This window comes from Pogona vitticeps, chromosome 8 (assembly GCF_051106095.1).
Source record: "Pogona vitticeps strain Pit_001003342236 chromosome 8, PviZW2.1, whole genome shotgun sequence".
NCBI lineage: Eukaryota > Metazoa > Chordata > Lepidosauria > Squamata > Agamidae > Pogona > Pogona vitticeps.
In genome coordinates, this window is record NC_135790.1 from 21,435,077 (window position 1) to 21,579,255 (window position 144,179).

Sequence of the window (144,179 nt, forward strand, 5' to 3'; positions counted from 1 at the left end):
TTTATATGCATCAACACAATGCTCACATGGAGTAGGCATAGATAGGAATGAATGGAACAAATTGAAAAACATGAGATCTGTGCCTTTTAAAGAATCCAACAACAGGTTCCTCACTGGAGAATCTCTCTTAACCTATTTGTTCCATTTCGGGTAATATGAAACTTCAAAACCCAATAGAAAGTTTGGATGAGGCCGAGAAGCATTTCCAGAAGCATCTTTGTGCCTTGTGCTCCTTTTGCACTGGAAAGAATGTCCGCAGCATCACCAGAACAATGTTATCTGGATGAGATTCAGCCTATAGAAGGGAGGTGTTTTTGAGTCAAGGTGGGAGCTGATACAAAAGCAATGGTTCTCAAGATGGTGGCAGCTGGAAATGTTAGAGACATAGGCATGACCTACACAGGTGTCAAACCTACTCTTCAGTTGGGTGGAGTGCAATTGTGACCTCATGTGGCAGGAGAGGCAAATTTCTCACTTCCTCTGCTCCAGTGGCCACTTATCACTCCAGTTTCTTAGGGGCTGAGGCTTTAAATCCATAACAGAGTTTAAAACTGTACTTTATAGGAGCTCTCCATGGTGCTGATTCCTACCCACCAAAACAGGTTTAGTATCTTGGATAATTTTATAAAGTACAGACTAAAATCCAGAGTGGATCAACAGCCTCTAGTTTCCCCCAAAGATGGAGTGATCAACTGCTACCACTCTACCCGCACTGAACAACCAGATGCTACTCTGCAAAGCTCTCAAGAATTTGCTACTTCTCAGACAGTTGGCTCAAAAGATGCTCAGAGACAAGTGTCTGAAGAACACTGAAGATTATTGAGGCCACCTAGCTCTTGGTGCCTGATTTTAAGGACCTCTTACACTCAAGCATTTAGGGAGTGGTTAGGTCTAGGGAGTGGTACTAGGTCTAGTTCCAGCCATTTTGTTGTTCCTTGCCTGTGGTGGTGAAGGATGCTACTGCTATGTTGGGAGAACACTACTTGTGGTACCATTTGTGTGTATGTCTTGCTCCCTTTCCTGCCTATACAAGTAGCAGGACAGCCCGGGCCATTCTTTGTACAGCGATGTGGATGTGGATTTCATCATAAAATCACCGGCATGCATATGATGGTGGACAGGATGGGTTGAATGCTGGAAGAAGACAATGCCATGTATGGACCAGTCCTAGGAATCATATAGATAGAATAAAGGGTGGAGATAATCTGAGCTCCAATAAGCATAACTGCTTGGGTAGTTAATTTATATTTATGCTAATAAGTTAACTACCCAAGCAGTTGTGCACATTGGGACTCAGATTATCCTCCCCCCCCCCTTTCATGATGCTTGTTTTGGCTGCATGGGCTCATTGCAGTCAAGCAGTGTAATCTTAGCAGACAGATATCTGAGCTGGGATGAGTGTAAGGCAGCTATTGAAAGGCAACACCTTCCTGTTTGTGTGAGGAACAGCTGTCTGGGACCGGGAAACAAGGACATGATGACATTCCCCTAGCTCCCACATCTCCTTATGACATTTTCTTTGGCGCTTCCTATTTCTTGGGAGACACTGAACAGACACTTGAAAAATACATTTCCCAAGGGGCAGAAATGAAACTCCCCAAAGGAAAACCTCATTAACTTGACTGGGATTGTGATAGGAAGAATGGATGTGATAACTACCATACTTTCTTGTTCCCGTGGAAATGCTTTAATCAGAATTATACGTCATTGAAGGCAGGTTCCCATGAAGTCAAGGAGATGTCTTTCCAATCCAGGCCCCGATTCGGGCAAAATTAGTCATTATTGTGTTTCACAGACAGGAAGAATTATTGGCAATTGACTGGGAAATGCACAGCTCCTCTAATACTGGAACCACTTGCACAATGGCTTTTATACCTCCAAATTTTACCAACAGAATATTAGCCCTAGATTTCTGTGTACTGGGATTTCTTTTCTTTTTTTAATTGTACTGTGTGTCACTTGTGGTTTACAGCAGTGGTTCCCAACCTTGCATAACCCAAGTGTTCTTGGACTGCAATTCCCAGAAGCCTTCACCACCAGCTGTGCTGCCTGGGGTTTCTGGGAGATGCAGTCCAAGTACACTGGGGTTACCCAAGGTTGGGAACTACTGCACTAGACCACAAAGACATTCTGACAAGTCAAACATGGGTTGTTCTAAAATTCCACCATCTGCATGTCTGTTTTCCATCAGGTCCAGGGTTCATTTTGAAAAGGAGCCACTGAACAAAATAAACTTTTTGATAGTTACATAACTGGGGCAAAGTGTGGGAGTCTTTGCAATGCAGATGTGGGCTGTGTGTTGGAACCTACTTTGTGTAACTATTATTCACATATTAGTCATTCTCCAAAATGTAGTAATCTTTCCATTTCTTTTGAAACTGCACCAGGTTTGTATGTACACTAATGGGAATAATTATTTCTTTGCTAGATAGACAGTACAAATTTTCTTTTTTAAAGGTCTCCTGAGATCCCAATCATGTCTTCAGAAAAAAAAAGGGGGGGGGAGTAAATGTCCTTCCACATTTATGGCAGATAATCTCTGGCATCTGAGTTGAATTCGCCCATTCCTGTCCATTTTCGTTCACTGATGCCCAGGATGTCGATGTTTATTCTTGCCATCTCCTGTTTGACCACCCCCAGCTTCCCAAGGTTCATAGATCTTACATTCCAGGTTCCTATGCAGTATTTTTCTTTGCAGCATCGGACTTTCCTTTCACTTCCAGGCACGTCCACAGCTGAGCGTCCTTTCAGCTTTCGCCCAACCACTTCATTAGCTCTGGAGCTACTTGTACTTGTCCTCCACTCTTCCTCAGTAGCATGTTGGACGCCTTTCGACCTGAGGGGCCCATCTTCCAGCGTCATAACTTTTAGCTTTTTGCTTCTGATCATGGGGTGTTCTTGGCAAAGATACTGGAGAGGCTTGCCAGTTCCTACTCCAGGTGGATTGCGTTTAGTCGGAACTCTCCACTATGACCTGTCTGTCTTGGGTGTCCCTGCATGGCATAGCCCATAGCTTCTCTGAGTTGCTCAAGCCCCTTCGCCATGACAAGGCAGCAATCCATGACACAACTCAGGGAGGCAGTGGAAGACAGGAGGTTCTGGCGTGCTCTGGTCCATGGACACGACTAAACGACGACAAATCTCTGGCATTCCACAAAAGCCTTAGAAATTATTGGATGAGAAAAACTAGTGTCTAGCTCATTCATGCATCTCCATTCACATTTCAGAGCTATCTGTGGCTCTTCCATGATTAAACAGGACAATGAAATTATTGAAACTATGTCATTCTCATCTACATGAGAGTGGTCGACCAGACCACATGGGCAGGAAATACATGAAATAAATAAATAAATACATGAGATATATGAATGGCTACCATTTCAAGTACTCTACTTCCATGCAGTTCATGGGGATGACATAGCCCTATAGTGGAGTGGCAGAAGCAGCCTGGGATCTATATAAGCATGAAAGAAGCTCTGAAACACAGAAGCATCCATCTTATCAGCATTGGAAGCATGGCAAGGTACTCCTTATAGCAATGGTGGGCAACCTGAAGCCCTCCATATGTTGCTAGACAATATCTCATATCAGTGCTTGCCAGCATAACCAATGGCAAGAGATGGCCAACAGTTGGCAGCTATAATCCAGGAACAATTAGAGGGCGTTCAGCCTGGAGGCAGGTAGTGCAGCATGGCCTCTCCCATTTTGAAGAGACCCTTGTCCAGCAGGCCAAGGCAAAGAGGCAGTTCTGGAACCAGCAAAATCAGGGAGCTGGACAGGGGATAGATTGTATTTGTGTTCAGTGTGGAAGGAATTGTCACTCTCGAATTGGCCTTCTTGGCCACACTACTGTTCCAAGACCTTTATTCAGAGCATATTACTGTAGTCTCTCAAGACTGAAGGATGCCTAATCCAATCTAAGGTTGGTGATCCTGGGATTCCCCCCCCTTTAATTTGTTTTCGCAAGCACATGAAAGATAATTGAACTAGTTGTTCTGATGATCTATTTGTTGATGCCAAGGTTTGACAAGAAAAATGTGTGCAGTGGGAAGCAACAAAAGATTCCCCCTTTGTCAGAGTTGTTATGAAGGCTGGTTGTGGAGCAAGAGGTTGGGAGTTGGATTTCCCACTGTGCCTTCAGGGAGGAAGAGCTGGCCTGCGTCGCCTTGGGCAAGCTCATCGCATGCCAAGCAGGGCTTGATAAAGTTGCTTTCTTTGTCTGCAGCTCCCACAATTCTAACCAGCCTAGCCATTGGTCAGAATCCTCCAATGTCAGAATGAGGTCACAATGTGGTCTGTATCTCTGCAAACTGAGAGGCAGTTAACAGTCAGGCTGAACCTTCATCTGGTCAGGATGGATCTTCCTGTAAGGTCGTTGAGGGTTGAAGGTGGGTTATATAAGCTCTTTACAGCTATGGTGTCATAGTGGATAGAGTGTCAGGCAGGAACTCGGGAGGCCTTCAGCGGGGATCCTAGAGGAGTGGGCAGGAACTTAAAAATAACTTTATTCTGAAAAGCTTCAAGGCCCCCTTATACTAATAATCAACTAACCATTTTCTTTAAAGATGCTCCTGAAATTATTAATACCCGAGTATCAATTAAGCTATTGATAGGGAAAATATGTCCTGTGACTAAGAATGCCACACTTCAGGTAACGAGAGATCCCCAGGTTTGTGTCTTTGCTTTTCTACTGGAAGTAGGCTTTTGGGTCATACTAAAGGTTTCTTTGGGTATTGTTATGAAGGCTGGTTGTGGAGCCAGAGGTTGGGAGTGGGATTTCCCACTGTGCCTTCAGGGAGGAAGAGCTGGCCTGTGTCGCCTTGGGCAAGCCCATCACATGCCAAGCAGGGCTTGAGAAAGTTGCTTTCTTTGACTGCAGCTCCCACAGTTCTCCTAACCAGCCTAGCCATTGGTCAGAATCCTCCGATGTCAGAATGAGGTCACAATGTGGTCTGTATCTCTGCAAACTGAGAGGCAGTTAACAGTCAGGCTGAGCCTTCAACTGGTCAGGATGGATCTTCCTGTAAGGTCAAGATGAGGGTTGAAGGTGGGTTATTATATGACCTGTTTACAGCTATGGTGTCATAATGGATAGAGTGTCAGGCAGGAACTTGGGAGGCCTTCAGCGAGGATCCTTGAGGAGTGGGCAGGAGCTTGAAAATAACTTTATTTTAAAAAGCTTCAAGGTCCCCTTGTATTAATAGTCAATTACCTATTTTCTTTAAAGATGCTCCTGAAATTCTTACTTCCTTATTTTCAATTAAGCTATTGATAGGGAGCCGTGTAGGTGGGACTTGTCTGCCTGGGAAGGCCATCTAGGAGAAGGAAATCTCTGATCCCAAATCCCCATGCTCTGAGGAGAAGGAGGAGGCGCTGCCATCACCCATGCAGCGAGGGAGCAGCCCGGATAGGTGGGACTTGTCAGTCTTGGAAGGCAGCCCATCTAGGAGAAAGAAAACTCCAATTCCAAACCTCCACTGCCTTGTGGCTGCATCCACCAATGAAAAAGGCTTCAGGAGTTAACCTCCAGGCAAAATCCGGAGCCGGAGTACCGGAGGCAGTTCGTGTCGTTCTGGCAACTCCTGCAACATCACTGGAACCAGTTGTATTGGCTCTTACCTTTCCATTGGACTATTTCACCGATGTGGAGAGGGGAGATTTGCTGCTTGGGTAACAGCCTATCCTCCATATTATTTTACTCAGGCTTCGTGTTCTGGCGAGGACACTCCAGCTTTGCATATAGTGTCGAAATCCTCTATTCAGAGCACATTACCATAGTCTCTTGAGACTGATGGATGCCTATGAATGAGAGGGTCACAGTTTCTGATGCAAATTTATAGGTGTCAGCTTGGAGGTCACCAAAGTGAGGAACAAACCTGTTAAATCTCTGAGTGTAAAGCAGGAAATATTATGGAAATCAACCATTGTTTGCAGAAATAAAGCTATAAGGCAAATGTAAAACCTATAGGAGGGAATGCTTATTTGCATTTCAGTTGGCTCCTTCTGCTCTTCCAAGTTACCAGCACTTAAAAGTTCATGTGCATAAATTGAGAGGTGGTTGGAGGCAATGTAACCCTGCCATGAGAACTTATCCAGTCACCTCACTAGTGATAATATGTACTTGTGTTTAGATCCTGATAACTCATTTATGCCTCAGCAAGGGGATTTTGTTCCAGCTGTCTGCCTGAGTGATCAGACTTACAAATGAAGCCTGTATTTACTTCCTGATGACCAATATGGAAACAAAACCAACTGGCTTGCAAGATAAGGAAGTGCTAGCACAAAGAGGTGTCCTTTACTATTTAAGGTAGTTCCACCTCTAAATGCAAGGCAAGCATCATGTCTTGTTTAGCCTGATGAGGAACACACACATATACAGAAAGATTTTTTCTGTTCCACAATCCTTCAGCTAGTACAGCTACAAGTCTTTCAAAGATGTGGCATAATCCAATTTGTAGCAGATTTGGACTAGCAGACCCTGTAAAATTTAAGGTTAGGCTCTTCAGGACCATAGACAGCTCTTGGGGGAAAGCAGAGGCTGCTCTGGCAAGACAACCTTTTTTTTAATCTCCAAGGAGAGCCTAAAAATGACCAAAAGAAGTTGCCCATGAAGAGGTTTCAGGAAATAGAAAGACTTAGTACTCTCAACAGCAGCACACATCAATGGCTTGGAATTACGGTTTCTGCTTTTTCCAATGCAGGTGGAGTCTGGGCCAATTTTGTAATTGTTCTGCTGTACTTCTCCTTATTCCACTTTCTCTCTGGGCTTCAGAATTCCGTATCGTTCCCATCTTGTTTCTGGGGTGGAATAGTTACACAGGGACATATGTGTGAGTTTCTTCAAAGCGTTGCAGAAAGGGAACCTTGATGCAAGTGAACATATGTTCACACATCAAGGCAGGCCGAGGAAAGTGGAAAACCAGAGCAGGAAGCTCAGATTTCCAATTTTTTTTTTACTTCATGCTAGACGTTCTCCTCAAATTATCCCAAAAAAAGTCCCTGAAGAAGGGTCATAACATGAACAAGAATGAATGCAACCACATGATTTTGATGATCAGGCCAACTAAGCCAAAAAGGAGCCATTCGTCTAATCCAAGTGGTCAGTCTTCCAGAAACCAGTAGCTTGGCCTGAGGGATGCTTCACAACTCCTGCCCTGGTGTCCATCCTTTTCTACCCTGTGCATGGCCTTATATCTCCACCTTAAGCATTAAAAAGAGAAATTGCTATTCAGCCCCAATGCTTTGTTTCTACTTGACAATGGGGAAAAAACCTGCATGCCTCTGCCTCCAGACCCATTAATTCATCTGAAGTGGCTCTCTACCTCTTGTGCTTTCACCAAGAAATAAGAAAGCAGGAGTTGCAGTTGCTCAATAGTAATTTGGAAAGATGAGTCACAGCCCACTGGCCATGCTGGGGAAGAATTTTGGAAATTTTAGTCCAAAATAGTAAACATTCCATGTTCTGATTTAGATTACCCTTCTGATTCTGAAGCAGGCATCCAGAGTACTGCTATAGCTTTCTTTGTGTGTCTGTAAATGCACATTGACATTTATGGAAATACTTACAACAATGAGAACTTGTAAGCAAGTTCTTGCACGTTCATGGGCACCATGTGGGCACACAGCTGAACAATTACTGTAATAAGTTTCCTATTGCTGGTTAAGTTTCAAGAGATTTCCTGTTTCATGAGAACTGTTACATTTAGTTTTAAAACTTCTGTATATTACTGATTGCTCCACTCCAAGGCGGTGAATCAAATTGCTTTCTTCCTCTCTACTGCTGATATTCTCCGTCTGTCTTTCAGAACGTTTGCATACCTTTTTTGCACTCTGTTGCTATTGTGTTGACTCCAGTTTGCATTATAGATAGAAGCTAATTTACACAATCCTGAGTCTCCATAAGGTTCAACAATCAGCATCTTTCACTGAATACATGGAAAATGCATATAGATTTCTATGCATCTCACTGAATGCAAAAAATAATTTAAAAAAATTAGAGATGAGAGGAATTCTAGGTAAACATGCAGTATTCCAGCAGTTCCCAGTGTTGTGTTTTGGACCACAGCTTCAAGAACTTCTGGTCAATGGACATGAGCATCTAACTCAGGTGTTCATTCTCATGATTTTAGGCTTCTCAACATGGCAAGGCACTTTGCTTAGAGATGTTCAAGCCTCACAATATTCCTCACTTCCAAAGAGGAGTGAAGCAAAGAATAAACTTTTCCATTTCAGGATCTTTGTAACTGGCACAAAAGCTCTTTAGTGTGCTATCCTTGGAAAAATATGACACCCCTCCCCCAGGTATGTACAGGAAGTGCAAAAAATCCGGCTAATAGTACATTAAGAATGATGCCACCAACCCATCTGGTGCATCAAATACATAAATAAAGTGTGTCATCCCAACGTGAAGCAATTCACACAGATTGTGCATGTATAAAGTGGTCAAGTGTTATGCAATGCACCATTCTCACCAATCCAAATTCTATCCAGAACATGCATTCTTGCCAGCAAGGAGAGCAATGTCACCATTCCTGCTTTCCACATATAAGAAGGAGCTGAAGGAGTCACCTCCTTGTTGAGTCATTACTGTATCCAGACCCCCAGGTGCACATCCCTCGTTTTGCATCTCTGAAATCAACAGGTGACACAAGGAGCTTGAGTGGTCATAGGAAAGAATATCAAAGCTTTGAGGGAGGATTGATTAGGAAAAAGCAGGAAGTCAGATTTCTATGTTCATGTTATGTGGCCAATCCAAGACATCAAAGTGTCTACCCATCACAGGGACAATGTTATATCCCTTTGCATCTAGAGAAGGTTTAGCATAAACTGTAATAAGGCTTCAGCCACACATTGTGGTCACAGAGACCCTTATGAACATTTCTTCCCCATTATGTCCCTTAACCCAGTGATCCTCAACCTTGGGCCTCCAGATGTTCTTGGACTACAGCTCCCAGAAGCCTTCACCACCACCTCTGCTGGCCAGGATTTCTGAGAGTTGAAGTCCAAGAACATCTGGAGGCCCAAGGTTGGGGACCACTGCCTTAACCAATCCTTTTGAACAAGTCAACACCTATTGATTACGAAAGGGAAGTTTATTAACTAAATGCACCTACACAGGTTTGTAAAGGTGTCTGCATTGCTCTTTCCCATTCCGGAATGCATTGAGAGCAATGGCAGTGACGTAAATCAGAGAGTGCCACTGAAAACCAAAGGGAAAAAAAGTGGGCCATATGGATCGGGGCTTGGTTGAGCTCCCAAATATTGCAAAAGCAAGAATTAACTCTGTTCTAGTCAAGAGAACACAGCCACTGGTATTAAAGCTCTGAAAAAGGAGGAGAGATGGGAGTGTTTATTAGCAGCTGTAACCCTAATCAAGTAACACTCAGAGAAATATAAAGAAACCCCCTTTCTCTCCAGTGCCTCTTCCAAAGCCAAATAAAGGAGGAAATGGGACTTCTCTCAAGACTCTTCAAGGCAAGTGCACCGGCTTCTAAAAATACCCCTAATTCTTGGGAAACTGCCAAAGCTTACAATGATGAAGCTGGAAGATCCATCTCCCGCAGGCTCTCCTGCAGCAATAGACAAGCCCTGATTCCTTGGAGGGAGGACAACCCCATAATGCACCCAGCTGATCATTCAGCTTGGATACTTTGAAGGCTTTCAGATATTGGTTTTGTTTCGGTTGTTTTTAACCATCCAGGGCGGTGTCAGAGAAAGCAATCCTTGGCTAACACTGATGGCAATGCAGAGGGAAAGATGATCGTGGAACGGTGGCTTGGGTGCAGAGCGGGGGACAACTGAGAGCTCTCCTCTGTCAAGCTGAGTGGAAGCCCAGCATTTATGGCTTTGTGCATTGGGCAGTAGCACGCTTTCCGACGAGTGCTTGAGCTGCATTGTAAAATGTGTGTGTCTGGATGTCTGGTCAAGCTATACATTATGCTAAATGCACCATAAGCAACTTCATCAAGTTTTGCCTTTGATTTCCCAGCAGGAGCTTCTGTATGTGTGTGCATGGGTGTGTCCCAATTTTTAATAGGATCATCACCAACAGGGGAGGGGGAGAGATTTAACTTTTCCCTCCTTGGCTATGATACCAAGGAGAGTCCCCCTTCAAAAACACTTTATTCTGTGGCTGAGGAAAATATTCGTCCTGGCACTCATATAAGATTCCCCTGCCCAAGGCTTATAACTATGCTGTGGGGAATGGTTTCATTCAGATTATTAACTGCAGAAGGGATGAGTGAACCTCCTGTCTCTGTGGCTTGATGGACTTTTGGAAATCACCTTCTGTTACTTGCTATTTAATCTGACAGTGCTGCTAAGGATTCACTGAGCCTCACAGTCAGAAAAGACAAGGAGAGGTGGACTACGTATGACACTCCCGCTCAGTCCTGGAATTGTCCATGACAGATACCTCCAGCCAAAGAAAACTCATTGCTTCCCAAGTCACATGTCCCATTCTGATCTTAATTAATGTGTGCAACTAGAATTCACAGGATATATGTTTAACCTGAATATTTAACCATTCAGTTGTCCTTCTTAGACTCCTCTCCTATCCCTTCTCTCCATCGTGTCTCTCTCTCCCCCATTCTAACAAAACATTAAGTTCACAAGAAGATGATAGATAGTGCTGGTGATGCTACTGATGCAGTGCATTGACATTTGGGGCTTTTGTGGGTGCGTGCTTCTTTCTGTGGACCATCAGAAACAAGCTGGGCATGGCTTGTTTATACAATACAGGTCTGTGTGAATCTGAACCAAGGATTTAGTCTTCCTTTCCTCTACACCAGTGGTCCCCAACCTTGGGCCTCCAGATGTTCTTGGACTTCAACTCCCAGAAATCCTGGTCAGCAGAGGTGGTGGTGAAGGCTTCTGGGAATTGTAGTCCAAGAACATCTGAAGGCCCAAGGTTGGGGAACACTGCCCTACACCAATAAGGACATTCCCATCCATTTCAGAGGACACAGTGGGAGACACAGGAGGACCCTCCCCAAAGCATGTAAGGACTGTGAACCCATTAGGATATCCCCCAAGCAACAACAACTGTCACAGTCCAAGATATTCCAGGCAGCCTCTCACCAGGGGCAAGGGCACCAGGACCCAGTCCACCACACAGAGTGTCAAGTCCAAAGGCACTCACTGCACAGTTGGTTGTGACCAAGCAGAGGTGGGAGTACAGGGCTGGAAGGATGGAGCCAAAACAAGATGCCAAGATGCAGGAGGCCAGCAGAAGTAACCAGGAAGCAAGGGCAGGAGCAAGAACAGGAACACTGGAGTCCAGGTGCAAAAATGGCACAGGCCAAGGCAGGAACAGAAGCAGATGCTGGAATGCGGGGACTCCATTGCTCAGGAGCAGCAGAGCACAGCCAAAGACCTTTGTTACTGAAGCCAGTTCTGGGAGGGAGAACAGCTCCTTAAATAGGCCTCTCTCCAGGTTTCCAGTTGAGTCTCATGAGTGGCCCAGCAGTTTCTACACAGCTCAGGGCCTGATCCTGCAAACACCAGTCCATTCCTGGGTCAGGCTAGCCCCAATCCTGCAGCTTCCAGGGCAGTACGGGCCAGATCCTGACAACAGCATCTTGTTGACTCCTGAAGCATCACTGGATTGCTTTTGACTTGAATGAGCAAGAGGAGGGTCTGGCTCATTCCTTTAGACCAGTGGTCCCCAACCTTGGGCCCCCAGATGTTCTTGGACTTCAACTCCCAGAAATCCTGGCCAGCAGAGGTGGTGGCGAAGGCTTTTGGGAGTTGTAGCCCAAGAACATCTGGAGGCCCAAGGTTGGGGACCCTTAGACTACCCAAGTGCTCCACTTTTCAAGACGGAAAGACTGTGAGTGGCTGCCCAAAGGCAGAGTTGGCAGGGGACTCTAATTGGCTGCCCAGCCTTTTCCTGCAGGTTCAACCAACCTATATCAAGTTTCATAGCTGGCCATTAGAGGTGGGCCAGCCTTAGTAAAGTGACACCTGAAATGCTCTCTTAGAAGGATTACAATTCATTCTTAACCCCTGTGAAGATTAACCAGGACCCCGGAGCGTGAACATTAATAATGTGACCCACTCTTGTTTCATTCCATGTAAGAGAAGCCGAAGCAAAACAAACCCTATCAAAATGTTCTTTCTCCTCTCTCCTTTTCCGCCCCCCAGCCTTCATAGGTTGCAGACATTTACATGCATTATGTAAAACTACATTTGAAAGCCCAGAAATGAAACAGAGCCTGATCCAAGAGGTGTGTGTAACTAATCACTAGGGCTAATCTTTTCTGGCACTGAAAGATGTGTGGCCATTTTTTTTTCCAGGACTGCAACTCAACGGGTAATTTAAGCTTTGAGGAAATAGAGTCAAAAGGGGACTCAGATTCCCATACAAGCCTCTGAGCTTGCAAAGCTTGGGACCCCCCCAAAGCCAAAATCCAGAGCAGTCTTCCAGACATAACAGCTGAGACTGCAGGACCCACAGAGGGAGGGGCGATCCTCACCGGCCAGACAGTCAACCCGGCACACGTCCAGGGTGAAGGCAAGGCATGTCTCCCAACCCACGAGAAGCTGTTTTGTCTGGAGGTGACTACATTCCACCCTGAAGTCTGAGAATTGGTATTAATTGCTGGCGGGTGTGGGAGTGGAAATGATTTTGTCATTTTGATAAGTGGTAGAACACCAAATTGGCCCACAGAAGGTCCAACATTCTGGACCAAGCATCTCTAGGGAAAGGTCCAGGTAGCAGAAGACACGAAACAGCTCTGTTGCAGACTCCAGAGAATTGCTGCCAACCAGAGTAGGCAACACCAGGCCAGATGGAGAAATGCTCTGATTTCATGCAATTCCATTTCTTCATCTCAGTACTACTGTATACCCCCGAACAAGTGATCTTGCCTGGTTCTATAAGCTAAGCAGGGTCAAGTGTGGTGAGTTCTTGGATGGGAGACCATTGGGAAGCATGAAGAATTTTCAGATAGAGCTAGAATATAAACCTGCTTGAACTGACCAAGATCTACTGCCTGTCAGACAATCCTGGGCCATAAAGCAAATTTCTGTGTTCTTATTGTCTTGTGCTTTCCTTCCTCTTCATTGCATTCACCCCACAGATGTGCTATCTTTGGGGGAAAGCCATCCAGTATCAAACATGGAGACCATTATGGATGTACAGATAATTGTATACCTTATTTCTTGATTAAAGTATACAATTATCTGTACATCCATAATGGTGTCCATCACACAACTCAGAAAATACTTTAAATTTTCCGAAAAGCCTTTCTTGCATTAAGCATTTGAGTACACAATCTTTGTGCACTGCATAAGCTGGCCACTTGCACCCTCTACCAGTGATGGCTGCAAAGACTTTTTAAAACAATAATGTGAAATAGACCGCATCAACTAATCAAGAGAGTTCCCAGCTAATTTAAAAAAACTTAATTAGGCTAATTATCTGCTTTTGATTAGCTGTACTTGTTAATTAATCAACCGTTGCTAAGGATATTTTACCAAATTCTTCATATTTCTTCTGAAATATATCAAGGATAGGAAGACTTTAACAAGACTATAACAACAGAAGATTCTATTCAATGCTGGCAGAGACAGAATTGTGTTACCCATTATTGCAACACATTAGAACCTCACAGTAATCAACGTAGGTGTTCTGAATTTGAATGCTCATTAGAATTGGTGTTGTAATTTGTCGTCTGTAATTTAAGCTCCCTTGTGCTCTGCTCCCAATTCATTAGGAAGATAAAGCGCTTTGGGAGAATCACCCCCCACTCTGAGGAATGGGGCTTTGGGGGTAGATGTCTTTGTGAATTGAAAAGCAAAGACCTGCTGGCTGTTTTAGGCCCACAGAATGTGGCGTTTCCTAATGTTTGTATAAGAGATTATTTATTTCTTACATGCCATCAAGCTGGAACCACCCTATAGTGATTCTAATAGGACTTCCAAGGTAAGTGAGACATTTAAGGAGTGGTTTCACCAGTTCCTTCCGCCAACCTAGCGGTTCGAAAGCATGCAAATGCAAGTAGATAAATAGGGACCACCTCAGTGGGAAGGTAACAGTGTTCCGTGTCTAAGTCGCACTGGCCATGTGACCACGGAAGATTTTCTTCGGACAAAACGCTGGCTCTATGGCTTGGAAATGGGGATGAGCACCGCCCCCTAGAGTTGAACACGACTGGACAAAAATTGTCATGGGGAACCTTTAACCTTTACCTTTACCTTCACCAGTTCCACACACCCCAGTGAACTTCCATGGCTGAGTGAGGATTTGAACTCGGGCCTCCTGAGTCCTAATCGATATTCAGTGGATAGCTGTGCATTTTTTTTACCTACAGCTCCCAGGATTCTGTAAGGAGCTATGCTGCCTGGAGAAATCTGGGGGTTGTAGTGGAGAAACACGAATCTTCACGTCTTCTTCACTTGTCTAGAATGCATGCAAAGCTCTGGCATATTGCAAGCTGAGCATAAGGAATACTTGTGTGTGTGTTTGTCTCCCTCCTCATGTCCCTTGGTTGTCTCTCCCATTGCTAGCATTCGGAATGCAAATCTCCAGGCTCAGGATTGGCCCTATCCTTGGACACAGTGCGGTAGCTTCCTCAGGCCATAGATCTAAATGGAAGTTCTGACAGCAATGCAGCCATTTCTTCTGAGCTCCTGGGCCTCTTCCGTGAATTGGACCATAGAGCTGTGTCATCATACAGCTCGTCCTGCAGCCTCTAAACCGCTCTGTTGTCTTCAGGTATGGTGGAAAAACAGATGGTATTTCCAAAGTTGGAGTAAGATTAATCTTTCCATGCAGTTGGCTCTTAGCGGTGGAATGGCAAAGGGAAAACATAATCTTGTCCTTTTGTCTATGGCAGAAAAATGTCTTTGGCCAACACTACTTCGCCTTGGTTAGCTCAGTGGTTTAGGCTGAAGAGGCATAATTTGAGAGTTTGGTTCCCCATTCCTGTAAGTAGAGCCAGCCTGTGTCACCGTGGGCAAGCTGTACAATCCCAGGGTGGCCCCGGAAGAAGGGAATGGTGAACCATTTCTAAGTACTTTCTACCTGGAAAACGCTGAAAAGGGTTGCCCTAAGTCAGAATGGACTTGATAGCACATTATTTTTTATTACCACTTAGGCTCCAAGGAAAAGTTGCTATTTGTTGTTGGTATATGCTGTTAAGTCACCCCCGATTCATGGGAACCCTCTAGATGAGCCATCTCCAAAATGTTCTGCCTTCAATTGCCCTGTTCAGCTCTTGTAAACCCAAGCCTGTGGCTTCCTTTCAGGGGTTAATTCCATCTCATATTTGGTCTTTGTCTTTTCCTGCTGCCTTCAACATTTCCCAACATTATTGTTTCTTTCCAAAAAATTCTGCTATCTCATATGCCCCAAAGTAGGACAGTCTCAGTTTCAACTTTTTTCTTTCTTTCTTTCTTTCTTTCTTTCTTTCTTTCTTTCTTTCTTTCTTTCTTTCTTTCTTTATTTATTTATTTATTTATTTATTTATTTATTTATTTATTTATTTATTTATTTATTTATTTATTTATTGCTTCCAGACATAGTTAAAGTTCAACTTGCTCTAGCACCCACTTGTTTGTCTTTCTGGCTGTTCTGGGTATCTACAAAGCTCTCCTCCAGCACCACATTTCAAACAAAGTATTTTCTTTCTTTTTCTTTCTTTTTTTCTTTTCTAAAAGTTGCTGTACTTTTTATATATGAGTGTTCCCCAAACTTGAGATCATACATGCAACTCTCCCAAGGTGTCGCTAGCACAATCCTTGCTCAGGGCTTTGGGGAAGTTTAAAGGTAAGATCACCAGGACTTCTGCAATCAGCTTGTTCATTGTTATGGTCTTTAGACCAATCCTGCAGGGGGAAAAGCCTTGTCAAAATTCAGATACTTCATAAAAAAATAGTTGCCATTAAGAGACAATCTAAAATCTGGTATCCAGCTCCCTTGGAAATTTGGAGACCTGGGAATCACGCTACAAAAACTGGCTACTTGGTAAGTGATCTTAGAGTCTATATGAGGAAGAGGACACTGAAGTCTGTTTTTTTCTGAACAGAGAGGATTTTTGGGGGGTCAATGGGAGTGATGAGGGCTCATCTGCAAATCACTATACAGAATAATTTGCCTTCTATGTAAAACATATTGTTGTATAAAGCACTTCTTCTTCTTCTTCTTCTTCTTCTTCTTCTTCTTCTTCTTCATCATCATCATCATCATCATCATCATCATCATCATCATCATCATCATCATCATCATCATCATCATTATTATTATTATTATTATTATTATTATTATTATTATTATTATTATTATTATTATTATTATTATTATTATTATTATTATTATTATTATTATTTCTACTTTGTTCATTATTTGTCTTGCTACCTTGGAAGGTTTTTGAAGCTATACTGAAAGCTAAGCCAGTATGGGACATAGCTATCTGTCCTTTCCTTCTTTCAAGGGAGTTGGGCATGTACTGGTTACCCTGAAGCAGGCTTCTACATGGCAAACAGTGAGTGTTATGGCTAAGGCAACAGCGTCACCCTGTGGCCATCACAGAGGCCTGTTCAAGTTTTCATGCCGCGGCAGATGCCTCCCTCTAGTGGTTCACAGCGAGATCAGCTGATAATGGAAGCAGGATGTGGGTGTCATGAGACTATTTAAATTCCTGTGTATCTTTCAATTGACCTGTGTGGAAATATATTTAGCTGAAGCACATGAGGAGAAAATGCATTGCCCCTTTATTTTATTCTATTTGAAAAATACACTGCCTTTCTTCTAGTATTGGCATAGCAATGATGAGCATTTTTTTTAAAAAATAATTGTCTTGGACTTTGTGTGTGTGTGTGTGTGTGTGTGTGTGTGTGTGTGTGTGTGTGTGTGTGTGTGTGTGTGTGTGTGTGTGTGTGTGTGTGTGTGTGTGTGTGTGTGTTTCATGTTTCCCTTGGCATAGCAGAAGGAGGATGTGCCAGGTGGATTGTCTTGGAAAAATAGGGTCCTTCATTTTCTCGAAGAACAGCTAAACATCGCTCATTATTTCTGCCTACACTTTAAACCATTTCCACCTAAAGGACGTTGCCATTATAACTCTGTTGGGTAAGAAAAAAGAAAAACTAGCTTCCAAGAATGCATATACTCTCCTACATATGTAAATATGGAATCATCTCTCATTGAAAGCTTGACTATGCAGTGGAATTTCACTCATTATTTGTCATCTGTAAGGGACATTTGATTTTAATTTCAGTGTCTGACAGATGGCACTTTTCAACATCATCGTACACCACTGTATTTGATAACTGCCATGTTGTTTGGACTGTACCTGATCATAAGGACACTGTGCTCTCCCAGTCTTCAGGTGGGGCGAGCAACCTTGGAGAAGGATATTTGATGTATCTCTTATGTGCCTTTATACAATCTCCCACTTGGTGCCAGCTGCCTGCCCGGTCATCAACTTCCTTGGGCCCTACATGAGTAGGGATTTAGCCAGATTCTGAACCCATTCATGCCCATTTCCACAAACAGTTCAGAAGGAATTTGTGATCCCGCTCAACATTTCCTTGCCCTGACTATGTGTCATCACAAGGTCCCATCTCACTCTCTCAAAGGCTTGTCTTGATCTCAGGTTGTTGGTCTTAAAATCTCAGGGAATGAGGTGCTGCCCACCCAGCCACCCTACATCTGATACCTGAACCAAATGATTCAGAAATCTTTCAGCTTGAAATTATCCAGACGCCCCCTTTTTGCACACCTTGTTCCAGTGCAAAAGCAAAAATATTTGTAACTGATTGCAAAACCGCCTTATAAAATTGTTCCAAGGGTAGAAAGGGGTCCAAGTTGTGAGGTAGTTTAGAAATAATTTTACAACCTGTTCACATCCACTGTTGCTGTCTTCTGTGTTTCATTGCCATAGCCCTCTGGCTTCGCTGTTTTCAATTATCTTTCTTTGTACCTTGAGTGTACATGGATCTGCCAACTGAGGATAACAGCTTAAGCATCTGACGATGTGGGCTCCCAGCCACGAAGGCCTATGCCACAATAAATCTATTAGCCTTTAAGGTGTCACAGGACACTTTATTGCAACAGATTAACACGACTCTGTGAGAATGAAAGGAAGGTGAGTCAAAACAGCTTCCCAAACCAGGCTAGCACAAATTGCTCAGCCAGGTTCCTAATAAAAAAGAATCATCGTCTGTAGCCAGACTTTTTTTTTTTTTTTTAATTTGGATATCAGTTCATTATTAAGACCCTTGAGAATTTGGGTGGCTGTTTGTGACCAGGTATGGCCTCTGACATCCCCCACAAGGATCTTCTGCTATTACCAGGGTACCTACTACCATCATTAGCACAGAAAACTGAGCAATTTTGCTGGGAATCAGGGTACTAAGGGAACCACGATGCTGAGGCAGGACAAGGATTGCCCTTATATGCTCTGCATCTCCAGATGGAGTGGCCACGTATCTTTCTCTTAAGGAGCACACCCCTCCAGTTGAAGACCTGGGAGAGATGACAAGCTTGCTTGTGAAGGTGCCCTCTCTCTGAAGGGTTGTCCAGTTGTCAGCTTGTACGGCCCCAGTGGTTTACCCCAACTTCAGTTTTTCCCATGCAGTCTGCTATCATGTGAAGAAAGCCTGTTTATTTGAAGATATTTTTAAAAGTAATTAGAAAGGGGATCAGGGACCCTGAAGTTTTCCATCCAGTTAGCACCTGGACAGCAGGATGACCATCCACACTGGCCACAGTGTTCACAGTCACTACCTCCTCAACTTGAATGAGGTGTTGTATCCTTCTGCTTAAATAAAAAAAACTATTTCCAATTTCCCATATATAAACTAGCATTTGCAATTTCATTCCAATCGGTGCCCCCCTTTTAAACCTCCTTTTGAGTGATGTGTAAGTCACCACTCAAACATGCTCAGCAGAAAGAATGGCTGGATAGCTCAGTGGCTTAGGCATCCGGCTGCAGAGCCATAAGTTGGGAGTTCAGTTCCCCACTGTGCCTCCTTGACAGGGACTGGACTTGAAGATCCACAGGGTCCCTTCCAGCTCTGCAGTTCTAAGATGATGATGATGATGATGATGATGATGATTAGAATTGCAGAGATTTCAGGATTGGAGGTCATAGGACCTTTGAAAGTGGCAAGTTTACTGCATCACAGTAATAGGGCAATCCTTATGAGTTTGGGGAGGGGGCAAGATATGCCTCTGGTACCTGAACAGTTGCTTACTTTGGTTGTAGAGCCAAAGCTAATCAGCCTTATTTGCTCAGCTTGAAAGAGAGAAATGCTACCCAGAAACAGGAACTAAAGCGGCACTATATCAGAGAAACCCGCCCACCCAAAAAACCAACCAACCAAACAAGAGAAGACAAAAGCCAAAATAAAAGAAATATAAAGAGGAAAAAAACATTGTAGCACCTTAAAGACTAACTGCTATATTTTAATGTGAGCTTCCGTGGACATGGCCCCTTCTTCAGACATAAGAAGGAGAATACATGGCAGATACATATACGTTTATACATGGCTCCAAAATAAGGAGTAGGCACAAAGCTACAAATACAAATAAATTTATTGTCATTGTAAGTCTATGCATAGTATATACATACAACGAATTTTGCAGATTGTGTGAGTTAATGTGGCATTTCACACCTGGTGATGACTTGTAAGATCCCTGTTTGATAGTCAGTTCTTTTCTTTGAAGCTTTCTTCTAGTAAACAGAGACAAGGTCTGGTGGCACCCCGGGGCTATAGATAACACCGCAGAAACAACGTATGGCAATGAGTTAAGCATCTCTGTCTGCCTTTGGAACTTATTCTGTAAGGTGGCTGTGGTTAGTAGGAAGGAACATGGACAATAAAAGTGATAACAGCTTTCCTTCCATGCTGAGCTATCTATCTCTTTGGACCTAGGTGAGGAAATCATAGTCCTTGGTAAAAAAAAAAATTATTGAGTGGGTAGGCTAAAGTAGCCTAGGCCCCTTCTTCTGGACACATAGGTTGGTATCCTGTTTTCAGTTGCTGAACCGTACACACATGGGGCAGGAGGTGAAGTCAAAGGCAAGCAGTGTTGCACAAGGCAGCCAAAGAACAGCAACAAACTTGCATCTGTGGCACAGCACCGCATGCACACCTTTTACCTGGAAATGTAATACACAGCTCCTCTAAGATTGGAACCACTTGCACAGTGGCTTTTATACCTCCAGATTTTACCAACAGAATATTAGCCTTAGCCTTCTGTGTACTGGGATATCTTTTCAAAAAGAGAAGGCATTGTATGTGTGTTGCTTGTGGTTTACAGCAGTGGTTCCCAACCTTCAGTAACCCAGATGTTCTTGGACTGTAATTCCCAGAAGCCTTCACCACCAGCTGTGCCGGTCGAGATTTCTGGGAATTGCAGCCTAAGAACATCTGGGCTACCCAAGTTCGGGAACCACTGGTTTACAGTGATCTGTCTGAAGCACAATTGTACCATCACATCAAATTGCTGCTGGATGCAAATACATCATATAGTGCCTCTGTTGACCTCCATAGCAAAGAGTCAGCAGATCTAAGAATGGTGCATATGCGGAGAATGAATTAACATGGCCAACTCCCCACTGGTCAGCCCTCTTGCGCTCCTCCTGCTGGTCCTCTCTCTGGAAAGGCACTGTCTCAATTAATGATCCAGCATTGGCTAACAAGCACTTTGGACGAGTCCAGCCATGCCGATCAGCAGGTTTCTTCATGCCATCCTGGACAGCTGTAATAAAGCCTAAGAAGGGTTGTGCAGTTCTAAGCACTGCAAGGACTCTGATCTCCTTGTGGAGGACGGGGATGTTAGCAACTCACTCTAATCAATTAACACTATTAAATATCAAGTATTTCCCATGAAGCTGACATTTCTAATCCCCTTTACTGCCTTCTCTTTTCACACACCATTGACTGAAGCCTTCCCCCACTGAGAGGGGCCTTTCCCCCCCCCCCCACCTTCTCCAGGCTTATTGCTACCTCCCACTCCAAGATTAGAGTTAAAGACATAATAAAGGGCCCTTTAACGAGAGAGGGATCGCCGGACGAAAGAGGTGGGGACGAAAGGCAGCCCCCTTGTTTGAGCTCAAACTTCATCTAGCTCTTCCTGTGGAGAATAAAGAGGCCCTTTCACCCCGGTAACCAGAAGGTGTGAGCGGGATATGTGCTTTCTAGATAGGCCATAGCTGGAAGCTGCCAGCCCTGGGGCTTACTTGTGGTGACATTTTTGTACCTCAGATTAGACGGTGAGCCTCAAAAACGCATTAAAGACGTGGCCTAGCTGGTTGCTGGGGAGACAGGACCTTCATACAGTCACAAGTTTGAAAGGGACCTGCTGTATCTATGAAAACAACGCTCCGTGTGCCTTCAATGGCTGCTTTTCTTCAGATTAAGGTTAATAAGGCATCTCCCCCTACTATGACGATACCCACACTTTTCTCACAGTGGATACCAGACCCAACGGAGGTGGAGAGCCTGTTGCTTCCAATATCCCTACCAGAGAGCTTGGCCCAAGCCTGCTTTTGTTCTCCACCTATTTTTCATTACAAATATCGCCCCCCTCATAATATGAGCATGGGGTGCAGAGAGTGGCCCACACAGGGATAAAGAAAAGCCCCATGATCTGTTCAATCAATAATCATAGGAGCCCGTGGATTTTTTTTTCCATCAAGTAACTCAAAAGATTCATACAAGTTTAGCACGGACAATGCTTCTTTATGGTCTCCTGGATGATTTGTATAAACATTGAAGGACTCCACAGCAGGATGCAATCAATCACCCCTATAATAAGTGAAAACTAATAAAGAATTCAGAGATCAGCACCAAATTATTTCAAAAATCGTACAGTACATGTAAAATAATTTAGCAACATGCTTGGACACCATTGCTTTAACTAGAGGTAAGAAAAGTCGATCCTGGCACTATCATAGGGGGAGAGAAAATACTTTATGCTACTAACGAATGAGCCATCCTAGAAGACTGTTCTTTTTATAAAAACTTAGCAAACATATTAGCAGCCCAATCCAAGGCCCATTCAACTTGGACGTTATCAAGGCCGGCCCTACCGTTAGGAAGGAGGTGGCTGCTGCTCCAGGCAGCATTTTGGCATCATGAAAAGGAGAAAGATATTCTTCATCTGTTATGGTTATATTTTCACTGCCAGATATGGAGAGATGCTTTTCTGATACTTTCTGCTTTATGTACCAAGATAAATTGACAGATTTACATCATGTGCATCCTGCCTTAGGTGAGTGAAGGCCAGGTGCCATTTGCTGCTCTATATCAGGTGGTAAGATGTTTCGAGCCAGCCATTGAAATTAGCTCCATACTGAGGCTCATGGGATATATTCTTATGTGATCAGGGTTAAGGTTGCAGCTTATGCTTCCTATTAAAATTTGGATAGAATCTGAGCATTGCACAAAGAGGCATGAATTCTCACCTGGCACAACAGCATTGGCACAACATTGGTTTTAGACCATGGGATACCTGCTCACAGTCTTCCCACTATAGTAAGATGTATTGTTTCAAGCTTAGTTGATAGCAGGATTTTGGCAAGTCTTTGGGTTTCCAAGTCTGACTCCAAGTCTTTGGTACCAAGTCCTGAGTCCCAAGCCCCAAATCTGAGTCCCTATTGAAAACAAGCTTCCCCCCTTGAAATTTTTAAAAAGAGGGTTGGGTGGGTTCCAAGTTCTGAATCAAGCCTGAGTCATTGGGGGGGGGGGAACTCAAGACTAATCGGTGCAACTTAAGTCTGACTTGACAGCAAGGCTCATGACTTAAGTCCCCATCCCTGGTTGATAGTAAGGATAGCTCCCTGTGCAATTTAACATTGAGAAATGTGTATGTCTCTGTTTTGCAGATGTGTGCTCCTTTTAACCTTTTTTGTATCCTGTATTTACTTTTTACTAGCGATGCATAGGTGGCCATGCCAGTCGCCATTGGATGCAACGTGAATTATTGAGCATCACTTCATATCCTTTGACACAGGGTGTCAGTCAAGATTCAACAATGTTTATGAGACTTCTTGTTCAAAGCTTGCAGGCCGACATGCAGAATGTCTAACCCTTTTCTATTATTCTTAATGAATTTCTTATTAGTAGCGATAATCCGTGTGACTATGTTCTTGTTATGTCCTGTCGAGTCAGAACTTACTTATAGAGACCCTAATACAGTGGGGTCTCGACTTACGAACGGCTCGACATACGAACGTTTAGACTTACGAACCGCTCTTATAGGATTATATGGACTCGACTTACGAACTTAGATTCGAGTTACGAACTCTTTTTTTTCCTTTTTTTTAAAGCTAAGTCATCTTAGGTTAAAAGGAAAAAAGAAAAAATATCCCCCTCTAGTGGCAGAAGGCGGAATAGCAGCTTCCCATTAGTTTCTATGGACGAAAAGAGCAGATACGGATTAAATGGTTTTCAATGCATTCCTATGGGAAATGCAGATTCGACTTAAGAACTTTTCGACCTGAGAACTGCCTTCCAATACGGATTAAGTTCGTAAGTTGAGACCCCACTGTAGGGCTTTCAAGGTAAGTGAGGAATGGTGTTATGAGTTTCACTCCTCCAGTGAGTCCCTATGGCTGAACAAGGATTTCTACCCACTACAACATAGTGGACATCTATTCCTTCCTTCCTTCCTTCCTTCCTTCCTTCCTTCCTTCCTTCCTTCCTTCCTTCCTTCCTTCCTTCCTTCCTTCCTTCCTTCCTTCCTTCCTTCCTTCCTTCCTTCCTTCCAGTATAGGCCTATGCACGAGTTAATTGTTTTTTTGTCTTCTTTAACTATCCCCTGTGGTTTCTGCCCCCCGCAATCTTGTAATATTCTGAGGTGTTTTTATTTTTGTTGGGCTCCCCGCCTCTGGCTGGCGCGAAGCACTGAGATTTCCAGAAGGCAACACATTTAAGGTACAAGCATATTGCTCAGTCAATAGGGATGTGTGAACATTATGAGCAAGGGGAGAGCTCTGAAAACAGGCCACGAGCAGAAACCTTTCCTGTAGATTGCTCACCACGAAAACTTGTAAATGTGGAGCCAATTCAAGTTGGAGGCAGGTTTATCCATCATGAGCTTTGGTCTGAGCAAAATCCTCTTCTTTTCCCTAACGTTAGCTATGTTACAAGTAGTCGAGTACAGCTGAAAAGGGACACGGCTATATGTCGGCTGCTCTCAAAAGCTGGCGTTCAAGAAGGGCAGGAAGATTAAAATCTAGGAATGCATAAAGTATTCCAGGTCTAGACACTGGCAGGCCCTGCCTGAGAAATCAAGGACTTCTTTAAGATCCTTCTGTTAAAAGGTAGATAGTTTGGACCTTACCTGAAGCCCCAGCCTACCACAAGACTTCTAACTGCCGCAGCTATAAAAGCGACTACCAAGTGGAAACACACAATGGCCCCTTGTAAACAATCGCAATAGCCATTTTTCAAACTTTCATAGATTCTTGGCCATGAAGTATGGAGATAAGGATCCAAACTCTAATTATGGCCCAATCCAATTGAATCCCTGCTAGTCCTATTGTATCAATAGGAATGTGGTGCATTAACATGTGTGTCGAATGGAGTCAATGAGTCTACTCTATCATTGTTTAGTCATGTCCGACTCTTTGTGACCCCATGGACCAGAGCACACCAGGCCCTCCTGTCTTCCACTGCCTCCTGGAGTTTGGTCAAAGTCATGTTGGTTGCTTCGATGACACTGTCCAACCATCTCGTCCTCTGTCATCCCCTTCTCCTCTTGCCTTAACACTTTCCCAACATCACAGTCTTTTCCAAGGAGTCTTCTCATGAGATGGCCAAAGTACTGGAGCCTCAGCTTCAGGATCTGTCCTTCCAGTGAGCACTCAGGGTTGATTTCCATCAGAACGGATAGGTTTGATCTCCTTGCAGTCCAGGGGACTCTCAAGAGCCTCCTCCAGCACCACAACTTGATTTTGCCTACCTATTTCCTCCCCCCCCCTTTTTTAAAAAAAAAACTATTATTTCTTAAAAGCTTTCAGGTCAGGGTAACATCCTATGGGCTTCTCTCAATAGGCAGTCATACCAAGTTTTCCTCCCCCTCCTCCCATATTGAGAAAAAAGTTGTCCCAAATGGAAATAAAGTGTTCAGTGAAGAGAGAGAACCAGGAACACTGGGAAGTGTTTGTACGGGTTTTAAGGGCTTGAGATACTGCAATAGACTTAATACAAGAGGATTAACTTACTTTTCTTACTGGCTCAATTAAAACAACAACTTAAATAAAAGACGAGGATCTGAACCAGGTAAGGAGGGAAACAGGTCTGCAGTCAAAAGGAGGAAGTTTTAGAAAGCCCATATGCTGTTATTTTCAGAGCCCTATCCTATCTTATACAGAAGGTGAAGTGGCTTACGCAGAAAAGTAATTTTCAAGAGTAAACCATGTTGATTTTATCCGTCTCCCTAAACACACAGTCGCTGAAGCTTTTCTGCCATCGTCAATCAATGCATCCTTCTTTGTTGGGCTCTGTTGATTTTAAAAATTAAAGAAGGGTCAAAAAGGTTCTTGAGGAGGGGGAAAAAAATACATCCGCTTTGCAAGATCTTAAAAAAACACAACAAAAAAAGAGATTTTAGATAAAGAATGTTTATGTTCTTTGCTGTTCACGAGTAGCTCTCTCACCTGTTTGATCCGAGAGGCTTGGAAACAGGAAGGAAGGCTGATTTGGTCAAGTGCTCCTTGACTGCTTGTCCACCTGGCTCTGTGAAGTCAAACGAAAGTTTACTTTCCTCTTAGTGGAGTTCCAAGTGAGAAAATCAACGTAGCTGGAGTTCTTTTTGAGTGTTGCTTTTGCACTTCTTGTGTGTCCCACTGCCTAGGGCTTCTGGAGCAAACAGGTCTCATTTGTTACTTTTTTAGTGTGCATTGTTTGGTGGTGAGTAATGAAAGCAGGTGAGGAAGACAAGGGATGTTGTGACTTTTCCGTCATCTGTGGAATCTCTAAAGGATAGGGCCGATTTGTACGAGACCCTATAAAGCCAACTGCTCCACCAGGATCACTCACTGGCCGTAGGGCAAATTCTGCATCAGGTCTTCATGTGGAAGGTTGCTATGACATGAGCCATTGGAATCGCCATTAAAGTACATCCACAAAGAGTGGGCATGTCGTGAGAATCGCTGATGGTTGGATTCCAAAAGATCTCCTGCATGGAGAATTAGTGCAGGGAAAGCGCCCCAAAGGGAGACCCCAGCTGCAATACAAGGATATCTGCAAGCGGGATCTGAAGGCCTTAGGAATGGACCTCAACAGATGGGAAACCCTGATATCTGAGGGTTCAGCCTGGAGGCAGGCGTTGCATCACGGCCTCTCCCAATTTGAAGAGACCCTTGTCCAGCAGGCCGAGGCAAAGAAGCAATTATGAAAGCAGCAAAATCAGGGAGCTGGACAGGGGACAGAGTGTAGTTGTCTTCAGTGTGGAAGGGATTGTCACTCTCAAATTGGCCTTCTCAACCACACTAGATGCTGTTCCAAGTCCTCCATTCAGAGCATGTTATCATAGTATTTCGAGGCTGAAGGATGCCTAATCTAAATAAAGAGTGCATTACATTTCTTTCCCATGGAAATGGAAATAAGGACATCCAGGCATGAATCTTTGCCTACTGACAACATTGGGTGGCTGGCCTTGGCCTACTTACCACCTTTTGGTCTGGTCTAGCAAATGTCAGGATAACAGTGTGCATGTGTGTGCGCGCGTAAGCATGGAAAGTAAGCCCCCCTGAGCTGGAGGAAAGGTGCAATTTAACAAAAAAACAAGATACAGGCCTTATAGAAATAGTACATCCACTGCACAATAGTCCTATAGACCTGGCATTCCGAGACAGAAACAATCTTGACCACATTAAAAAAAAAAATACTTGTGAGAAATAACTCAAGCTGTAACACAGTGACCTCACGATGGGTCTATTGTCTTGTCTATTATCTAATGATAGATGGAAGGAAACTTTTATAGTTTTGGTGTTATATGATCATTAATGACAGTGCTTGCATATGGAAGCAAGGCTAAGCCTCCAGGAATGGAGATGTTGGGATATCTCATTAGACCTTCATGTAATCCATAAGAGATCTCCTCAGAAGCATAGCGATGGTGTGCCAAGCGAGGGTTCTGTGTGGCGTGCTCTCTCTTCGATCTGGTATTAATTAGGTTGCATTCTGTGAGAGGTAAGTGCTGAATCTTAAGAGCTGTTGACACTGGACATGGTCCAGACTAGCCTGGGGTGAATATTAAGGAAGGGAACTTGGCTTTTGCAGCTATCACCACATCATATGTTGCGCAAATGTTCGCTTTCGTTGTAGGTAATGGATTTCCGACAACATCTGGGACCTTTCTCTGGCATGTCTAATCTGGAATAATATATGACCCAAGCACTTTGCCGTATAGGGTTTCCCTTCATTTTATAATAACATTAATATTGTTCTAATTCTTGGCTCAAACGGTTAAAAAAATAAGACGTGTTCCCAAAGGGACATGAGCTGGTGAGCTGGTCCTGCCACTGATTGGGACGAGGCCACAACCGCCCATGCGCAATTGGATTACTTGCTGCGCGCTTTATGGGGTGATACTTTTGAGAAGGAACTGGAAGTTCCAGCTAGTGTGCAATGCTCGATTTTGGCACCTGCCAATCACCGGGCATCATTTGTTTCTATCCTGGCAACTTGTTTGGTCCTAGACCCAGTTCAACAGGCTGTTTGTGACTTCTAAAACCCATAGGCTCTGCGTTCCATAGGGAGTGCCAATTCCCGGCGCCCTTCCCTGTTTTCCCAGATTATTTGATAAGGAGCTGGCCAAACCGAAGTTGAACCATCCAGACCATTAGCAGTGGTGAGTGTGGATTTTCTAAGGTAAATTGCAGGCATGGAGAGTCTTGATCAACACCAGGAGCCAGTTGAGGTAGCAGGGGGCTTTAACTACTAGCCTTCTGCTGCAGTCCCCATTTGGATCTGGGTACCCACCCCAGCTACTGGCATCAGGCAGAAAATCCTTCCTGGTGTGCCAAGAGGAGATCCTCTCTCTGCAAAGAGCAAGTGCGGGCAGGTGGAGAATCAACCTGAACCATAAGGTGGGGGTCAAAACCACTAACCTCAGTAAACAGTGGGGTTTGGGATCCCAGACAGTTCAGTGTAAAATGATGCAGTTGGTTACGGCACGTGTAAACCTCCTCAGTGTTCCTTCCACCTTCGGTTGAAATGGTGATTTTGCTTTTTGGGAGTGGCAACCATATTGAGTTCTAGTTCTCGTATCATACAAGAATAATAGTGCTTGGGTGTGGAGATGTGCACATTTTCCTTAAGAATGCTTTTCCTACAACAGGCTGCTCACGGCTCTCCTCCACCCACTGCGTCCCCTTCCAAAATGTTCAACTCCACTGCCAATTAAGGCTCCAGCCCCACTGTCTTCAGGCACACACTGCCCCACTTTCCTCCCTGTATGGACCGACTGCTTACATTCAACACAGGCTGTCACTCCACCATAAGCACCTTTGTATCTATACCAGGCATGAAGAACATGTGACATTCCTTTAGAGCAGTGGTCCCCAACCTTGGGCCTCCAGATGTTCTTGGACTACAACTCCCAGAAGCCTTCACCACCACCTCTGCTGGTCAGGATTTCTGGGAGTTGAAGTCCAAGAACATCTGGTGGCCCAAGGTTGGGGACCACTGCTTTAGAGGATGGTGGACCTCAACTCCCATGATTCTTCAACACTGGCCACACCGGCCAGGGCTGATGGGAACTGAAGTCCAACAACATCTGGAGGGCTGCACATCATCTGTCATCTATGCTAGCAGGCTGAATAAAGATATGGCCAGATGGTTCCAGATCTGAAAGCTATACTTGTATTGCTGTGTATGATAGCAACCGAACATGCAAATACCCTACATGGTTTGAGCCAACGATGTAGCAGTCCTCCATGAGAAACAAAGAACTGTCCCTATTAGTCAGAAATAGAATGGCATCATAGGTTTTTCTTACCCCGTTCATGTTAAAAAAGACACCACAGATTGAGGTTCAGATTAAAGATTCTGGCTTCTCTACCTGCCATCTTTAGAATCATGAAGTTGGAGGGGCCAATAAGGCCATCGAGTCCAAGCCCCTAGCTCTGCCAGGGGATTGTCTACATTTCTCTTAAATATCTCCGGTGCTGGGGAGCATTCATCATCTCTCGAGGTCATTGGTTTCATTGTCGTACTGCTCTAACAGTTAGAAAGTTTTTCCTGATATTCAGCCAAAAGAGCAACAATGGGCCCAAGTTCGTCCCACAAACCCTGAGCAGCGTTATGAAGCATTCGCTCACGTAGTTTTGTGTTTCAAGCAACAACACAGATCTAAAGGAGAATCTCACAAGATGCTGAATGAAGAGAGGGTAGATTTATTCACTAATAGCTTCCTTTGCTTTGCTGGGAAGAATGAGGAGAAATCATGAGATGAAATGCCCATGGAACTGCAGGTAGGTTTGGAGCGTTCAATCCTACTTGCTTGAACAAAGATTGAAACGACACATAGGAAGTAAAAACCACATCCATCCAGGATTGTCACTGACATCTCGTCCTATTCATAAAACTATTCAGCTCTAGAGGAACATTATTTACTTCTAACAAAGATTTGTCCCTCACTTCTCCCGAGTTAAGTAAGGGACATATTTTTTACAATGCCAATAAATTCATTTGGTCCATTCATGTAGCAGTTTTTGAAAGCAGTCTTATAGCTCTTCTTCAACATTCCTTGGCTGAGTAAAACAGAAATATGAAGTCAAACAATTGATGTCTATGGTTTTCCTCGACACACACAACCACACACAGACACACAGACACAGACACACACACACAGAGTGCTTGGCTGCTAGCAACATCAGTCCAGTTTACTGTGATGAAGGGCCAACTCTCTCGGCCACTCCAGCTGCAGGTGCTCTCCAGGGCTTGTCTGTTAAAGATTCAGGGATCAAAAACTCCAACAGGATGTCTGCAAGACAGTAAACCATGTGCCTAGAAGAGAGAAAACAGGATTTTAAATGGGTCTTCAAACATCTGATGGCGATTCCAAGAATGAACTTTAACTGAGAGGAAATAGGGACAGCACCATGTATATTATGGCCCAGTGCACTACAACGAAGATGTGCGTAACTTGCAATCTAGTGCTTTATACTACCCATGGTGCTGATTTGCTAGAATAATAATACTACTGAGCACTATATAGTGGCTCCCCACATGCATACTGGAAGGACAGATCCTGAAGCTGAGGCTCCAACATTTTGGCCATCTCATGAGAAGAGAAGACTCCCTGGAAAAGACCTTGATGTTGGGAAAGTGTGAGGGCGAGAGGAGAAGGGGACGACAGAGGACGAAATGGCTGGACAGTGTCATCGAAGCAACCAACATGAATGTGACTCAACTCCGGGAGGCAGTGGAAGACAGGAGGGCCTGGCGTGCTCTGGTCCATGGGGTCACAAAGAGTCGGACACGACTTAACAACTAAACAACAACAAAACATGCATACATGTTCCTATGGGGAAGCACCACAACTTGGATATAATCCATGGTATCTCAAAGGACCAGTTATAATAATTATGCATCATGAGGTTGATTCTGACTTATGGTGATCCCTTTCCAGATTTTTCTGGGTATAGAGTACTCCGAAGAGATTTACCATTTCTTTCTTGTGAGGGCTTTCCCTTGTAGCTCATCCAAGACCACTCAGGTTGGTTCTTCTCTTACACGGCATAGTGGGGAATATTTTACCTGAAACCTTTGCTGGAGACAACATTCACCTAGGTCAGTGGGAAGCAGATTCTCGTCACTGCAGTATAATGCTGAGTTGGTACTGCCGATCAGAAACACAGTCCTGGCCCCTCTACCTGAAGCAACCCTCGTTGAGTTCAATGGCGTTTATTTCCAGGTAAGTGTAAACAGCAAGGCTGGGCAATGTTGGTGAGCCCAAGGGCCAGTGGTCTAGTCACAGAAGCCACTAAAATTAAAATTGGCTACAACTAAATAAGGTTGCAGATCCGTTCTTGGAGCTGAAAAAATATGGGCTATCTTTGTTTAAGAAGGCCTATGGATGAAGCAAGGGCTGAGGAATCAACGTCTTGGTTCCAAGGTCTCTCCTAGCTACCTGTGGAGCACCACATACGAGACACCTCGGCACCTACATGCACAAGGATACTCATGGCCAGGGAATGGAACATTATGCTCTGTTGTTTCGAATGTGCTTTAAGCGTTGATTTTATTGACTATTATTAATACAACATTTGTTTGATTCTTTTTTAATACTGGCATACCTCTTTAAAATATTGGTATACTCACTATTTTAAGCTTTTAAATGCTGTCTTTTAATTGCTGTAAGCCACCTTGGGTCCTTTTAAGGAGAAAGGCGGGGTGAAAATATTTGAAATAAAATAAAATAAAATAAAATATATGATGTGGAAAAGAGCCGCCTAGAGTGGTCGAAATGACTAGATAGGCGGGGTATAAATAAATAAATAAATAAATAAATAAATAAATAAATAAATAAATAAATAAATAAATAAATAAATAAATAAATAAATAAGATTATCCTGGAAGAATCATGGCTGACTGGCTGGAAGAGGAAGCAGATTCAGCCTACAATGAAACAGGCTGGCAGGCTGCGTTTGCTCCATCATGAATCTGCTTCAGACATTTGGGTGGCTGTGCTTAGGAGGCAGCAACCCTAAATGGGAAGGTATCGACGGAGGCCGAGGGATCCCAATCCTTGCTGAAGCATCCCCACATTTTTGAGACAATAGCCTTCAGAGGGGGTGAGGGTTAGGACAGTTTACTCATAACCTGTAACTGTGGCTCTTCGTGCGGTCTTCGATGTATTCCCAGAATTGGGTGCTTTGCACCTGCACAGATGATCCTACGGAAGAATCATCTGCACAGGTGCAAGGCGCCCAATTGTGTGCATAAATGGAAACCATGATGAAGGGAAAAAAAACAGCTGTGACGATCACCCACATCACTCATGCCATTCATATTCAGGAGCTGATTTGCATGAACCTATAAGAGGACTGGAGAGGCGGAGTCAGCAGCTACATGAGGCTTGGCGGGAGAAGGAGGAGTCAGATAGGGCTGGTTAGTCAGAGAGAGAGAGAGGGAACAGATACTGAGAGATAGAGCTGGTTAGGAAAATAAGTAGAGAAGGTGGTAATGATATAGCAAGAGAAAATAAGTATGTACTGAGAGGACTGTTGATGATTTGCTTGTGTATAATGTGTATCTGAGGGACTTCTGTTATTATTCAATCTGCTTCACTCCAATAAATAAATTCTGTTTCTGTTCACAAGACAAGTGTTCTTGACAAATGTCATTTATATCGTTTACTGAGGAAATCTACTGGTGGCAGCGAGAAGAAAACGTGGCATGAGCCTTTGTGAGGGAAAGACAAGCAGGGGCCACAAGGGCAAACGCCACCACAGCTTAATGGGGGCAAACGCTCTGGGTCAGCAGAACGACGGTGGCCTGTCTGTGTGTGGTATGGAGTCACTGGAACCCTGTAGGTGGGGTGCTCAACGCAGCACCAGTTTAATCCAGTTGCTAAAACATAACATTCCGTGTCACCCCAAAAGTCTTGACATTTTGATCCAACAGATGTTTTCCTTAAGCTGCCCACCATAGGCATTTCTTGGTTTGCCAGGAAAGATGCTGCATTGCCAAGGTTACCTGTTTATGATGGGATGCTGCATGGATTCCAGGGCGAGACTCCAGCTCTGTCGACACTTACTGGTTCCAAGGATTTCGAGAACTAATTCTGTGGACATCGGAGACAGGCATGAATTCCAGAAAACAATCTGAATCTCAGTTTATAACACAAAGTGTCCCTGGAGTGGGTTTTCATTGTTTGGATACCAAATGTATGTTTAGAAGATCTGAATCACCAAAGGTGGAGCATCTCTTGAATGATATTTTTTTTAAAAAAATACCGATCTCAGAAACATACCTTTACAGTAAAATGCACCACTTAAGCCTCTTAACTCTGTTCCAGAGAAAGATTCCTCGAGAGAGAAACAATCATAACAATGGGAAGTCTAATGTAATGTCTTATAATGAATAGTACGGTAAAATGTTTAACAAACCGGCTTGACAGAGTTTATACATTCTTACAAGACATGACGTACTGTCTAGCTCTTGAGGGTGGAAATGGGAAGATTGTATCAAAATTCTAAATATTTCATTTGCCCCCAAAAAATAAGCAACAAGGTTTCCATCTCTCATGGTTTTATTACGGTGATTTACAGCATGCCACAAGGGCTTTGCAGCCGAAAGAGTGGGTGCCTGCTGCCTTTTTTCTCGCACAAATGCTACAACAGGCGACGTTTCCACTTCTGGAAGCAGAGGATCTGAAGGACACTTAACCCCCGTTAACGAGATACAGGAAGAATGGCTTCCCCTTGCCTCCCCACCCCCAACCCCTGCCGCTAAACAGTATGGCTGCTGATGGGGATAACAGGGCAGGAGCCGAGAGGCCATACACTCTACCCAAGCTGATAGGATGGGCTTCCCGGTCTCATTTCTCCCTCTGATGAAACTAGATGTAGATCACTGGATCTCCTCCCACTCATTTCACTTAGCCCCCTTTGAACCCTGACACTTACTCTAGCATGCTCAGCCCCAATACCAGAAGGAATATTAACTAAGGGAGAGTTGAGAGTCCTACACCTGATGTCGGGGTTTTGATCTCCCTTCCTCTCTCAATTTATTGTACGAGAAGCCAAATAGACACCCTCTGGGTGTACAACACTGACTTAGGCCAGGAATAACAATAATGATCATGTGACATCAACTCAATTGTCCCATTCATTTCCACACTGATTTAAAAGTGTTAATGATGGCATATAAAGCCCTAAATGGTTTAGGACCTCAATACCTAGCAGAATGCCTTCTCCTACCTAGATCTACTCGAGTCACTCACTATAGCCACGAGGGACGTATGAGGGGCCTGATGCCAAGAGAGGCCCGGAAAGAAAGAATTAGAAACTGGGTCTTCTCGGCAGTGGCCCCTTGACTTTGGAACGGTCTCCCGTCAGAGATCTGCCTGGCACCCTCGACGGGTATTTCTAAGAGCCAATTAAAGACTTGGTTCTTTAGGCAGGCCTTCCCCCCGGTCAATACTTGACTTTTACTGTCTACTTAATCTTTTGTTTCATCTTTTCCATCTTGATTAATACTAATATCGTCAAACTAAATCATTGTTTTAATTGTTTTTATGAATAATTTTATTGTGAGCCGCCCTGAGTAGACATATGTCTAGAAGGGCGGGATAAAAATCTAAATGAATGAATGAATGAATGAATGAATGAATGAATAAATGAATAAATAAATGAATGAATGAATGAATGAATGAATGAATGAATAAATAAATAAATAAATAAATAAATAAATAAATAAATAAATAAATAAAATTCTGACTTATGGTCACCTTTCAGAGGGTTTTCTAGGTACAGAGTTCTCAGAAGCGTTTTATCATTCCCTTCTTGTAGGGGTGCCTTGGGACTGTGCAGCTTGCCCAAGGCCACCCAGGCTGGCTCTACTTGCAGGAGGCACATAGCTCCCAACCTCTGGCTCCATCGCCAAAACCACTGAGCTGTCGAGCCAGTTGTCTACCCAGGCCAGCACAGGCTAAAAATTAAGGAAGAGGATGGAATTTGCAATAGTGCTCCTCAAGTCCTCTTGCCCAAAACTTAATTCTTATGTTCCTTTCAAGTGTTCTTTTCAGCATCTTTAATTCAGAGACAAAACAGTCGTTTTTATAGTTAGGAAACAGGGAGCCAGAAAATCCCTCCCGATTTGCTGCAAGTCACTCAGGGCTAAAGCAGGCATCACCGATAGCCTACAGTTAAAGGAGGGGATTCCAAGAGATGTACAATGGCCACAGTGAGAGCATTTCACACCCTGATTATTTCTGAAATGGTCCAAGCTTGGACACAAGCTTTTGTTTGAAAGCCTGATAGCTCAGTTTGCAAAGGTTTTCAGTGGAGCAACTTTGGAAAGGGAACATCCCAGAGCCTTCCAAGGTCTTCAGACGTTCTGCCTGCTCTCTTCTACATCACCGTGACAGAAGAATGGGCGCGCCTACAAAGCCACTGTGTTGCGCTTCTCTCTGACTTCCACTCACCGGGCAGGATGCCCATGAGAAGCTGCAAGGCCTGTCTTTCCGTTGCTGCCTTTTGCTCTTCTGTCCTGTGTGGCTTGGGGACCACGGGCAAGACGCCACCAGGCCAAATGGATTCCTGGAGCAGCCGAAGGTATTGCACCCAACGTTGAGTGCAGGTCAGATTGTCCACCTGGACCTCCAGCCACCTGCAGGCGAGAAAGGAAGGAAGACAAAGAGGAAGGTTCTTTGGACAAGGCTTTGGTTGAATTTACAAAGCTAATGAATACCCTGTACTGTCTCTTCTATTGAAAACTCTAGCAGTTTAGGTAAAGGTTTCCCTTGACATTTAGTCCAGTCGTGTCTGACTCTAGAGGGCAGTGCTCATCCCCATCTCCAAGCTGTAGAGTCAGCATTTGTCTGAAGACAGTTTCCATGGTCACGTGGCCAGAGCGACTTAGGCACGGAATGCCGTTACCTTCCCACTGAGGTGGTACCTATTTATCTACTTACATTTTTACATGCTTTCAAACTGCTAGGTTGGCGAGGAGCTGGGACAAGTGATGGGAGCTCACTCCGTCGCATGGATTCGATCTTACGACTGCAGGTCTTCTGACCTTGCAGCACAGAGGCTTCTGCGGTTTAACCTGCAGCGCCACCACATCCCCTATATGAACACTCTGTGCTGTCTCCTCTACTGAAAACTCTAGCAGTTTACAAGAAGCCTATTGCAGAGGTGGTAAACAGCTTAAAAATAAACATGCAGGAGATCTTTATTTTGAGGTGCCCAGGACAATATTTTCATGCCAAGATAAGGACAAAAATGACTTGATTGTGACTATAAAAAGAAAACGAACCCATTGCTGAGCCATGACTAGTCCTTGAGAGGCAAATTTGAGCACCCCAGTCCTGAACCAGACAGGATAAAAAAAGAAGAAAGCAGAAGCAAGGGGTGTTGGCTTCCTATTTGGAAATGCATGCCTCGCGCATGAAGTAACGGGGTCTGCATTTGAAGCGAGTGCTAACGAAAGGACGAAGCTGCTGCTAAAAGAGAGTGGGTTTAATCCCAGAGCTTACGATGAAGGCAGGCAAGGAGTTGGCATCAATGGTAAACTGGGGACGTCCAGACCTAGCGGCTGACTGACTGTTCCCCTCTCGTCACCACTGCTGCCGCCTACTCTTCTGCTCTTTTTAAATGTCCCAAGTCATGTGACCAAAAAAAGAGGAGCAAAAGTCTATACAGTGGTGCCTCGCTAGACAGTTACCCCACGTGACAGTTTTCTCGCTAGACATTGACTTTTTGCAATCGCTATAGTGATTCGCAAAACAGTGATTCATATGGGGGAATTTCGCTGGACAATGTTTGGTCCCTGCTTCGCAAACCGATTTTCGCTAGATGACTATTTTGACAGCTTCCTCCGCGCTCGCAAAACGGGTGTTTTTGGGGCCTAAGCTTCACAAGACAGCGATTTAAACAGCTGATCAGCGGTTCGCAAAGTGGCTTTCCTATGGCCGATCTTCGCTAGACAAGGACGATTCTTCCCCATTGGAACGCATTAAACAGGTTTCAATGCATTCCAATGGGGAAATGCTTTTCGCTAGACGATGATTTCGCTAAGCAGCGATTTCAGTGGAACGGATTATCATTGTCTAGCGAGGCACCACTGTATTTGTTATAATTCTTCTTTGCAACTATGGAGGGACCTGGCCCAGAGAGAAAGGGGACATGCAGGGAGGAGCCTACACGGATGAGACACCAGAGCTGACTGTACCATGTGTGACAGGCAGAGGAAAGGCAAAGAAAGCGACAGAGGGGGAGACAAGGGGAAACTCATTATTTTTACCCCACTGGCATAACTGGATCACAGCTGAAGATCTTTGCGGGGAGAAAGAGGGAGCAAAAGCAGAAAACATCTCTGAAAGGAGGCATCTAGGCAGGATGGATAGCTCACAGCTCCGGTGTGGTCTATGCCTCGCCCTATATAAGGTGGGAATGAAGTAGGTCATAGCGGTTCCCAACTTTGGATACCCAGATGTTCTTGGACTATAATTCCCAGAAATCCTGGCCAGCACAGCTGGTGGTGAAGGCTTCTGGGAACTACACTCCAAGAACACCTGGGTTACCCAAGGTTGGGAAACACACCATTACGGGATCCTGTAAGTCAGTGGTCCCCAACCTTGGGCCTCCAGATGTTTTTGGACTTCAACTCCCAGAAATCCTGGCTAGCAGAGGTGGCGGTGAAGGTTTCTGGGAGTTGTAGTCCAAGAACATCTGGAGGCCCAAGGTTGGGGACCACTGCTGTAAGTGTCCCCTAACCTTGCTCCAGTGGGTTCCCCTTTGCACGACTAGTCTCATGCTACCTGTGAAACTGGTTGGGCCCCTGGGCTTGCCAGAGCGAGTACATGCTTATGTGACTGTGTTTGTGCTCTGAATAAGATACTGGCCATATTAGCTATCACTTCAAGTTCTACCTTTCTTCCATTACAGAAGGGGTGTTATATTCACAGGATTCTTGTACAGTTTACTCTCCAGCTTTGAAAAGACCCTAGCCTGACATGTTTCAGAAAGGTTCTAGCATTATAGGATTCCAGACCAAAACCCTGGAATGCATAAAATGAAGTAGGACCTACTACAAAATGTTGTGGTGTTTTAATCTTCTACTTACACAGCTAATCCCTCTCCCCTCCTCAATATTCCAGCATGGCATCCATACCCAGTGGTATTGCTCATCCTCTATAGCCTGCTTTCCGGATCTTCCCTTCCTTAGGAGGGGTTATGCTGCCATGTGCCACAGTTATAAAATGTGACTGGATCCAGGTTTGGCGTTGAAGTCTTTGAGTTGGCACATGTGCTGGCAACTGAATTCAAAGGCCAAATGGTAATCTGGCAAAGGAAGCTGTTCTGCTAGGTGAGTGGAATCACAAAGGAAATAAAACTATGGCCCTTGTATTGACTTGTTTTGACTTCTATGCCACCTCATAGCGCTAAAGCACTCTCTGTGTGATTTACAATACAGTTATACAGACAATACCTTGCCACCTCAGCAAGCTGGGTACTCATTTTACTGACCTCAGAAGGATGGAAGGCGGAGTCAACTTTGAGCCGGCTATCTGAATCTGCTAGGATTGAACTCAGGTTGTAAGCAAAGGCTTGACTGCAGTAATGCAGTTTAACCACTGCACTATGGGTTCCTCTAACCAAGCTGATATTTACCCTTTCATACATACTTAAAAAAAATAAACTTAAGCAAAGGCCCTTTGCTCTGTATATTGGAAACAGAAGAAAAGATTATCCCTATGTCTACCAACACTCTTATTTCACCTCTCATGCCTCTTCCAAAAAGCTCATCTCCAGCTCTCTACGCCTCTGACGATGTCCCTGTCCTCTGATATTACAATTAATTTTTTTTTGGTCTTGCACTGGAAAATAGGGATGTGCAGTCGGCAGCGGCAGAGCAAACAAAACTTTGCTGAGCAAGTTGCTAAATACGAGTGCAAGGGAAAGAACCAACCCCCTCCCCGAACCAACAATAAATCAGCAAATATGAAGTGCTCTGAATCCCTCCCGAGCATTTGCCAAGAGTCAAGGAAAGCAGCTCAATATTTTACTGGAAATGTTCCTCACGCCTACCCTGTAAAACTTTACAATGGCATAAACCACGAACAATGTGTTCTGTACCCCTGGCTGGGGAACAGCATGATGAAGTGTTTGTTTAAGCAAAGCTGCGATCCTTCCTGACCCCGGAGGGCTAGAAGCGAAGCACACTAACCTCACAGCCCCTTCTGCCAGTTTGCATCTGGCAGAAGGGGGGGGTAAACATCTCAGGTTTGGGCTCTGCTCCCTCTTCCTCTTAAGATGGCACACATCTGCAGATGAAGAGAGCCTCCCTAGACAAACACCACATACCTCAATATGCTAGCTAAATCTTTATGCCTTGCTTGCAATCATCCCGGAGGCATCAAGGCTTAGTCCCTGGGAGGAAAAAGGAGGAAGCACTAGGTCAGGGTGGGGGACCTGTCGGTCTCCAGGCATCACTGAGGTTAGATGGACCTTCAGAAGGGAAAAAAATCCCACTAAAGGTAAGGGAAAAGCCCATGGGAAAGGGAAAAATTCCATTGAACTAAGTGGAGGAGATCCTCATTTAATGCTGGAGTGAACTCTAGATGAATACTAAGATTTCCTTTGGAGGTCTTCAAGTGTCTTTGCCTTCCAATACAATTTAGGGGCTTGTCAGAGTCACCCTCCCTAAAGAAATCTGCAATGTGCATAATCCATACAATTTAACACGCCGGTTTACTGGCCTTAGATTCTAATGACTTGTGATGTTTGCTTTATTATGCAAACATCACCTCTCACTGCTTATTAATTGATGCTATGCTGAGTTTCATTAGATGTTGATGAATTCTTAATCTGAAGCATTATCATGTTTTAATGATCTGAGTTTAAATATATCGTATTTTTCGCTCCATAAGACGCACCTTTCCATAAGACGCACCAATTTTTTAGGAGAAGAAAACAGGAAAATATAATCTGTTTTCTTCACTCCATAAGACACACAGACTTTCAACCCCCCCTGTTTTGTGGGGAAAAAGTGCGTCTTATGGTGCGAAAAATACGGTAATGTTTCTGCCACCCAATCTGGATTACACTGGCATAAAGTTATACAAAAGAATCTCCACCATAATTTGATATAATTTCTGCCAACTGTTCTGAAATTGTTTGTTGTAATTGTTCTAATACCAGCAATTAAGGCTCTGCATAACAATTGTTCACATTGCTTTGATCAGTTACTTAAGGGCAATGGGTGGGGATATTTTTAGGCAATTTAACTGACTATACAGTGGTGCCTCACAAGACGAATGTAATTCGTTCCACAAGTAGCGCTGTCTTGCAAAATTTTTGTCTTGCGAAAAGCAGTTTCCCCTAGGAATGCATTGCAATGCATTCCTATGGGAACCTCGCAAGGCGAAAACAATTCATTCGTCTTGGAAGGCATCGGTCTTGCCAAAAACATTTATCTTGCGAAGCACGGCCATAGAAGAAGCCGTCTTGCGAGGCACCGCAGCGATCGCAAAAACCATTTGTCTTGCGGGGTTTTCGTCCCGTGAGGTGTTCGTCTTGCGAGGCACCACTGTATTTGTCCAATTTAGCCATTTCAATTGTTCTTTTAAAAAATGTAACATGACACTAGCAAAAAAAATCAGTGATTAATTAATTAACAGGTAAGTTTTACAACATTCCCCCCGAAAAATGAAGATGGTTTTTGGAGTGTCTCTTCCTAAGGTCTTTCTATCCAGGCTACCCAATGATCACAGGGAAGCCCAGAAAATAACCAGCAGGAACGAGGCCCTCTCAGTGGTGGCCACACCATTATGGAACTTGCTGCCTACTGATGTACGCCAAGCTTCCTCCCTTCTCTCCTTCAGGAAGCAGGTTAAACTGCAGCCATTCAAAAAGGAGTTCAGGGCCATCCTCCTCACATGAGGGACTTCCTGACTCATTCAGTGCAATTTTTAACTGGGCTGCTGTTGCCCCCCCTCCCCTCTCTCTGTATGTGTGTTTGTGTGTCTCATTATGTTAGATGATATTATGTTTATGGTCGTTTGTTATTGTTACTCTAATGTGTTATTTTGGTTTGGGTGCTGTGGGTATATGGTGGGGTTTTTTTGGTAAGCTGTCCAGAGTAGTGGCTGGCCACTAGATGAGCAGGCTATAAATATAATGAATGAATAAATAAATAAGTATCAGTGGGAGAATCGTATTATGGTACAAGTCAAACATAAGTTACAGGGAGAGCGGCTACTATTTAAGAAGTTAACACTTGTATTCCTCATCATCTAGTTATCACACATCCTGCATACAGTGCAGAATGCAAGTATTTATTTATTTATTTTATTTATTTATTTATTTGATTTGTATCCCGCCCATCTGGTAACTCGGTACCACTCTGAGCGGCTAACATAAAAATATACAGTTATAATAACATAAATCCAAAATATCAAAATATCAAAATATCAATTAAGAAAACATAATAAGTCATAAATAATAAATAGAAAAAGAAGAAAAAAGCAATTTAAATTAAATTAAATGCTGGCAGGAGGGAAGGCCTTGACATAAAGCCATGTTTTTAATTGAGTTTTGAATGTACCCAGCGAAGGGGCCGCGCGAATCTCAGGAGGGAGATTGTTCCAAAGGCGAGGGGCCACCGCCGAGAAGGCCCGGTTTCTTGTCTTCTCTCTCCGGGCCTCCCTCGGCGTCAGGCCCCTCAGCCTCACCTCCTGGCTCGCGCGGGTGGTTCGGGTAGAACTTGGTAGGTGAAGGCGTTCCGCCAAGTATCGAGGTCCCAAACCGTTTAGGGCCTTATAAGTGAGCATTAAGACTTTGAAGTCGATACGGAAACAAATGGGCAGTCAAGTATGTATTGACTTCTTAACTAGCTTCAATTCGCCAATGGCTTTTACAATATTTGACTTAGATACCAGTGCACGGAAGTAACAGGATTCTGACTGCTAAACTGATTTTTGAATTTACGTCATCGCACTAGTTTTAACACCAGCATTTCCAAGCTATGGCTCAAATTGCAGCCAGCCATGGGATAGCTAAAAAGCTTTGGCTTCTCGGCTATGGAAGCAGGATAACAAGGGCAAACCACACAGTGTTGCTGTAAGATTACTGCTATCCTGACACGGTGCAGAGCATCATACAGTTCTAGCCAACAATTTTCTTTAGAAGAAGGCTGCCCCAAGAGGACGATAGTCAGAGTCAATTCCATTTTTATGGCCCAAAACGAAAAGGGGGGCACTGCACATAAACATCTGAGCCACTCCATATGACAAGCCTAGCAGTTAAGCTTTTTAAAACTCCCGGTGTTTTCAATGTCTTCTTTAATTTTAAGAGATAAAAGGCCCCAGGAAATGGACATTTATCAGATATGCGAGAAACGCATTCTTAACGATGTTTATTTTAGGTTTCATTAGTTGTTTTCTTTCCCAGGGGGAAAAAAGAAGACAAGAGTGCATGGCGGATTTCTAACCCAACAAATATGTTCTACTCTGCAATGTTTTCATCTCTTGCCCCCCAATGCCTTCTGCCCTATTGCTACACTAAGCATTCCTTAAACAACTTCCCCTACGCTTAAGTGGAAGGGGGAGACTTATATTTGGTGTCAATAAGCTGCCAACTACCACCTTCTGAAAGGTAAAGGTTCCCCTTGACATTTAGTCCAGTTGTGTCCAACTCTAGGGTGCGGTGCTCATCCCCGTCTCCAAGCTGTAGAGCCAGCGTTTGTCCGTAGACACATGGCCAGTGCAACTAGACACCGAACATCGTTACTTTCCCACCAACGTGGTACCTATTTATCTACTCGCATTTGCATGCTTTCGAACTGCTAGGTTGGCAGGAGCTAGGACAAGCGACGGGAGCTCACTCCATCACGTGGATTCGATCTTACGACTACAAGTCTTCTGACCTTGCAGCACAGAGACTTCTGCGGCTTAACCCACAGCGCCACCATGACCTTCAGAAAGAATTAATAACTAATACTGAAATAAAGATGACAGTTCCCGTGCAGAGCTGTTCATGTGCAGGGCTACTAAGCGGTCTTAACTAGCGTTGCCTAAATGGATGCCGTTTCTCTCAGCAGCATGCAGACACACCTCTGGCCACGGCATGCCGCAGACCTGCCAACGTGAGTAACGCAGCCCGACTGGAACAGCACTCATTTGGACGGAGGACAGCCAGGCAGCTGTTCTCCTACTTAGTGGCGAGAATCCCTCTTAACCAAAACATTATAGCTCCTGTAATAAAAGAAGAAAGAATGTGGGCTGTGACAGCTGACGGGTTACATCTGGCCTTGCAAAGGAGCCAGGTTCGCTCAGAGAAGCAAACGCTCTGACGTCCTTGGCTCACGGACCTTTGGAAGATCCAGCTGACATCCCTCAGGTGTTTGAGGTTCAACAGCCGTAGCAGCCTAAGGAAAGGCCGTCCAGCGTTAAGATTTCGCCTTATCCCATGCTCCTCAGATCCTAGGAAAAGTGGGTGTTCAGAAGGGGGGAAAATAAGGGCCTGATATATGCAGGTCTCTTGCGTTTGAGTTGAGACTATCTGTTTCAAACAGGAACCAAACCATGGCCAGTAAGGACTGTACAAGCCAACCTTTGCCAGTTTGGACATACACCACGGTTTGAGCAATCTAAAAAATAAATAAATAAATAGCCAATTAAGGCAAGCGCATAAATAGAAGAGGGTGTATTACTTGAATCATGGAAGAAAAGTGCACTGAATTATGGTTGAATTATGCTCAGTTATGGAAGAATATGCGGGGGGGGGGCTTAATGAAATTTACAAGCTCTTCCTCCCCATGATAGGCTTCTGGAGGCAGCATCCAAGCTATGATACCCAGAAGACGAGTAAGGAAGAAACACAAAAGTAAGAGGGTACTCAATGAGGGACGAAGCGAGAGTTCGCACAGACAAACAGCTTCTTCCTTGTTCTTCCTTTGGCAGATTGGAGGCAAGACCCTGAACTGTTACCAATGAGTACAAGGAGTGGCTCAAAGAGAAAACAGGCAGGGCCTAAATCCAAACTTGGGAGCCGAATGTCCAGATGGCTCGGGTAGAACGGAGACTGACTCACCTGCCCCAGGCATCTGTTCTCGGCAGCCATGGAGGTGACCGCGGCAGGTGCCTTGAGAGAGCGCCCAATGGCAGTCCAGCTGACTGGACAGGTGGTTCCCAAATCCCAGCAGCCGTGTTTGGGACCCACGGTACTTTATTTTTTAAAAAAGCATGCAAGGACTCGGATGCTGCCAAAGTCTTCTTTAGGGCTGTCTCTCTCTCTCTCTCTCTGTGTGTGTTTTGCCAATTCCTCTGGCACAAAGAGGCTACAAGCTGTGCTCACAAACGCAGAGGGGCCTCTTTGCTCAACTGGATCTGCACCAAGCTTTTCAATTCAGTTTGCAGCAGACGACTGCCATTTCCATTGCGCGGAAACAGCAATACGACAGGATACTAGCCAACTTATAACTGCTCGAGAAAGCTTATTACATGCATTTTCTACTGTGTTTACCAGTATTTTAATAATAATCACACGCAGATTCCAACTTGCGGCAACCCTTGCCAGGATTTCCTAAGTACAGAGTACTCCGGAGAGGTTTATCATTCCCTTCCTCTAGGGGGCGCCCCCGGGACTGTGCAGCTTGCCCAAGGCTACACAGGCTGGCTCTTCTCCCAAGAGGCATTGTGGGGAATCCAACTCCTGACTTCTGCCACGGCAGACAGGTTGCCTACCTCATTGGACGATATTTAATCTGCCTAATTGTTATCAAACCCCTTAGTGTCAAAGTTTAAACTTTTGTAAGAAATCCTGAAACACAAGCAGGGATTGGACACATTATAAATGAATGAATGAATGAATGAATGAATGAATGAATGAATGAATGAATGAAGCCTCCCCTTTTCATAAGTTTGAAGTCCTTAGTCCTGTTCGTATTTCTTTGTTTTACAAAATAATGCTGAAATGAACTCTTAACTGTTTTTCTACTGCCCCCTCCCTTTGTAGCCTTATGATCTCCTATTTGAAACAGGTTAATGAGAACAACAGAATGCTACAATTCTTATGTATTTTCAGAAAATCCGGACCACATTCACCTACGCAATGCCAATATATATTTCTACATATACATATATATACGGCAAACGTCTGTCTGTTTAACCTTTCCATCCATACAAACTATTCTAGGTCTCCCAACCATTCACCATAACGAACCAAACCAACTTGGAACAACATGGCAGACAGCTTGCAAGTCTACTGGGACACACCTTGAGCAGTTCAGGGATGTATCTCTTTGGTGCTTTGTCTCTAGAGATAGGCATGAACCACCCATTTGGCGGTTTGTGCCGGTTTGTTTATCATCCAAAGAGGTGCTCAGAGCTTCAAAGTTCTGACCACTGGCTGAGTTCTGAATGCCCAGAGACCTTTGGGTAGTGTGGGAGGCATATAAGTTAAATAAATAAATAAAAAAAGTCCTGCCTTCTCTGTTGGGTGCCCACATTCCCTGCCCTGCCTCCTCTGGGTGCTGCCTGTGAGTGGGCAGCTGCCAGGGGAGGTAGGGCTGGGAAGCACCGAATGCCTGTTTGGGTGATAAACGAACCAGCACGAACTGCTGCACTGGCGGTTTGTGCCCATCTCTCTTTGTCTCCATCAAACTATCAAGCCTAAAGGCATGTTAGGCTCAAGCAAGCCACCTTGCAAACAACGGGACCGCACTATGAAGTAAGTACATAGACGACGGCAGTGCTATGGGAGGGGAATGGATTCCCTTCCTTTGGTGCGAACAGCTCTCCGCTCCTGTTCTCATTCGACATAGACCAGCAGGGCAGCAAACCTGCCTTCTCTAAGAGAGAACCCCTTGGTCGAGAGCTAATTAAACTGGCCACACAGAGTGGCTTAAAGGGGGAAAAATACAGATGCCCCCCTCACCTGTCTCTTCCCTCCCCCTTCAAAACAATCTGGGACTCAGCAAGGAGTTGAAAGTGTGAAATCTGCCCAGGTGGAGAAGAAGCTATGGCAATTTAATGGTTGTCGTGGTGACTGGGGTCTGATTGTTCACAGGGCCTTCCCCTCAGTGGGGAATGACCTCCATCGCTGTTCAGGCCAAAGAACGGATTACAGAGGTGCTGGGAATGAACAACTGAGGGGGAAGAAAGCTTGAATAGATTGTTTTTTGGGGGAGGGGAGAGTTTGGGGGGGTGGAAGGGGGCCATGAGGCTATCTACTACCATCCCCCACTGACCCAAGGCTTCAACTACAATGAGGATTTGGAGATGAGACATAGCTTTTGATAACGGAGTGACAGACACCGATATTGGCCGAGGTAAAAGACACTGTTGTGAACACCTCCACCTTAGAAGAGGTGAGCAAGGTGATATATGCAATGAACAGCACATGCTTCCAGCTGTTACTGACACATCTGCAAGTGTCCAGAGGAGAGATCGTGGCAAAGTGGGCATGGCTCCCCACCAGATGTGGGCAGGGCTACATCACCCAACACATAACAGGGCACTGCCTTAAATTAACAGGCCAAGTGGTGCCAAATGTAACAGATTGGAACCAAGGCACCCAACAGAAGGGAAAAGAAACTTTCATGAATAGCAGTTCCTCTCAGTAGGGGTATGCAGGCTGAATCCTCATCTGACAGCCAATAAGTTCAAAAGACACGTATAGCATGGGTGTCCTTCCAGATGCTGTTCTTCTACAGCACCTTGGCTTGTGACTCCCACAAAGGCAGATGAGAGTTACAAGCCAACCTCATCTGGAGGGCCAGGGATTGCCAACTCCTGTGGTACAGGATCCAGCCCTAACAGTGGCATGGAATAGACTGAGAGTACAGCCACAACCCCTGAGGTGAGCTGTAGGTGAGTGCTACAGAACACACAAAAAGTCTCAGATGCAATCATAGGGATCTATAGTAGGAAAAAAAAGCTGGAGACATGCTAGGTTGATTCTGGATGCAGCTCTGGAGAGCGGCTATCTGTCAGAGGACACAACTGCATACGGGTGAAGGAAGGGGTAAGAAAACAGAGGACACGTTTCATAGAGTCAGTGGTCTTGGGCTCTTCTAGCATCCCTAGCCAGAAGCCTTGGTCCTCATTTCCTAGTCAACCCATCTCATGCAAGTAGAACACCTTCAACGTTTAGATCAGGACGGACCTGGGTTTCCACGATGTGTTTCTCTCCCTTCCCATCTCTATGGTCCCCCTAGTGAAAGTGCTTGCAGGTAGGCACGAGAGTTTCCTGCATGAGGACCTGGAAGGAGGGAGGAGGAGATGGGATGGCTGGAAGGGGAGGAGGGCGAGATCCTACTCCTGATGGGAGAGAGAGCCTTGATGGACCCCTCCAAGCCAGGGGAGCCTCGGCCAGTGGTCAGAAAATGAAGGGAGCCTCGGGGCCAAAATGTTTGGGAACCACAGACATAAGCGAAACTAAGGCCAAACAGCTTCTCTTCACCTAGCAGTCTTCTTAAATCCCAAAGCCTATCATCCCCAGACATCAGCTGGATGGCACCGCAGGCCAAATAGGACACAGACTTGACTTCTGCTAGATATGCAACAACTACCTATAGGGGAATTGCAGGAGGGAAATGACCATGGAACAAGCTAGGAGATGTCCAAAAAAAGGAGGAGGAGGAAGGGGTTAACCATAGTTCAACAAACTTGCTGGTACCTTCTGTAAGTTCCCATTGCCTTGCCTAAGCACACAGCTTGCCGTTATTCCAGGACCCTCTCGGCTTCCCCTCTGGCAATTCCAGCGATGCGCTCTTTTTGTGTTTGGATGGAATATCTGTTCTAACATTGGTGGCAGACTCGAACAAATGGTCCTTACTTTCCTGCCAATTTTTTCTGCAGAACGCGTGCCCATAACATAACAAAACTGCCTTATAAAATTACTACGCAGCAATGCCCTTAGCAAAACATTCGATAATTAGAAGCAAGTAAATTGGGCTGATTTATTGGGCTACAAAAATTCAAAACTGCATGCGTGGTTTGGATCCATCTCTGCACTTGCATTAGAAGCGTTTGGGCACTCCATGCCTTGGAAATTTCAGGTTTCAGCTAAAAGTGTCCCCGTGCTGAGCACTCACTCTCTCCTGCAACTTGACATATCATACAGATCTTTCACACCATGAAATCAGAGGATTCGGGAGCTCTCGTTAGAAAAAGCAAAGTATATCCTGCAGATCTAAAGTCTTCTCACCTCTAAACACAAGCAACACCTCTCTACATTTATTGGAGAGTGGCTGCCAGCCAGTGAAGAATCATTGAGTTGGAAGGGGACTATCAGGCTATCGAGTCTAACCCCCTCCTCAATGCAGGAATCCAAGTCAAAGCAGATCTGACAGAGGGTTGTCCAATTTTGTCTTGAGTACCTCCAGTGTTGGAGCGCTTACACCACCTGTCAAGGTCATTGGTTCTATCAAGGTCATTGGTTCCGTTGTCATACTGCTCTAACAGTTAAGATGGTTTTCCTGATATTCAGCCTAAATCTGGCTTCCTGTAATACTGGCCAGACACAAAAGCAGTCTGGGGTGGGGGGGACGCAAGGTTTCCGTAATAGTTATTAAGAATTCATTTTCCCTTTGCACTCATGTCCTCTTACAGGTTACTAGTAAATGTGGTTAGTACTTGGTCAGGAGAACATCGGGGGGCCAAGGATTTCCAGGTAAGCCTAGAAAGAAATCTTGCCTGAAACTTTACAAACTCTGCCATTCAGAGTTAAGCAGCGATGGACCAACTGCTTGACTCATAGGCCAACTTCTTTATAACACATCCTGCTATGGATTGCCCATCTGTGCCCTCTTGTCATGCTAGTAGTTCCTTTGAAGTATTTCTCCCCCCACATCAGTTTCCCCTGGAAATAATTGAAAAAATGTTGAAAAGTCTATCAGTGTTTGCGTAAGATCTGCATAACATGCTACGGCTAATTGAGAAGGTGCCAAGGCACGTTCTGGTTGTGTGCCTGATCGCACGCCCAAGGATGCAACCAACACACACACAGCACTTCATCCATTCGCTACAGACAGTTCTGCAAACCTTAAACACCGACAGGATGCAGGCCAACAACATAACATCTACAAAGATATACCGTATTTTTCGCACCATAAGACACACTTTTTTCCCACAAAACAGGGGGGGTGGAAAGTCTGTGCGTCTTATGGAGCGAAGAAAACAGATTATATTTTCCTGTTTTCTTCTCCTAAAAAATTGGTGCGTCTTATGGAAAGGTGCTTCTTATGGAGCGAAAAATACGGTAAGTGACCTTTTCAGAAGAAATGGATTTTATGTTTCTAAAATGGTGGGAATCGGAATCTGGTAGGGCAACCGATGGCAGGATGCAAAATAAGAAAGGGAACCACTATTTTGAGGTGTGGGGTGTGGACATCTTTTAAAGCAGTGGTTCCCACCTCGGGTCACCAGATGTTCTCGGACTACAACTCCCCGGAAATCCTAGCCAGCAAAGGTAGTGGTGAAGGCTAGTGGGAATTGTAGTCCAAGAATATATGGTTACCCAAGGTTGGGAACCATTGTTTCAAAGCATCACCAATATTTCTGCGTGAGATAACGGCAATAACCTGAAACGTAAAAATGGGTGTGGAGACACCACCTGCCTCTGCATCACAAGCATACAGAGAATGATGCCCCTTGAGTGCTTTATTAGATATCCTAGTGATGATGATGATGATGAACCTATGGCACACATGCCACAGCTGGCACGCAGAGTCCTCTCTGCACGCATGCAAGCCATAAGTTGCCGGACTGCAACGGAGACGGCTGCAGCCGCAGTGCTAGTGTCCCGACAGGTGGCAGGCCAGGATCCGTAGCACTGGCACTGGCTGGGGTTGGCACAATTGGAGGCAGATCCAGAGTAGGGTCCGGAGGCACCTCTGTGACCGGGATTCCTCCTTCTGCGATCACTTCCACTCCTCAATTCTTACCCTTTCTGCCCCTGTGACACAAAGCAGCTTCTTTGCTTAGTAACACTGGCTATCTCTTCGGGTTGCATTCTACAAACCGTAATGCCCTACGTACAAGGAGAGTGGGAGCTGCCCGTCCCTGGAGTCGGTCAGCTCATGCCCAAGATTTCCATCTTTCTAATGCTCAACATGCATCTTCTTGTCCTGAACAGTCATAGATATGTGATTTTTTTTTAAAGTCAACTTGCAGCGCCCTCTTGTGACTGTGAGGGAGAATTCCCATGCCAGTGAAATACTGAAAAGGGTCACAGGAAGGGGCTTTATTCTGAATCAGACTCTGGGTCTATCTAGTTCCAGTTTTGTCAAATCTGGACGGCAGCTGCTCTCCATGGTTGAAGGCAGGATTCTTTCCTAACCCTACTTTGAGATCTCTACTCGTCTCCCATCCAACGGCTAACCAAGTTGCACCCTGCTTAGCTTCTGAAACCAGATAACATCGGCATATTCAGAGTGATATGGCAGCTACACAACTACAGCTATTTGGATGCAAAAAGGATGAAAACTTTCACAGAACATATATGAGGATCGTACACCCGAGGTGGCTGCCTCTGGATCTTTACAGAAGAAAAAGGGAGCTAATATCCTATTAGGTGAATCTGCAGGGAAATGCAAATCATTCTGTGTGAATGCACAGGGACATAATGGCCGAAACCCAACTAGAGCAGGTCCATCGAATCAGTGGGGATTTTATGAGTCAAATCCTCTATAGGTTCTACTGATTTAATGGACCTACTCTAGCTGCAACTTACTACTAGATTTCAGCCATTGAAGTTAGTCTGACATAAAACAGAGTTTACATTAGGTGTACTGGTTATCATACTCCATTAGGTAACTTGTGAGAATTCAGTTTCAAAATCCTGGACTTTCTTCACATCTTAAAGAAGTATTTGGGGTATCACAATTTAGTAAGAATCCTATTATAGATTTAGGCCACCATCAGTGTAAAGGTTTAAATTATGGCAGCAGTAAATTGCGGTTTGCATCTCCAGTCAGTTATGTGCCAGTCATACAACCTAGCCCAACAACTAGGAATGCAAGCGGCAACTCTTCAATTGGTGGCAATTCGCTGCCACAACTTATGCCATTACAGTAGTGCCTTGCTTAATGGGCACCTCGTTTAACGACGAATCTGCATAGCGACGATTTTTTTGCGATCATTTTTGCGATCGCATAAGGATGTTTCTAATGGGAAAATATTGCTTTGCGATGATCAGTAAGCTGTTTCGCTTACCGATTTTCGCATAACGATGTTTTCCCAACAGCTTATCGGCCGTTCCAAAATGGCCGCCGGGTTAAAAAAATGGCCGCCCGCTGTGTTTTAGCACCCATTCCTCGCTTACCGGGCAGCGAAAATGGCGGCCGTATGGAGGATTTTCGCATAAAGGTAATTTTTTTGCCCATAGGAACACATTAAACGGGTTTTAATGCATTCCTATGGACTTTTTTATTTCGCATAGCAACAAATCGATATGGCGACGATTTTGGCTGCACGGATTATCGTCGCTATGTGGGGCACCACTGTATATTTATACCAGCCCAAATCTACAACAGGGTTGTGGCCATCATAATTTTTCCTGAATCGTAAGCAGAATTTCCAAATGAAGTGAATTCTGTGGGATTATGCTCAGACATAATGATACGCAATGCAGCAAACTGCACAACTCCTGTCTTACCAAGTATGGCAAAAACTTGGACAACTCTCAGCTCCTATTATGAACTGCAAACTACGCACCAGTTAGTCCCTCAAAGCACTGACTCTGGTGAAAACATCTCACTAAACTCACTCTTACTGAGACAGCCTGTCAGAGTTTATTAATCTTTACCAGATTTTTCCCCCTCCAGTGTTTCAAAGGAAGAAACATAGGGACTTCTTGCCAAGGATTCCACAAACTGAAAACAGCTTTGTGCACTGCTAGCATCTACTCTCTTTGTAAACCAAAGGACATCAAGACAGCAAACATGGGTCAATGGGTTAATGTGGGAGGAGAGAGAAAAGATACAAACAATCCATCCAGTGCTTCTAACTTTTCAAGAGTCCATGCATCAAGGCTGTAGCTCTGACAGTTCAGCTCTGCAATTTCAGCAAAAACTATCCTTCCACATATGAAAACTCTCGACGAGACCAACAGAAAACATTTTGACACGGCGCAGAAAAGGACATGTTTATTTTGCTTTGTTTGCAGTTTCACATTCTCCCATACTAGATGAAGCCAAGCAAGGACTTAAGCTCTTAACCCCAAACCTCGAGCACCACCACTTTGCTTCCCCCCCCCCCCGTTCCCAATTAAGACAGACAAAGAGCCCAAGGTAAACTCTACCATTCCTTCTCTGCCTGGCTTGGATGACACCATAAACAAACCACAGAGCAATACACCATGGTTTATTTAGCTCCTCTCCCTACAAATGGGAGCCATCAAGCAACATTCCCCATGCTTGCTGCTTGCATTTGACCCCACAACTCCTTGGATTATCCCTTTTGTCCAAAAATGGCAAAGGAGATAAAGGGGATGCACTCTGTGCATGCTCTGGACAGCACATATTGATTCAAGCTGCAGACAGGGGCATATTATCACCTGCATGCTGCTTTATGGAACAGATAAAATTAAAAATCAATTCATACAAAAGAGCCAACAGGCTAAACCCACCTCCCAGAAAGGTCAGTTTTCTGCAGAGATGGCATTCAACTCATTTGAAGCCCCCCACCTGCAACCTGAAGGAGTAAAAATGAAGGAAACTCTGCTGCCAGATCTGTTGATTGCTTGTGAGGTTTAGATCTTGCCATTACCAAGATACTTATTTTTGTATGTGCCCGTGTTGCAAGACTTGAGTCGGCTAAAGACCACCCTCTGCCAGAATTGTTGATCAGAACTATGGGATGGCTCAGCGGTTTAGGAATCTGGCTGGGGAGCCGGAGAGTTGGGGGTTCAAATCCCCACCGCTTGTCCTCTTTGACTTGGGGCTGGACTCCATGATCCATAGGGTCCCTTCCAGCTCTGCAGGTCTAACATGACTTATTTATTTATAAATGATTTTGCTCTCCGAGGTGCTATGGGTGGTGATGGGGGGGAGGAGAGGGACCAACAGCATCCAGGCCCATTTTGAGGACTGACCCATGTGCCAGAATTATTGTGATAAGCATGCAGAGGCTGGGAGGGCGGCTAGTCAAATCATTTGCAAGGCGACAGCTTTCAAAGCATTCCCTCCATGAGGCTGCATGCCATTCCCGGTCACATCAGAGGGTCAGGAAGAGGGAATCTGAAAGTGAGAACGAGTCAATGGCAAGGCTAGATGGAGCCCAGCTTGCTACCCGCCAAGCGAAGGATGTTTCTCGCTTATTTTAAACTCCTGCTTTTGGAATCGGACACCAAAACCCCCGTGGTGCCGTGTGCTTGAAATTCCCTTCAAACCTCACAGACTCTCGTCTCAGCACCACCTCCCTCTCGCCCTCATCCTGTCCCAGGGCAAACGGATTCGCTTTACTTGAGCTCTCCTCGGATTTCCAAGCAGCACCGAGGGCCTGGAGAGCACAAGACGGGCTCCCTTTAATGGTTTTCCTAGAGTGTGTGCGTTTGTTGGGGAAGGGATCACAAACGACACACAGGAAGGAGCAAATGCATGAGCAAGGAGGCTGTTTCCCTTAATTGGGTGCCTTCTGGAAGCACATTGACTACAAATCCCATCACCTCCCCCAACATAACACAGCCAAAGGTGGAGGAACATTGGTGGAGTATGTAAAAGTTGTCCGGGACCAAAGCAAAGCTCAGATGGGAGGTTAAAGCCACGCTCCACCTGTGGGGTCTCCGTTCACATCTGGGAGACAAGAGTCTTGTTGTGTGCAACACAAGAGTTGGAAACCTCTGGCTCGGGGTTGGAACCTGTCCCTCTTGTGGCTCCCTCATATGATCACACTGCCTTCCCCACGAATTCACTGCGTGGTGGTCTTTCTGTTGTACTTATGTGCGCCCTTCCAATATTCTAAAAAGATGAAACATTACTTCTGAGCTTAGTTTACCAGTAATAAAACCTTTAAGCCAAGAAGGTACACTGACAGGTCCATTCACAACCGTTTCTTCCCCTGGCGGAATGCAGACACCACATAACCCAACACCCCCAAATTTCCCTGACACTGAATTTAGCTCAAGGGCTGCCCACGTTGTATGAAGGTTGAATGGCCAAAACAAACAAACAAACAAACAAACAAAAATGTGTTGCTTATATACCACTCCATAGCACTTAAAGCACTCTTGGGGGGTGTTATAATTTAATTATGCGGGCACATTACTTCCCCCCCCCCAGCAAGGTGGGTACTCAATTTACCAACCTCAGAAGGATGGAACGCTGAGTGAACCTTGAGCCTGGGATTGAACTTCGAGCCAGCTACCTGGGATTGAACCTGTGAGCAGAATTTCAGCTGCAGTACTGAAGTTTAACCACTGCGCCATGAGGCTCAATAGCACCACGAGGCTACGACAATGTAGCTTTGGAGACTGGGGGTGCAGTTTGGTGGTGGATGGCCACTTTTCATCATCTCCAAGCATCCATTCCACTTTGATTAGGAATACAAGAAGTTGCCTTTTACCAGGTTATCCTTTCAGGTCACTGAGCTCCATAGTACCAACTCTGACTGCCAGCAGCTCCTCGGGAGCTCAAGTGGCGCCTTTCCCACCACATGTCCTCCCATCCTATTAGCTGCAGGGAAGCAACTTCTGCAGACAATGCATTTGCCATTCTCCACCAAACCACATCCCCGTTCTCCAAAACTGCATTGTCGTAAACGACACTACAAGCAAACTCTCCAGAAATGGGATGAATAGCTTTCCTGCAGCTGGTCTGGATGTTATTCTTCCAGGAAGTCTATTTTAAATCCTTAGCGCTCAAGAGTCGTCGCCTCCTCGGACCGTGAGGGAACCTTGCCAAGAACAAGTTGAACCCCCCTGTTCTAATCTCCGAACCCTATCTCTGGCCTTCAGAACAGCTCTGCCAATAGGAGTCGTATTTCTCAGACACACACATTTCCTCATTCCCATGCGGCCCCTCCTTCCAAATCACGTCTTGTCTATTTTATCGTGTCAAGTTGGTTGGCCATTCTGTCAGCTCCAGAAGTCCATCTGAGGAGCCTACGGACGGGAAGATCAGGTGGCCTCTGGATCAGGCTCGAAAGCCGACCTTAGCCCCATCCTTCTTTGACAAGCTCTACGTTCATCCGTTGGGTCAATTCTGAGTCTGGATGCTTCTTTCCTCTAAGAGAGACCAGAGACCCGCAGGATAAGCATGAGCAGTGACATAGTAGTGCCCTCTGCCAAACAGGACAGTTTAAGGGCAGGGCACAGAGCAGATCCGGCTGCCAAGCCTATATTTTTACCCCTCCGCTGACTCACAGGCACAAGAAAAGCAATCAGGATAGCTGGGATGCTCAACGCCCTCTCACCTGATGGCACCAAAAGCCAAGAATAGCTGGGACACATTTTTGTTCGTCCCGCCTTTGCAAATGGATCTGTCCAAAACAGGTGTGGGTGAAATGCCTTTCTGCAGATGTTGGCGGGTTCCGACTCCCGCCTCCTCCATCATTGGGCATGATGTTGAGGATTACTAGAAAAAATAGTCCAGCATCATTGGGGGAGGCACAAATTGCCCACCCCTCATTAAAAAAGTCTAAAACTTCCCCCCCTCCAGGATTTGGTCTTCTTACCAATGCCAAGAGAAATATGTTGTAACAACTGCATGTCATCGAGTCAATTCTGACATGTTTTTCTAGCTGGTGAGTACTCAGAAGTGGTTTGCCCTTCCCTCCTTCTGGGGACAATCCTGGGACTCTGCAGCTTAGCCAAGGCTACCCAGGCTGGCTCTACTCACAAGAGGCACAGTGAGGAATTGAACTCCCAACGTTCTGCAAGCCAGAAACCCAACTCGCCGAGCTATCCCACCAAACTCAGTGGAGGATGCCGATCGACACATTCACACGTACAGTCCTGAAATCCTGTCACTTTGCAATGAGAGCAAAATGCAGACCTTGGGAACCAGGTGAGCAGACGCAAGGTGGAGAGTCCGGCAAAGAAGGGGCAGGCATATGAGTCAGGGCTGGGGCTGGGTGGACCCACAAGAGGCAGGATCGCCAGCAGCCTCAGCTGTTAAGTCAACAGCAAGCGCCCCGTCAGGGCTGCGCTGTTCCGGGGTCTCATGATTCTGAAACAAAACGTACGAAGGTGCTGCAAAGGCTTCAACAGGGTGTGTGCACGAGAAGTCATTTTCCTTCTCTCCGCTTTCAGTTGTCTTCCTGCAATGTGCAAGCCCTGCTTTTGCGTGTGCACCAACATACACACACTCACGCAGACACAAGCCCCACCTGCCCTGCAGACGAACACTTTGCGAGCACCAGGAGTTAAACAGGCCAGGCTGGGCTAAGGAGGTCTGTTTACAGACCGAGCAAGGAGACCACCCAAGATGACATCTCTTTTTTTGGGCTCCAGATGATCTCACCTCTTGGCCGGCCAACCTCCTCGCCCCCTCCTCCGTAGAAACCAAAAAAAGGAGCACGTTCTGTTACATAATTGGACGGGCCAGTTCGCTTGGGAGAGGGCCATACCGCCTTCCTTCCTTCGCAAGACCATTTTTGGTCATCATTTTTCCCCTCTCTTGGCCATTGCCATGGAACCAGATCATTGGGAGAGATTTAGAACAGACCCCACCACTCCCCCATCCTCGTCGCCCAGGGAAGGAGGAGGAAGGCAGCAAAGATGCCCACGGAGCCAAGTGAAGGATGCTCTGGCTTGCCAGCAGAAGGTGGTGTCAGAAAGGTGCAGCCCCTTTTCAGAGGCAAACAGCTTTCTTACAGACTATGGCTGAAAAGACAGTATATTGGTTTGACAGTTCCACAACTGCTTGCAAAGCACTGTTACGATCTTCCAGCCTCTATAAAATCCCTTTTTCCCCCTTCCGTTTTGCTCCTTAAATTAGAAACCTGGGGCTGCACTCATTCTTTGAAACTTAATGACTGTGGTGTCCTTAGCATCACTGGCAGTTTATAAATCATCTTCATAAACAACTGAATATTGCTTCTGGAGCATGATGAAGAAGCAGACTCCAGCATGGCTCTCCCCTAGACACAGCCTGGTTTGATTGCTACAGATTGCAGTTAACGGGGTCATGGGGGACCGGTTGAAAGGGTGACCCTCCTAATTATTTGGTAGAGACCAGAGAGCGATGCAATTAGAGGAGGCCCACTAAATCAATGCTATCTCCTAAGTCAAAATCCATGCAAAGCACACGGATTCAATAAGTCTGGTCTTGTTATTATGTATTTCCAGTAATTTGATGGCTATTTATCATTTCAGAACTTCAAAGCAGTTTCCAACAATATAGTAAGGCAAATAGCCCCCCCCCCCAAATAAAATCCATGCCATCCACAGTAAGGGTAGCTGGCATTTCATGATATGAAGCACCATGAAAAGGCCTAGGTAATGCTTAGCTCTTTAATTGAGGCAGAAATAACCAACACTGAGAGTCCATTTAATATCAACAAAAGACCACCACAAAGATTGGAAGCAACTATTTACTAGTAACTTTACTAATAACTAATTACTTCTTGAGTAATGAGGTATAAGGAAGTTACATTTCATAATACAAGAGGAATGAACACAGTTACTACATTGGTACAGAGACCTATTGGCTGAAATCTTGTTGCTTAGAGCAGTAAACCACACTAGAATAGACCCACTGAATCAATGGGAATTTGGTGAGCCAAGAACCCCATAGGTTCTACTCCTTCCAATGGGCCAGCTCTAAGTTGCAACTTACTTAGCATAGTAAGTTGAAGTTATAGTAGGCTGTTTATAAACTTACGGAGGAGCTGACTCACCAGATCTCCATGGATTCAATGGGCCGACACGAGTGCAACTTACTATGCTAAGCAACAGGACTCCAGCCATCAGCAAGACTTCTTCAGATTTCATGTTGTTCCCTCTTATCGCTATTAACCTTCTTTTTCTTAAATCAGTGAATCGAAGCAATGAAAAGCAACCAATGATACAACCGCGAAAATAACAAATTACTCTTTTTTAACAACATGGTAACGACGGCGAGAAACGACAACAGGTTGTTTTTCAAGCCCGGTTACTTGTTGACAGTTCGAAAGTCATTGTGTGTGTGTCCCCCCCCTGCACAAAAAAAATACATTTTGAAAAGTCAGCTTCCACCGAGCAGGGGACCCATTCAAGAAGGGTACAGAAAGGACCAGCCCCTGGAGGTACGCCAGTCTGCTGCTGAACGAGCAGTTCATTCCTCGTGACTTAGAACCTTGCATAGGACATTTAGTATGTAACTTAGCCCTGCTGGGATTCCAAGCAAGGCAGACAATTTTCACTTAAAAAAAGACACCTAAGTCCTCATGACCAGTAGTATCTCAGGCTTACTGGGATCCAGCATATTTGCAGACGATGACATCCCTTCCAGGCCTTGTACCTCTAAGCATCTCTCTCTCTCTCTTTCCCTGGTATCAGTTTCCAGTTGGGTCACTCCACTTTTTTTAAAAAAACCCACTTCAGCGATGCAACCCTCTCTTCTTCCTGATCCAATTCTTCTTAAAAAAGGAAACCAGCATGCCAGCGCCTGTGAGCATCGCCTCGGCCTTGGGACACTTTTTGGCAACCCTGGCCTGAGGGAACTCAAAGAACCCAGACCGTGATGACAAGGTCTTTGTGCTGCAGACGGGCGTCCTTTGGGGCCGTCTGCTAGAGGGACAGGTGGAGGAGGAGGAGGAGAGGGCAAAAACACCTCCTGGGGCTGCAGACATCAGAAAAAATCCAGAGTTTGAGGAGTCGTTGTCCTCCTTTCAAAGCCTAAAACGGACAGATCTGTTCACTATAAAGCCTTAAGCCCAACTCCTCTTGGGAGAATCTAATTGTATGCTTTCGTTGGTCCCCTCCCTCTGCTCACCTTTGGATCAGCGTCCCAAAGAGCAGGTGCAAAACCTTCTGCATGTTCTCGGTGCACAGCCAGCTCCAGTGGTCGGCCATGACCAGATGGAGGAGGTCCAGGACGACGTCCGCCAACTGCATCTCCGATTCTGTCAAGCCAAGGAGGAACGGAAAGAAAACTGACTCACACCAGGTGGAATTGGTTGGTCCCATTTCGCCCTGTATGAGCGATTCCACAGCATTCCTAGACTGTCCCGGGCAGGAAGACATCACCTTTTTATCTTATCCTCTGAATACAAAGATGCTGAAGACTGAATGGACATAAAAAAAGCACAGTCTTCAGGGGAAACTATGAATGGTGGTCACCCCTGGACCTTCCCCAGTTAGTGACAGGACTTCTGAAAGGCCTTGCTTTTTTTCTTCTTTCTTTTTCAATGCAACCAAATCGGTGAAACAGGGATGGCGTGTGGCGTTAAAGCAGGCACCGAACCGGCTCTCTGAAACAGCCACACACGCAGACGCAGGCTGTCCATTTGGGACAGGGGTACCTCAATAGCAGCCCACAGACCCCCATCGGGCCTCCAAAGACCCTTATGGGGCTCTTCATAGCCAAAGACTGCGCTGTGTGCCCTCGTAAGAAATTTGGGAGGGGTGTGTGTGATCTGCCAGAAATGCCCTGGGGTAACTCTAAAGGATGTTGCTGGCCATTTTAGGACAACCCCCCCAATTTTCAGAGGGGAGCTGGGAAGCACGGAAAACAGGCTGGAAGGTCGGTGGTATCCTCCAAGTTCGAGGGTACCAAAGTCTGGACCCCAGAAGCTATCAACGATAGTTTAGGAGATGGAGAAAAATCTTCTCATTGGAGGTGGGGGTTAAAGCAGATGACCCTGTTGGGTGCAATCAATAACGGGCACAGGTTTAAATTCAACACAAGTTAAGACGGAGAGCAAGCAGATCAAATACATGGGCAATGCATGTGGTGCCTGCCAGTGAGACGAAACAGCGAGGCCATGTATATCTGGTGCTGCAAAACACACACGTAGACAAAGGAAGCAGCAAACAGGAGAACGGATAGTCTAGGTAGATTGGAAATATAATGCCTGAAACAGACAGGAAATGGGTGCTTCGAGAAACTGAGTTCCTGAAAGAGCAGGTAAGGAAACCAGGTACAGTGGGGCCTCGCACAGCGAGGTTAATCCGTTCCGGATTAACCCTCGCTGTGAAAGCATCGTTGAACGGGGCAGGAAAAGCCATTGGAACGCATTAAACATGGTTTAAAGCGTTTCAATTGGGCCGAATACTCACCGTTCAGCGATGCTTCCCTATGGCCGGCAGCCATTTTTGCGCCCTCTCCTCGCTTTACGAGGGCGCGAAAACGCTGCATGCGGCCATTTTGGGGCTTCCGGCAGCCATTTTGTAGCCGCAGAACAGCTGATCGGCGGGTCGCAAAGCGAAGGTCGGTAAGCGAACCGCTTACCAACCTTCGCTCTGCGATTTTTCGCCCTATGCGGGCACCGTTTTGCAATCGCATTTGCAATCGCAAAACCGGCCTCGTAGAGCAAATTCATCACTCTATGAGGCACCTGTTGTGCGAGGCACCACTGTATTAAGATAGCTAGAACAGCCTACTGCAAATAAGGAAGTCTGCAGTTTGAATCTCTTCTCTTCCACAAACACAATTGATGGGCCTTAGGTAAGCTGCCCTTTCTTAGCCTCACTCCCACTGCCTTGACTCTGAAATACATGGGAGAAGCAAAGAGATTTCTCTTCAGGGCTTGGAAACAATTTGTGAAGCATCCACTTGTTACCTTCAATCTATTAAAATGGTGAGAACAAATTTAAAAATTATTTATTGAAGACTGTTAAAAGCCCGTTCCATTTATTTTATGCAGGAACAGTTAAGATTTCATATGAAGTAGATTTGCATGAACAAAACTTAATTTGTGGCTTTTAGAGCACAATTAGGGAGCTGCGCTACTCTTGGTAATCTTAATCGATTTTAAAAAAATTTAAAACCAACATTTTAACAACATAGTAATAATATGAGAATTAATGCTAGGATGAATATACTAATTTCTCCTTTCCTAATTTCTCTGTATCATTTTTATGTCAGCAAATTAATGTCCCTTAATGATTTTATGTAAATGTGTCAGCACGAACATTTCCAAGCACTCATTCCTTTACAGAATTGCTATAAAGATTACAATCAGATAATGCACCTGAAGCAAATTTTAGGCATTATAATAATTATAAGTTATTACGGCGCATCTCGACAACCCATTGTGAGGAGCATTATTCTGACTTAACTGTGATAGCTTGCCTTGAAGAATCCAGGGAATCAATTAAAAATTTGCCTTCTCGCTTCAATCTCTTCATAAATCTACAATTCCAAGATCTTTCTCAAGAGGCAATGCAGTCTTAAACTGTAGTTACTCTTTTAGTACTCACTGTCTATTCTCCTCTCTGCGTCTCTGTTCTTTCCATGTGTGTCACTCTGCTGCCCTCTTATGGATACACCAGCTTTACACAGGAGATCAGCCGCTAAGCAAGCATCAACCGTCTAAATCCAAGTGAGACTCCCAAGTAGAGTAGACCTACTGAATCAACTGTTGGGTGCTTAAGTCGATACTTATGCAAATCCTGCTGATTCAGTGGGTCTACTCTAGTTGGGACTAGCAATTGGATCTCAAGACTTTGCTATTTGCCCTACTGAAAAGCATGCCGGACAGGAACCAAGATGGGACAGAGCATTAACACAGAAAAAAACTCAGTCTTGCCCACTCTGGGAGCGATTCTGCGGCCCTGCAGGCAAGACTGTTCCCCAGCCCCATCTGGAGACATCTGGGGACCAAGCCAAACAAGAGCTCCACCACAGAGTTATGGCCTCTGCTCAATAAAAGAAATATACAGCGATGCCTCGCAAGACGAATGCCTCGCACAATGAAAAACTCACAAGACAAAAGCGTTTTTTTTGTGACTTGCAAGACAAATTTTTCTATGGCCGTGCTTCGCAGGACGAATAGGAATGCATTAATTAAATTTCAATGCATTCCTATGGGAAACCGCCGCAAGATGAAATTTTCACAAGACGAAACGACTCACAGAACAAATTATTTTCGTCTTGCGAGGCATCACTGTAATTACATCAAAGTAGGGAGGGGATTCCCTACAGGTTTCCAGGAGCAGCTTTCTCTGCATAGGCCAACACCCAACCATCAGAAGGAGGTCTCGGTAAATTTGGAAGAAACCCAAGATTTGCAAATATTTGGAGGAGAGAAAAGGATTAAGGTGTGTGTGTGTGTGTGTGTGTGTGTGTGTGTGTGTGTGTGTGTGTGTGTCGTGCGTTGTGTGTGTAAGGGTACACTGGGCAAAAAGTCTTTGAACATTTGGATTGAACTAACCTATCATCAGATGGCCTATGAACTGGATGATCCAACAACTGTGTAATGGCCCGCCTATTGAAAGGCATCGAGGAAATCTTTGGTTGGCTTCATAAACACCGTGACTGACCATTTCCTGTGGGCAAAAAGGGACTGAGGATTCCTTCCAGCCTGGATTTCTGCATAACGGAATGAGCAAAATAGACAGAGACCAGATTGTTGTGACAAGAAGGCCTTGGCCAAAGTAGAAGACAATGGAACCGTATGGAGACCGGCTACAAGGCTGGATATTTTTGACGGCTCCAGGCCTGGAGTGTACCCTGATAAGATGCTACAATTGCAGGACAAAGGGATGATTTACTTTCAGGGAATAAAGAAAGACAGCGCAGCCCACTTTTTCATCCAACTTATCAACTACCCACCAAGAGCTGAATTTTACGAATGAAGGTTAAGGAAGCACATGAGCTAAACTGAAGAGGAACGCATATCTGAACTGGCAGTGGCACTTACCAGGATCGCTGCTGCCTTCTGTTGCTTGCTGGGGTACCTCAGAGGGCTTCAGGTCCCAATCTGAGGCACATTCTGGGGCAACAGGAGCTTCATCTCCTTCGCTCTCTGAGCTCTCAGAGAAGACTGCCCCCAGGAGTTTTCCCTGCTTCTGAATGAAAGACTCCATTCCAGCTAAGGACAGGAAGTCCAAGACCTAAGAGAAGGGAAGGATCCATCAGCAACACAGGAATGTAAGAAGCCACTCGATTCTGAGTAAGACCCTTGCTTTGGGACAGTAGCCCTATGAGGGAAGACGGAAAGAACCAGGCATGTTTAGCTTTGAGAAAAGAAGACTGAAGGGAGATCGGACAGCACATTACAAATACTTGAAAAGCAGACATACAGAGGAGGGGCATGATCTGTTCTCAATCATCCCAAAGTACAGGACACGCAACAATGGGCTCAAGCTACAAGATGCCAGATTGAGGCTGAATATCAGGAAAAACGTAACTGTTAAGAGTAGTTCGACAATAGAACCAATGACTTCAGGAGGTGGTGAGCGCTCCAACGCTGGAGGCATTCAAGAGAAAATAGACCACCATCCGTCCGATCTGCTTCAATTTAGATTCCTGAATTGAGCAGGGGGTTGGACTCTATGGCCTTAGAGGCCCCTTCCAACTCAAGGATTCTATGATTCTTTCTCAAGTCTACCCGGAGATGTCCGGGACTGCATCTTCTGTATGCGACCCACGGAACTGTTGTCCCTTCTTCACCCTTTCCTGGTGCACCAGAGCAAAAGGGGGTCAGAAAGTTAGCCAGGTGCTAACTCCCACAGCAATTCAGTGGCTCATCGGGGGGTGTGGATGGCACTGTGGTGTCTGACATGGTCCCACTTACCGTAGTGCCTTCCCGGAAAGAATACGCAACCTTCTCTTGTGTCTCGGCTACGGTCAGAACCGGAGCTATTTTACTGGAGGCGAACCTCAACCTAGGCCTGTAGAAGAGAAACCCTTGTATTACTATGTATGAAAGATTCATTTATCTTCCTCTGCAGAGATGGGAAAAGTTGTTGCTGTTGTGTTACTGCAACACTCAGAACCCTATACCCACACCCGTTTCCCATCTCCGTCATCCGATCCAAGGCTGCTTCACACATCATGCATCTCGCTTGACGACAGCTCTCACTGGATACTCAAGTCTCTATTTTCGACTGCACATCCCAGGTAATGCTGCTGTGTTTTACTCTCCAGCCTATCTAGTTTACCCATTTGTGACATCACAGAGAAGCAGTACGTGCCAAAGGATCTTGTGTTGTTATTACTGGGCACACAAAGGACAAACCAATGAAAAACCACTGAAAAACTCATGTAGGATATATAATACATCGGATGGACGCTCATACACTAGACCTAGCAAGACCGCAGAACAGATTTAATTAATGGGACAGTTTAGGACAGAAATAAAGATTCACGGAAACATGGTTCCTGTTCGTTCACTTTTGTCAATATACGCTCTGTACACCAGCATCCACTGAATAGTCAACCATATTAACTAGAAAGGCAGGAATTGAGAACAGCCATGGTAGTGGTAGTTCATGAAGCTTACTTTACCATTATCTCTCTCATCCCAAGGTCTTCCATAGCTGGTAATCTATTGCAAGAATGTTAGACAAACTGCAAGTGATATATACTATGGTAGTTTTGTCCAACAGTCAAACTCATTATGTACTTTTAGGACCAAACTTAAATGGGCTTGTAGGCAGTGGTGCCTCACATTACGACGTTAATTCGTTCCAGCGAAATCGCTGTAGAACGAAAACGTAATGTGAAATTAAAAAGCCCATAGAAACGCATTAAAACCCGATTAATGCGTTCCTATGGGTTTGAAACTCACTGTTCAGCGAAGATCCTCCATAGCGCGGCCATTTTCGCTGCCCGTGCAGTGAGGAATCCGTCCCAGAAAAGAGCAGGGAGCCATTTTTTTTACCCAGAGGCCATTTTGAAACCGCTAATCAGCTTGCCAAAAATCGTCGTTTTGCGAGAATCAGTTCTCAAAGCAGGGAACCGATCATCGCAAAGCGAAATTCCCCCATTGAAACCATCATAAAGCGATTGCTTTTGCAATCGCAAAAAGTTCGTCGTAATGCGATTTCGTCGTTAAATGGGGCACTCGTCTTGCGAGGCACCACTGTACATACATATGAATATGAATATGTGTATGTGTATGCATAAACACACACAGATACAGTATAAGAGCTTTGACGTCAATGACACATATAGTCCTTCTACAAACCCAAAATCACATGATCCAATCACTGCTATGATCAATTTTCTTTTTACCATTTTAAATGCTTTCTTAGCTGTTTTGTTCACATGGATTACCATATCATCAACTTCTACAAACTAAATATAAACAACATTAACAAAGTATGCCATCATTCTCTCTCCTGTCTTTTGATATTGGTAACTGCCTCACTAATGCTTTTAATTCTGGATCCAGATATAACCAAACGTTGATACAGCTTTTTTATCAATACTACTGCACATAAAATAAGTGACATAAATGTACCCAAATAAATTGTTCCACATGTTACTACCGAGTGTTTGGGCCTTTCCTCCCATAATGTCACCCAATGGACATTCTTGTACTAACGAGTCTCTAGATTCTTAATTAGACCAGTCCTCAGAGAAAAGACACACAGTTTGCCTCTGAGGCCTGACTGGATGCTCTCCCGGCTGAATAGGAGCTTCCCGAGATTCTATGTTACTGGTCCAGTGTTCAAGACTCCAGGGGCAGTTGCATGAGACAATCTGCAGTAAACATAGACTCTACGGATGGGATATCCACATCCAAGCATTAATCAAATTGTTAATCTCAATGAGCGTAGACCCGCTGACTCAAAGGTAGACTGGTCAAGTCAAGAACCCATACATGTTCCATTGATTCAGTGAGTTCAGTAGACCCGGAACTAAATGAAGTAGATTTAAGTCACTGTTCTTAAGAGCATGAAAAGTTCTGACACATCTATCCGTGGAGTATTGGTGTGGCATCAAGCCATTTCTGACCCTTTCCATGGTCTTCTAGGTAGAGTGTACTCAGAACTGTTTTAACATTTCCTTCTTCTGGGGGTGCCCCAGGACTGTGTAGCTTGCTCAAGCCTGCACAGTCTGACTGTTCTGAGATGTACAGGGGGGGGAATCAAACTCCCAACCTCTGTCTCTGCAGCCAGATTCCTAACTCATTGAGCTATCCAGCCGGCAGTGGAATATTTAGGAAGTTCTGTCTACATCTGGACATCATCACTGCATCTTAGGGCATGGAGCCAGATCAAAACCTCAGTGAGGAGCGGCCATCTCGGTCCCGACAATCACAACCGGGGCCCAGTTCTGTATCCAGAACCCAAGTTCAAAAAGCCACACACACAATGACTAGCTGCGTGAACTGTGCTGTGTCTACTTGGGGCCAAACACAAGAACGCCGCTCAACAAGAGGCTTACTTGCTAGTCCTCTTTCCGTCTGCCTGCAACTTCCCTTCCGTCTCTGCCTCGCTCAGATCCTCTGTAGGGCTCTGAGGCTCGGATTTGGGGAACGCGGTTTTTAATGTATCCACGATGGCGTTCATCACGATCTGCAGCAGGAGAAGAGGGTGAATTTCAGCAGCAGGTAAAGAGAAGTCTGTAGAATACAAAACACGAAACACTAAAAACCGACACCAGCTTATGCTGGGTAGGATGTCTACTTGGTGGAAACATCTGCAAATGATAGAAATCCGACAGGTGTTACACTAGTTGAAGGAAGAAGGCTGAGATCCTTATGGAAGGGGTGGAACAAGTCTTGTCTTGCCTTCTCTGCAAAGTCATGTCAAACAACAACCTTCGCGAATACATCAAACGACAGCTTTGCTCTGATATAAAGGCTGAATTCACTCCTAGTGGAGAAAGCGCAAGAACAGAGTTGGGCAAAACTCAGGAGCCATTTAATCCAATCCCAGCTCAACACAGACTCTGCAACGCGTGATTCAGCCACAGAATATCTGACACGTGAGAGCTTCCGCTCCAGTATGTCCAGGGAAAGAGCACCCATCATCCCCCAAGGCAGCCGGCTCCACTGTCAGGCACTTCTTTGTACTAGAAAATCCCTCCTACTGCTTGACCAGCACCCACTGCTGTGCAGTGTTCACCCACTGGCTCCAGTCTTGTCTTGTAAAGCAAGAGACCCAAAGTTGTCTGACGCTCCTTCAGATATCTGAAGACTCTTGTGTCCCCCGTTTAATAACCTCTGCTCCAGGACAAATACGCCCAACCCTTTTTAAAAAAATCATCGGTAAAAAGTGGGGAGTTAGACATCTGCTCTCAGTGTCCACTAACAGGCCTGAAAGTCAGGATTTGTACAGATGGACATGCACATGCACACAAAGGTGTTTCCAGGCTGCAAGAAATCCACTCAACCAACAACAGTACACATCTCCAGAAATAAGGTCTACGGAACCTAGGAGGGAGGACCTTCAATTCAGGAGATGTTCAAAGACTCAAACTGGCAAGCCACACTAAACTCATTGGGAGCCAATGCAAATGAAGGGTCGGCTGCCCTCCGCATGGCTCCACTCTGGTTAGTGTACCTTGGTGGTTACACTTCACTTTGATAGAATGTTGGCAATTAATAGACTAGGCTTTGCAAAGGAGCTTTCCATTATGTGCACATACCTTGTCGATCCTGGAGACTACAAAGGGTTTTTTGACAAAGGCAATCCTGGCGTCCGTGTTCAAGGCCAGGAATTCCTGCATCTCATCACTGTTGGCAATCTCAGGAATGGCACACAATTGCTAGAACAAGAAAAAAGGAGCCCGCCAAATGAATTAATGACCACGTGCCATGCAGGGGATCCCTAACTTACTGCAATGCTTTTAGGGGTGCCTAAGTACAAAGCACTCGGAAGCAGATCCCAAGTCCTTCCTTCTGGCCATGCAGCTTGACCCAAGGCTGCATGGGTCGCAGGAGACCTAAGCCCATCAGCCACATTTGGCCATGCCAGCTGGCCCTGGAGGTGTCGTGGGGACTCAAACTCCCAACTTCTGGCTCCACAACCAAACATTCCAACCCACTGAGCTACACTAGCTCTGAGTAGGTGCATGCCAGAAGAGGAGGGGGCCTGTTAACTAGGGTTAACAACAGCTCCACCCAATCAAGGGTACTTCCTGCCAGAACTCTGGGTCAACAAATTTAATCCAAAAAGAGAAAGGGAGGGGGGGAAGAAAGAAATTAAACCTTTTGAAAGGAAGGAAGGAAGGAAGGAAGGAAGGAAGGAAGGAAGGAAGGAAGGAAGGAAGGAAGGAAGGAAGGAAGGAAGGAAGGAAGGAAGGAAGGAAGGAAGGAAGGAAGGAAGGAAGGAAGGAAGATGGGAAGGAAGGGAGTGAGGGAGGGAGGGAGTGAGGGAGGGAGGGAGGGAGGGAGGGAGGAAGGAGGGAAGGAAGGAAGGAAGGAAGGAAGGAAGGAAGGAAGGAAGGAAGGAAGGAAGGAAGGAAGGAAGGAAGGAAGGAAGGAAGGAAGGAAGGAAGATGGGAAGGAAGGAAGGAAGGAAGGAAGGAAGGAAGGAAGGAAGGAAGGAAGGAAGGAAGGAAGGAAGGAAGGAAGGAAGGAAGGAAGGAAGGAAGGAAGGAAGGAAGGAAGGAAGGAAGGAAGGGGGGAGGAAGGAAAGGAAAGGAAAGGAAAGGAAAGGAAAGGAAAGGAAAGGAAGAAAGAAAGAAAGAAAGAAAGAAAGAAAGAAAGAAAGAAAGAAAGAAAGAAAGAAAGAAAGAAAGAAAGAAAGAAAGAAAGAAAGAAAGAAAGAAAGAAAGAAAGAAAGAAAGAAAGAAAGAAAGAAAGAAAAGCAATGTGGTCCAGTAGTGCTAGAGAGTGACTCAGGAGGTCCCGCTTCTATGGTCCATATGATGAGAAACTCTCTGGGTGGCTTCAGGTCTGCCCCTGTTTCTCAGCCTAACGAACCCGCAGGTTGTTCGGAGGGGGAAATGGGGGAAAGAAAAACCAGGTACAGGATCATGCTCTCTCTGTAACAAAACTAGGGTCTAAATACAAATGACCCACAAACAACTGCCTTCCCAGTAGTTGCGCTGGGATCGGTCCCACTGCATAGTCACCCGTTGCCCCCAGCACTACTGCAGTGGGGGAGCTCAATTTCTGTCCATACCTTTTATTACCTTGGTGCCTTTGGTATTTATTCTTTGAATGAGCTGCGTTGACAAAGTCACCTTTGTAGGATAAACTGACACATCAAATTTAAGACCCTCACCTTCAAAAACGACTCCAAAAGGCTTTTTCTGGCTTCTACTTTCTCGGTGTCCATATTACCGAAGGGTAGATCAGGAAAAAGCTTCTTTGGACCTTTAATATCTGGAAATAAAATAAAATGTTAAAAAAGGAGAACTTCACTACTTGATTTCTCATGTCATTTTTCTCTTATCCGTATTTATTAAAACTTCCATATGTCAGATTCCCCTACAAAGTTTAAAGTAGCAAAAATACAGCCATGGACAAAAAACTGTTACAAACAACAGCATTGCAGAAGGACCTCCAGATCTGCGGGGGAACGGCTCCAAGATTCCCCGTGGATGCTGGAAAACACTGACTATAGCAAACACTATTTTAGCAGCAAATGCTATATACACAGCATGGTCTCTGGCTCCTTATAGTGGCCAGTTCTGGTAACTTCACCTTTAGAAATCTGTATTTCTAGGCTTTTTCTTTTAATAATTTTCATAGTTTCAGACCATGGATAAGTGAATCAGCAGAGACTGATCCTTTAGATAAGGGGGCCCTGCTGTACACAAGAAAGCAAGACATAAACCCGGAGGCACTTTAAGACTCGAAAGTTTTATCAGCACAAGGTTTGAGGATGGGAAGCCCATGTCACCTGTCAAGTGAAGCACAACATCAGTCACCAGATTCACAAGCCTGCCTCTGTGCACAAAAAGCTTTTTGCCAAATAAACCTTTATAGCCTTTTCAAGGTGTTCCAAGACATGGCTGTTTCTGCTGCAACAGAGGAGAACATGGCTACTCCTACTCCTCCCTAGAAAACAAAGCAATATTGCCAACCAAAAAGCTTTGCATTTCTTTAGGAAAAACAATGTCCTTCATTCCCTTCAGCAGGGAGATGTGGGTAATATCCCAGATGTCAAGTAGGTATTATCTACAGCAGACCTAGGCAAAATACGGCCCGCGGGCCACATACGGTCCGCAAGCCACTCCTGTTCGGCCCACTGGTTGTCGCTCCAGGTCAGAAGCGATCCTTGCACAGGCGACGTGATAACGCATCACGTCGCCTGCGCGGGACAGAAGACAATCGGAGAGGAAGGCCGCGGGGGAACGGAGGACAGGTGAGTTAGCTCAGTGCCAGGGGTTTCTGGTTCGGCCCCCGAACACAGTTCAGATTTTTCACGTGGCCCCCTATAGAAATTAATTGCCCACCCCTGATCTACAGCCAACTTGCTCAGGAAAATATCAATACTAAAATTAAAGATATTAAAGGAAGGACATTAAAGGAAGTGCATGTAGATAACCAAGCTAACTGGAAAAAAAACATGGAAATGATACATGTGGAGGAGAGGAGAGGAAGAAAAGAAAGGGAGGATGTAAACCTATAGTCATTTATGTAGGGAAAAGTCTCACTGAAATCCACGGACTGCTGAGTGGACATTATGGGTAGTGTCCTCCTGAGCTTCTTCTAATCACAAAGTCCAGCCATAGTAGTAGTGAACTGTACCCTCTCTACTCAAGCATTATTGTTCTGCGCATGGTGATCTCCATGAAGATGACCCACCATCTGCTTGTGCAACAGTAAGACTTAGGCAAAGCAATCCCATATTACTCCGCTGGTAGGACTTTCTGCTCAGTGGAAGCTCCATAGGCTATTTTTTTAAAAAAAATCCTTCAGAAAGTAAGATTCAGGACTCACTTTTTATGAACTTCCGTAGCTCCGGCTTCTCCTCCAGTCTGGTCTGCAAGTTCAAAAATTCTCGGTACCTCCGATTCACAGTGTGGTAAGCCACTTGCTGGAGAGCGCTAGTGTTGTCGCTGTCTAACGTTGTCTCATACTGTAGGAAAAAAGGATGTCCGTTACTCAGAAGGACCAGATAAACATCGACTGCAGGGAGAGAAGTTGATGAACTGCAATTTCTATCATCCTTCACCCCTGCTCCTGGGAGTTCCAGACAAAAAAACAATCTATAGACCTACACATTCTGCAGCTCCACATTATGGTCCTTCGAGATGCGTCAAGACGTGAATCTATACTCATATTCACCCACCTTTTCTACAATGGGCAAACATATTCAACCTGCAGTCTACTCGTTTGCAACAAAGAGAGACAAAGGACCCAGTTTACCTTCACAGTATACAAGGTGTAGGGGTGGAACCCTGTTCCGCTGTGCTCCTTGGCAGTGATGGTGCCCGTTATCCGCAGATTCTGGATGATGATGGGGCCGTCTGGGCTACTCAGGGGTTCAAAGCTGAAAGTGCCCATGGGGGCGGTGGGGGAGGAAGGGAGCAAGCTCGGCAGCTGACCCAGATCCTGAGGGCCGCGGGCCAAGGTGTCAGAAGGTCCCGACTCTTTCTCCAAGCAGGACGGCCGCCTCAAGAACATCTTCTCCGAGTTCTCCAAAAGGGCTGTTAAGGAGGCCACGGTCACCTCGTCTTCCGCTGCAGGCTCAATCTGGATGTCCGGGCAGGGGCTCACGGAGGCCACCCGCAGAGCCGTTTCAAGGCCAGGGTTGACACAGTCCTCCAAGCACCTGGCTCGGATTCCCTGACCATCCTCTTGATCTAAGCCGTCTGGCCCTGCCAGAGCACTGAGGGAGTCAACAAGGAACTCCTCCGGCCGCACGAGGCCTGTGGAAGAAGAATCCTTCCCTACATCACACACGGGAGACTCAATGTCTAAGTCTTCACAGGGGAAGAAGGATCCCAAGGTCTCCGGCTGAAGACAGGGGGCACAGATGCTACTGGCTCTCCCTCTATCCATTTCGGCACTCAGTTCTCTGCTCATGGGTTCTCTCCCTTCGAAGCCGTGGCTTTCCAAACCATCTGGTGCATCACCCACCGAAGGCTCAGAACTCCTTGGAGATAATGCCCTGACCTCCGGGGCAGCTTCCACCTGCGACACCAGGGGCAAAGAATCAGGGGCCACCGCTTGGGGCTGGGAAGGGTCTGTTCCCGCTGTTAGCATCTCCATCGTCTCTTTTTCTCCAGCTTCTTTACCACTGATCTTGGAAACGATGGCGACCAACAGCAGGTTGAGCCAATCGGGGTCCGACATTTTGTTAATCATGGGCAGCAGCACGTTGCAAGTCACCAGCTCCACCACTACGAAGCGGCCCGTCCTCGTTTCCAAGTGCGGCCGAGGCACCAAAACGTGGAGCAGCAGGTCCACAATGCGCCGGGCATAATCCACCTCGTGGCTGGGACTCTGAACAGCCATGTGTGGTCCCCACAAGTCAGAGTATGCTCGCCACAGGTGCTCAGCCTCTGGAGTCTGGTCTCCAGGGTCACCCATCCCGGCCACCCTTTCCCGGGCTTTCTTGTAGGTCTGCAGGTGGCAACCCCCGAGGAGGAGCACCTTCTGGGTCAACGCCCGCTTGTCCACCAGCGCCATTCTCCTTTTGAGCTCCATGGCCAAGGCCATCATGGCGTTCTCCACTTGGACCTCGAAACCCCGCTGGGGGGTCACCGCCCGATACCAGGAAGACACAAAATCCCGAAGGATCTTCCGGATCATGCTCTCGATCTCCTCGTCCAGCTGCTTTTCCGCCTCGGGGCTGGGCGGGCAGCGTTCCAGGAGGAGGAACCTCTCCAGGTGAACGCGGCGGCCGGTCCCCATCACGGCCCGGGAGCCGAGCCACCCACCCAACAGCGCCAGCAACCCCGAAAGGATGCAGAGCAGCCAAATGTTGACCAGCAAGTGCACCACCAGGAGCCACCCCAGCACCGCCCCGAAGGCGATCAGCTTCCGATTCCCCACCACCTCCCCCAAACCACCCCTACTGGGGCTGGGTCCTGGATCCCCAACCCTTAGCATCTTCTGCCTCTCCTACTACCACCCACCCACTCCTTCCTCCCTAAATGGACAGCCTCCTTCTCCCTTGAAGGCCCGGCATCGTTTTCCCAAACCGCCTCTCCTGCACCCCTGACGCTCCTGGGGCACCGGGGGGGGGGGGGAGGAGGGGATGGATCCTGACCTGGACCCGATCCTGCCAGAAGGTCTTCCTTAATTAAGGTCCCCCCACCAGAGATCGCTGGGGCGGCTCTTCAAAACCCAGGAAGGGGGCGCAAGGGCGAGAGAGGGGGGCGCGCGCAATCGGCTGGGAAAGGAAAGCAGGCTAGCGAGAGATGCCCGGCGCCGGCAATTCTTCGGTGTCCCCCCCATTTAAGGGGATGCCAAGCGGCTCCCGGGCAAAGGGGGAAGGATAGGCACCGGCGCTGCCCCCTCCTGCCTGGCCCGGAGGGGGGGTCACGGTGGTTGCTGGGGGTGGCGGCGTCTCCTCTCTCCGGGGGCTCCCCTCTTCCCTGCGCCCCTCTCCTCGGCGCCGGGACCCCTTGGAGCCCAGCCTGGATGGGGGGGGGGGGTTCGGACCCGGTGGCGGTTCAGGTTCTGCGCCCCGATCCGCCAAGCGAATGGGGGGTTCGCCCAGGCCCCGGTCCCGAGGATCGCTCCCCTTCTGCGCCCCCGGTTTTTCTCTCTCTCTCTCCAAGCGGGGGCGGCGTGCGCGCAACGGGCGCTCCAAAAAGGGCGCACCGCTTTTCCCCAGCCAGAGCCTCCGCCGGTGGCGCTTCCGGGAACGACACCGAAAAATAAAATAAAAAAGCTTCTCTCCGGCCTTCCTGGCAAAGAGGCGGCGCGGCAAGAAGGAAGAGGCCGGCCGGGGAGGCTCGTGGGCGGCGGCGGCGGCGGCGGTAGTGCCATCTGGCGACCGGGATGGAGAGCCTTTGGAGAGGCGCCTTCGCCTCTCCAAGCGCGCCCGCGCGCGCCCCTTCTTTCCTCTTCCCGGGTCCTGGATTATCCCCACTCCAAACCTTTTGCAGATTGGAAGCGACTCCCTTTAAAACCACCCGCACTTTTCTCCGGCCAAACGTTGCCACCGGCCGGGTCCTTTCCAGGCAGGAGCTCCTAACGTGCATAGGATTTTTACAATGGCAGTGGCAGGCAGGGGGTTGCATTTATTTATTTTTTTAGCACGAGACTTTGGCAATCTATGTTAGTGCTGAGCCCTAAAAAGTCAGTGGTCAGTTGCTTCCCTCCCCCCCCCACCGCACATCCTCCTTTTGGTTTTGTTTGAGCCTGACTTACCTGTCGGTCACTTGGAGTTCCCTGGAGGGAAGAAACCCTGCAGTAATAATAATTTTTTTTTTAAAAAAATCCAGACTTTTTTTTAAATGTGTGTAATATGTGAATATGTGCAGTTAGAAATGGTTATTGTTTTAGCAGAACTAGGTGGAGAAGTCAGGAAGATGGCCTTGTGTGCCTGTTGAATTTGTTGCCCAGATGTTTCTTATGGACAGGCAACGTTGATGTCCTTTTTTCTCCTTCCTGTAGTTCTGTCTTTTTATATCAGACTTTGACTGGACAGCTGTTCAAATATTTTGTTTATTTATTTAAACAATTTTTACTCTGCCCTTCTCCTTAAAAAAGGCCCAAGGCAGCTTCCGTATCATATCATATCAATTTTAAAAAACACACAAAAAAACCACCTCATTTTCTAGCCCAGTTCCCGCAAAGACACCCAGAGCCACTGACATAGAGGTTAGCAGTTAGACCACCCTGCTTTCTGATTTACTGTTTAAAAGGCAAAGGGAAAGAAGGAAACAAGGCAGTTTGGGCATCCGTTCTTAAAGCTAAAGTTATAAGACAATTAGCTGAGATGGAACGGGTTCAGATTGTTAATCAGGTCCTTATGAGGATCAGTGATCTGTGCTCCAAGTAGGGGATGGTGAGGTTCCCCCCCCCCCCGCTCATTTCAGGATAAGCCATCAGATGAGCAGCAAAGTGAGTTGAAACAAAGGCCAACTTTCTTAGCTTTTCTCCTCTCTTCTTCTGCTCTGCTCTGCACCTACAGTGGACCCTCAACTTTACGGAATTAATCTGTATTGGAATGGTGGCTGCAGGTCGAAAAGTCTGTAGGTCGAGTCTCTATTGACCTACAATGCATTGAAAACTGATTAATCCATTTTTGTTCCATTTTGGTTTTTTTCTGGTCTGTAGGTCGATTCTCCAGCTGCAAGTCGAGCCTAAATTTTTGCGGCCAGAGAAGTCTGTAACTCGAAAAGTCTGTAAGTCGAGCCATCTGTAAGTCAAGGGTCCACTGGACTAAGAACGAATTCATCCTCCCAGTGTGGGTGCTATGACACATTGCTCCCCCCCACCAGCAAATCGGCAGAGTGTTCCCCAACTACAGCAGAACGAGCTTCACCCTTTTTGAAGTAACACAAGCACGCATATCACAATAGATTCCTTATGTTCCGTATCTAAAATTATCTATTAGCCTCATTGATCCCGTCTAGAGCAAGGGTTCCCAACCTTGGGTAAACCCACTGTTCTTGGACTGTGGTTCCCAGAAGCCTTCGCCACCAGATGTTGCAGTCCAAGAACATCTAGGGACCCAAGCCTAGAAGCCGCTGCTTTAGAAAATAAAGGCATTCTGTGTATTTGCAAATCACTGGTTCTATTTTGATATTTTCCCACTCCCCCAGTTTGAGGAGAGTCAGTCTCTACCCACCTGATAACTAGCCTTCCAAAGAGAAGACATTGCTAAATATCTTTCCAGTTATAGTCATAGTATGTAAAATGGAAGCTGTAGTCATGACGAAAGCTTTGTTAAGCCTCCTTAAGTTTCTTTGTTTGCTTGCTTTAGAAAAGGGAGTTGTTGTGACTGGTTTCTTGAAAGGCCCGTTTCAGAAGAAAATAAGCAAAGCAGGCTGTTTCACACAGAAGAGTCTGAAAGGGAAGGGAACGGTTGACTTTTGGTGTGACGGTAAAGATGTCATGGGTGTATAGCAAAAATATTCTCACAATAAAAAAAAGTGTGTGTGTGTATTTTTCTTCTCACTCCACCTGAAAATAGATTTTGCACTGCTGGGAAAAGTGGTAGGAAGGAGTATCAAAAATGATCCGGGGACTCCTTTATGAGAAAAAAAGATTCATCAAACTGCAGAGCTGGAAGGTGAGATAAAGGGAGGGATCAAACTCCCCAGGTACCTAAACCAATGAGCTATCCGTAGTTGTAAGATCGAATCCACGTGACGGAGTGAGCCCCCGCCGCTTGTCCCAGCTCCCGACAATCTAGTGGTTTGAAAGCATGCAAAAATGCGAGTAGATAAATAGGTACCACCTCGGTGGGAAGGTAAACGGTGCTCCGTATCTAGTCATGCTGGCCACGTGACCACGGAGGATTGTCTGCGGACAAACGCTAGCTCTACGGGGTGGAAACGGAGATGAGCATCACCGCCTAGAGTCGGACATGACTGGACAAAATTGTCATGGGGAACCTTTACCTTGGTAAGGAAAGACTTGGTAGAACTGTACAAAGACCCCTATGGACTTGGGCCATGCTGCCAAACCAGGGCTGCACAATCATCCGTTTGGTTGGAAGACCACAAAAGGTGACCATGTACTCATCAGCCAAAATGAGGCATATGCTAATGAAAATTTGTTTAAAAACATTTATAGGCCACCCTATCTCACAGGATCTCAGGGCGGGTTAAAAGAACCCATTTCTGTGTGTAATATGTGAATATGTGCAGTTAGAAATGGTTATTGTTTTAGCAGAACTAGGTGGAGAATTCATGAAGATGGCCTTGTGTGCCTGTTGAGTCTGTTTCCCAGATGTTTCTTATGGACAGGCAACGTCAATGTGCTTTTTTCTCCATCCTGTAGTTCTGTCTTTTTATATCAGACTTTGACTGGACAGCCATTCAAATACTTTGTTTATTTATTTAAACAATTTTTACTCCTCCCTGCTCCTTAAAAAAGGCGAAAGGCAGCTTCCATATCATATCATAGAACTGCAGAGCTGGAAGGGACCCCTATAGATCAGTGGTTCCCAAACCTTGGGCCTCCAGATGTTCTTGGACTTCAACTCCCAGAAATCCTGGCCAACAGAGGTGGTGGTGAAGGCTTCTGGGAGTTGTAGTCCAAGAACACCTGGAGGCCAAAGGTTGGGGACCACTGCCATAGATCATTAAATCCAGCTGCTGCCAAGGAGGCCCAGTGGGGAATCAAACTGCTAATCCAGAAGCCTAAACCATTGAGTTATCCAGCAGTTCTGTCATTAAAGGACAATATTAAAAAAAATAAAAACAGTAAATATACAAATGTTTAAAGGAACCCAATGAATGCCACAATTAAAATGATAAATAAAGCCAATACCAAGAACATATTCAAAGCAACGAGCCGCAACACTCCATTTAAAAGCCTTTCCCAGACAGCCAATCATTGAGAGAAAACTTGCCATAAGAGAAAGATCTTTGTCCAATTGCAGAAGGATGGCCAAGGTGGGGGCCTCTGGTAGGAAGGAGTTCCAGAGTCTGGGAGCAGTGACAGAGGAGGCCCTCTCCCGTGTCCCCACCAAACGCACCTGTGAAGCTGGTGGGATTGAGAGAAAGCCTTCTCCTAATGATGTTGACACTAGGGCAGGCTCATAGAGGAAGATGAGGTCCTTGAGGTCGCTTGAACCGAAGCTGTTAGGGCTTCTTGAAGATGTCTGCCCTTCAAAGAGGGGACTGTCCTCCCTAAAAGATGACTGCAATACTGTACATTCTTTCGGTTGAGTGGGACTCTGGATCTTGCACTCTCTCTCCCCCCCCCAAGTATTGCCCTGATGGTGCCACTGTTTCTATGCAGCCTGTAGCTCCAAACAGGAGAAATCTATCTCCGTCTGTTCTGTACCTACTGCTCACTCTCCCACCCTCACTCTAATGATGACTCATGAGACCAGGTGAAATTTCAAACCGGGGACTTCCAGACTTATTAGTCCTGCTCCGAGCCACTGCACAATGACCCTGCCAGCTCTCCTAGGAACTTGTTAAAGAGGGTTTTTCCTTCTTCCTCTCCAGTTTGGGCATTTTTTCTTTTTAGGGTTAGGAGCGACGATGGGCGGCAGAACATATCATCTCATCTCACACGGAAACTCCCTTGAGCCTTGTTCCCCCGACAGGAAAAGATCAGGCAGTCCAAAAGTGACACAGATCTAGGGCGGAATAGAAAGCCCCTGATAGAAGCAAGGTTATCCTGCAGCAGTAAGTCATAAACTGTTTCCTTTCATTGGGAAGCTGTCTCTACATTTCAGAGGGAAAAATGGAGCTCGGTTGGATTAGGTAGTTAAAGAGGACTTAAGAGTGGGCAAGGATAGTAAAAGGCTTTCCAGGAAACCCTTTTGAAACGGGTTTGTACATTTTAATTCTCTCTCAAGACTTCTACAAATGCAGCATACGGTGCAGAGGACGGTTCTTGAGAAGATCCCCTCAAGAAGATGCCGAACCGTCCAGAGAAGCTGCTACAAAAGGGAGGGAAAACCTCACTGCAGGAGAATCCGTTTGGCTCCAGAATTTGTGGAGAATACAAATCTGCGCAGGAAAAGGTAATGTCCTTCTTAAGTTCAGCTGCAGCGCTTGTTCCTCAAGAGTCAAACTACACACTGCCCTGCCCACAAAGAGGGAAACAGGATTGTTAGTTTTAGAAGACATAGCGGGCCTCATTTGGATTGGGACCACGCAGGTCCCAAACATACGCAACAAGAATTTGTTCAGTTGCCAAACTGAATCGTTTGTGATATAATAATCAAAATATGCTGAGTCCTTTGCTTGGGGTTGGGTGAGAATTAGGTTTGTTTGTTTTCAGTAAGACTTTTCTGCATATTTCTTTGGGCGTTGGGTGGAAAGAACTTGAGGTTTTAAAAATGCAAATGTGAGGGAAACCAAAAGTGGCAAATGTATTCATCCAAGCCCTGAGCACTTATTGCTTAGCCTTTAAAAATATGAGCTCAAATCCCTTTGAATTCAGTTCAGCTCCATTAGTGCCAAGTTGGGGTTGCCACCTATTTTGAGTGTTTTTTTTTAAAAAAACAATCTTTAGCATTGACATAACAGGCTGCTATAATGTCACCCTCTCTGCAGTGGAAATAGATGTGAATCTGGTTGATTTGGAATGCAGGGTGGAAATTCCTCATCATCCTTGCTTAACAATGAAGTTATTAACATTCACAACTTCCTTCAAGTTTTCAATGGAAAGAATTTCAGATTTTTTTAAAAAAAATAGTTGGGTGAATGGGAATCTGAGGGTTTCCCATCCCTCTTCTCAATTCCATTAAACACTATATTTTTTTTGTAGTCCACTGAGATGATTGAGCATTATGGCCGTCGGTGACCATGCATGGAAAACTGATTCTGCCTGTCTGAATAATACCGGGTGATCTCTCAGCTCCATGCATGTTAACTCAAGCGGTGCTGCTGGCTTCTGTCTTGACTGAAACTTATCAAGTAGCTTGTGCCCCACTCGTTGCTTTGTGTATAGCAGGGGTAGGAACTCAAGTATGGATTTCACTGCCAAGTCAAACTTAAGTTGCACTGGTGACTTGACTTGCAGAAGACTCTTTTTTTTTTTTCTTTCAATGATTTGGACTCCACTCATGCATTGGAACCCATCCGACCCTCCTTTTTATCTGGCGGGGAAAATGTTATTTTTAATAGGGATTCGGACTTGGGGCTTGGGACCAAAGACCAAAGACTGAGACTCGAACTCAGGATTTGGTACCAAAGACTTGGACTCAGACCCAAAGGCTTGCCAACATCCCGGGTGTGTCGTGATGGATATGGAGACATCTGTTTCCAAAGCAACTCTTTGAAGTAGATCAGGTTAAGAGAGATCGTAAATGAGCCCAAAATCAATGAGCAAAATTCATTCCTCTGCACAGTGTCCAAAATGAGTTCCTTCCATGTTCTCAGGTTGGAATGTAATATGTACTTGACAATTTGCTGGTTGAATTTGGCTTTCACCAAAGAAGCTCTCTGGGGCCACCACTACCCCTTCCACATAGAAGCTGGCAGATTTCCTGGAGCAACAATGGGGGAAATTGCTGAGCATTGGGTTTGGTTGTTGGTTGGTTGTCTGCCTTTCTTGATGCTTTCCTGCACAAGATGAACAGTCCTGCAATGCTTGTGCCTAAAGAATAATCCACCAAGACAGTGGTTCCCAACTTTGGGTCCTCAAATGTTCCTGGGCTGCAACTCCCAGAAGTCCTGGCCAGCACAGCAAGTGGTGAAGGCTTCTGGGAATTGCAGTCCAAGAAGAGGTGGAGACCCCAGTTTGAGAACCACTGCTCCAGAAGACTATTATATCGTTTGTCAATTTCAGGCTCTCACACTAGTCACTTTCAAATGGTTGTACATCCCATGGGTGGCCAACTAACTGTAAATTCTAATTCTTATGGGATGTAATGTAATGTAACATAAAGATTGTCTCTGACAAAGTGCCCCACAACATTATGATTAGCAAGTCTACTAGGTGTGGGCTGGATAGAACAACTGGATAAAATCAAGTGGAGACACAGTTGGTTGCAGAATCATATCCAGAGAGAGTTTATCAATGGGACCTTCTCAAACTGGGAGGAGGTAACAAGTGGGTTATGAGAAGTTTCAGTTCGGGGGCCTGGTGCTGACATTTTGATCAATGACTTGGACAAGAGGGTTCAGGGAATGCTTATCAGATTTGCAGATGACACAAAATTGGGTGGAACAGCCAAAATCTTAGAAGACAGGAACAAATTTGTAAAAGATCTTGACAGACTTGAGCACTGGGCTGAAGACAACAGGATGACATTTTACAGGGGTCAGTGCAAAATTCCACACCTAGATAGGTAAAGGTAAAGGTTCCGCTTGACAATTTTTGTCCAGTCGTGTCCGACTTTAGAGGGCGGCGCTCATCCCGCTCTTCAAGCCATAGAGCCAGCGTTTGTCCAAAGACAATCTTTCCGTGGTCACATGGCCAGTGCGACTTAGACATGGAACGCTGTTACCTTCCCACCAAGGTGGTCCCTATTTATCTACTTGCATTTGCATGCTTTCAAACGGCTAGGTTGGCGGCAGCTGGGACAAGCGATGGGTGCTCATTCCGTTGCGTGGATTCGATCTTACGACTGCCGGATCTTCTGACCCTGCAGCACAGGCTTCTGGGGTTTAGCCCACAGAGCCACCACGTCCCTCCACACCTAGATAAAGGAAACCAAATGCACAGTTACAAGATGGGAGATACTATGAATGAGAAGGATCTTGGAGCTGTTGTAGATCACAAGCTGAACACGAGTCAAAAGGGGGGGGGAAAGGCAAATGCTCTTTTAGGCTGCCTTAATAGAAGTATAGTTTCCGAATCCTGCGAAGTACCAGTTCCCCTCTTTTTTGGCACTTGTTAGGCCTTGTCTTGAGTACTGTGTTCAAATTCTGGACACTGTGCTTTAAGGAGGATGCTGACAAACTGCAACAAGTTCGGAGTAGGGTGACAGGGATGATCAGGGGGCTGAAAACCAAGCCTTATGGGGAAAAGACTGAAATAAGTAGGCATGTTTAGCCTCCAAAGAAGAAGACTCGGTGATGATACGAAAGAATTGGTTTGGCAGTTCACGTCCATCTCTATTCTGAACTTCCACAACACTTTGGGGAGTGTGAAGAACTTGCTCACGAATGTTCTAGGACACACTCCTAGATTTTTCTCAGCACATCATGGACATTGGTGACCACATAAAATTCAAAATGAGAAGGAACACAGGCAAGCAAGCGGTGGTTCATTTTCCTGATGGACTAGTTAAAGAGAAATTTGAGTTTCTAAAAAAATTATCTCTTGGAGTTTCGGTGTTTCTTGCTCCTCGGCTGTTCAGAAGGAACTTCTTAAAAAAAACAGAGCTATTTTCTACTATAATCCTTTGCTAGTGACCATGAAATGAAAAAGGTCTCTTTCCAGAAGGTGTTAATGCTACTCATGTCAGGAGTTTGAAATCTGATATAGCTCCTCTATTGGTAGCATTTACTCTTCCTGAAAAAGTTAGCAGCTGGATGGTATGTGCCATGAGGAAGGATGATGTGGAGAATCTGCAAAGGACGAGTGAGTTCCTTAAAAGTCTGTATTATGGTATGAATATGTCGTACCAATTGGGAGCTGGCTGGATAGCTCGGTGGGGTAGGTATCTGGCTTCAGTGCCAGAGGTTGGGAGTTTGATTCCCCCACTGTGCATTCCAGAAGAGCCAGCCTGGGTGGCCTTGGGCAAGCTGCACAGTCCCAGGGCACCCCCAGAGGAAGAGAAGGGGGAAACACTCCGCCTAGAAAACCCTGACAATTTGTTGCCAAAACTTAGAACTGACTTGGAAGCACATGATTGTCATTAAGAATATGGAGGGACAACAAACAATAAGGAGCAGAAATAATACATGACGTTCGGGATAAGCAAAGTGGAGCCCAAAACTGTTGTTGCAATCTCTGCTCCCTCTGCATTTCCCTGGGCTTGCCATCAAAAATGTTTTCCCCAAGAAAAAGTTCATACTAAAACCTGCAGCGGTTCCCTGGTGCCAACTTGCAGTCGCGTGGAATGTCCCTCCCCACCTCAACCCTGCAGGACAGTTTCTTTGCTGGTATGGAGAGATCCTGTAAAGCAAAAAACCAGGTTGCATCAGCAGACTGTCCACTGTGTCGTATTCTGTGCCAGGGCCTTGGGGTGAGTGTATCTGGAGAAGTCAGGAGTCACTGGGGAAGGAAATGTCGATAGCCCAAAACACAAAAATGGTGGAGAACATCTGGAGAAAGTTTTTTTTTTCAAAATTATTTCCTTCCCACCGCGGATTGAAAGAATAAATCTCCTTCATCTCAGCTCTAGCTGGGAAGAACTTGATGGCACTAATGAATAGAACAGTCTGGAGGTTTAACTGTCTGTCAATGAGATCCAGGCCAGGAGTTTTAAATGATTTTGGAGAATCCGGCATAATTACCCCAATGATTATGAAGAAGTGCAGGGAAGGCAATCCCGGTGCCAGGGTTATACATCTCCGAGAGAGGGGCTTGACACCCTCCAAAGTGCTTTGGAATGGATTTGAGCACCGCCCGGGATCCTAGATGGATAGGTTGTCTGAGCCATTGTTCCCTCCGGATTCATTCTAATTTTAAAAAATGTATCTTGCAAGGAGAGGTGAGCTTCCGCGTGCCTTTTCCCCCTCCTCCCCAACTTAATACATCGACTGAGCAACCATTTCTTATGTTAAAGTTATTTCAGCCGGAGCGAGCAGAACGATGTGGAGGCAAATGCCCAGAGATTTGGAAAAGCATTTTGATCTTGACACCTGAACTGACAAACGACTTCATTTTGAGCTCAGGGGGGACGCCTGGATGTTTTTGAAACTGGCGGATGAGGAGGGGGAGAAAAGAGACGGTGAAGATGGCAGCAGCTTAGTTAATCGCAGGGCAGGTTTTCCGTCGGCAATGGATTTTCAAAAACCTGCTGAGAGCGGCAGCCTCGGGAAGAAAAAAAATAGGCCAATTTGGGGAGGTTAATTTGTGACAATTAAAACTGCACGTTTGACAGTCTGTTGTTGAAGGCAGCATTGAGGACAGAGTTTTGGCTTCAGAGCACCATGATAGGAGATCAGGAGCATCTGGTTGATGGGAACAGGTGAGATTGTTCGGGGTCAGCAGACTTTAGACAGGCAGGAAGCATTTCGTTTTTTAACTGTCAGGTTCATTGACCGCCGCAAATGGTGACAGAGGAGCTCGGGGGGGGGGGGGAAAGACGAAGACTTGTGAAACAACAAGGGCGGCCCTACCTTTCGGCAGAGTGAGAAAACTGCCTTCAGTAATATATGTTGGTTGCAAGGCATGACAGTAGTGAGAGCCCATTGTAGAGCTTGTAAAGTTAGGCTTGTTTGAAGAGGTGTGCCAGATGTGGCTGAAGCCCAAATTGGCATGATCCAGACTTATTTCTATGAGGGCAGGGCTGAAGCAGACCAGCCAGATTGGGTCCCAAGGAGAAGGAAAGCAAATCCACAGACCGACTCATCTCTGGAATACAGTTGAATCAAGAGAAGTACAAATCAGTTCAGCTGCATTTTGGGGAACGGTAACGTTAAACATGATTCCCAGTGTGGTGTAATGGATAGAGTAATGGATTAGGACTCTGGAGCACAGGGTTCGAATCTTCACTTGACCACAAAAATTCACAGGGGGAGCGGAACTGGTAAAACCACTCTGTAAATAGCTCACTTACCTTGAAAGCCCTATTTAGGTCACTATAAGTCAGTTCCGTCTTGATGGCACAGAACAGGCACAACGTTAAACATGCACAGTACGTAACCCCCTGAAGGCACATTGCTGACATTTGGCAGGTTTGCTCTTTATGCTGTGTCATGTTTCCAAGTTTCATGCACAAATGTGTATGTTTCCAACATAAGTCACTGGGACTTTAAAAATCCACTCAGATCTGGAGTGCACATTGCTCCAGAATCCAGACCAAAACGGGATGTGTTCTGAAGCCCCAAATTGGCCTTTGAATCAGATGGGGGGGCTGTCCCATCTCTGCTTAGCTTTCTAAACCTGAAGCCACCCACAAGAGAGTCCGCTCGTTGTTGACCACTAGACATTCAAAAAGGCCTCTGGCTTAACACCCGTAAGAGAAAGGAGATGGTAGGGAAGACAGAACTTTCCAAGCAAGGGCAGCACTAATGTCTAAATCAGATGGTTCCAGTGGCTGGATTTTGCACCTGGGCCACCAGTTGCCTTGCAGGCTGGCTTGTTGCTACTTGTTCAAATCCCTGGAAGTCTCTTCCAAATGACTGCTGATTGATTTCCCAACGCTGGCTTATCAAACGAAGTTGACAGGCTGCCTGCCAAAGCCTCAGGCTCCAGACTGACAAATCACTGTCCCCAGAGAGGGGGCTAGGATTAAGAATAATAATGATGAGGTGGTACGTTTGGGTATTAATAAAAAGAGACTTCTTTATGGAACACTGGGGAGAGAGTTAAGAGAAGCAAGAGGGAATCGGAGCTAAAATAACAGCAACTCAGTACAAGATGAAAAAAAAAGCCAAGCGAGGAATCCCAGACATGCTTAATAGTAAATGGGAACTGGCAATCAAGGTTGGAAGCAAGAATTAATGGGGTATTTAAATATTTACACCCTTCTTAGCAAAGTATAACTGTGTCTGTCAGGCTCCAGAAACGAATATTTCCTAGAAGTATGGTAGTACAGGAGAACTTTGCTGAAAACTTGGCTTCAAGGAGATACAAATCAGAATTTTAATGAAACTCTTCTTACCTATGGAGTTTACTGTACCTTACCCAAAGTATGACTTCAAGATGTTCACCAAGAACATAGACTGGCTTCTGAATGGTGTACCAATTATAGGTTCTAAGCACTTCTCCCCTCAAATTAGTAGTTTCCAGTGCCCACAGTGCTTGAGATTTTTTGGAAGGAGAAAGGTAACCATCTCCTTGCGGGGATGCAGAAGAAGGCTATATTTAATGCTTGACCCAGTCTACACTGAACAGTTACAGCAGTTTGGTGTCACTTTTACTGCCATCATATAGAATAGTGGCTGGGTCTCCAGATGCTCTTGGAATACAATAGGTAGTGGTGAAGGCTTCTGGGAGTTTTTAATTGCAAGAACACCTTAGGGACCTAAAGTTGGGAGCCACTGATATAAAATTTTGGTGTTTGTAGTTCAGTGAAGCATGTAAATTCTCCATCATATGGCTTTAATGCACTCCCCTGAGCTACAGCACTACAGCGGCATATTAGAGACTTCTATCTCACTAAACATTCCAGAATTTAACAGAGTAGAGTTCTGATATTTAAAGCTGAATCAATCTGCTATAAGTAGATAGGATAGAGATATGTGTGTTCCATCCATCCATCCATCCATCCATCCATCCATCCATCCATCCATCCATCCATCCATCCATCCATCCATCCATCCATCCATCCATCCATCCATCCATCCATCCATCCATCCATCCATCTGGCAGTGAACAATTAACTGACAATGTATTATTTCTGAATAGATACCCAGTGTGGTGTAGTGGATAGAGTGCCAGACTAGGACTCAGGAGGCCTGAGTTCGAATTCCCATTCAGCCATGGAAGCTCACTGGGGGAGTGGACCAGGTAAAACCACTCCTTAAATATGTCACTTTCCTTGAAAGCCATATTTTAGTTGCTGTAAATCGGTTCTGACTTGATGGCACACAGTGTAATATTTCTGAAGAACCCTGCAAGGACAGGAAATCTAACAGGGAGATGAAAGGAAAGTGAAACTTTCTCTTAAGTGGTGCTTCTCTATAAAATTGTAGCAAAGCAATTTCAGAAGTTATGTTCTTTGAAGCCATGGAGAAGGCTTACCCCTGGAAATGGCATTTAAAAATCCTTGATTTAGTCACCCAAGTATGTTTCACCCACAGTCTGCATAGTACGTTAGAGTTACCTTTTATTTTAAGTAGTTCCATTCCTCTCTGAATGGTGCTATTTTATTTTCCTTTCCTGATTTTCTGTTTTGTTGTTGCTGCTGCTGCTGTTTTTCAAGGCACGTCTCTTCCCACAAAATCAATAACGAAAGCTCTGCATAATAACGGCCGCCTCTGTGCCATGCTTGGCTTCTGGAGAGCTTCTTAGTGTTCGGTTTTGCCAGTAACGAGCCTGTTTGCTATTCATTAGCCAAGTGAATGGAGAATTATGCAGATCATAATAGCAGCAGAGACATAACCACACTTTGTTGATCAGCTCCTCCACCGGCCACTAATCCCCTCTCACAAAGGGTTTATGGTTTAATAAACTGCATTGCGGGCCTTAAAAAGCAGAAGCCTGCTGGGTGAAAAAGCAATTGAGGTTCAACAATGCTTTTGTGGGAAACAGAGTCTCATGTCTCTCTCTTTCTCTCTTTAAATATAAAGACTCACCAATAGATATTTTGTCTTTTATTCAGTCCCACAGTCTTCTTGATATGCTGATATTCTACATGCAGGCTTTTTTGTGTGTGTAAGGGATGTAGAAGCAAGACTTTCCACCTGCTCCCCCCTCCGCGTCTCTATTCTGAAATGGTACGGCTTCTGAAAGGCAACACTGTGGTTTTGCTTTGTTGGGGTTTTTTTGTACATGGGAGGTATTCAAATCAGAGCTCCAGAGATGGCCCTACCATTGGGTAGGGTGGCCACAGGCCCTCTTTTACAGAGGAAGGGCCTAGAAAGGCTGCCAGAAGACAACCCTTCTTTAAAAAGTGTCCTCCATCTGGAAAAGTCCTGTATTTGAAGAGGCCTTCCATCTGAATTTTAGGGGATGTGGTGGCGCTGCGTGTTAAACTGCAGAAGCCTCTGTCCTGCAAGGTCAGAAGACCAGCCGTTGTAAGGTCTAATCCATGCAACAGAGTGAGCTCCCATTGCTTGTCCCAGCTCCTGCCAACCTAGCTGTTTGAAAGCATGTAAAAATGTGAGTAGATAAATAGGTACCACCTCGGTGGGAAGGTCACAGCGTTCCGTGTCTAGTCGCACTGGCCACGTGACCACGGAAACTGTCTATGGACAAATGCTGGCTCTATGGCTTGGAAATGGGGAAGAGCACTACGCCCTAGAGTCAGACATGACTGGACTAAATGTCAAGGGCAACCTTTACCTCCATCTGAATTAAAGGTAAAGGACCATAAGGAGGAGAGATCGGGGAACTTTTCCTTCACAGGAAATGGTTCTGATCCAGATTAGAACTGGGTTGGAAAGGGAAAGCTTTACTGGAAGATCAGTTGAAGATCACAGAGGTTGGACCTGGTGAGAGGCTGATTGAGCCAGAAGAAGCAGGAGAGGGGAGCAGCCTTTATGCACTGGGATGAACATATTGGTTCATGCCCATCTCTAGTCCTAATCCAACTCTCCTGAGACCCCTTATGGACACACTCCTTCCTCGTGACACCGTTGTCTGGGGTTTTCCAGCTCCGTGTAGCTGTTCCCCATTCTAAAGGGTTGAATTCCTCTCTGAAGATTTGGAGTATGTCCACACACACTGGGTTGTTGTGAATCATTCCAGCACTGTTGTTGATGGTGATGGTTTGAATAAATCACCCTGCTATTTCCATCCACACATAGGGAGGGTATTTTTTATTTTTTTGCTGGATGTACTGGGATGCACTGGGTTGTCCCAATATCACTTGTCCGCACACATCTGGAACAGAACTGAGGTCTCTTGCCTGACACAAATGGTCTTCCCTTTCTGTCCGTCTTCTCTGCCTCTTCCTGCCTACGTTACTCTGTATTCCCTTCCCTTTTCGTTTTAGCCATCTCCAGGGTGTTGGAGAGATGGAAACTGACCAGCAGAAGAATGGCCACAAGGAAATGTCATCCAATGGCAGAAAGTGGGCAGAAGGGGAAGGAACAACACAGTACCACGGGTCAGGCAAACAGACCTTGCACTGGAGCAAAACTCATCAGAGCAAACGCAGGACCAAATTTGGTGTCAACTATACAATCAAACTGGAGATCGAAAGGGTGTGGTTTCCCCCCCTCCTGATTTAAATATACTGACACTGGTTTCAGCCCTGCGTGGTGGAGACACTGCTGTGCAATTAAGAGTTAAAAAAATGTGAACAACTACTTAGTGTTAACGGGATCTTAATTGTCATCAGTGAGAGTTTTAAGTTAAAATTTTGGATGTTTTTGCCTTTGGTGCCCTGGGGCTGCGTCCAGGTTGCTCCACCTGTGTTAACTCATCACTAATATCAGGGCTGTTAATTAAGATGAGCTAGCTTGATAGCTCAGTGGTTTAGGTAGCTGGTTGGGAGTTCAATTTCCGCAATGTGCCTCCTGGGAGAAGAGGAGCTAGCCTGGGTGGCCTTGGGCAAGCTGCACAGTCCCACAGCGCCCCTAGTGGAAGCGAAGGGTAAACCACTTCTGAGTATTCTCTACCTAGGAAACCCTGAAAAGGGGTGCCGTAAGTTAGAAATGATTGGATGGCACATTTAATTAAGATGGAGCAACCAGGGCTTCTAAGATTGGCCTGGTCTGCCACCATAGGAAAATATTGTAGTAGACTGGGTCTCCAGGGCGAACCATCACTTTTCAGCAGGCTGCCCAACCAGCAGATTAGGCTGGTGGAGAGTACAAAGGAAAGATGGTTGGTATACTACACCCGGCTCAGACAAGAGGGCAGTTCTACCCAGGACATGGTAAACCAGTTCTCTAGTCCAGACTTCAAAATGGAAGCTGTATCTAGACAGACATGAGCCACAAGGTTAGAGCTTGCCTCCTCTGTTGGACGTCTAGCTGGAATTTAGTATACAGCCGTGCCCCGCTTAACGATTACCCCGTATAATGACGAATCCACTTCACAATGTTTTTGCAATCACAATTGTTTTTTTTTAAACTGGGGTTTTTTCGCTTTGCAAAGATCGGTTCCCTGCTTCGGGAACCGATTCTTCGCATTATGACAATCAAAACAGGTGATTGTCGGGTTTTCAAAATGGCCACCGGCTGCTCAAAATGGCTCTCCGCTGTGTTTTTGGACGGATTCCTTGCTCTACAGGCACCGAAAATGGCCGCCCCTATGGAGGATCTTCGCTGGACCATGAGTTTTTCAGCCCATTGGAACGCATTGAATGGTTTTCAATGCGTTTCAATGGGCTTTTTTATTTCGCTTTACGATGTTTTTGCTCTACAGCGATTTCACTGGAACGAATTAATGTTGTTAAGCAAGGCACCAATGTACCAGGTTTCTGGCCCGGACTACAAATAGTCAGCTTATTAATATATATGGTACAATGATCCTTGGTGGATGAAGGAGATCCTGGCAAGGTGATAATTACTTCTTGTATTATTTTCAGGTCCATGCATTGCAAAGTTGATTTGAAAGGACGTTTTACACTGCTTGTCCCAGGTGCCAACATTGCTAGTTACAGCTCTGTCTGGAATGCACCCCCTAAGAATGTATTTAAAACTGAATTTTTTCCCCCTGGGCTGAAACAGATTCCCTGCCTTGCTTTAACTGGAAATAGTCATGATTAAACCTGGAATTTTGTGTGCACTCTCCCGCTGAGCCGTGAAACTATATGCATCCATCCGCTCTTCGAGAATTTGGCAGCTACAGGTTCAGACTCCAGCGTGCCGCTCACTTCTACATCTTCACATTGTGATGTTATAGTGGTCCATCTTTGTAGAGCTGAATCCCTCGAACAATGCTAATGCCTCATTAGCAAATAAATTTGCTGTATTCAGAGTAATGATGCGTACGAATGAAATGCGTGCACACCGCAGAGCCCCCCCCCCCGCGGTCCCCTCCAAATTCAAATAGCCACAATGATGAATGTATCATGCATGCAAAAATACCAAAGCACTAATTGAAGGTGGTTTCAACAGAATATTCAATTAATGTTCTCTTTTAATTCACAGGCACTCGGTAAAGTGGCTGCATTGTCTCCCGAGAATCTGCATTACTGTGCATCAAGTGGATGAGAATGAGGCACTTTATGGCCTTCTAATTGAAAATGGATGCACTAATTGTATTAAGATTTTCATGATGCGGGGGTGTGTGTGTGTGAAATGGGTGCTCTAGCAAAAGGCGTCCATCAGCATCCCCTGTGTTGCTTTCATGCCACACACTGGAAAGACACTGAAAAGATTTGCTTGACAGTTCACATGATTTTCTAAAGCTGAATGAAGTTGGTGAAAACCCATCATTCCTGATTTGGTGGGTGAATTGCATTGGATCCTAGAACTGGAGGGGGTCTTAGGAACCCTGAAATATTGAAAGCTGCCTCCCATTATCTCATGATATGATTCATACTGACTTCTCTGTTCTTGTCAACTTAGGCCATCTCAAGAAGAGAACTCCATAAGAAAATGCCTAGGCACTTGAGATTCCTTCCCTTCAGAGTGAGAATGAGACAAAGGAGCTCTTTTCCCCATCCCTGCCATTTGTGCAAATTGTCTCTGCAGAGAACTAACATGCTCTTCTTTGAGAAGAAAAAACACACACACTTACACACACAAAGAGAAACGCATGTGTTCCAAGCACAGAAAGACTGGAGAATTATGGCTGCACAGTGGGGGTCAGGAGGGAATTCCATAGTTTGGGAACAGGTACTGAGAATAACTTCTCGTTCTCCCCCCACTGAATGTCCCTGAGGGAGGTAAGGCAGAGAGAAAGATTTCTCACGAGGATCTTCATCCCTGTGCAGGCTCATATGGGAAGCTACGATCCTTCAGACAGCTTGGATCTATGTCTTTCAAGGCTTTCTAGCTCATCACAGAGCTTTGAATTGTGCCCAGAAACAGACCAGTGTTTGCTTTCTCAAAATTTAGTCCAACCTCGTGTTGCAGAGCAAAAACATCTTCACATAGATGATGCATGGTTTCTTCTTGAAGACATCCAATATAATCAACGATGAACTCGGGGAGCGCAGTTGAGCGACATGCGGAGGGTCGTCCCACTCTGGATCGTGGGTTCCACTGTGGAACTCTTCTCGTTTCTGCAATTATGCATTTTCTCCTAAAGTTCACTTGAACTTTTTCCTCCTGTAACTTCAGCCAGCGGAAATAACCTCAGTTATGACTTGCTTTTCAGTCTATTTGTTTGATGGTGTATATCTCAAATGTTTCAATAAATGCACGGCATTAAAGCATTTTTGCAGTGTTGTTTCAAAGTATTTAAATGGTATTAGGTGTTTGTTTTTTAAATGTAACTTCATTGATTGTACTGCTCCCTGCGAGATCTGTTGTTCAAAGGGTTGAGAAATACTTGCAGATAAGGCAGGTAGATGACAAGTTTGCTGATCAATAAAGAAGCTGATTCGGTGAGCTGGCGTCTTCAGACATTCAGCTGGTTCCTAGGACCATCTGGAGTTCCATCTGCCCTATTTCTCTGGGGAGAAAAGTCTGGATCACCGCTTCTTCAGGGCTGGAAAACACTGCTGTGCACGTACCCTTAATTATATTCTCCTTTTAATTATGAACCACTTAGGGAAACAGTCTTGGCTGGAAAATAGGGTATTAATATAATGAGAAAACATCTATCTATCATCCATCTAGCTATCTAATTATTTTTTTGGGGGGTGCATTTCCTTTACTCCCCAGCTGTCAAATGGGCAGTGAGTGAGTGCTCAACTTGGAATTGTTCATCCTCATTATGACAATCTCACTGCCCTGTTCCCAAGCAGAGCCCAGTTCTTTACGTTTCTGTTCCCACCAAGAACAGGTTTTTTGTAAAGTTAATAGATCTTAATTGCTCATTGAGAACCAAGTTGCCACCTCCACAAATATCTTGCAAAGAACATAGTGGGCAGATAGCACTCAAGAATGTGTTCTGGGGAAAATCTGTACCCAACCCACACAATGTGAAGATTCCAGCTAAGCTCAGAGAGAGCAGAGATGGAAGGCTTTCATAGCAGAATCCATGCTAGTTGAAAGTCCTTTTGTTTCAACCGTGTGAATCCTGCTGTACAGTACCATGTTCAATAGGGTCACACTCGGCTAATAACTTTGGGAACCTGGTGGGGATCTCCTGGAATCCCTATAATATGTGTAAGCTTATTCCTTCAACGAAATGATTTCATGAAGGAAGAGGAATACCAAATAAGATAAGAACATAATATAAAAATGAGAATTGATTTATAACCCACTGGAACAGACATTTTAATCAAATGGTACCTTTGGAAATATTAACTTTTCAAGCAGAATAAAGAAGTATTCTGGAAGATTAAAATGAACATTTTGAATCTAAGGATTAATTGCACTCCTTATCTTGATAATAAAATGCAGGGATTGAATGGACTCAGATCATACTTTGCATATGTGTGATAATATCTGTGTTTGGTTTAATGGGGCATTTAAATTAAGTTTTATGTGCTACATCTGCTGTAGCTGATTTCTCTATTGGATCTGATACATAAATGTTCTCATTCAATCAGGGATTATGCATCAAAGAGTGTTACCTCCCAACATTGCATAAATCAATTAGATTTGACCAAGTTATGGCCTCACTCTGGGTCAGTGAGGGCACTGGAGTCAACCTGGCATGCTCCATGAATCACCTTTCATGGTCTACCCAACCTAGATGACTGTGTATGTGTGTGTGTGGGGGGTCATTTGGGAGTACAGAAGCCATGGGTCTTCTCTGCCCTTTAAACCAGTGGCTCCCAACATTGGGTAAGCCAGATGTTCTTGGACTAAAACATCTTCACCACCAGCTGTGCTGGCCAGGATCTCTGAGAGTTGTTGTCCAAGAACATTGAGGGACCCAAAGTTGGGAGTCACTGTGAGTCTCTGGGCTATATTTCCCCCTGTGTCTGCTGTTAGACTGATATTCTCAAGGTCTGTCTATCCATCTCACATCCTTATTATTTTCTGTCTCTCTGAGGAGCAGAGAGGCTGCTGTTTCCCTCCTACATGCCTTCTAAGGCGTGTTTCTGTCTCATTAGACTTTAGGCTGTTCTGTCTTCAATGCAACTTCCTTAACAAAGGTTAGTTGTTTGTTTTAACAGCTTCTGCCTGCTTTAACATTGGACAAACAGTCCATATGTCTAAGAAGTACAACTGAGAGAAAACTGATTATCCCCCACCCTTTTCTGTGTGAACATTCACAACAAACATTAAGCTGTGAGCTAGGCTGCCCACCCCATAAGCGGGGAGCAAAACAAATGAGCAAGTATTTCTTGAAGAAGTGCCAGAAGGAGATGTTTAATGATCGTAATTGTGTGTCGTCAAGTCAAGTCTGACTTAGAGAGACTCTTTCCAGGGTTTTCTGGGTACCGAGTACTCAGACGTGGTTTGCCCTTCCCTTCTTCTGAGAGCATCCTGGGACGGTGCAGCTTGCCCAAGGCCACCCAGGCTGGCTCTTCTGGGAGGTCACAGTTGGGAACTGAACTGCCAACCACTGGCTTTGCAGCCAGATACCTTACCCACTAAGCTATGCTTTGGTAAATGGTCAAAAATGTTTGTAAGGAATTGCAGTTTGTTTACCCATGGTCAAAATGTTGCACCATCATTTCAGGAGAGTGTTATGTACATCCCATAACAAGGGTTATCAATAGGTTAATCTCTCCAATAGTTTCAGCACCTGGAAGAATTGCTTTAAAATTCAGACTAAGTTCTTGTGCAGGTTCCACTGCCCCCCAAAATATTGTGCCCTCCAAGCTTCCATGGACGCAAAGGGTCTGGACTTGATGATCTACAGGCTCCCTTCTAGCTCTGCAGGTCTAAGATTAAATGCCGGAGGCCACTAAGAGTCAATGCTAAGCTAAGCTAAAACAGTAGCTTCACCTGGTGTCAGAGAGTTTCTTATGGTTCAGAGAGTTAGGGAAGAGGAATAACTCTCCGCGACAGGATATATTTAACTTACAGCAGGAGTCCCACCACCATGACAACCAGCATGGACATCGGTGATGTTAGCTAGCAGACTCTGGGACTTATAGTCAAAAAAAATTGTAACTTTTCTGAACCATCGTTTAAATCATCCCATTCTTATAACGTCAGCAGTTTTCTGTGTACATGGTATCGTTCAAGAACAGGATCATCATCTGCTCTGGGAGAACGTGGCCAATACGTCCTGTGGCTGGAGACGTTCTTCTGAGGTGGACGGCAGTAACCCTTCTGCTTCCCACCTATAATCCTGTGATCCAGTTTCTTCTTGGATGTGTTGATTTCCAAGGCACTGCCTCCTGCTTCTCGGATCAGGCAGGTAGCCTTTCCCTCCCCCCCTTGAATTTGGGGCTATTGACATGGCAACATCCCAGCTCTTGCTTACAAAGGCAGCTTGGAGAACAGATGCTGGGGATGATGCCTGAGCTGCAGAAATGCCCTCTGGTGTGTGTGCTGAGTCAGTCAGACTTTCAATCAGTTTGGAGGGCGGGGGGGGGCAGATGCCAACATGTCAAGCCATGGGGAACTGGATGTGTGTGTGTGTGTGTGTGTGTGTGTGTGTGTGTGTGTGTGTATGTGTGTGTGTGTGTTTCCAGATGCCAGCCATTGGCCGTTGCTCCCTGACAAAGGAATGGCAAAGACAAAGGAGGGCCTTGTGTTGGAGCCACAGACTTGACGGTTGAGAGGAATCATTCAGGGACGGGTGGTCCAAAAGTAGTAAGAGTTCAAGGCAGAGCTTTTTTCAGGCTCTAAGAAGGAGTAACATTTCTTCTTCCTGCCACCTACAGAGGGATTCTGTTAAAAGCAGGAAAGGCAAAAAACAGGAGTTTCAGTAGCTTTGGAAGGGACAGCTCAGATACTGTCCTAAAATGCCACTAATCATAAAGATTCAGAAAATTCTTTTTTTTTTTTTTGCACCACCTACCCCAGGGAGGGTCAAGGCCACCTCTATTTGTATCAAGATTACCCCAGAGATTCAAAATGTGAGGGTTTTTTTTAAACAAATTCCAAAATCCCTTCTATGGATTTCTGAAGGTTAAACCACAGAAGCCTCTGTGCTGCATGGTCAGAAGACCTGCAGTCGTAAGATCGAATCCACACATCGGAGAGAACTCCTGTAGCTTGTCCCAGCTCCCGCCAACCTAGCGCTTTGAAAGCATGTAAAAATGCGAATCGATAAATAGGTACCACCTCGGTGGGAAGGTCACGGCGTTCCGTGTCTAGTGCTGGCCACGTGACCACGGAAGATTGTCTTCGGACAAACACTGGCTCTATGGCTTGGAATCGGGGAGGAGCATCGTGCCCTAGAGTCAGACATGACTGGACTAAATGTCAAGGGGAACCTTTACCATTACCTTTACCCCCACCTATAGTTGCATCATTTGAAGGCTGTGAAAGTGTGTGCACACATACACAGGAAGGACAAGGTGTGCCTGTGTCGCTCTCTCTTTCTCTCTCTCTCTCTGTGTAAGCCTCATGGAGGGACCATAGACTTCGGAGACGGTGTGTGTATGACCACCTGTCCTCTATGCTTACAAGTTTTCAATGCCTGAATAGGGATGGATTCTCATAAACATCCAAGCAAGCATTATGTACAGTGTGTCCACACATTTGGGGATGATGTGTGAACAGCCTAGTAAATTACCCTTCAAGGCCAGTAGGATTTTAGTGGCGGGCAGACACTGTTACAGCACCCCAGTGCAAAGAGGCTTTGTGTGTCTGGCCTAGAAAGCCAGCCCGCTCATTCCTTTTCCACTGAATATTTATGGCGTCGAGGCTGTCAGTTCAGCAAAAGCATCAAATCGAGATGTTTCCTTTATGGGCTCCTACTTTGCCGGAATGGAGGCAGCCCTGAGGCAGAGGGGAAGGTGCCAAAAAAGCCATCAGCATTTCAAAGCCTGGAGTTCCCCGGACTCCCCCGGCGTTCAAGGAGGCTCTATCAGAAACCTAGCAGAGCATGGGTCTCACCTGGCACGGTTGCAGAATCATCTTGTGCTCTCTGGTGCCCTTTAAAAAAAAATGCATCGAGACTTTGCATTTGAGAGCATGTTAAATATGATCCAATTTTTACTTCTGCAGCAACGACACGAGGGGAAATCTGACAGCTATGGAGGAGGGACAGGATGGAAGGAAGGGGGGAAGGAGAGAGAAGCAAGAGCTGGCACAGATTAAATAGGAAATGACAAATGAAGGGGGATCAGGGAACGCTCGGGCAGCAGGAACGGCTTTTGGAAAATGGAAAGAATAAAGGGTTTTACTGCAAACACTAAAAGCAAATATGAAACCATCACACTGAAAATAAAGCTAGTCATTTACCAATAGGCTTTGGGCTGCAAATCATGTTTCAGCAGAAGGCAGTGCATAAGGAAGTGAGTCAATTTCAAAGTTTTGCTTGGGCTGTGGAGAGAGGGCAGGTTCTGATGGACAAAGGAGGGCAAAAAACAGGGCTATGTGATGCCCGAGTACTGCCTGTCCTTCTGTCATCTTGACAGCTTGGCTTCCGGAATCGAATCCTCCCAATGCAGGGTACGTATAACCAAGGACACGGTTGAATTTTACGGTTCATATCGGGAAATGTGGGTGGAATCGTAATTCAACTCTCTCTTCCCTCCATCGCAGCGTCCTAGCCCGCGAAGTGATTTTTCCCAATGTGGTGGGACTTTCTTCTCTTTGCTTAAAGCAAATGGTGAGCTTGGACTACCGTTCCCCAAAGATTCCCATTTCACATGCCACCTGGGGATACTGGAATTATGGTCCGCAGAAAATCAGCTTTTGCAGGCAAAACAGAACGTGCATCTTTGTGCAACGTTGCTGTGATGCTCCACTTCAATTTGGCCCCGTTTAAATGGCTCTGGTGGATCCTCTTCCTCAAAATTATGGCAGGTGATGGAGACTGTTTGCATCTTCTCTCTGCTCACTCACCTCACTCTCAAATAAGTCAGAAAATAGTGCCCCTGCTGGTTGGGGGGTGCTGCAGGTTCCTCTAGTTCTGGAACTCACATATTTCATATTTGTGTCAGGACATGATCACTAATGCAGAGTGAATAGCTCAGTGAGTTAGGCATCTGGCCATGGCACGAGAGATTGGGAGTTCAGTTTTTCACTGTGCATTCCAGAACAGTCAGCTTGTGTAGCCTTTGTTACCAGCATCAATGATTCTCGTCAATGCAAGTGGATTACAAGGTATGTCCAGGGGCCTCCTGTTCACTGAGCCACATCTGTTTCTCTTCTTGTGCTCCATTACTGAAAGTCTGAATAAGCCAGCTGAGGTCACCCAATGCATGGATCAGGAATACTCCACATCCTAGGTGCTCCAGCCAAGATTTGCATTAAGCTGGTTGCTCAGGAATGGATCTCAACAGATGGGAAACCCTGACATATGAGCTTTCAGCCTGGAGGCAGGCGGTGCATCATGGCCTCTCCCAGTTTGAAGAGACCCTTGTCCAGCAAGCCGGGGTAAAGAAGGAGTCACGAAAGCAGCAAAATCAGGGAGCTGGATAGGGTACAGATTGTATTTGTCTTCAGTGTGGAAGGGATTGTCACTCTTGAAGTGGCCTTCTCAGCCACACTAGACACTGTTTCAAGTCCTCTATACAGAGCCTGATACCATAGTCTCTCGAGACTGAAGGATGCCTAAGGTCACATCAAAGCACAGCGGAGTTTTGTTTTGGACAACAACTCCCATTCTCCTCTGCATTCCGTGATGATAAGGGTTTAGTATAGTGAATTAACTTTTCTGAGTTCTGAATCATATGCATGCTTCAAGGAAGGAACCAGGAGAAGCAGGAGGTAGGAGTGAAAGAGAGGGAGGGAATTTGAAAAGTTGTCTGGCAAAACTTGAATCCTTTCGGTCATTTTAATTACAACTGTGTGTGCGCACACACACGCACAAGTGCACACCTTTCCTTAATGTGCTGTCTTTGTCATTTTAATAGTTTTGCCAGTACAAACAGGGCCAAGAAGAAGAAGAGGAAGGAAGATGAAGAAAGGGCCCTTGAAATTAAGTCAGGTCTGTCTTTGTGATCGTCAAAAGAAATTGTTCATTTGAAGTGGATTCTGGGGGACAAGGAAGACCTTTTATATGCAGAATGTATCATTACAGCATTGCTCTGTCTTTAATTACATTGGCTTCCAACAGCAGTTTACATAAAGCAGTCGAGATAATGGGAAATGATAATACAGTAAAATAACGGCCAAGTGCAGAATCTAAATGCTGAAACTCTTATTTGTATGTGTGGCTGTCTGCTTAATTGGCTCTTTCCCTGGGTGTTTGCGGGAGATCCATTGACACTAATGGTCTTACCAGTTTCTTTCAGAAGAGGAATTGGTCTCTGTCCGTACAGTTGCAAAGGGTCAATGGGGACAAAGGGCATCCAGGATCAGATAAAGGCCCATCTACTTCCCAGCAACCGTGTTGATGCTTTCCAGTGATTGCTTGCCAGACGTCACGCACACAACTACAACTACACATCCCATAGACTCACAGATGAAGTCTACGGATCAATGGCAGTAGACCATTGGGTTCAATCTCTGACATTTCCAAGTGGGGCATCTTGGAAAGCCTTCCGCTCCTCCTGCCTAAAACGCAGATTGCTGCCACCTGTGAGCTGATCACAGAAACATGACTCTTTGGACTAGAGTTTCGAGAATTCCCCAGCTCCATATCTCTTGTTTCATAAATATCATATTTCAGAAGAAGAGATAATGGGGAAATGTACTATTTCGACAAAAGAAGTTGGAAAAGAAAATGGGAATACTCCAGTGGCTTATTGGGCAAGTATGGATTTTGAAAAGGCAGGGAAGATGTTTTATTTTAACTTGCCCCATAAACTGTTTCAATTTGGTATCATGATGTGGCTGTTTCAATGCATTTTTGGATTTTACGCCATGTATCATTTGTGTACTTTCTGGGTTTCGACATTTCTTTAGAAATCTCCCCAAATGTTTTCCGTTATTGAGTGGTACAGAAATAGGCTAAGTGAGCAAATGAATCAAAAACATAACATACCACCATATTTCCCCCACTCTGGCCACCGTGCATTGGCTGTCCATTCGTTTCCGCGTTGATTTCAAAGTTCTTACAATTACATATAAAGGCTTAAATGGTTTAGGACCTCGATATCTAGCAGAGCGCCTTCTCCCACCTAGTTCTGCCAGAGTCACTCATTCTAGTCAAGCCGGGTGGCTGAGGGCCCTAATGCCGAGGGAGGTCCGGAAGGAAAGAACGAGGAACAGGGCCTTCTCGTCAGTGGCCCCTCGCCTTTGGAACAACTTGCCAGTGGAGATCCGCCTGGCTCCTTCTCTGGGTGTTTTGAGGAACACACTTAAAACCTGGCTATTTGGGCAGACTTTCCCTCCTGCTGTATCTTAATGTCTTATACTTTTGCCATCTTGGATTTATAATATATGTTTATTGGTTTTATTGTATTTATATTTGTAAACCACCCAGAGTAGACCTTTGGTCTAGATGGTTGGGATAGAAATCAAATCAAATCAAATCAAATCAAATCAAATCAAATCAAATCAAATCAATCAATCAATCAATCAATCAATCAATCAATCAATCAATCAATCAATCAATCAATCAACCAACCAATCAACCAACCAATCAATCAATCAATCAATCAATAATCAGTCAGTCAGTCAGTCAGTCAATCAATCAATCAATCAATCAATCAATCAATCAATCAATCAATCAAATATCCACATTTCCCCTGACCCTTCTTAAACTGCAGACCTTTATTGCTCCACTGATTATTCACACTGAATAGAGTGAATCATGGTTAACACTTCTGAATGAGAAGAGTTTGGAAAGAGTTTCTTTTTAAAAATAAGTCATTTCTGTTCCTTGTTACATCTTTTGAACAGTAACTCGGCACATTATTTCTCATGCTTGTTATGACTCTTGCTTTTCATTATTTTAAAGGATTGAGAAGAGAACTTGAAACTTTCCTACAAAAATGTGTCTAAAACTTCCTTTAAATATCCTTCAAAAGTAATTTTTTTAAAAGTAGCTAGAAAATGTTACTTGCTTCACCAGGAGAGTATCGTAGTTCCTGCTCTTTAAGTTACTTTTGAAATATAACTTGGTTACATCCTAGTTACCCCCAAAGTAATTAATAAGTAGCCATGTTTCTTGGAACTTGTTAATCCCAACATCTGCAAATTAAGGTCCACCTCACAGGCACCAGGGTAACGTAAATGGCATCTGAATTGCCCCCAATCCATTTCGTTTCCTGCCGACAGCCACCTGTTCCTGGAGATAAAACAGCTGCTATCTCTCTAGACTGAAATGTGACATTCAGCCAGTGAGGCTTGTGTTCGCCCCATCGCTTTAGATGCTCAATGATTTCTTTTCTCAAATGTCAAAAGAGTTTTTCAAAACTCTATTGGAATTCTCCTCTCAGCTTCCGAGCTGGTGTTAAACGTCTCCTTTTCCTCCATTGCTCGCGCCCTAGAGGAAATCTGGTTGATTTATTTATGACAAGTGGGTGTGTTTGCTGTCGTGCTTCAGCCTTTCATAGAACTTGGCACCAGACTGAATCCATCAGTTCATGTTTAGGGACTGGTTGATTTTTTCCTTCGTTTTATTCTAATGCCCCGATGGTTTGCAAACAGAGATGGGCACGAACCAAAAGTTTGGTGGTTCGTGTCTTTCGTCCTTCATACAAACAAGCTTTTGGTGATTCCCCGCCCTGCCTCCTCTGACAGATGCCCACTCAGGGGTAGCACCCAGAGGAGGCAGGGCAGAGAAGTGAGGGAGCTGCCTCTGAGTGGGTGCCCCCTGGAGGAGGCAGGGTTGGGAACTGCAGAACACCTGTTTGTCCAAAGGTGTTCAGCAGTTCCCAGTTCGTGCTCATTTCTATTTGTAAACTTTCAAATACTGCAGAGCCTTTGTTCAGACAGATTCATTGGCTGGGGAGGTCCTGTACATCTGTTCTGCACATTCATCTGCCTATGAGCCATTGTATACCTACTGTGAAATCCCTGTCTTATGGTGAAAAGACGTACTCTTTAATTGATCATGGTCAGTATCCCAAAGGCAGAACAGAAAGGTTATTACATGTGTTCCCTTGGTTCTGGCTGGTTTCCCATCATGTAAACAGTTGTTCCACCTCTCTCAGAACCAGAGCAAAAATGGGCATGTATCAGGGAACCTGCTGGGGGCAGAGGGACATCTACAAGATTGCTCTTCAACTCCATGCTTAGGCAACAAGATGGTCAATGTGTATTATCCACTTCAAACATTTATAGGCTACTCCTCTTGCATTGGAGGTGGGCTTCCTTTACATGGTGCTGTTACATTTTCCCTCAAGGCACACAACTACTTCAAAGCTCCATGCCTGAGCAATCTGATTTGCCAGTGAAGCCTCTGTTTGACTCCAATAACCAATCATAAAAGTAAAGCAAGCAAATTTGTTGCATGTAAAATGAGGCAAGCTCATGCTACAATAAGTGGATGGTGTCTTCCTCTTTAGATGTGACCTAAAGCGTTTTGGCGACTATATTGTCTAGTTATGCACTCCAGAGTGGATCAAAATAGGTCTGAGGGGCAGAGAGGTAAAACTAAAAAGCCCAATGGACCCTCTACCCCAGTGTGGATTTAGCTACAGCTTTCAGCTTATAGGAATCCTCCAGCTATTAAGACACTGACCATTCTTTCGTTTGTGTGTGTGTGTGGATAGAGTTTTACTTCTGCATACAAAAATCCAATGTTCCTTCAGGCAGATCTTGCTAGCCTGCTGCCTCTTTGTCTAACACACAGGTTTATGGTGCATTACTCCTTCATGTGAGTAGTTTCGTTGGGTTGACTTTATTAACTAAAGAGGTTATGCTTTGAACATAAACATTATTCCAAGAATACTTCACAAAACACTTGTAAGAGAGCAATGGAGGGGAGAGAGATAATGGGGGTGGTTTTATTTTGAAAAATCTGAATAGGTTTTAATGAGCTTAAAGCCCAATAGGTCATTTAATTTTATGGGCAGAGCAGTTGCTAACAACAAGAAAAGAACACATCGCAGAAAGATCTTGAGTGCCGAGAACCTCAGAAGTCTAATAGACTGAAGCATCAGACATAAGACTTAAAGTGTTTGAAAAGAGGTAGTCAGAAGTAAACCTAAATCTTTAGATTATAGACCAGTAAGTACCAGAAAGAGTTTGGGAATAATATCCAGGTTCCCTGTGGCAGAACAGGAGAGAAAGGAAGTCAGACGTTTGCATGAAGGCTGTGGACCGAATTCAGGCAAATCCCAAATTCTAAACCAAGTTGGTCTGATTCAGTCTGATTTGTATGAGACCTGGACAAAGGTAGGATGATTAGATTTGACTGCAGGAGAAGTGAAGCAAATGTACAGACCCATAGCTTGTAGCAGATTTTTTTAAAAAAATGAAATACAAAATAGCTTTTTAGTTATGTTACTGCTACAACAATGTAACTATAATGGTAACTCTTGGGTCTTTGGAACTAAAACTGTAATTTTTTATTTTATTTTATTTTATTTATTTATTTATTGTATTTATACCCCGCCTATCTAGTCATTTCGACCACTCTAGGCGGCTTTAATTACTTTAAAAAGTAACTTCCCAAATTTTTTGTGTAACACAGGCGAGATACCCTAGCATATATTGTGGATGTGTAGAGCTGTTATTTAAGAGGTCCAAAAGTCACTCATCCATCTAACAGTTAGGCTGCCCAGACGTTTTCCACTGTGTTGGCTGGGCATCAGCTATGGATTTATCCACTTCTGAATCTGGTCATTCTAAACCTGGGTGAACCAGAGCAAGATGCAAACATTTGTATCTTGAAACGGCCTCTAAAGAACAGCCGATGGAACAGGAGGGGGGAGGGAATGGGAAAAACAGGACATTTTCTCTCTCTTTCTCCCCTTCCTCTCCTCCACACCTTATGGTATTAATTAAAGCTCTTAAATACTGCAACATCGTCAAACACAACCATTCCAGGGCTTGGAGTCCTGCCAGCCATTTCATGCTGACCTGCCTCTTTCCGTATTCTCTCTTCAATTAGCAGTAATTAGTCAGGGAGCCAACTGGGGGGGCTCTTGGGTTTGCACCACATTCCGTATCCAGGGACTGTTCGGAATACCGCCCGGTGAGGGATGGAGGATTAATCTCATTTAGATGGCACAATGCTCTCTTCGTTTCAACAACATCACCCAAAGAGGGCTTCCGATCCCCACAAATTCCCCTCGCATTGCTCCATTAGCGCTCTCCACTTAATGCTCGGTCAGCCGCACTTCAGCTCCAGGGCTTACTAAGGCCACACTCCTCCGGGGGAATGATATGACTTAATTAAGGCCCTGATCTCAGGGAGTTATTAAATGAAATATCCGTTGATAAACACGCTGCCCAGATCCTCATACCCCCTTCTAGCTGAATGAGGTAAGGGCCTTGGCTCATGTCGGAGAAGAGCTACCTTTCTTCAGGAGAATCAGTGAGTGAGCAAGGCCACTGAGAAATGATACCTGAATTTAATGCCCTGAGGGAGAAAAGACAAGGTTGTCAACTGCTGAGCGTATTTCAGCACACAAACAGCATGACAATGCTTATCGTTTTATTCCCACAACACTTCACAAAGCGGAGGTCAGACTGAGATACATCACCTGTTCTGGTCCTTCCCTCAGTGAGTTGTGGATCCAGGAGTCCTGTCAGCTGAGTAACATCAGCATTTGGTGCAGCAAACAGAACCACAGAAGTGTGCAAAACTGCTCTGCATCTTAGGAGACACAGACCGTGTTTGTTTCTGAATTTCTTTGGACCTTGAATAAGTTGCAGGCAAACTGTGGCCTTCCAGCTGTTGTTACACTGCCTCTCGCATATTCAAAGGCAAGGATTTCTGTGAACATCTGGATGGCTATGAAGTTGCCCACCCTTGATCTAGAATAGAGGTGGACAGGATCTGAAGACCTGGCAAACCTATTTTTCCCCCCAGCAGAACCAACTGGTAAGGTCACATTAAGCCTAACAATTCCAAAAAAAATCAAACTTGAACTAAGTGGAAGTCCATTTCCAGCTGGGGAAAAATTGTAACAATGTGGATGTAGAGTGTGATTAAAAGATGAATTGCCACTCATGCAGGCTATTTCATTTTCTTCAAATGGGAGGAAAAGAGATGGGGGGTGCAGGATTCTTACTCTGACCAAGAATCACAATGGAATTTGAAGAATGAATCTGTGCATGCTTACAAATGTTGTTATTGAGTTCACATATTATTTTGGGATCCTGCTGATTACAAACAATGACTCCCACATACATGTACATTTAATTTCTCTTCTGTTTATACATAAACCTTGTTATTTCTTGTCAATGTGATCTCTTCCAGGTTCCCCTTACAGCTAGCTGCCTGATGAAGTCTGATGTGACACTGCATGTTCACCCAGGTCTGCAGTTCTGGTTAGAACTCCCCACAAATTCAATGCTGGCCATTTGAACATCTCTGCTCCACCAAGATGACCAAGATGAGTGATTACACAGGAACTCTGCAAAGTCATTGTGTGACTTCATGGGCCTGTGCCCAGTTTGTATGTCCATCCATTGTTGAATCAATAGGAATTATATGGCTCTTGACTGCCTGTCCATCCACTGAATCAAAGGATCTACTCTAGCTGGGAATTCTGAATGAACTTAGGTCCTAATGATTTGTTGGAATCCAGAGAAAAAAGGCATACTTTTTTCCTGTGTCCGTAGATTCCGGACTTCCAACCGCCATGCAGGGTGAAATATGCTTATGCAAATGCTGAGATGAACATTAAAGCCACACTGTGTTGGCTGGGCGGCTGCCAGTTTCCATCCTGGCATGAATCTGCCTCCGGCATCATCATCAGGCATTGCAGCCACGCGGATCCATTTCACCATTTTGAAACCAGCTTAATCAAGCCATTCGACGCATAGAGGCTTGCTCCTGCCTCACTAACCCAAATCTCATCTCACGCCCATTGAAACGTTCAAAATAGAACATCAGGAGCTTTGCATAGCCAATGACTCCATTGGTTCCCATCACCAAAGATGCCCATTCTTCCTGCCCAGGAGAGATGCTAAGATAAGGGGTGGGGGAGAGACACTGCAGGGCCCTCCGAGTCAGAACGTGAAGGCGATTAACACAGCCCCGTCTGTGATGGAAGAGAAGAAGGCAGAAAATGCCTTTCTCAGTGTGTATCAGCTGATTACAAAGCAGAAGAAAAGGGAAAAGAAAATGGAAATGGAAAGGAACTGACAGCCCATGGAGAAGTATTTCAGCTCCAACACAAAACATTTGCTGGTAATTATAGAATAACCTTCATTTAAATGCAAATAAGCCAGTAATTAAGATAAGGGCTCTGTCATTTGCCAGCACTTTTTCCTCCTCCTTTCCCTTTGGCAGCTACAGGTTTTGAGACATTCCCCACTTTTATTGATGAGCTGCCATGATGCATGATGAATGGGGGAGCTGTGGTGGGGGTAGAAACCGGGGAGTCTGTCATAAAGAAAGGAAATGATGCTTTGACACCACACACCACACCTTTCCCTCTCCTGGAGAACTCCCATTAAGGACATCCTCAGGTGAGAGGTGCTGGAGCCTACCTAGGCCAACGGTGAAACGAGAGGGTAGTGCTGGCAGGTGAGAGGGACCCTCAAGGTGTCCAGCCGGGTCACAAACAAACAAAAGATCAAGAGGGCAGGTTCCTCCAGGGGGTGCAAAAATGTTCCTCATGGATGCTGAGGAGCCGCAGAAGGCTATTTGTGGGTCGGAGATGAGCCCCAAAGGACTGAAATGGTATATTTCAGAAGAGGGCATGCTGAGTTGAATAGAACTCTGAAAAGGAGCACACCCATTTGCACAAGGGGAAAAGCAAAGCCAGTCCAATGCAATGAAGAGGCTTCTCCAGGTCTCCAGATTGACGACACCCAGGTGACCATGCCCAGCTTCTGCTCAGTGTGTCATGAGGCTTTCATGAGACAATCATTTTCTATGTTCAGTAGCTGCATGCTTCTGGAAGGCAATGTTATGGGTCCCCAATTTCTTGCATTGGGTTGCCCACTGTAGGGAGACAGTAGGCTAAACCAAGTGGACACTTGGCCTTGTCCAGCAAGATACTTCTCCAGTTCTAATGAATACCAACTTCAACCTGGTTTCACAAAACTTACTGGTCTGGTAACTTAATGCCCAGACTTCTAGCCAGTGTGATCACAGCCAGGATGGCTAGGATTCTAAGAGTCCTAGAACGAATTTTTCCAAGATCTGCTCTCTCCACAGAAGGAGCAAAATTCCCCTTCCTAGGTATTAGCAACACCCCACCCTCTTCCACAGATAGGAATGGATGCCAATCAGGCACTCTAAAGGAGGGGTGCAGAAACACTGGCCTTCCAGATATTTCTGAAGTTTAAATTCAAACATAGCAAATTCCAAGGGCTTATGGGTCTTGTAGTTCAAAACACAGATACGTCAAACTATTTCCCAACCGTGTCTTAAAGCTGCAATCTCATATACGCTTATCTCAGAGTAATATCCATGGAGCATGGTGAGACTTGTTTGTGGGTAAATATGTCCACATAAGGACTCTCAGGTGCATTTTAGATGGTTTAAGATGTCACCATTTCAAATCATGTTAGCTGGCTTGTACTAAAAATACCTCCATCTTCAAATTAAAGATAATGCTGAGTTCCTTTTCCGAACAAAGATCAAGATGATGGTGGTGGGGAGTAGAGATGGGCACAAACCTCAGTTTGGAGGTTCGTGCTGGTTCACATGTGTGGTACCACAGATGCTTCATGTTCCCTTATCCTACCTCCCTTGCACTCACCAGTTGGAACGCTCTCTTCTCCTCCTCCTTTTCGGCTGTTCAACAACTCTCAGCAAGAACATGAATTTGTCTGTCCTGCCTCCTTGTCTAATTAGGCAATCAGCCAAGGAGGAGGGGCAGAAAAGGCTGTGCTCCTGCCAGGGACTGGTCAAAGAGCAGTAGAAGAGGAGGAGGAGAGGAGCATGCGCTGGCTGGTGAGTGGGGCATCTAGCCAGGGAGGTGGCGGAAGAGAATGCATACGAACCACACAATCCTCCTGACTGAGGTTCGTGCCCATCTCTAGTGGGGAGTCTTGTTTGGGAAGGATTTCTCTTCTCTACTACACAACTTTTGTGGATCTGGGGGGCAACTCTATGCCTCTCGCACCATCAAAACGGCTCCAAAACTGATCGCAAGAGAAAAACATGAAAGCAGCTTGAAGCACCCTTCCAACGTGGAAAAAAACAGGTCTGTTTCTGTGTTAAATAGAGCAGATGGGTCCAGCAACCTATTTAAAGGCTGAATTTCCACCCCTGGAAGCTTTCAGGTGCAACGGTTCACCTTTATGGGTGGAAAAAAACGAAAGACTGAGGGGGATACAAATATAGATTTGAAACGTTGCATGAGACCCCTGTGCCCTACAAGAACCACAGTACGCAAAATATAAGCACATTTTTGAACAGCAATAAAGGGGTTAGAAAACAGGGCAGTCCTCCACTGAGAATCTTCCCCCCTCAATGCTTTCACCACATGCTCCAGCCTGCCTCTTTGGCAACAGCCTCTTGTATGGCTGAGAAAACAACTTGCCCGTCTTGCAAAGAAGATATGATCTTCCTCCCCACCCCTAGTTTTTTTATATATATATTTCCCTCCCACCCTTTTCTGCTGGTGATTACAATCGCCTTGCAGTCAACAAAAATGGGGTGTTGTAAACACTTGGAGAGAGATACAGATATCTGTTGGATGCTGGCGCCGACACTAATGGCTCTGGATGACAGTTGTGGGGATAAATTGCAATTGACGGTTTTTATGCTAGGAAACATATTGCGTGAAAATACCTCTCCCTGGGTAATCTGTGGTGTGTGCCTGCAGTTTTGCTAGGACGGAATATTCCCCCACCCTTCTCGCCAACTCTTTCCCCATGCATCTCTCTCCCTTCCTCTGTTGTTATCTCTCCCATTACCATGATTGGTGCGCGCTTCTCAACGTCTCCCCCTTCTCCTCTTCTCCCCCCAAATAACAGGTAAAGCACAGAGCAATTTGCGGAAAAATGCGGTGCTCGGATAGAACAGCCATTCCCAGAAAGGTTAGGTGGTAACCTTTACTTAAACTGTCTCAATCTGTATTAAATGTTATCTGTTTGCCTGGATAAAAAGATGTGAGAGTCCAGGGAGGCGACTTGTCCCCAGTTGTGTTTATCTAGAGCTTTGAAAGGATGTTTGAGGGATTAAACGTAGGCACTCGGGAGAGCCGTGGCAAGCCAATTCAGTGCCTCCTCCGGTCTACTGTTGTTTCAGAGGAAGGATCTCTTCTTCCTCCATAGGTGACAGGTTCATTGTTGAAACTGCATGCGTAATTGACTCTCTTGAGAAGACTTGCCCCCAAACACAGTCCGAGCTCAACGTACACAGCTAGAACAAAAACATATATCACACAACCCAGTCTTCTTCGCAGGTTTCTCATAGCGAGCCTGCAAAAGCTCAGGAGAATTATTATTTTTTCCCTGATGACATTTGCCTTGACCAGCTTCTGGAGCTTGCTGGCTCCTGTGCGGAGATGCAGTGCTGAGACACATGCATCGTTCCCCAGTAATCATCATTGCCAGGTGGCTACCACAAGGGAGATCTGCAAGTCATCTACTAGAAGCAGGGCCTTCTTCGCGGCGGCTTCACTTTGTGGAACCAGCTTCCAGAGGAAGTCTCCTGAATGGCCCCTTCCCTGTGGACCTTCAGGAGGCAACTGAAGATGGTGGCTTTGCAGGGAGGCTTTCCACACAGACCCTAGCTGACCGCCTTTTGTCCACCACTTTTCTGTTCTGTTGCTTTAGCACCATCTGGTCTTAATGCTTCGTAGCCATACTGGTTTTCAATCGTTTTCGTTTTATCTTGTTTTGTTTATTATTGTAAACCACCCTGAGTAGTGCTTTGGCACTAACGGGGAGCAGAATACAAATTTAATCAATCAATCAATCAACTTCTCCAACCACTTGCGGTAGGAAAAGAAGTGTCGTTGTGGACATGCACTGGCTCAGACAGCAGAGAGAAGTGGTGGCCCTCCTGTCACCCCCCAGCACTTGACCACCTGAGGCAGCCATTGAAGAGGGGATTTTTTAATTTCTTAGATGATAAATCCCTTAATTTTACATTCTAGAAGGCTGGAAGGCTTAAAGGCTGAGTTAGGCCTACTTCTGTCTTGCTCTCTGCTCAGAAAGAAAGGTCCCAGCAAGCACTGGGGCAGAAACAGGAAGCTTTGGTGGAGCTAGGCCTAACTAAGCCTCAAAGCTTTCCAGATAAGGCCCTTCTCCCAGGCGAGCCACTTTGAGGTTGCTGTCTGTCAGTTAGAACCCCCAAAATGGAAAATTATGGGATCTGTAGATTGAGAAATTAAAAAAAATCCCACCCCTAATAATCATTTCAGCCTGATTCAGGTCTGGCTCTGGGTGACTAGAACAATGCTATAGAGCACATACTGTTGGGTTGCTTGTGCCATTTAGAACAAGGGAGAGAGTGAAGCACCACCATCACCACTTCTTAGACTTTCTGATTTATGTACATAAACATACACTGAGGCGCACATTATTTTGGAACTGCTACACAAGGAACTCATTTCCAAAAAAATTATGACTTGTTCCTTGGCATCAGATTTTGGCCCTGACATGTGAGTGAAAGGGAGTCAGCTGGTGGACAACTGTAAACAATATACAATTTCACATTTTTTAAAATAAGATTTCACAAATATTCTAACCTTGACCATTTGGAGGGGACCTATAAAATTATGGTACCAGGAAGGAAAGGAACCTGAGGGAAACCTCAGCAGGAAGTCGGAAGGAATGCAAACTAACAATCAAAGGGAGAAAAAACAACACAGTTGGTTCTGATCCATCTCCAACATGACTGGCTGGGGACCAAAATATAGATTACAGATAGCCCATTGTTAGAGTCACTTAATGGCTGAAAATGTCGGATTGCCACATCAGGAACTGTTGATTCTTCCCATATGCAATTTATCTCGCTTTGTTCTGTAACAATGAGACCCTTTGGCAGCAATCTGTTTGCATAAATAAGTCAGGTGGATGGCACATAATAATGTTTCGTGATTGGTCTGTTGGACATAAACACAGGTTTCAGTTGCAAGTCCCCTTTCTCAAGTGGGAAGCTCTGCTATAACCTGTCTTTGGCACACTAACGTGATTGCTGCTGAAACAATAGGTTATATGAAATGTACAGTTCAGGGAGCAGGAATGCAGAAAGATGGAGTGATAAGGAGTAGCCTGGGAATGAGGTTTGTAAGTGCTTTGGACAGGGATGAAAAGCTAGGAAATACAGTCAGAACAGGCCATTTTTCTGTCTATAGGAAGGAAGCTTATGCGTCTCCTGTTGGCAGATAGATTTGTGTGGTTTCCCCCCATATTTAAATAGCCACAGGTCAGCAGCAAGGGAGCTTCTGTGTGTACTGGGAAAGTGTCTTTGACAAGACTTGTGCGTTTCATTATGGCGAAGTTGCTGATTTAAGGTGGATGCATCTAAGCTCATCTCTTATCGATATTTCTGACAACAAGCAGATGGTGATAAAGTTTATAGTTAAAGCAACACAGCGAATAATTCATTTCTGGGAAAAGAGAATCCATACACTTCTGCATGGAATGAGGATGCAGTCATTCTGCCTTAGGTTCATATGGAAGGCTGGTTTTAGAAACATTTTTTGTTGAGCCTTGTCCAGTCAGATCCACCAGAATCTGCTTCCTGTCTGTAAATCGAAGGTTGTCGGCCAGAAATACAATTTTACAATAAGGACAGGCACACTTTTCAGGCAATAAGCCCAAGAGAGTACAGTGGGATCTAAACAGGATAATCATATAGACACTATACTTTGAATTCAGTGTATAGAATGTTAAGAAGATAAAAACTGTGGCTACAAAAGAATTACACAACTTTAATGTTGGCTATGAAGAAACTGAGGTAGTTTGAGATTTGGTATACCTTGGTTCAATCATCAATCCAAAGGGAGATTGCAGCCAAGAAATCAGGACTAAGACTTTAAAAAAGGCAGCAATGAAGGAATCAGAAAAGTTCATCAAGTGTAAGGATCTGTCACTTTCAGCCCACAATTATGGACATGATTATCTCTACTGAGAAGTTTGTCTATTTGTTTCAGTTGCCTTCTTTGCTCTCATTGCCAACCCCTGCCATCACTGATTGCTTCCAGATTTGACTGACTCTGTAGCATCAGAACATCAGTCCATTTACTGTATATCGGATGCGAGTGCCCATTGAGTAGGATTGCTTCTGCGAATAATCCAAGCAGGAGTCAAGGAACTATAATGCTGGCATAGACCTAAAACGAATATAGAATGTGGGATATATTCTTGTCATTCTACTTACTGACCGCAAGATGGCAAACACTTCCTAGATAAATGTAGCTCGTGGTGATAGCAAGAGGTCTTCTGGATTAACATAATATTTCATTCCAATTTTCGTTGAGTTGTAGCTTTGGCCGGCTTTCCTGCACCTTCTCAGTGATATAGCATTGCACCTACTATTTTCCAATCTATCAAGTAATCCTGCAGCTAAGGGAAATGGCATGGCTGCCTTCCAAATGGGACTTTAAGCGGCATTAATATTTCGTTTAATTTCAGTCACCAGCCACACCTCGCTGTAGGATGACCATTTACAGTACACCAAAAAAGGGCAATCCAGGATGACACCGATTGGTTGAAAGGTACAGATGCAAAACTCAAAATGGTTTTTCTTAGTTTAAACCAAATTACATCTCCATCAAATGAAGAAGGCGGGGACCAGGAGATTTGCATGTGCGATGTATGTCTCGTTAATTCACAAGAAGGCACTATTGTGCAGTTTTGATTAATAGGAAACCAAGTCTCCAACGACCTCCACAGATATTCTATCAGTTCCTGCCTTACCTAAGACATTGGTTCATATCAAGCTTCATCCAGTGAAATCAGTGGACAGTAGTATCAGAGATATTTCTGCAAACCTGGTTCTTTATTTTGTGAAAGAAGAAAACCCAGGGCTATGCCACACTGCCCTCTGGTCTGAAAACCTCTGATCCTTAGTTTCCTTGGTCTAGGGAAAAGGAAGAACCTATTGGCATGTTCATAGGCACCTATCTGTTCAGACATGGAGGCTGCTCTTGAAGCAAATGCAAATTCTGAGTGGTGGGATCACTAGCTGTTGTGTGCCATCACGTCACTTCTGGCTTGCCATGGCCTTAGTAGGGTTTTCAAGCTCCGTGAGATGGTCAAGGAGTGGTTTGCCATTGGCACCTCAGCAGTTAGTTTCCCGGTCTGAGCAGGAATTTGAGCCAAGGACTCCTGAGTCTTGGTCCACCACACTGTTCGCGACGGACCCAAGTAGAGAAAGAAGATAAAATGTAGATGGTGGTTCAGATTAAGACATGTTTTAGAGATGTGTAGGCATATGTAATGAGAGGTGATACAACAGCAAATTAGTTGGCTGTCACATGATTGACCCAAACAACAAGAAAGAATTCAGCTCAATGATAGGAGGAACCTGCTGATGGCAAAAATTATTTAGTAGTGGAGTGTAATCCATTCCACTACTTTGAAACGTGGTGGATCCTCTTTCTTTGAAGGTTTTTAAGTAAGTGTCAGATCGCGATCTGTCAGAGATTCTCCAGCTGTGCATTCCTGCATTGGCACAGCAGTGGACTAGATCAGTGGTCCTCAAACTGGGGTCTCCAGATGTTCTTGGAATATAATTCCCAAAAGCCTTTGCCACTTGATGTGCTGGTCAGGATTTCTGGGAGCTGCAGTCCAAGGACATCTGGGGACATTAGTTTGAGAACCACTGGACTAGACAACCCTTGAATTTCCTTCCATCTCCACAAGTCTATGATCCTGTGATGTGTAAGCAATCACAAGTCAGTTCATACAGCCATAAACTGAAAATGGGAGACTTCCTGGGGTGGGGTGGGTGGTTAATCCCATTTTTGACTAATGTTCCCACCCGGAGCCCCAGAACATCAAACAACTGACCATGCTGTCATGCGGGAATCAGGTATCTATAGTTCAAAAAAGTAACTTCCATGATCTGGGAATGGTTAAGACCATTGACAGTGGAGACTGATTTTTAAAACCTGGGAGCAGGTCCATATGCCTTTCAAACGAAAGAGGATTTTCGCCCAGTCCTTTTAAAATTTTATGTATTTATTTGCGCTGGAGTTACTTGCATGAACTTCCTGGTATCATCAGGCTTATGGAGCAGCATTTCATCCTTGATTCCCAAGCCACATTATGCAGTGACTGTGATCTCTCATCAAATATAAGCTGGTCACTTAAGCGCTACTCAGAATGAGGGCATGGCTCCACTAGCAATAAGAACCACAGTTAAATAAGTTTTAGCATTATTTAAATTGATTTATAAATTCATGGGCACATTACTCAAAGGTGAAATGAATTTATTTGGGCTGCAAAGCGAGTTTTTTGGACGACGTGGCAGGCGCTTTTCAAGATACCTTGGATCTTAAATTAACTCCATTCGATGAGGATTTGTGAATGTGAACATCACTGTCATTTTAATTTGTTCCTGTGTGGAGTTGAGGTGGCAGGGGCACCAGTGGTTTTTTGCTTTTAATTTTTTGAGTTTTTAAAAAAGTGTTTAGCGATGCATCGTTTCATGCAGTGTGACTGCATATGCAATCGTGTCCCCCACCTACTGACTCACCAGCCTGTCCCTGAAGAGCAGGGGTGGATCCATGGAATATCTATTGCTCAAATGTAACAACTTTCACCCATTGCTGCTGATCTGTTCTAAGTGGATTTAGCCTCTTAGCCCAAACATTAATTCAGTCTGCAGTGCAGGCATTGGTCCACTAAGACAGGTGTCAGAAACTTGTGCCTCTTCTAATACTGTTGGACTGCAAATCCCACTATTCCTAGCTGGCAGAGCCAACAGTACGTAAAGATGACATTTGCAGCCCAGCAATATCAGGAGGGCTTCAAGCTGCCGACCCCTGCCATAGTGGGCCAATATGTAGCCTGTTTCAGCGCTGCCTCCAGACATTGCTCAAGTGATGTACACAGGGCTTGGAAATGTGCAAAGAGAATTCAGAGTCCTTTAGGCCTCGCTCACTCCCAGGCAAAATAGAGTCCTCCATATTTTCAAGGTGGCTTTGGGTTGATCTGTAACACCTCTAGGCGAGCCTAGAGCTTTATTATAAATGAGCAGAGGCAGAGGAATTTCCCGGGAGAAGGATCACTAGCTGCTAGCAAGGGCGTTTTCGCCATCATTAGCTGTCTAATTGTGTGCCACGCTGCACGGAGCTATTTAGATGTGTGACTGGCGATGATTTATTGATTACCGCTCCTTTTGTAAAGCTTTGTTTTCTCATTTCTGACAAATCCAGTGACTAGTGGCTGGGTTTGATTTCTCTCTCTCTCTCTCTCTCTCTCTCTCTCTCTCTCTCTCTCTTTTCTTAAATGAAAAATTGCTTTGAATGCTTGTTTGAACTTTCCTGTAGATTAATTGTATTCATTCATTCATTCATTCATTCATTCATTCATTCATTCATTCATTCATTCATTCATTTAAAAAACCGGAACTCAAACACAAAGCAAAGAGCCACCCACACATACTATACGAACAAAGCACGTACAGGGAAAGAACATGACAGAACAACACAGGACAGCCGGTGAAAAGGCTAGGTTCCCACCCCACCCCACATGTGAATACACAGCCATAGGAGAGAAGGAAAACTAATTACAGGAATTTACTCTGGACTGTCCCTATTTTTGTGATAACACCAACGAAGAGTCTTGTGACATTTTAAAAAGGCTAACAAGTCCTATTCAGCATGGGTTTTCAGAGACCGCGTCCACTTTCTCCGATATATGGAGTACGGCGTTGAAGCCACCAATTTATATGCACTTTGGGTCTGGATCTGGGGGGGGGGCAAGGCAGAATGAAATGTGATACAGAAAAGGACAATTGTATTAATGAACACTGGTCATAAACTTTCAAAAGGCTGGTTTGGATAAACATCCTGGCAATACTAAGGTCAGGCACAAAAGTCAATTATCCTCTGAGGTATTAAAGCAATCACTCTGCTTCCAAGAGAGTGTTTTTCCAGAAGCCAGAAATGACCTGTTTTGTCTCATAAATGGCAAAACCGTTCATTCTCTATAAAGTAGGCTAGTAAAATAGATACATTTGCATGGATGAGCTGATTAATATACATAATGAGTTTAAAAGCCCATCTCGTTTGCTGGGCTTTCTCCTGGCAAATCATTCACTAGCCTTTTAGAAAGGTGTAGGTGAGGAAGATTAGCTTTTCAAAACTATTCCCAGTGGAAGGTTCCGGGTCTGTGATTTAATGGCATCTTTATTATCACTTAAGTCCAGATTCTCAGCAAAGCTTGTGTACTTTGGGCCCATCACGAGGGGACAAGATGCAGTGTAAGAAAAAAAATAATGCTAGGAAACGTGGAGAGCTGTTGAGAAAGAGGAAAACCTAATGGAAGGTAGATTGACTCAGTAAAGGAAGCCAGAACAACCTTACTTTGCAAGACTTGAGAAGGGCTATTAGTTATTATTATTCAGTATAAGAAAAAATAACCCCCTATACATGTTGCAATAGTTCCATGCGTGGTTGTTATGGCTCACATCCCTGTAGTGATGATAACCTCTCAAAATATCTAGGCTGTTCTTCAGATGGCAGGCACACAATTGTCTTCCTGGTTATGCTCAAAGCATTACTAGCCTAGTAGAACCTTCCAGAACGTGTTTTACTATCACAGCCTTTTGGGAACCTGGGTTACCTCCATACCATAATAAGGAGGTGGACTACAACCTTGTGGAATGAGTAGAGAAGTTCTAAACATCTCCTTCCTTCCTATGAGCAAAGAAATGGGAAGGTGGGTGCATTTTACTCAGTAGCTCCAAAGCTGAAAGAACCTGGGAAAGGCCATCAACTTTGTGCAGAAGGCTGCCGAGGCATTTTGTGCAAATTGCAGAAGATTTAAATTTTGTGCAAATTACAGTGGAAGTCTTGCACCCGTGCTGGAAGCGATGAATATTCAGGGGCTTGAAAATTCCTTGCCGAGGCATCTTGTTGTGTCAAGAGACCTAATCTGATAAGAGCAAGGAATTTAGAAAGCACTCACCTCTCCAATTATTGATAAATGCACTGGTTTGATTTTTTTAGAAATCAATTGAAATTGCTAAAAATGGCTGAACTTTCCAAGTTATCCCCCCCCCATAGTGAGAAAATGAAGTAACATGGTACATTAATTATTATTCAACATGTTGATAACATTGCCAAGAAACTTGTTGAGGGGGAAATGCACACAAAAATTATTCCTGGTCTCACCCAACACCAAGGTGTCCATTCCGCGAACAGTCACATGATTGGTTACACAGTCAGTTTCACAATTAGTGTACTACTTGTTGCACAAAGTGACAAAAGGGAAACTGCTAGTATACCATTGCACAAATATGTTTTTCAGACAGGTTTCAGGACTATGTCAGTATAGTGGTTATAATAATGGTTTCTAAAGTTGTTTAAAATTTAACAAATCACAAAGGATTAATCATATTCTTTTTAACAAAATGCAGCTTACTTCCAAGTTGTTCAGTGTGGTAGCAGGTGAACCAAGATGCTTTGTGAATATTTTAAAAACCAACTGCTTAAGATTAGATTACTAACATCTTCTGCTTCAGGGACGAGGTGGCGCTGCAGGTTAAACGGCAGAAGCCTCTGCGCTGCAGGGTCAGAAGACCAGCAGTCGTAAGATCAAATCCATGCAACGGAGTGAGCTCCCGTCGCTTGTCCCAGCTCCTGCCAACCTAGCAGTTCGAAAGCATGTAAATGGCAGTAGATAAATAGATACCACCTTGGTGGGAAGGTAACAGCGTTCCGTGTCTAAGTCGCACTGGCCATGTGACCACAGAAGATTGTCTTCGGACAAAACGCTGGCTCTATGGCTTGGAAACGGGGATGAGCACCGCCCCCTAGAGTCGAACACGACTGGACAAAAATTGTCAAGGGGAACCTTTACCTTTACCTGTGCTTCTGAATCCAGTAAAAATGAGTAAATCCAGATTGCTGAGTAAATGTATGGAAAGAGGTTTCAGCAGTGAAGCCCGATCCTTCTCTCTCTCTCTCTCTCTCTCTCTCTCTCTCTCTCTCTCTCTCTCTCTCTCTCTGTGTGTGTGTGTGTGTGTGTTGATGTGGAAGAAAGAGTTACAACAGGAATCAACAAGAATGCCAGATTTCCCCAATTTTATATCTGTGAAATGTCGGGGAATACAGATAGAAGATGCCAGATCTTAAGATATAACAGCTGGAAGTGATAAACAAAGGCTACAGGAGTTCAGGAGAAACCCAAACATTATTATTATTATTATAAAGGTCAGTAGAAGAAACCAATTAGAATTCTGAAGGGTGCGAATCTTCTATTAATATCTTCTGTGGAAAGGTCAGGCCAAAAAAGAAAAGCATATTAGCTTTCATTTCCAAATGGAGATGAAGGTTTTTCAGCATGTGGGGTTCTTGTATGAATGCAGATTCCATCACAACAGGCAGTAAACAAACACCAGTTCCAGGTGATAACAAGACCCGAAAGTTTTTTATTTACAGGCATGCCAGCAAATACATTGGGAGAGTCTACTGAAATTGACACTGTGTTTGTGCTGGCTGTCCGTGCTGTGTTTGGCTGCTCAGGCAGGCAGCTCAAGCCTGACCTGTCTCCTGCCATGGTAAAATCCCATCCATGCTGTTAAATGTGAACCAAGCATCATTTCTGGGTCTGGCTATTGAACTGAACCAAAGAGTCTACAGATTGGGTTCTTGAATGAAAGGTTTGTTTATCAGCTTGAGATGTGGTCCAACATTCTCCAGAATCGGGGGGGGGGGGGGTTGAGCCATCTTCTATCTCTAGAGAGCATAAGCATCTTCCGTGAATATCTCTCAGGACTGCTATCTCACTAGAGTTCCCAACATTGGGAGTGCATTCAGCCTTCTCTTCAGATCTTCACATTCAATCCACAGAGGTCTACCAGATGATGTTCCCACCTCAAATGCAAGCATCTTCACATACTCAAGAAAATTCCCATCATGGGCTTATATCTTCACTTTTTTTGAATGAGCTCAATAGTAGCAAGACGTCAGCTGTCGAAATGTTATCCAGTTAATAAAATGTCATCATCTGTTAGCTATAGAATAGTAAAAAATATTTGATGTCAGTGAACAAATGTAGCCGGATATTGCATAATATTATCCAGGTTTGTCAAGAATTCTAAGAAATGTTTTTTTCTTTCTTGTTGAGACAGTCTCTTGAGAACTGCAGAGCCGGGAGGGACCCTATGGATCATCAAGTCCAGCCCCTCTTAAGGAGGCACAGTGATAAACTGAATTCCCAACTCCTGGCTCTGCAGCCAGATACCTATATCACTGGGCTATCCAGCACTTTCTATGAGCACTGCTTGTCCCACACCAAGCTTTTGCAATTTCCACTAATGTCATTTATGCAAAACTAGCTCCGTTCTATTTTATGAAGAACAGCACTCCCATATGCATTGCAAGGACCTAAGTGTCAGAAAGATGTAAACAACCCATTAGGTGCTTTTAAAGTTTAAAAGGCCACGCAGCAAGGCACCGCCTTTGGCAGCTATGTGCAATTTGTAATTTGCACAAAAACACTTTCTTGCAAATGCAAGAACTCTTGCCAAGAGAACGGGAAAATATCTTGCAGGCAAGGAGGAAAACGATGCAGTTTCTCATTCTCACTCACAAGGATTGATAGCCTTATTTTCTGTCTATCACCATCCAGGATCAAACCCTGAAATCAAACTCCATTGCCTGTGAATTGATTAAGCCTAATCCGATCAATTGGAAAGCAACGTGACAATGACAGAGGAAGAACGCAGTACAGACACCTAGCGCTCATGAAAATGCCAATCAAGACACTGTAGCCTTAAGAACAAGATCCAGCCATCCCTGTCATGTTGCTTAGAAAGTTACATTTCTGGGGCCTAGCTGTCATTGCCGTGAAATGCAGAGCTCCCTTAATGCCACACGGTGCCCCGGGCTGGAAGCAGAGGTTTGCAACTGCCTTAGGTAGAAGATTTTTTTTTTCTTCGCTTTAGGCTCCAACAAGAGCAAAGACATTAATAACCAATGTGGATGAGGACTTTGTGTCCCAACTATAGGGGGTAGTATGCAAAGGCAGAAAGCCATTTCAAGAACCCATCAGTATTCTTCAGACATCTCTGTTTGCAGCCCATTCGCTAGAGTCGGATGCCTAGAGCAATCCATAGTTGCCATAACAACTGACAAACTGTAATTAGTCAAAGAGGGAAGGAAAGGGACCCAAATAACAAATGAAGGGGGAGGGAGGGACAACAATGTTGCCTATCTATAAAATCATAAACACCTATATGGAGTATCTTGCAGATGTGACTGCACATCAAGGAAGCAACGAATAGTGTCAAATGTCCTTGTCTTTCTCAGAAATGAGCACCTCAAGACACTGAGACACCCCACTGACAAAATGGTCAACTATATGCAAGCAGGAACCTGTGGTGTTCAGAGTCATCACTGCTTGTGTGAAAAATATTGCAATAGAAGGTGTAGGGATAGTTGCTCCTCTCTCAATGTGTTGAGAAATTGTGCTCTATATAACACTTGAACAAGGCTTGTGGTTCAAATATGGTGATGTGTTTGAAACCGGTGGCACCATTTGTCAGTTAGATGCAGACAAAGTAGCCTCTTGTTCAGATGGAAAGCTCTCGGCTAGCACCGGGGCAAGAACAAGAAGCTTGGGTGGAGTTAGGACTAGCTAAGCCTCAAACCTCACCAGTTGGATTTTGTCCTAAGGAAAGGCCTTTTCTTCCAGGCAAGCCACATTGAGGTTTCTGTATGTTTGTCTAAATCTGGTAAAATTCCAGGAATGGGGAATTACAGGATTTGTAGTCCAAGAAACCTGGAAATCCCATCTCTAGTTACATTCACATATTATCATGACATATTTATGCCATCTTTCTTGCCTGTTATTTTGCTTCTTCTTCCCCACAATTATAGTTGCTCCATGTGGGCAGGAACCAACGCTTTCTTTGCACTTGAAACAGTCATATCCTTCATACAACATCAGAATGACACTACATCAATTGAAAAAGATGCTAATATACCTCACTTACAGGTTGTTACTCTACTTCCAACCAATGACAGAACTTTCCTCCCTTCCAAAGCAAAGCAAAGCCAAGGCAGCATCATCAACACTTTTCTAAGCCCTACACAATAAATCCTGCACGCTTATATAGAGGGATTAATTTCTGAAGACAAGAAGTGGCTTGACTTTAGCCTGACACTGAATCAAGAGGTGGAAAGTTTGCTTTCAGTTGGGTTTTCTAATCAGTTCAATACTGTACACAAGCAAACATTTTCTGTTAGCCTCCTGACCTCAAGGTCTGTGTTATTAATCTATTTGGGAGGATCCATAACCTCATTTGAACTTTCTCAAGAGTTCTCTCTTTTTTTGGTCCATTATACCAGCCTTCCCAATCCAGAAATTTCTTTCTTTTGGTGGTGGTGGTGGAGAGCAGGGCAGTTGCTTATTTTTCAGGAAGTTGTTGGTTTTGTCAACGAATGGGTCAGAATTGGATGAAAAAAAAAAAAGATAAAATTGGTGAAATTGTTAGGAAGCTAAGCATGCTCTCCATCACAGCTTCTCAAGGTTGCTGGTTGTCTGCTTTGCCTTGTTCTTTGTAGCTGTCAGTGTTTGCCCCAACCCAGAGTATGGCCAACTGGAGGAGCTCATTTATTACGTTTCATACAATATAACAAGATCCGTTGAGACTCAGAGTCTGCCAGTTTAGGCCTTTCCTCTCCGTTGTTAATCTCCACTTCTGTCATTCATGGTGTAGGATTGAGAAATAATATTCTTTCCAGATACAGATCCTCTATTGCTCTTGCCAAGAATATTTGCATTTGTGATAATGCATTTTATACAAGTATTGTAAACCCCCAGCAAAAACCACCCGACTCCGAAAGAGTTGCTGCTTTGTGTCAAGCTGATTAAACAAACAAACAAACAAACAAACAAACAAACAAAAACAAAGAGAAGTCCTGTATGGGTTGCTTTAATCTTCCTGAACAGTCACACAGCAATTCTGGCCTTGCTCTCTCTCTCTCTCTCTCTCTCTCTCTGTATGCACACTTATTTAAAAGAAAATGACATTAGCTTAGAAACAATGGGCAAATTGTAGAGACCTGGATATATTGCTTTTGATTTTGCTTCAAAATTCCTCTTTGAGCTTGCCTGATGGAGAACAAGTAATTTAGCAAGTATTGTTTGTGTCCCCAATTATGCTTAAGTGACCTCCAACCCTTCATCCTGGTTTCTTCTCATGACCAGAATAAATTGGGACAGAACCTGGGAACTCAGTGCAAAGCAGTTTGCAGTTTAGCGTGTAGTTCTGGACACTTAGTGGAAGATTCAGGATGGGATTTATAGCTTTCTTGATTGAAAAATCCCATAACTCTTCCTTCTGGGAGTTTTTCCTGAGAGACACCTGAAATAAAGGCCTCAGCTGGAAAGCTTTATGGCTGAGCTAGGCCTAGCTCCACCCAAGCTTCCTGTTTTTACCTCAGCGCTAGCTGAGAACGTTCTCTCTAAACAGGAAGCTCGGGTGGAGCTAGGCCTAGCCCAGCCTTAAAGGCTTCCAATTGATGCCTTTCTCCCAGTTGAGCCACATTCAGGGTGTCTGTCTGTTAGGTAGAACTAAAAAAAAATCCACCCCTATGATTGTGCTTGCATGGGAAAGTTATGGAGGCTTCCTTTTTCTAAGTGAGAAAAAGACCAGTCTCCAGTTTGTTTGTTTGTTTGTTTGTTTGTTTATTTATTTATTTATTTATTTATTTATTTATTTATTTATTTATTTATTTATTTATTTATTTATTTATCTATCTATCTATCTATCTATCTATCTATCTATCTATCTATCTATCTATCTATCTATCTATCTATTTATTTATTTATTTATTTATTTATTTATTTATTTATTGGACTTATATACCACCCCATAGTGCTACAAGCACTCTCCGGGCGGTTTACAATTTCATTATGCAGGCTACACATTGCCGCCCCCCCCCAGCAAGCTGGGTACTCATTTTACCGACCTCGGAAGGATGGAAGGCTGAGTCAACCTTGAGCCGGCTACCTGGGATTTGAACCCCTTCCTTCTTGAACCAGTTCCTTCTCAGCAGTCTTTTGAGACATTTTTATTCAGGTCTTTTCCCCCCCTTTCCCCCTGTTTCTCCTTGCAACAGAGAGGACTGCATGCCCCCCATTTCATCACCCTCAGATGGGAAGAGGGCAGAATTCTACATCAGCTGGTCCAATCTGTGTGAGAGGGGCTCGGGAGCCCTGTCGAACCTGCAACCCGCCGCAGCCGCTTAACAGACCACTGAGGACAAGAGAAAAGTGGTGGCGGGTGGGAGGGAAGGCTATTAGGACACACCTCACACAATAGCGGCAGAGTCTCCTCACCGCAAAACATCCATGCTCTCCACTGGAAGGAAGAAAAAAGACCTTCCTGAAGGAGGGACTTGAAAGGAATTTTCTGCATGAAGAAACCCAAAGGCAAAACACAATAGTATATATTTCAGGTGCCTGAAAAGGAAGCACAGCTATAATACGAAGGAGTCAAGACAGAGAGCAAGGGGTGGTGATAGTTGTAGCTGGCAGGAGGTGGAGAAAGTGAAAAAGAAACTCAGCCAATAGTTTTTAGAGAACGATGCTTGCTGCATAAAGGAAGTGTCTTTGAAGAGATCCAAGTCATTTAAAGACGAAAAGGCGAGGGGAGAGAGAAAGAAGATTCCTGTTTATTTTTCCTTGAATTAATCTTGATCTAGTTTCTTTTGGCTTGTATGGGGAACAAGGAAATGCATGAATAATACATTTCCGAGACTATACATACAAGAGCCTTTATTTTACGGAATGAGTGGCATTTGTAAAACTTGATCTTGCATGAACATTACAGTGGGTTACATCAGCTAAAGGGGCATGTTGCATAAAGTCAAAGGCAAGCTAGATTTTGGAGTAGGCCTAGCTCAAGCCAGGTAGAAGCCAGGGTAGAAGCCTTGTTGGCAAGGCTTTTGGGTCCGAAACCCAACTCCGAGTCTTTGGTATGGAGTCCTGAGTCCCAAGTCCAAGTCTTTATTAAAAGCAAGCCCTTCCCTCAGAAAAAAAAGGGGAAGGGGTGGGTGGGTGGAGTCCAAGTTGCAAGTTGAGTTTGAGTCACTGAAAACAAAAAGAGTCAAGTCTGAGTCAAGTCATCAGTGCAACTTAAGCCTGGCTTGACAGCAAGCCCCATGACTCAACCGTACCCAACCCTGGTAGAAGCACATGTGCAGGGGGGTACGGTGGGAGGCCATCTGGAGATGTCCGTGTCATGTACGTGTATGTAAGTATTCTCAACCAAGTCTTTCCTGGACTGTTGTCTATTAATGTATCTCTCAGATAACATAGTGAGACCCTAAGATCCAGCAGGATGTAGATCTAATGGGATATATAAATACTATGGGATAAATTCAATTGTTAGCTTCAGCTAAAGCAGACAAATTGAAATAATAGGACTTACATAGGTGTTACTTAACAAGTTCCTTTTATTTAATGGCTCAACTTTAATTGGATTTAGCCCTACCTGAGTCTGCCTGTTTAACTATCTACTGCCTTGGTGGAAACATGCTCCGAGGAATGGTTTGCATTGATCACAATGGACTTCAGTATAAGGGTGAAAAATAGGTGAAGGGAACTGGATGGGAATATGTAAGGATCATACCAAAGGAGTATCCAGTCAGCCTTCTGTACCCAAGTGACCAATGAGACAGATGTCTATGGGATTCCCATGAGCAGGACATGAATGTTGGTGCAATTTCTCCAGCCAGTGGCATTCAGAGGCACATGGCCTGGAGATATTTATGCAACCAATCCTGATTATTGGCCATTGGATTATTTTCCATACTATTTTTTGTGTGTATACCTGTCAAAGGGCAACGTAGGTGGAGGTGGGCAGGGAGGAATAACAGAATCGAAGGGCTCTAAGCATTAATAAGCCGTGAAAGTGCAATGCTTAACATAAATCATCATCATCATAATCAGAGCTACAAAAATGGCAATATTAGGAATAGCATATATACTACATGAACTATTTAACAGATGGTTAGGTCTTTGATTGAAACCTGTATCTGTTATATAATGCCAGTCAAAGTTGTTATAATTTTGATTCGCCATGCCCAGTATTTTTGAATAATAATGATAATAACAATAAAAATGGAACAATACAGCAATCCTTACTGTTGTATTAAGTGGACCCACTTAGGAAACATGAGAAGGAATCTGGAATCAGGGAGAAATTTCCTAGCAGTACATTTTCCTGGACTTAAATCTCTCCCAAACTAAATGGGTGTTCAATGTTTCAGGGAGGCCCCTACTTCGAAAAAAGCCAAATGGACCATTCTTGGACCTCCTCTTTATTACCAGTATTTGGATTTTCCTTTGGTTTTCCTCCCGCAGTAACTTCTCCTTTACAAGGAATAAAATCAGATGGGCGGAGAGACCAGAAAGGTCACTGGTATTGTTGTCTGAGATTTTGTTTCTGTTTACGTACTTTTTATGAGGCTGCCACAAAAACACTCATTAGGCTGTGTTGATTTTCATTAATGTTGATTCACCAAGAGCTTAATCAATCTTCTGTGACCAACAACCTCTGCTCCCAAGGGAGAACAAAGCTGTTGAATAAATTAGCCCGACAGATTGTAGGTAATGTGCGGCAATGGGAAGCACCATTACGGGAGGCGGGAGGATTAGCGTAGCATGCCTGGGAACAAGAGCGCTAAGTTTGTCTCTATGCAATGTGCGCCTTGGGTGAACCTTGCCAGCAGGGATGCTCAGACACGCTCACTTAGCCAGCAACACTGATTCTCTTTCTGCTCTCGATATCCTTGTCGGGGTATCCCACGGTGCTATTGCTGCATCCCCGAAGTCAAATCTTAGGGGCTGGAATATGACTGGAATTCTGCTAAGATACAAGAACTAGGAGGCAAATAGGCAGGCAATTTTATGCAGGGATGAAAATCTTGCTCTTTTTCCTCTTGCAGAGGAGAATGAAAACATTCAAAAGTTTCCTTTGCCCCAGGGAAAAATTATAGTGGTTTTGTGCATTTTTCACATTGTAAGCCTTTAAAAAAAAAAAAAAGATATTCACAGAAGCAAGTAGATCATAAGCTTTGATCATAAGAGTTACAGTGGTATAGACTGTTGTAGGCAGTGCTTGTTCCTACCCCTCTAAATGCAATTAGGTCTTAGTTAAAGGCTAAGTCCTCTATTTTTTGAGCTGAGCATGTCGGTGTGGTCGTGATGGTGGGATGGCAGGAGCTGAAGGGAGTCCCTTGGGAGTAATTGTATTCCGAATACATAAACAGGGAGCTGTTTCCAGAGTCGGATGGTGGGTAGTTACTTTAGAAGTAGTCCATAAGGAAGGTAGTTATTCATCACCAGTAATGTTGCCTTATGAATCCCAACACTGTGGTTTAATACTAATCCTCTCAGAGCTGCACACCCAGAGGGGATCTTAAAGATCATCAGGTCCAGACCCTGTTGAGGAGGCATAATTGTACTGCATTTGTGCTATACGGTGGTAGTGGTGCTGAAAGGACACTGATCCTAGTGGAAATTTAGATCACCCACCCTTCTAGCTTTTGAAAATTTCCTAGGTGTTGCTCGCTGCTGTCAAAAAGTTCTTTAACACTGTATACAACTGTAAGTACCATAAACCTGGCTTTATTTGTACAGTGGTACCTCGACTTACGAACTTGATCTGTATTGGAATGGATACGTACGTCGAAAAGTTCATAAGTCGAGGCAAACTTTTCAATAGGAATGCATTGAAAACCATTTAATCCGTACCTGCTGTTTTCCGTCCGTATGTCGAGGAGCTGTTCGTAGGTAGAGGCGTTCGTTCCCATAGGAACTAATGCAAAGCCAGTTAATCCGTATTCTACCACTAAGGGATGATTTTTTATTATTTTTTTCTTCTTTTGACCTAAGATGAACTTAGGTAAAAAGAAAAGGGCAGGAAAGGTTTTTTTTTTCCTTTTGGGTTCGTAAGTCGAAGCTCCGTTCGCAATTCGAAGCAACTTTTTGTGAACGGAGCAATTTGTAACTTGAATCATTTGCAAGTAGGGACGTTCGCAAGTCAAGGTTCCACTGTATTCCTTTCCGTGCCAGCTGAGTCTGTCAAAAAGATAAATGCTGCAGCCAGAAATACTCCAGGTTCTGTTCTATGTAGGTGGAGCATACACAAGGCCATCCCAAAATATTGTGCTGCCTGAGGCAGACAAAATGGTATCCCCACTTCTCAGTGCTTAATTCCAATATGGCCAGAGGGACAATGGTCTCTAGACAGAAGTCTAATGGGCTATGGAGGCTGGAGATTGGCACAGAGCAAAAAGTATGGCACGTCCAGTTTAGTGCGATTTCTGCCACTCTTCTTGCTCCTGAAATGGCTGGTGTACTCTGCCTCATGTCAAGTATAGGTGTAGCTATGGATAGTGCTCCTTACATTAGGGCTGGGATGAAATCTCATTGAATTCTTCAACTTCATTGAGAAAAGCTGTTTCATGGAGAACACAAACTATCAGGAGCCTGTTCATCCTGGCAAGATTTCTCTCCTCCAGTGTGAGACTGAGACAAAGAGGAATTCCATTCTGCAAAGGGTTCTGCAATTTGTTCCAGATTGCGCAAAACTACTGCCTTTGTCCTTTGTGCAATGAGGGGCACACAGAAGATGGCAAGCATGGAAGGTCTGATGATCCATCACAAATGAGCAGACTATTCATCTGATGCTATTAATTTTCAATTAGGCCTTGTGTTAAGGCAGTAGCCCTCGTAAGCTAACTGCATAATTTTTGTTATTTCTCCAATATGAATGGCATGAGCAAAAGCAGTCTGGGAACTAAAAAACTCTAATCAAGACCAAAGAAAATATCCCGCTGTCTAGTAGATGTGGAGAAAGTTTTTGCAGGTCTCAAGTCTGAGAGCAAGACAAAAAAGGATTTACTTCCTTACCTTTAACGCAGAAATTAGCCCATGTTTGACTGCTCTGAATCATCTGCTTGTTATGCTCTGAGACTCATAGTTTTAGACCTTTCTCTACTGACCCTGGTGCCTTTAGATCCTGCCCAGTTCTAGCAGCATCTCTGGAAACTGGTTTCCAAACACGCTTTGCCTTGAGTGCTGCATTTTATTGCGCTGACCATCTCACATCACACACATACACAGATGCTGGAGAGCTGTCGGGTCAGTAATGACTTTGCTTTTGCCCACACGGCTGGATTTTTGAGCAGCCCATCTGGAGGTGAAAAGTCTCCCGATCCCATTACCAATCCAATTTCTCGGATTCTTCCAGGTTAGATAGGAATTGCCAGACCGGAACAAACTGACGGTCCATTGAGTCCGGTATCTCTTCTGAAACAGCAGCTCCTGTTTGGTGTTTAAATAAAAAAACATCCCATTATTGGTTTTGTAATTTAATATTACATCGCTATGTACATATCTCATGCATGGAAGAAATAAAGGGCTCTGCGCTGTTGGAAATCCTACAATAGCCATGTGCCACGGCACTTTGTGTAAGACCGGCCGAAGCAGCTTAGATGGGATGGAGAACTTGGTAGAGTTTCAGCTTCTGGAATGGAGTCTCATTAAATTGTATCTTTTAAAAAAGGGGGGAAAAAGGAGAAATAAAAACATAGGATCATAGAACAATTGAGTTGGAAGGGACCTGTAAGTACAACCTGTGCTGAGTGCAGAAATCCAATTAGATCAGGCAGATGGTTGTCCAATTTTCTTTTGAATGCCTCCAGTATTGGAACACTCACAACATCCTGAGACGATGGGTTCCATTGTCGTACTGCTCTAACAGTAAAGACGTTTTGCATGATACTCAGCCGAAATCTGGTTTCCTTTAGCTTGAAGTGCTTGAATGTGGCTTTCAGTCAAGAGTTTTCTTCCCAACTTCTCTGCGGAGTAAAGCACACTTGTCCCCATTTTACCGAAGGGAAGTGTTGGCGGGAAGATCTTGGCCCGTTCAGAAATGAACAAACATCACTTAATAGTGTCTCATCTGTTTACTCAAAAGATCTGCAGATGATAATGAGAGATGAGCATCTACCTTAATTGGAAGCTGGTGCCTCTGAAGTGACACGAGGGGAATCTGAATGGACTATATGTGATGCAGAACTCTAATGAGAGGTTTACACATGCAAGTATCAACAGCCTCACAGCTTCTCTTTTGCTCTGCAGATGAATCCACGTGTTAGGTAGTAGTATCTGATGATGCCAAGACAAAACACCAATAAACCATCCGTCGGCCACGTCACCCCATCTTGTTGGCACTCTCCAGGCGTTTTGGAATACCATTATCATCATTCTCGTTTGTTGATGGGTTCTGTAGTATAATGCATTGGGTGGGGGGCATGCTGACCAGATGGGAAAGGCTACGAAGTATCAGCTCTAGCTCGTGTGGTGTGGTGTAATGGTTACAACATTGGGATAGAAGATTTGGAGGTGCCAGCATTTAACTTTTCACTTAGCTACGTATGTACCTCACTACCTGGCTGGACAGCTTAGTGGCTAAGGTCTCTGGCTGCAGAGCCAGTGGTGGGGGAGTTCGATTCCCCCACTGTGCCACCTTTGAGTAGAGCCAGCCTGGATGGCCTTGGGCAAGCTGCACAGTCCCAGGGCGCCCCCTAGAGGAAGGGAAGGGTAAGCCACTTCTGAGTATTCTTTATCTGGAAAACCCTCAAAAGGGTTGCCAAAAGTCAGAATTGATTGTTATTATGTACCTCACTGAGAGATCTTGGGCCAGCCATATATTTAGCCTAACCTACCTCACAAGGACCTTTGCATTGATCAATTGGGGTGGAGCGAAAGAGAGCAATAAGAGCATTGTCCTAAGCTTCTTGGAATCAGCGCAGGATCAAAAAAAAAATCAATACATTAATAAATTTAATAAATACTTATCTATGTAACCAGCAGGTGAAATGTGAAATGGGCTGCAGATGGAAGAAAACAACAAGGTATTCAAGAAGGGAGTAAATGGCTGCCATTTAGTTTAGGATCAGTCATACCATAGTACAAACCTGGAAATGCTTTCTGAGACATCTGAGTTACAAGGGTCTTGAATATTAAGTCTGCTGGAGAGCCAGAGGTTGGGAATTTGATTCCCCACCTTGCCTGCTTGATGGGCTGGATTTGATGATCCATAGGGTCTGGTCCCTTCTAGCTTTGTATTTCTAAAAAATATTGCTGTTGTATATAAGTCTGAAGCCTCTTTGTCATATTAGGATTGTTTGTTATTTACTTCTAGAGTATAGCAATCTAATGATTCATCTTTGGCTGCTGAAGAAGAGTACCGTTCAGGAAGTGTATCGGGAAAAATCAAACACAGAAACCCCTCCAAATCTCTTAATCTTTATTCCTGTAAAGAGATCCAGTCTATAAATAATGTGGGCAGAAAGATTTCTACATTTACTCATGGAACCACTGGGTGTTTGCTGTGTGTACAATTTCTGCTGGCAGCCATTATCAAGCCTGCGTGTTTCCAGGAGGAAGCGAGAAGTGGCTTTAGAGAAAGGTGAAAAGAAGGGAGTCTAAGCATGGCAATCTAAATATAGATCTAGAAAAGTGAAAGGCAGAAAATACATTCAGATCCATCTGACTCTTTATCTGTCCTTAACTCCCACACACACACATATTTCTCTGGTTCACTTGCCTGCAAATGAAGGATTGTTAGTTAGAGAAGATGTGTCTCGTTTTGACTTCCCCTGCCTTTAGTATCAAGGACTCCCCCTCCCTTCACAGACACAAAGCAAGAGCAATTTATATGCCCACCCATGTGATGTTCTCCCTAATTGAGTAAACTGCATAGCAAAAAGCAAAACAAACCTGTAGCAATCAATAGAAAAATAATTTTTGCAAATTGTGGACATAAATCATTGGGGATCTATGGGATGTTTGTGTTTGTTAAAGAGCAAGGTGGATGGGGGAGCAAATCAATGCTGTTTATTAAAACCCAATCACTCTGTCTATTACCGCTTTAGCAGAAGGTTGGCCAGGGAGGGAAAGAATAGAGCAGAAACAATTGCTTCACTTAGGCACTGATAATTGAAAAGTTTGCTACACTGCAAATTGACAAAAGTTGTAAATGAGTGAAAGGGATGTAAATGAATGGAAAGATCTCAAAACCTGGGGGATTGTCTGATGTTCTAGTCTCCAATTCCTCTGGTAAATGCATGTTCAAAATCAGGGATGTGTTATTGGTAGTGGGTGGAAATAAATTAAAAATATGTCTATACTTCTAGTAACATTTTAATTTGTTAAGGTTTTTTTTCCCCCCAATTCACTTTTATGATCTCCTCCAGGAGATAACATAAGCAAGGGACAAGGTGCTGATATGGGAGTTTGGGTTCACTAAACTGCAAAAGAAAGAGGAAGTAAGTGAGGATGGGGGGCTGGAACTGAGGAGGGAAAGAGTAGACAGACACAGACGGAAGGAAAACATGTAATAAATGGAGGGGGGGTCTGCAGCATTAATTAGCAATGCTCAAGCACAACAGAATCATCAGCAGCAGCTCTGTGCTATGTATGTCTTTGCGTTCTTTTGTACTGATAGCAAAGGATGACCCTGAAATATTAGCTTGTGTGCAATAATTTCACACACAACCCCAGGATGCAGTGATGTTGTGCTGGAAATATGCTGAGGTCTCTTGCAAGATGTTGAATGGATGCACAGATGCTCTGGATCTGGAGAGATGCGTCAATAACTGACCATGGGGCCCCTTCAATCCCACAGGAAAGGATATCATGGTGAGGAGAGACTGACTGGAGAGACTCACATCCATGGCTACAGAAGGCATGACTTATTCGTGGGAACCCACTTCCTACCTACCTGATAAGACGGGACACTCCACTCCACTGACTGGTGATCACAGAGTGTCAGAAGCTTACTATTTTCTGAAGTTTCAGGCCAAAACAGAGACTAGGCGGTGGGCAAAATAATAACTGAGTATATGGTAGTGAAGGACGCTGGTGTAGTTCAAGGGGGCATTCTAGCAGAAACTTCTCAGCACTGCATCGAACTATAAATCCCAGAATACCATAGCTTGTAGCAATTAAAATGTCCTCAAACTGGTATAACTGTGTAGAGTGGAGACACTCCAAAATGGATGGTGGGCACCCTCTGTACTATCTCTTCAATTAATGTGTGTGAACACCTTCATGCACACCTTTCAGCTGAGTCCTAGTGCGAGTCGGATCATTCACCCGGTCTACCTTATTCTCTGTGGCTTCAGCAGAACCGAGACAACGGCATGTGTAGATTGCCACAAAAGCTCCCTCTTTCTGTTTTGTTTCCATGCTCCCATTCAAAGTGTCATGGTTTAGATATACCTTCCAAAGAAGTGAGCCGTGATTTATGACTATGCCTATAATGCTAACTGCTGTGTGTGTGTTTTAAAACTCTTATTGATGCTCTCACTCCTTTTATATATTGCCTATGTCTTTATACTTCATATATATGTTGTTTTACAACTGCTTATTGTTTTTTTATTTTATTATAATCTTTAATCATATTTACAAGCAAACAGATTGCTGTTTATGTTGAATATTTTTATGGGAATGGATAGCTGCCTTGGGGGACTTGTGAACAGTGGAACAACAAAAACAACAACAACAAAAAAAACAGAATATATTTTAAAAACAAAACATATTACTAGTTTTTTTTAAAAAGTATCAGATTTATGTTGTGTACTGTATGCAGAAGACATGCGCCAGTATTAGCAAGCTTCCAAAGGGCCATTTGCTGAAGCTGCTCTCACTCTTCCTGTCTGATGGAACCAGAGGTGGTTGGGAACAAGTCCTGTGGTTGCCTAGCAACAGCACTCCAGTCGTCTCCATTTTGGGGGGTTATATGGGAGGGGGGAATAAGTCTACACCGAGCTGAAGCTATGACCATAGACAATTGTGGTCAGAGGCTACCTGAGAACCAGACATGTGGGCCTATTTCCATGGGAGAATTGTCTCCCTTGTCCAACGTTCTTCATATTTATTTGGCTATAGATCCTCAAGTTGCCCGTGTCATCTATACATTCTGCAGTGTTCTATTTTCTGTTTCTTAATTGCAGAGAGGTGTGTGGGCACACACAAATGTCTCTCTGTATGTATTTGTATATTTGTATATCTCAAGCACTTCAAGATAAAAAGGCCTCTCAGCAGTTCTCCTAGCTTTTGAGCTCACCCTCACTTCCCCATTCATATTGTATGCGATACACATCAGAAAGTATCCTATTTAGAAGAAAAGAGATTATATATATATAAATGTATTCAGGAAACAGAGGCATTGTCTGCAGTAAATCCTTTCACTTTATTGCGCTGTAAAACATGCAACAGGTGTTATAAGGAATGGAAGCATGATGATGGAAGACATCAACAGAATGCCTAAACAGGGTTTTGGCCACTGTGCTCTTGGTCTAATAAATAGGTACTGCATCTGCTATCTTTCTTTCTTTCTGTAGTGAGTCATGCTAGGGCCAAATGTGCCCTACTCAAAAGTATACAGTGGTGCCTTGCTAGACAGTTACCCCACATGACAGTTTTTTCGCTAGACATTGGCTTTTTGTGATCGCTATAGCGATTCGCAAAACAGTGATTCCTATGGGGGAATTCCGCTGGACAATGTTTGGTGCCTGCTTCGCAAACCGATTTTCGCTAGATGATGTTTTGACAGCTCCCTCAGCGCTTGCCAACAGGTGTTTTTGGGACCTAAGCTTCATAAGACAGCGATTTAAACAACTGATCGGTGGTTGGCAAAGCGGCTTTCCTGTGGCTGATTTTCGCTAGTCAACGATGATTCTTCCCCATTGGAATGCATTAAACAGGTTTCAATGTATTCCAATGGGGAAATGCTTTTCGATAGACAATGATTTCACTAAACAGCGATTTCAGTGGAACGGATTATCATCGTCTAGCGAGGCACCACTGTAGTCTTAAAAAAATAATAATAAAAATGAAAACTGGAAATGCTGAGATATTGACTTCTTGCTTTGACTTTGATTTTCTGTTGAGATCATGAGTCCCCCTAACTTAGGTTAGGGAGTTAGGGGGGCTCATGATCTCAAGAGAAATAAATATAACCTGCTGCTCTTGGAGCCTCTTGGAACTGTAAACCATGTCTTTTTTTCTGCTGGGGATGCCTGACAAGTTTTGTAGGAAGCTGAGGTCTGTTTTGGGACCTCAGTTTGTCCATCTTTGGTTTAGGCTTGGCAGGAAATGGGACAATGCTGAAGCTCATGTTGTGTAGGCGCAGAAAAATATTTTCTTTACCCTCTTTCTCTCTCATCATTTAATTATTTTTCCGTGGTGAATTATTTTGTGCACAACTACTACTCAGTGAGCTGATCCCATATAATGCCATTTTAACCCATCCCCTGATCTGGATTTGTATACATTTTGACTCTAAATAGTACAAAAGGGGAAATAGCACAGTTATGTACCCCCAACAAAAGGACCGTATCTCCTCATATGAGCCTTCTCTGCACTTGAAATCATCAGAGGATGCCCTCCATTCGGTCCCATTGCAGGAACGGATGATGGGAACACGAGAAAGGGCCTTTTCTGTGGCTGCTCCCAGGTTGTGGAATGTTCTTCCTTAGGAGGTCCGGTTGGCCTCCCTGCCTTTTATCCTTCCACCGACCGCTGAAGACCCACTTTTCCAGGCAGGCTTTTAACAATCATGATCGAGTCCCTGAATGCCATTTTTTAGTTGATAGTTCTTAACGTTTTTCCTCCCCACCCCCATTGATGCAGAGCTATCTTAAATACACTCATAGTATTATGTGTAACATGCCAAGTAAATGCATTGCTGTTTCACTATATCACTTATTTTATTCAACCACAACAACGAAGTAAAGTCGCCATGGCCTGCTGAATGACAACTATAGGAAAAGCTGGGGAAAGGGGCAGGAAACGGAATGCCGTTCATTGAAAGTGGGTCAAATTTTTTGGATCCTTCTCATGAGAGGAAAAAAAAAAGCAATCCATGTATTTTATTTATTTATTTATTTATTCCATTTATACCCCGCCTGTAAATGGAAGAATCATTCAAGTGGGAGATAAAATAGGTCGCACTGAAGATAAGATCCTTTTAAGCATGAACCAGACTACTCCAGCTTCCATCTAGATATGTCCTAAGCCAGATCTTGGCATTGTATGTACAGTTGGTATAAAATTTAGCACAAGGCATACATAACAGAAAAGGTCAACTTTTTAAATCTAAAATGAAGCTAAGTAAAACATTGGAGAGCTAACAGAATTTCATAGCTTATGAAATGTGGATAGTGCCGGGTGTCAGAGGGAATATCTCTTTCCATCTTTTAGAGATGGAAAAAAACACTGCTTCATAACCAGACTTCCCCTTGATCATTTCAGAAGTACTCTAGTTCTTTAGCAAAGGAAAGGAATAGCAAGTAGAACTGATCTAGCTGGAATGGCTACAGCATTTACCCCAAACAAAAACAAATTGGTAGGGAGAAACAGAAAACTCTAAATAGTCTAAAACATTTGAAACCTTTTGGATGTTTCTCTCCCTGCTTCCCAGTTTCATACTTCTCAGCCCAGTTTCATAGTGCGCAGCTTCAGGACCCCAAAGTTCATGGCTATGACATCTCAGTGGTCCAATAAAAAAATTACAGACATCCAGAGAAGGATGAACAATTGGGACAAAGAGTCAAAAAGGATGGCAGTACGCTGAGGACTCAAACTTCCTCCACTCACTAGGCAATACTCTTTAGTTTTAGCTAACTGTAATGTTTGTTTTGCCTCGTTTTTTGTGCCACTAAATTTCATCTCCAGCTTTTCTGAAACGGTGATTGTCTGATTCTTGGATTCTTGCTTCTATGGGTAAACAAAGCAGGAGCTACATATTTTGATAAACACTTATGCAATAAGCAGCCCAAAGAAGCATCCTGCAGGATTCGAACGCTCACCTGCTTATGATATTTTAGTGTGGCAGAAAAGATATCCCCTACCTGGTCTGTGAGAAACATGGGAGGGATTTTTGTAGAGAGGTGTAATCATGCTAATTTGTTGCAGCACATAGCAAAAAACACTTTTGCTAATTTAGTGACGAGTACGTTTTATATGGCACAAGCCTTTGTCAAATGGATCCTTGTTGAACAATTACATGAAGTGTGTTTTTATTTTGTAGTTTCAGGCAGCACATAGGTGAATAAGCAGATACTGTTCCCACGCATAGGGGTAGGTGCGTATATACCATACACCTACAGTATATGGTTTTGTTGACTACATCCTATCTGAACAAGTGAACAGCAGTCGGCAAAATCTTATGCCGAATTAAATGTTTTATATGCAGAAGACTCTTTTGTGCCTTTTGCAACAAAAATAAGGAAGAGATAAACAGGCACAACACAGCGAGTAACTAGTACATTCACAATCCTCGTTCCTGTGTTGAAATCTCCTGAAGAAGGAACCTGCGGTCATTGTGACACATAATCACCCTATTTGTACCGGCTCTTGTACCCATCCACCTCCTGCGGCCTTAAACGGTGTCAGTAACGGAAAGGAAAGAAAAGCTAGCTGTCAGTTCTTTCCCAATTTCTTCAGTGACTTTGTTCATTCCAATAACCCTTAAAAACTGCGATTTAGCCTTGCTTTTGTAGGAAGATTTCAAAGGCCCTTTGCTCCTGTAAGGCGCTAAGCCCAGTACAGATTGTGTCGGCTTTGAAGCACAGAGTTAGATTCAGCGGCAGGAGGCAACCGGCCGGGCAATCAATGCTCAGCTTTCACTCGTTTGTGTCTCTTGTCTTATTCAAATAATGAGATTGATTCCAGGGAACTTTATGAAATATTAACACGGCAAGAGAAAAGAAACAGAGGAAGAGATGTCATGGAACAAGTTTGCCCTAAATATGCTATTGCAGTGTACGGCTTTGAAAAGCAAACAGCACCACACTGTAATGCTACTTCTAGAAGGAAAGAGACTGAATGCTAATCTATGTGTTTTGCACATAGAAACCCAATAATCTGCTGTAGTCCTTTCTAGAAACTCTTGTCTTCTGGCACCACATATGTGAAAGACAGTGTGGCAAAGAGGGAAGGATCTTGGACTAGGATTTGGGAGGTGTCATCCCTCAGTTTCAACATTTCTTGGTGTCTTTGGGACAAGCAAGCTTTGTCCACCTGGCTTATCTCACAGGGGTGTTGTGAAGTCAAGCAGGGAGAAAAGGGAATGTATACCTGCTAATACCCATCCTTCCTGAATGAAAAAAAGGAAATGGACTTCAAGCAACTTTCACTTTTGATTTTTCCTACTCTTCTCTCCTTTTCAGGAGAACGTACAGCCCCCAGTAGGTCCTGGATGTTGGAAATTGCCCCCCCCCCCAGATCTTCCAAAGGTGTGGTCTTCCTGCTATATATCACCCTGCACAACACAATAATGTTTGGTTGGTTGATTGATTTTTATTTAAACTGGCTAACAAGCTCCAAGTGGATGACTTGGAAAACAGAGACATAATACCACAAACACCAAGGGGGAAAGAGTTTGGAAGATCTGTGGGGATCAAGGGAGAATTTCCCCTCTAAAAATAAATCTTTGAACCAAGTGTTTCTGCTTCTTTCAAAGCATGTCGCTCCTTTTCTTGCAGCCGAAGTTTCCTGAATTTCCAGTTTGCTCACATGGGTATGGAAGGGGTTGGTTCAACCACAGATAGTCAAACTTTTTTTCCCCCAAGGGATAGTATCCAAAGAACTATACAGTTCAGTAGAGGTGGATCACCAAGTTTCTGGATGCTCACAAGAAAAGATTCCTCATGATATAACAAACTATAGTGTCTTACTATTGTTGTGACACTTTATTATGACCTTATCGAATGAGTCCTTGAGAAGCAGGTTATGCTTCACATGCTTCAGATGAGCAAGTTTGCTGCAAAGAATGGCATGGAATCCATTTCCATTCACAGCAAAAGAAGAATGGTGCAAAGACTGGGGGGTGCCTGGCTGTGCCAGTTGACATGATAATGAACTGCCACTGAAAGAAACGAAGAACTAGAGAGACCCATGATGAATCCACCTTTCACACTGTGCCAAGAGAGATAGATAAACTCTATTTTCCCTTAGACACCAGAACGTGTCTGTCTCAACTCACTACCCATCGCCAAGTATACTGAAGCTGTTGTTTGCTTACTTGTTTCAACTTTTGTCTACTATCAAGGCAGGGTACATACTGTAGCTCTCTTGCTCCTCACTTGCACAGGGCACACAAGTCTGCTCCTTCCCACTTTATGTGCACACAACATTCCCATGAGATAGGTTGGCTGAGAAAGCATGTGACTAGCCCATGGTCACTCATACATTTTCATGGCTCAGTAGGAACCAGAACCTGGGTCTTCCATGGCCCAGGCCCACAGGCAAGCCAATGCACCACACAGACTCTAAAAAGAAGAGCTAACTCCATCAACCAACTTAACCTACCATCAGAAAAAGCTCACAAACCAGAGGACCTTTATCACTTCACTAGCCTGTCAATTCTGTTCCTAGACATGCACAGACAGCAAAATACTATGATACTTGAAGGTGAAAATCCAGAAAGGAACACATGCACTGGCAAAGGTCACAATTTTTGGATCTTTTAGCAAACAGAATGTATGTTGTATATAGGATTCCCTCATATCTCTGGTTTCAGGCATCCACAGTAGCTTGTGGAACTGAACCCCATGGATGCAGGGGTCCTAATATCCCTATATATACATGAATTAGTGACACAAATCCTTATTTGTCTTGCTCCTCTAGGATGTTGTTTTATACCAAACCATTTTTGTTCATAGTAGCACAATTTGTACAATTTACAATAACTAAGGATGACTTCAGCATTTTTTTTTTCTTTTAGAAAATAATTTGAAGTGCTGAGCAGGTTGTCATCAACTTTCTTAACAGCCGCTGAATCACTCTGTACATGTTGTATTTATGTGCTTTGCTTCTCAAAAGGAAAGGACTCAAGACAATTAATGCAAATTATAGAGATGTTTAATGGGAGAAAAGAACTCTTTGACCTACCCTTGACGGATGTAAGGAAGATTGTGGGAGTTTAAGAATTCCTCTCAAAGTGTCTTATCATGTTGATGCAGTGTGAATCGCAAAGGAACTGAGTGGGAATGTTTTCCATCCTTATGCTGCCTTATCTACCTTTAGTCTTTTAAGGTTAACTCCATTGGCAATCACTGTGTGAATTAACAGAAAATATCTATGTATGAAGGTCCACTGAATATATCATGTCTAGTCCCGAAGACAGGAAGAGAGCATGCAAACCGGCCGAAAAATCTACGTTTGCTTCTGGGTTTCTCACCTCCCACAAAGCATGCATTCTGATGATCTTGATAACCTGGTGGGAAAAAGAATGCATTATATCGGTCTTCAAAGATAGATCAAATATGTTCTCACCTCTGTTGTTGGGAAGGAGTATATTCCACAGCTTGGCAGCCACCCTCCACACACACACACAAGGAAAAGTCCTGCATGGAATTAATGCACGTTCTCCGACCAATATTGTTTTCTTGAGCGTCTTGGCCACTCACTCCAAAATACCAGGTAGATTACTTGGGAAACATATGCTTCTTGAATTCATAAGGGGAAAAAACTGAGCAGCTTCAGCAGTGATGAGTGGACACTGAGACCGTATAGAGATGGCCTTTGAAGTGAACACCTCAACACTACCGTGGCCTTCTTCAGAAGGACCTTTCAATCTCATCAGACTCACCTGAAGGCTATTCACCAAAGAGCAGTGTTCTATTCCTCTCCATTCATCCTTAAAATGATCCAATTAAAAAATCATGAACTTGTAAGTCTCACTGTCCCCTGCCTTCGCCCAAATACAAACATTTCCCATTAGCACCACCCCACACCCAGGTGTCTTGCTCCCACTGACAATCAATTACCCTCCGGAGATGAAATTATTGTTTAATGGCTTTTGGAACGGGCTCCCGCTCTGACATTCATCACAATCAATAATGCATCAGTGGGGACAAAAGAAATTACCTGCCTTCTGCTAAGGGAAGGAGTCCATTTATATTCCGGGCAGCCCTTTTCATGCCGGCTGAGCCTGGCAGCCACAGGTGGATTCGTTTGCTGGGTTGGAAAAGGAGGCGGGCAAGGGGGGGAGGCCCTGGCATGTGTGCATCATCTGTTAGCAGCTCGCAGTGAAGTTCAGGCTTGGAAATGAAAACAAAACAAAACAAAACTGCAATTTATTTTGAGCCTGCTGGTGGGGCCGTGATTGCAACAGAACATTGGTACACACAGAGAGAAATTGCGGAGCCTGTAAGCACTGGGAGGACGCAATGTAGTGACATGATGGTATACAACAGCCATGTGGAGTGGAAGCCTATGCAACCAGAGCAGGCCATGATGACTTTTTTTGGAAGATCTAAATTCCAGAATTCCTTGACCGGTCCTGCTGGCTGGGAGATAAATAAATATTTTTTTAAAAAAATAAAATAAAAAAAGAAACGTTTCCAAGGATTTATTACATTCCTTTAAAACTGGATGGCAGCCCTTGAAACATCGCAGTTAATCAAAGCAGCATCCATTCATAAAAAGAACTATTTTTAAAAATTAAATCATTAAGCTATTTCTTAAAAGTTTCCCCAGCATTTCATTCTCTTTGTTTGGTCTTCCGCTTCTTAAAATCTGATGCATTTTAAACAAATTTAAAATGCTCTATTGGTATGTGCTATGTAGGATTTATTGCATTTAAATTTTTGATGGCATCAAACACTTTGATCCTAGAAACTCATGCGGTGTCTTTAAATTCTGCATTGCAGTGGGACTTGGAGCAATCAGGGCTCCCCCTACTTCTCATTCTACAGTCTTTGATATATTCCCACTGCCACTTGTCTATAATGGACAGGATTCAAGAGGTATATGTGCCTGAGACAGACAGATACAAAGGACAGCGCCATGAGGACAATCTGCTGCAGATGCCTACGCTTGTACATCATGGCGCATCTCAACTTTGCATATGAGGATGAGAAACAGCAAAATTATTTCTATCCCACGAGAGGAGGTGAAATTTGGTATAACTCTTACCAGGGGAAGACGATGCAAGCAAGAATGATGTTTTTTGCATGAATTAAAAAAAAACATGCAAGCAATTCTTTAGCACAAATATTGGCCACGGTGTTTTGCTTCTCTAAGGGACAGGGGATTCGTTTTGCAGACAGACAATTGGTATGAATTGTAGAGCATGGGTTGTGCGAAAGTGGCACTCTTTGGCTCAGAGCCAGGCCGCCCAAATGAAGGGCAGTTCGGTAAGAACCTGTAGCACCCTTGCCAAGGGATCCAGTTGAGCTGCAGCTAAGCAGAAAGTCATGCCACAGTAGACATAGACGAGTGCACTGCTTGTTTCTATGTGGCAATACCGCTAACAGAGGGTGGGTTTTGCCCAGTTCTCCTAATTCCATTTGAAGGCTGATTCAGGGTTTTGGAAGGAATCCTGATCTGGTATAGAGTGAAAAAAAGGAAGGAAGAAAAAGGCAGAAGTCATTGACACCTCCATAGAATCTGATACTTTGCAATCAAATCAACTGGTAGATTTATCTTGCTTTGCCTTGGAACTGAATCTCACCATCTGCTTGGATCTGGACCTCCCATAAATCAGGCCAATGCAGTTCAGAATTTGTGATTTGTCCAAAGCTGGTCACAGCCTGCGTTGACATAATAAGTATCACCACTTGTGCAGTGCTTGGAGAAGAGCCGTGCCATCCTGCTATGTTATCAAGATGTTCTGCTCAGTGGACACTCAGTGGGATAGTAGCCTTTGTCTTTTTTAAGATCTGGCTTCAGAATTGCTCATCCAGTTTTCTCATTGAGTCGAAGCAGTCTCAAGTAAGGGGAATGAAGAAGGTAGCAAGTCTTCCTCTAGTTGCTAATCCAAGAACTGTAAAGGTACAGCATGAATCTTCAGTTCCAGCTTTGAAGGAGAGTCAAATGAAGGAATATGTGCTTTTACAGTGTTCTCAAAGTCAAGTGCCCTTGCGGATAAGCCTCTTCTCCCGAGGTCTGATGTGATACCAACACATCTCTCTCCCTCTCTGTCTCTCCACTTGGATTCGGTTGATCGATGTATCTGCAATGTGAGCAGTGTGCTTCTTTAACAGGACTGCAAGGCAGTCGATGTGGCTGCAGTGGGAGCAGGGCATGCGCCGTCTTCTGTGTGCTTGTGAGCCAGGAGCTAGTGGTGGTGGAAAGAAGGGAGCTTGACAACGGCACCTGAGAGATGGGTGATGAATGGAGAAGATGACATCGGGGTGCCCTTCAAGCAGAATTAGAGAGATTTCCCCAGGAGCAGCTTTTCACTAGTGGGACATGCCGGGCCACCTGCCCCTTTCCTAGTCATGCATGTTTATTCAAAGATGAAGATAAAGCAGAGAGAAGGGTTGGAAAAACAGCAGCTGCGGCTCAATGCTGCACCTGGCTCAGATGGTCTCTTAATGCTGCCGAGTTGCCTGGCAAGGAGGCACCAGCTGCTTTGAAACCCTGGCGGACCCGCTCTTCTGGTTAGGAGAGCGAGGAGAAGAAAAATATCACACTGCTGCCACTCACATCCGGCCCTTGCTGCGAGGGTTGCCAATGGATCAAAAAGAGGTCTGGATTCCCCTGCTGTTTTGCCTACGAAAGCTGCCGAATCCTCCAGAGTACAGGAGAGAGAGGTGTTTTTTTTTTCTGAGCATGGTTTCAATCACACTTGGCTGATCAAGTGCAGTTAAATTAACAGGAGTGGGGGCTACATTTTTATATATATTTTAAACCCACTGGCAACCTTTCTCATCCTTACCGTGTTGTTCATCAATGTCCCAGTTTTGGCTACCTTGATACTGTGAATGAGGCTAAGAATTCAAGTAAACAAGTAGTAGATCAAAGGCTGAACAGAAAGATATAATGTCCTGTCATGACTGAAAATCTCTCTCTCTCTCTCTCTCTCTCTCTCTCTCTCTCTCTCTCTCTCTCTCTCGCCTTTGGGAAACCATTACCTTCTGCCAGTAGGAGAGTTAAAAGAACAGCCAGGGTTATCTCCAACTAGCTTTTAGCACTCTCTATCTGGAAAAGTTCCCCAGCTGGGCAAAGGAAGAGACAGCAATGGGAAAAGGTATTATTTTGGACTTTTAATTCCCCAAATCCCAGCTGGTCATGCTGGCTGGGGGATTCTGGGAACTAAATTATGAGAAAATAAATTTTTCTGCTTGCCAGGAACAGCAGTGGCTGTTCAAATCTGGAGAGAGATTGATAGAATCGGAAAGTTACCATATCTGGGTTAACAGCTCTCCCTCCAGGAATCCGATGCCAGATTAGCTGGCTTGCTTCTAACGTACAGCTTGTAGCATTGCAACAATCTTGTCCATGCTGGATAGTAACAGCTTTCAATAAAATTAGCTACCCATGCCTCCAAACTGGTCACAGATTACCTATTCCAACCAGCTCCACTTTTCTCCCAGTCAACTAATGCAAGTATAACCAGTAGAAGTTGCCTGAAATGTCTATTATAACATGCTGGGTGAGGAGTATGAGCCCTGTGTGGAATCCTGTCATTTTAAGCATTTATGGGAAAATCCTGGGCTTCCTGCAGCAGCTCTGAATTAGAGCCAAAGCAATTGCTCTTCTCTTGCATGCTTGCTTGGAACAGCACTGGCTGGTCCTTCTCCATTTGCGTTGAGCATGGAAGAACAGCCCCTAGGTTTTGCACCAGAGTGCCATCGTGTCATGGCTACAGACCTCTTATCTTTTTCTCTTTTAAAAGAAGCCACCCTATATCAGTGATTAAGCTCTGAGTCTCATCAGCTTGGAGCTGAGAACGGAGCCGCATTGCAGCCTCTTGATTGCCGCTGTTTGTTTTACTGTCTCAGTGGCTTCTTTAATGTCTCCTAAATATAACTGTAGGAGCCCTGAATGAGACAGTGATAAATATAGCAAGCACAGGTGTATCTGGGTGAGGGAGGTGGGCGTTCCATCCTCTGCTAACATTCCAGGTCCTCCCCAATAACCCTACATGTAGCCAGCCAAGTAGTTCAGGTGGCAGAGGACGCTAATGGATGCCCAGATACCAAAAAGTATGAAGATTCTCTGCCCTTAAAAGTTTCACAGGAAAGGAGAGGATTTCCATCAAGGGAAAAGGAAAAGGGAGCAGATTGTGAAAGATACGAAGCTGAACTTCATGACAAAATACAGTGGGGTCTTGACTTGAGAACTTAATCCGTATTGGAAGGCGGTTCTCAAGTCAAAAAGTCTGTAAGTCAAGTCTCCATTGACCTACAGTGCATTGAAAACCGATTAATCCCGTAACAGGCCATTTTTGTTCCATTTTGGTTTTTTTCTGGTCTGTAAGTCAATTCTCAGGCTGCAAGTCAAACCTAAATTTTGCGGCCAGAGAAGTCTGTAACTCAAAAAGTCTGTAAGTCAAGCTGTAAGTCAAGGGTCCACTGTAAGGTCTTTTTGCAGAGCCATTCCAGAAATGGCAATCTCTGCTATTAAAGTCCACAGGTAGACATACTGTATGATGGTGAAACAAGAGCATAGTAAGATATCTTTAAGAAGAATAAATATAGTTGTGTGATGAAGCAATTGACACCCAAACAACAGTAGGAAAATGCGATGGAAATCAAAACATCACACTGTCTCTGCTCATTTACGAATAGCTTCAGTGTGTCGTATTTCTTGTTCATTCTTCTGCAGCAGTGGTTCCCATCCTTGGGTAACCCAGGTGTTTTTGGACTGCAATTCCCAGAAGCCTTCATCACCGGTTGTGCTGCCCCAGGCTTTCTGGGAGTCGCTGTCCAAGAACACCTGGATCACCCAAAGTTGGGATTCACTGCTGTACAGGATCACTCACGGTGAAGTCTGAGTCTGTTCTAAGCAGGACTATACCTGGAGTTTCTGTTGAAAAGGTACAAAATGCTCCTAATATATAAAATATGAGTCCATTCATCTCTTCTGAAATATTAAACATACCTCCTTTCTCTCTCTCTTTCATGTTATTCCAGAATATATTTAATTTTTCAAAAAATCAACCCAGTGTTTGACTCTCACTAGCCTATATCTGTTCTACTACGGGGAGGGGAAACCAACTCCTTCCATACTTCCTCAATACTTACTTTTACTAGCTCTCATGTACATAGTATATATCTTCCCATGCCTCTTCTACAGGAACTAGCAGTGAATTTCCCCTTATGCTATGGTTGGGGACTTGTGTTTCCTTCGAGTCGTGTGCTATTAAAATG

General features: G+C 44.5%; 1 protein-coding gene and 1 long non-coding RNA gene across 3 annotated transcripts; one reads left to right on the plus strand and one right to left on the minus strand.

The window, feature by feature from the left end:
• Window positions 1-29,340: 29,340 nt before the first annotated feature.
• SNX19 (sorting nexin 19) lies at window positions 29,341-72,607 on the minus strand. Of its 2 annotated transcripts, XM_020791936.3 has the most exons (11): window positions 70,787-72,605; window positions 70,358-70,496; window positions 68,694-68,794; window positions 67,111-67,230; window positions 65,905-66,035; window positions 63,305-63,401; window positions 62,429-62,621; window positions 58,558-58,687; window positions 35,120-35,304; window positions 32,668-32,755; window positions 29,341-29,973 (listed from the first exon to the last, which is right to left on the minus strand). In XM_020791936.3, exons 1-11 carry the CDS (start codon window positions 72,473-72,475, stop codon window positions 29,850-29,852), a joined length of 2,997 nt encoding a protein of 998 aa, XP_020647595.3. In that variant the 5' UTR covers window positions 72,476-72,605; the 3' UTR covers window positions 29,341-29,849. The 2 variants fall into 2 exon arrangements, with proteins under 2 accessions (XP_020647595.3, XP_078235954.1); XM_078379828.1 differs by lacking the exons at window positions 29,341-29,973; window positions 32,668-32,755; window positions 35,120-35,304 and adding an exon at window positions 58,328-58,460 and having other exon boundaries at window positions 70,787-72,607.
• A 5,330-nt stretch (window positions 72,608-77,937) lies between these two features.
• On the plus strand, window positions 77,938-99,435 carry LOC144584211 (uncharacterized). Its single transcript, XR_013538324.1, has 2 exons — window positions 77,938-78,029; window positions 90,259-99,435. It is a non-coding gene; the product is annotated as an uncharacterized LOC144584211 (long non-coding RNA).
• The last annotated feature ends 44,744 nt before the right edge of the window (window positions 99,436-144,179 follow it).

What these genes read in the sequence shown, in the direction of transcription:
- SNX19 (XM_020791936.3), bottom strand. Translation starts at nt 72,475, where the DNA reads ATGCTAAGGGTTGGGGATCCAGGACCCAGCCCCAGTAGGGGTGGTTTG. An exon ending in GCTACGGAAGTTCATAAAAA is followed by an intron (nt 68,795 to 70,357) that starts GTGAGTCCTGAA and finishes TTTTATTTCCAG; the next exon opens with ATATTAAAGGTCCAAAGAAG. An exon ending in TTTTGGAGTCGTTTTTGAAG is followed by an intron (nt 67,231 to 68,693) that starts GTGAGGGTCTTA and finishes TTCTTGTTCTAG; the next exon opens with CAATTGTGTGCCATTCCTGA.